The sequence below is a fragment of the Melanostigma gelatinosum genome (assembly GCF_949748355.1).
Source record: "Melanostigma gelatinosum genome assembly, chromosome: 2".
Classification (NCBI taxonomy): Eukaryota; Metazoa; Chordata; class Actinopteri; order Perciformes; family Zoarcidae; genus Melanostigma; species Melanostigma gelatinosum.
Genome location: NC_136635.1, coordinates 17410171 through 17514903, shown reverse-complemented (window position 1 = coordinate 17514903; position 104733 = coordinate 17410171). Strand labels below are relative to the sequence as shown.

General features: G+C 40.3%; 6 protein-coding genes across 9 annotated transcripts; 3 read left to right on the top strand and 3 right to left on the bottom strand.

The window, feature by feature from the left end:
* Nucleotides 1-21803: 21803 nt before the first annotated feature.
* Nucleotides 21804-26160, bottom strand: nsun3 (NOP2/Sun RNA methyltransferase 3). The gene is made up of 6 exons (XM_079294635.1): nt 25961-26160; nt 25036-25139; nt 24453-24946; nt 23964-24118; nt 23459-23577; nt 21804-22534 (listed from the first exon to the last, which is right to left on the bottom strand). Exons 1-6 carry the CDS (start codon nt 26126-26128, stop codon nt 22198-22200), a joined length of 1377 nt encoding a protein of 458 aa, XP_079150761.1. The 5' UTR covers nt 26129-26160; the 3' UTR covers nt 21804-22197.
* A 2575-nt stretch (nt 26161-28735) lies between these two features.
* LOC306791692 (ATP synthase F(0) complex subunit C3, mitochondrial-like) lies at nt 28736-32331 on the bottom strand. 4 transcript variants are annotated; one of them, XM_079288545.1, is made up of 5 exons: nt 32274-32331; nt 31891-31984; nt 30841-30912; nt 29445-29620; nt 28736-29116 (listed from the first exon to the last, which is right to left on the bottom strand). In XM_079288545.1, the coding sequence occupies exons 2-5, from the start codon at nt 31927-31929 to the stop codon at nt 29002-29004; spliced, it is 402 nt and encodes a 133-aa protein (XP_079144671.1). In that variant the 5' UTR covers nt 31930-31984; nt 32274-32331; the 3' UTR covers nt 28736-29001. The 4 variants fall into 4 exon arrangements, with proteins under 4 accessions (XP_079144671.1, XP_079144673.1, XP_079144670.1 ...); XM_079288547.1 differs by having other exon boundaries at nt 31891-31981; nt 32274-32313; XM_079288544.1 differs by having other exon boundaries at nt 32239-32300.
* A 2427-nt stretch (nt 32332-34758) lies between these two features.
* Nucleotides 34759-37817, top strand: rrad (Ras-related associated with diabetes). The gene is made up of 5 exons (XM_079285008.1): nt 34759-34821; nt 35072-35462; nt 36079-36152; nt 36262-36466; nt 36859-37817. Exons 2-5 carry the CDS (start codon nt 35090-35092, stop codon nt 37134-37136), a joined length of 930 nt encoding a protein of 309 aa, XP_079141134.1. The 5' UTR covers nt 34759-34821; nt 35072-35089; the 3' UTR covers nt 37137-37817.
* Nucleotides 37818-38610: 793 nt separating this feature from the next.
* Nucleotides 38611-62156, top strand: cdh16 (cadherin 16, KSP-cadherin; the record flags this gene model as incomplete). The annotated part of the gene is made up of 17 exons (XM_079282155.1): nt 38611-38646; nt 38761-38859; nt 40770-40904; nt 41182-41311; nt 42118-42276; nt 43753-43949; nt 47161-47286; nt 48485-48635; nt 49528-49740; nt 50817-50893; nt 53477-53668; nt 55803-56044; nt 56128-56258; nt 56661-56900; nt 60194-60310; nt 61690-61806; nt 61950-62156. 17 exons carry the CDS (start codon nt 38611-38613, stop codon nt 62048-62050), a joined length of 2463 nt encoding a protein of 820 aa, XP_079138281.1. The 3' UTR covers nt 62051-62156.
* A 16872-nt stretch (nt 62157-79028) lies between these two features.
* ca7 (carbonic anhydrase VII) lies at nt 79029-84369 on the bottom strand (the record flags this gene model as incomplete). The annotated part of the gene is made up of 7 exons (XM_079288862.1): nt 79029-79148; nt 80717-80872; nt 80985-81047; nt 81378-81473; nt 81709-81827; nt 83641-83838; nt 84333-84369. 7 exons carry the CDS (start codon nt 84367-84369, stop codon nt 79029-79031), a joined length of 789 nt encoding a protein of 262 aa, XP_079144988.1.
* A 1104-nt stretch (nt 84370-85473) lies between these two features.
* Nucleotides 85474-92389, top strand: nae1 (nedd8 activating enzyme E1 subunit 1). The gene is made up of 20 exons (XM_079288386.1): nt 85474-85564; nt 85992-86095; nt 86185-86245; nt 86340-86370; nt 86519-86590; nt 86945-87024; nt 87408-87517; nt 88272-88381; nt 88475-88537; nt 88657-88720; nt 88810-88901; nt 89034-89093; nt 89210-89343; nt 89505-89580; nt 89997-90036; nt 90518-90604; nt 90710-90802; nt 91379-91493; nt 91585-91634; nt 91755-92389. The coding sequence occupies exons 1-20, from the start codon at nt 85515-85517 to the stop codon at nt 91862-91864; spliced, it is 1602 nt and encodes a 533-aa protein (XP_079144512.1). The 5' UTR covers nt 85474-85514; the 3' UTR covers nt 91865-92389.
* Nucleotides 92390-104733: the final 12344 nt, after the last annotated feature.

Here is a 104733-nt window from a genome sequence, read left to right as displayed (position 1 = left end):
GTCGGCAGGTGCAGACTATATCCCAAACTGCCCAAAAGCGAACTTCCTGGATGTGCGTTTGTGGTAAAGTCAGTCAGTTTGTGTTTAATGCCTTTAATTGCATGTTTTTATCCCATAACGAGAGCGAGAGAGACTTCCTGCCGCACTTTCAGCCAGTGCATCCCTCCCTGTGTCTCTGTATCACTGCGTGCATCTCTCTCTCTCTCTCTCTCTCTCTCTCTCTCTCTCTCTCTCTCTCTCTCTCTCTCTCTCTCTCTCTCTCTCTCTCTCTCTCTCTCTCTCTCTCTCTCTCTCTCTCTCTCTCTCTCTCTCTCTCTCTCTCTCTCTCTCTCTCTCTCTCTCTCTCTCTTGGAGGACGAATGCTCTTGCGCAAGCCAATGTTTTTATACCTCAAGTCCGTGCGTGCAAATCTAGCTTGGTCTTTGTGGTATTTCTCACTTGACACCATGTAAAACGCACCTCCATCAGACGTTATTGATCCAGGGGGAAACTGAGAAGATGGGAGGAAATATGAAGCCATTATTGAAGTCGGTGTATCCCATCTGTAGGTTACCTGCATTGGACTATGTTGTAGGAATAGTAATGTGTCCAGGCCAGTTTCTATTTATGGTGGCAGGGGAGGTTTAAGTTGATATGGGACCTGGTGGGTTGAAGGCGCACACCTACACACAAACACACACACACACACACACACACACACACACATACATACATTCATTAATTTACATGGTCCTGTAAGTCACTTCATTGTTGTTCGTGAAAATTGAAAGCAATAATCTGCTGCCCATTCATGTAGCGTAACGTAATGTTCCTAATGCTCGCCAACATAAATTGGTGCAGCACAACAGTGGTTCATTAATATTATGCCGTTTCTGAAGACTGTCATATTACTTTTACATTGCTGTTTTGTTTTTGCAGGAATATATTGCACACAAAGTGATGAAAAATACACAGGATTCCCATGTTAATCCTTTAAAGGGCTGACATTACGCATTGCGTTATGGTTGACACTTCTCGACAGAGGGTACCTGCTCATTGTGACGAACCTTGACATTGTAATTGAGCTTTGGGAAAAGCATGTCCTGAAGATTTTCATCTTTGCTTCAACCTATCCTGACTAATGGCCTGTGAGCTTTAATCTGTAACACAATAGTGAAGATGATTGTTAATAGTCCACAGGGAGAAGGTGTAATGACCCTTTTGCTTTCGGAATCACAGCTCTGCTCTTGGAGGAAAAGGGTGCTGCTCGGACCGATGTGTTAAATCAGTCACTCTTTAACTGTTTGAGTGATAGCTCAAGTAATAACTGTGGCCTCATATTGACAATGGAATTGCAGCATTTAGGTGGGGCAAACAATTCAACAATGTAAAGCATGAGGTTGCTGACTAGAAATGCGATCTCCTGTATGTTGTTTATGGGCTTGAACAGAAAAGAAATGTTGCAGATACTGTACACAGTGAATGTGGATGTCTGGGTTGCTTGCCCTGTGCAGACACCAAGTGAGTTACCAAGATAGATGATTGCTAAACCTAACTTTGTTTCCTTTTAGGGCTGCAACATTTTTAACGTTAATGTCATAGTGAACCATAGAGGCCAAACTAACATGTCTACCAAGTTGGTGCTGGCCTTCGGAAATGGGCAAAGTAGTTGACCTCTGAGTTGGCTTAATTTCTCAGCAACGGAGGTTGCCACTTGCCTTTAACCCAGGTTGTGAAAAATGTAGTCATTTTTGAGAATATGGCAAATGTTAATTTTCAAAAATGACTTTTCATTGCCTCCCTGAGTAAAGTTTTCTCAGACAGTCTTTTTTGGAAGCTTGGAAACCTGTCTGTTTGTTGATACAATGTAAAATAAGATAATTTAATAAGGTAGTCACTTTACCTGCCCCCCAAAAGACAACGGCTGGCCTCCTTTAATGAAGGATACAGGACTCACCTCTTTTCTACATGTATCTCAGTGTACACTGAGAATACCACCGCATTTCAGCACCATGGACAGCAGAGGAGTTTGCCTCTGGGATATTGTTTTTTTGACGGGCTTGGTTGAAAAAATAAAGTCTTAGTCTGTTCAGACATTCACCTACATTATAAGTACTTGTTTACAATCTGCTTAGCACAGACGTATTAGTCAACTAGAAATGTGTTTTCCCCTACTTCCAAATATTTAATTTGATCTAAATTAAAGTGTTCTGCTTTTGCTGCTTCAGGTTTCGGGGCAGTTTCCATTCCCCATCAGTATTTCCACTCTGCTAAAATTGGCAGGATATGATGAAGGCAAAAAGTGGGAATAGATTTTGGAATGCACCCTTACAGCATTATTTTGTTTAAAATTCCCAGTACAAGACCATATAATAACTGAAAATGACCATATTTTACCCATTTATTTGGTTGGAAAACTTTTGGAATGATTGACTGTACTCACTATAAGCTGACCACAAGTCCCCCCTTGTTTTATGTATTTACATTTTCATAAATGTTCCTCTCCGCTTTCTCTCTTAGACCTACAGTTTTAGATTTCACCTTGTGTCAGCTACTGAGTCCTTCTGCCTTTTGTATTAGCGGTGTTGGTTAGCTTTCACAAAGTGAACAGACAGCCATTACACTTATAGACAAAATGGGCTGCAGTACATTCAACTTTTACAATATGGCTCTGGACAAAAGCTTCTGTCAAATGAATGAATGCAAGTAAATAACATGTAGCTCTTGGCTGCAGAGTAGGTCATTTCTGAACATCCAGTAATGGTTAGTACTGGAAAATGTGTTTTCAGAAATGCAAATCCTCTTGGAAGGCTGTTGTCTATACTCCAATGTATCCATCTAAGATCTATAATGCAAACGGGTGTCTTTGGATCCCTGCTGAGGGGAGAAGGTTAACAGGGCTAGTTCTCAGCAGCTGCATTATGTGTGGACTACCCACCAATTCGTTTAATGAATAATAGTGAGTCAGCTTTCAATCAAGGTCTATAATTACAGTATATTTGTCATATCAAAGAGCTGTGGCAACAGAAAAACATGAAGGTGAAATATGAATACGGGAATCATTTCATGAATTAAACTTTGTTTGAATCTTCTAATTTTATAATTAAGTTTATTTTACTCTCATTTTCCTGTTTGTGTCAATAAATACAGTTGCCACAATACATTACAGTAAAGGAGCAGAAAACAATGAACAATAATGAATAGCTGCATGATGTGGACTGGAATCGATTATTTGCATGAACAGGAAGAATTTCATTTGAGAATATAAACTTGTAGGCCGAGTCATACTCGTTAGATTTGATTCGATAATTTATCAAAATGTGTTTATGCATTATTTGTGAGATAAACTGTACATATTTAAATCTTTACGCTGCAGTCATTTATACATGTAATTCCAAATCAATGTAATGTACAGACTGCAAAGGCTCGTGCCCTGATCACAACCTGCAATGTCTCAGCACTGCTGGATACATTTTTCCCCTTTCTTCAGTGACGCACAATCACTTTAATTCCACCACGACACCTTCAACCTCGTACATCTATGAACTGAATAACTGACACATCTTGCTACTCCAAATGTTGAAACACAGATTCTGCCTTGTGTAATGATGTGTCATTTACACTTTACAGAGATTACACAAGCCATTACAGATGCCACTGTTGTTCTACCTCTTCACTTCAGATGGAAATAATCGCAACATTTCCCACATACACAAGTGTGTGAAAAGTAATAGGTTTGTATATGCAGCATGGAGCATCAGGAGAACAAAACTGTAGGCAGAGGTATGCAAACTAACAGCAGGACGTCCGACCACGTCTGAGAGTAAAAGTGTTTCGCTGTTCCAAATGGCCTTAATCAAAGGTGGGGCGAAAAGCCTGCTGTCATGGAGAGGGACAAGACACGATAAGTCAAACAAGGAAACCAGTGCACATTTACTCCTTCCTGGAGAATTCATGATGCTGCACATTGTCAGTTTCCGAAAGCTACAGAAATCGTTTGAGGATGATGCAAGCAGAAAGATCAGTATGTTAAGATATCATTAAAACCCTTTTACAATTCAGTCTGTGGGAAACATGATATTTGTACCAAATCGTCAAGATATTTCAAAGTGATGGACCAGGTTTCAGACCGACATTGCCATCCATAGCAATGCTGCTAGCACGGCAGCAGATAGACACGGCTACAAACTGAGCATAGCACAGTGAATACAATTGCAGGTAAAACAGAAAGCTTTTAAGGGTAGTAAAGCTGGGCTTTGGAACTGTTGTTTGAGTAGAATTAGCTCAACGTAAACTTCACTCAAGCGTCAGAAAAGAGAGAAAATATTGAAACCGTGTAATGAACCTTTAACATCGCAAAGTGAGCAGAGTGGAAGTGAATAGATAAGATCTACGAGTGAGAAGTCTTTAAAGATGTTGGGACAGAATGACCTGTGAAAGAATAAACCCTCATTATGTTCTGGATATAGGGATTATCACTCGTCAGCTGCAGACTGAACCGAAAGAGCTTTAGAGCATCATTGCCTGCAATCCATTTACTCTTATACATCTGCTCTGTTGCACCACACATTGTGCTGCCTGATTATTCCTGATTTGGTGTGCCTGTCAGTCGACGTCTTTATTTGTCCTCCACATTTAGAGCAACCATACCTCATCTCCCACTCTGCTCCTTTTGCCTTCTTTTTGTCTTGTCACACTCTTAAACCTCTCCCCTATCTGTGTGTCTATCTCTCGCTCCTCAGCCTTCAACCTTGTTGTTCATTATTTCGTTCCTCCCCCAACACCTCTTCTGTTTTTTCGTCCCTCTCTCCTCTTCCTCTCCACCAACAACCCATTGCTGTCCTTCAGATCCTCTGCTGTAGCATCAAGCCACCTACCCACGCACTATTTTCACTCCGTCCAGCTCACTCTGGAATGTGTGACCTCTCTCTCTCTCTCCTCATTCTCTCTTCCCTCCCCCCATCTCGCTCTTTGTGAATATTTCATGATTTGGTGGCACAGTGCTGAGGTGAGGAGCTTTCGCTGCACAACTATTTACTCTCTGAGCTGGGTTTAGTTCAGTGTTTGGACAGACTAACTGTGTGTGTGTGTGTGTGTGTGTGTGTGTGTGTGTGTGTGTGTGTGTGTGTGTGTGTGTGTGTGTGTGTGTGTGTGTGTGTGTGTGTGTGTGTGTGTGTTTGCCTTATAAGTAACAGTGATTACATGTGGCATGGGCCCCAGAGGGGAAAGGAGGTCTTTGGTCTCTTCCTACATTGATGTTACTGCTCCATTGCACACTCTCTGAAGTCTTCTAGGACAGACAGATAGATAGACAGACAGACAGACAGACAGACAGACAGACAGATAGACAGCTATATAGACAGACAGACAGACAGACAGACAGACAGATAGATAGATAGACAGACAGACAGACAGACAGACAGACAGACAGACAGACAGACAGACAGATAGATAGATAGATAGATAGATAGATAGATAGACAGACAGACAGACAGATAGACAGCTATATAGACAGACAGACAGACAGATAGACAGACAGATAGACAGATAGATAGATAGATAGATAGATAGACAGACAGACAGACAGACAGACAGACAGATAGACAGACAGACAGACAGACAGACAGACAGACAGACAGACAGACAGACAGACAGACAGACAGACAGACAGACAGATAGACAGACAGACAGACAGACAGAGATGAAATGGAGGGCAACCACAGAAAATGTGGGAAAGAGAGCGAGGGATCTCACGGTTCCTGTGCATTGACAAATGTCTGTTCTGTTTTGGCTGGCGAGAATGGAGCTCGATTGCAGGTCTGGAAGAACATCAAAACACAATTAAGGGCTGACATGGAACTGGTCATGCAGGGAACACACAGGGAAGAAGAAGAAGAAGAAGAAGAAGAAGAAGAAGAAGAAGAAGAAGAAGAAGAAGAAGAAGAAGAAGAAGAAGAAGAAGAAGAAGAAGAAGAAGAAGAAGAAGAAGAAGAAGAAGGAGGAGGAGAGCTCGGTAAAGAGAGAAGGATGAGGAAGTGAGATATTCGGGAAGCAGACAGAGACACATAATTGTATTTTGTTGATGAGAGAAAAAGTGGGAAGGGAATTGATAGAAAATTAGAAAGACGGTACAGTCATTTAAAAGGTGTGTATGTGTGTGTGAATGGGAGGGAATAGGTTTAGTTAAGCTTGTTGCTGACTGTCCCTGTTCATCACATGAATAATCATTTCTTGTGTACAGGAATTATAACGCATTTAGAGAGGCTAATATCATTTTCAATAAGTGATTCTGAAATGTACAACGCATGAATTTGTATGAAGTGTGCAGGCATGGACTCTTTTATGTATATCAAAGTGTGTACTATTGTTGGTATTTCTTCCTACCTTTCTTCAATTCCAGCCAAAGTAATAGAATATACACTTGCCCTTCCTTTGTTTTGAATATACATCATTTTAGGGTGTAATCTCCATTTTATTGAGACTCAACAGTATCTGAGAGATTTCCATAGGCATTCATTCTTCCCAGAATGCATCATAAGTGATATGCTTGAAAAATCTGGATTTGAACTTTCAAGTAGCTGTATTGTAAAACTCAGAGCCTTATCTATCTAAAGGCACAACAGCCTTACAAGCTGTGAAGTCAGCAGGAAGAATCCTAACGCTAACATTACAGTCCAGTGGACTAAGCCCAACTCTACTGTGGCTATTAACCACAACTTCATTGCTATTCAATGGAACAGTGAGCATTGAACGAGAAAATGGGCCTGATGAAAATTAAGTTGTGTGTATGTTAAGTTGAATATCCATTCTAGGCTCGTTCTGCCCTTTTGCAAGTGTGTAGTGTTTGATTGATCAACTTTATTTCCCTCAGGGAGAAATTTCCTTTTCGTCAAAATCAAAAAAGGTCACAATTAACATTTTGGTAATGTGATTTTTCTTATCCCCAGGAGTAATTGCTATAGCTGTGAAAATAAATAAAGGGTACCAAATAGATACACACAAATAAATACAGATAGCATTCAAATCTCTTCCAAGACATGCAAAACAGGGCGCTCTTCATGAGTCACCATCATCATCACATTGCACAAAAAGAAATTTCACAAAGTCTGAGCTTAAGTCTGAGTTTGAGTCTGAGTTTGACCCTACTAATATAGTCATTGTAAAGAGTATCACCTGTCCACATAGCAGTAAATCCTCTCTGTCTTCCTTCAAGTCAAAGGACGTTTACCCTACATCTCCAGTGCAAAGAAAAGGTGACATATCAAACATCTAGAGGACATCACATACACTGCGGCCCTCCCCCGCCCGCTGCCCACTGAGCTGAATTCCTTTGTTCTAGAGCTGAGAAAGGCTTTCAGTCGATGCGTGACTACATTTGAACACCTGTGAACACCTGTTGTTATAAGATCGATCTCAATGGCAGGAGGGGAAGCCCATATTTGTGGTTTAGGAATTGGACTGAAGCTGTGTCTAAGAGGCCCAGTGGGATGTTGGATCCTCTGAGTGATGAAGGGATGTAAGAGGCTTCATGCCCTTCAAAAGTGTTTTATAACTACATGCCTGCACACAATGTTATTTGAGAGAACTAATGATGATGCTGTATGAATCCACAATAACATACATGATAATGATTTTAACAAAACTGCATTCAAACCCATGAAAGCAGTGGTCTATGTTGAATTGTTGTATCAAATGCAGTTTTCGTGGATCAGCAGCCTGTACAACGATGTACGTCTGTTTATTCAAGCACAAAGCTCACCAGGAAAAACAATATACAACTTTGACAGTTCCCATACCAGCTCTTTTTTTCTCTTTTTCAGCAACGTGACCTGATGAGGATGAAGCTCAGGCCCAGTTTGATAAGATGAGTCAGTGACACCAGAGGTGGCACCAGGCTGCTGCCCTCTCGCTCACCACAAAGACAGCCAGCACAGCAAACTCCCAGGAAGCTAGATCTTCCCACGAAGTGTTCAAGCTAGGGACTTTACAACTTAATAACATAATATTGTTATCAGACTTTGTGATGCAAGCCTGATTATGCATGATTGGTATTTGTATGTTGCATTTATTAAGCTTCGTTTTTACAGACAATCATTGTCTCCGGAGGATGAACCTTACCCTTATGACTTGCTTTTACTGTTGCTAGTGCCATCATGAGGTTGACATTTGTGATTTTTATTGAAATATCTTGACAACTATTGTATGTTGCCATGAAAATTAGCATAGACATTCACATCCACCTCAAGATCATCGGTAAAACTTTAGTGATCCCTAAATGTTTCCTTTTAAGGAATCATCAGGTCAAAATTCTAATTTGTCCAATACTTTAGTTTATAACTAAATACCTGCAAAATTAATGATATTTATATCAGCTGCACTTTGTGTTTACTGATAATTACCAAATGGTAGCATGCAAAGACATGTATGTAAAGACAGTGAACATTATACCTGCAACATCTGCATGTTAGCATTGCCATTGTGAACATGCAAGTCAAGGCAAGGCAAGGCAAGTTTATTTGTATAGCACATTTCAACAACAAGGTAATTCAAAGTGCTTCACATGAAACCATTAAAAGCATAAAGGCAAAAGTAAAGGAGATTTAAAACATACATTGAAACAATAATCGATGTCTCCCTGAGACATTACGCTGCACGCAATCAACCATACACTGCCGCAATTCTGCAATTACTCGCACACAAACCACGTCTGGAAAAGATCTCTGCCGATCTGCTAATGCAGCTAGCATTAGCATTTAGTTCAAACCACCGCTGTGCCAAAGTATATTCTCACGGAGGCTCTTAGACTTGTTCCTTATAAAACATGTTTTATTCACTTTCATCACATTCTCTTCATTTCTGTCTGTTTGCACTTTACTTAATCTTCTAATTTATGGCTCATTGATCGCATTAAATGTTGGAGGCTCATTTGACCGGCTGTGTCTTCCTACTTCCTGCCAGCTACTTCATCTCCACTAGATCTTCCACCTCATTACCTTTCCGTTAACATGATTAACCTTACTTGTCCTTAAATTGTCTTCAACAAGTGCCGCACGTGTCTGAATGAGAATCTTTATCAAAATTATAACGACATTTAATCATATTCAATCGTTTATTTAGTATGTTAACCACTGGATGCCATTAACTTCAATTGTGAATTAAAATAGAAATGTCCTTCTCTTTTACATTCGCTCTTTATTTTGAAGACTTTGATTTTTTTCTTCTTGGATTAACGTTAAATCTGTCTGGTTTATCTGTTAATTGCCTGAAATATAAACGTAACATAACAAATTAAGTTATCATATTAAATGCTAATACACATTGTATTTGACTAATTACAGTATATATGCTAATGAAAAACTACAGCTAAAATTGGTTCAGCTTTGTTTTTGCCAGAAAGTAAATCTTTGGTCATTTTTTGGTCACAGATTTCTCATTCCCTTTTAGTCTGAGGGGCTTTCCCTGCCTTTTACCAAATGCATGCTGGGAAAGGCTCCATTACACCCCGGACACTGAATGCACTAAGCAGGTACGATAAGAAAAATGGATGTATGGATGATGTGGAATGCTGAAGTGTATCTATTAAAGCTTTATTTGGATCTTGAAGCCCATTCATAATTGAAATGGCTCTACTTTTCTTGGACAGGCAAGAGGCCGAAACATGATGGGGAAAAGGGGTGAAGGAAGCTGAAGTGGTGCGGAGAAGAATTAAGTTGACCTTTTAATTAAGAGAGGAACAGATGGTAAGGGAAATACGATAATTTCTCACAAGTGGATATGTGAGTTTTTTGTATTGTTTATACAAGCTGATGACTCAGTTTCATCACACTTTGTTACATTTAGTTCCTGAGCTCATTTGAGCTACTTCTGACTGTAAACAACTCAAGATGCATCCGCTGCCTTCAGTTGAGTAAATGCCATCAGTTGCCTTGAACAAGTGTGATTTTATTCATCCTTTCACTCTGCCTGGTGTTTTTGTGATTGGTGGGTTTTGTTGAAGAAGAGTTTCTTGACATACAGGTTTGGCAAAGTGACTGTGCACAGCCTCACTGTCTAAATCTCCAAGCACCTTTTAATAAGACATTCATAATTCATGATGATAATTGAACTACTTCTGTAGAACCATTTAGTCACCTGCATTATTCATTTAAACTAGCTGTGCATAATGAATGTGGCACAACAGCAACAACACAAAAGACTGTCTGTTTATGTTTTCACACTTAGACCTACAGTGTGTTTTTGTCCCCAAGGCTTTGACATTCAGGATTCTGTGCTTGTTGGCATTCCAACTACCATTAATCAAAAAAGAATCTCACATGTATTGATATGTATCAGTTTAGGAAGTAATACAAACGGATGGTAACTAAAATGCAAAAGAAAAATAAGCAATGGTTTGTCAATGTCTGAATGAGTGTGTATGTGTGTTTGTGTGTGTGTGTGGGTGTGTGTACCATGAAATTAGACACAACAGTTCAAAGAAAAAGACCCTCTGAGACATGAAAGAATTGAACATTAACTTCTGGTTCACAGTGTGTGGTTCTGTTAATGTTCAGCCATGATTCTCCTTTTTGCTTGTTCACAAGAAAACAAGTGCACATGGAGGACATCAACGATTTTGTTGCATTTCCAATCTCACACGATCTATTCTACAGTTTGATTTACATATGCACATGTGCAGTGTTAATAGCTTTATTGAATTCCCAAGGAATTAATTAAAGTAGCTCTGTTACAAGATTTTATAAATATAACTTCAGTATATTGGATTCCCAAAGCCTTATTCCTCAAATATAGTGCTTATTGATTTCAGGGACAAGAAAAAAAGATCTCATTCAGTCCAGCTTTGATATTCTTGCTCATATCCACCTGTCACATCGCTGTGATTCACCTCCAGGACAGAGAAATATGAAAACACAAACACCACCTCTCTCTCTTTTCTCAGCATCAATTGACTCTGTGCACCATAGTGGACAACTTTGGAAGATACTAGATTGGTTTGACCAGCTCGGTCTGCTGAAGCCTAAAATTAGATTCAGCAAAACTTTAGCAGTCATTTTTACACACAACAAGAAGTGTGGATTTGGCCCACATTTCTTAAATTGAAATTGCTTCATCATCCGTGTGGACAGAAGAGACATCAGAGTGACTTATGTCCCTTATAACATACTGCACATATGGGATATACCTGAAATATGTGAACCTATCCTTTAAATGAGGGTAACCTTTCCACTTATATTTTGACATTTTGACATGTAGGAAAGACTTTCCATTTAGTTTCTTCAGCTTCATGTTCCTGCTCTTGTCCATGCTGGCTCACTGTCAAGCTGTCATGATTTACTAGGACACTTAGAACAGCCATTGTTAATGTTGTAAGTGACACCTGTGTTTTCGGAAGTCTGAATGTCTAAACCAAGAACATTCTTGAAAACTTAGTTTCAGCCTGTACAGCTCTTTTTTTCAACTAAATTTGTATGTACATCTGAATGCAGTGGTGGGCTGTCAGGGCCAGCAAGGCATTCTCTGCTGGTCCTGACAGAATCACAAAGTTATAGCTTTAATATTAATATTTCATATTTTGTTCATAAATTCACGACATGTATTGTAAATATTTTTTCCCATTAGCTTATTATCTCATTGCATATCTACTGTCTTCCTCAGTTGCTCTGTTTCCAGCCTGCAGCGCTGCTTCCAGTGCAGCTTGTTTTAAGTAGAGCTTTTATCCAATCAGATTTTGCCTCCAAGTCGATATACAGGATGTTTCTTTTGCCCTCATATGTAATGCAATGCAGGGTTATGTGTGCATAATATGCCGCCACGAGTGTGTACACTGTACTGACAGCGGTAATAGTAAATACTCTTCCTTTCACCTCCGTCTCTTTTCCTGTGGGTGAACGGTCTCGAAAATGTATGTTATGAGTCTGGAGTGCTGAGTGCACTTGTAAGCTTCACAAGAACATCAAAACACAATCAAGTCGTGTGGATCCCCGAGGTTCGGGGCTGTGAGCTAGCACTTAGGGAAAGAGGTGATTAAGGGGGGGGGGGACTTCAGAAACGGGGAATGGACGCAGAGGAAGGATGTGCAGCTGAAAAATAGATGCATGAAAAATGACTTTGCATCATTTAATTTAGCTGAAACTACCTGATAAGATACAACACGTAGATGACATGACACTGCTTTGTTCATATCAGTTTTTTACTGGAAGCAGAGTTCATGACTAATTGATTCCCTACATTCAGTAGTTTTTACCCTCCTCTGTTGTTAAGTACTGAGTTCACTGAATCGTTCTAAAGCTCAGCTGCAGTCCAGAAACCCTTTATATTACAGGTGTCTCAACTTATACTGAGCACACATGTAGAGGGTGACATTAAAAGATTTTCTTTTTTTTACCACGGTCAAGAAATCCTGCTCCCTTTTTGCTCCCTTTTGAAGCCCGACTGTGAGAAATGGTAATAGAGCCATCACTCTGGGCAAGCGAGAAAGATGAATAGACAGAGAAGAAGGAGGCGAAGAAGAGCGACGTAAGACTGGTTCACAGAGAGAGATGAGAACAAGGCAAGCATATACCGTACCTTCTCTGAATTTTGTTCATTTGCAACTATATTTATACGAGCAAAAAACTATTTTGAGATAACACAATGGTGCTAAGATTATTTATTACTAAGTGTGTCTGAAAAATGTTCACGCCAATGCTTTTTAAAATGAGTTATTTGTTAGCTCATCGTGGAGCGTGGCTGATGTTACTAATTCACTCGGTCAAGCTTCGGGAAGATTGTGGTCATGATTAAATGATACAAATGCTGGTTGGGTATTGTTGATTGAAAATAGTTATATGTAGGTAAATTCTTTCAGATGGTTAAATTTGGGTGTAGAAGTTGGAAATTGTTGTGTTTAGTGTAGATTAGCAACAGCTTCTCGATTGGGCATGGTTGGGGGTTTCAATTATCGTGCGTTTAGGAGTTCAAGAGTTTCATTGTGATTAAATATGAAGAACTGACTTCAGTCTCTGCCCATGACGACTGTGGGGTCTGTAAAAAAATGCCTCCTCTTCTGATTCATTGCTTGTGTTTGAAGAGATAAAACCATATTCAAAGATGGGTTGCTGTTTTTTTTGGTGAAGGGTAAACGCCTCAGTGTGGCTGAGAACCATTGCTGTTTCAGTTCATCTCTAACTGTGAGGATTGTGCTCTCTTGATATCATTATTTTTGTGTGACACAGGAAAAGCAATCTTGGCAGCCAGCACAATGGATATTTATCTTAATTTACCAGTTTACTTTATTGCCAGAGACATTATATTTTGTCCCATTCTCCTGGAATGATTAATGATTCAGTATAGGACCACATAATGCCTTGATGATGCAAAGTCTCGGATGAAACAGACTTCACTCTGAGATTTTTCTCATACCTTCATATATTAATATATGCAGCAATACAATGGCTTAGGTGATGATCTTGTTGTTTGAAGTTATAATAAGTCCCTCAACGTTTTTTCATTTCAGTCTCATTTAATTGTATATCTCATTTATCTATGTCATGCCACACAATGATTATTTGCATCAGATCACAACAGGCCAGTGTGTGCTGTCTGCTGTGTAATACTTATGGAAACAAACAGCAGGCAACATTTGGGTGCGTTTGTCAGAAGGACACTGAGGCGCTATTGCTGTCACCGCATTTATTTCAGCTTATATGGATTTTAAACCTGCTCCTCACTTTCTCACACATCTGAATTTACCTTATTCCTCACACACACACACACACACACACACACACACACACACACACACACACACACACACACACACACACACACACACACACACACACACACACACACACACACACACACACACACACACACACACACACACACACACACACACACACACAAACACACACACAGTATGATTGTGATTAAGGATGTCCAGGCCATGTGGTGTGGGGAAATGATGTCTCGGTAGGCCTCCTGCTAAAGGCAGAGCAAGAGTTAAGACATTAATAGGCAGAGAAAAGCTATACAGCATCACTGTCTACCTGTGTGCTAGAGCTGGAAAGATCAAAGGCAACCTCTGAGTGTGTGTGTGAGTGTGTGTGTGTGAGAGAGAGAGAGAGAGAGAGAGAGAGAGAGAGAGAGAGAGCCAGATCGACACAGAGGAAAGGAGAGGAAAAAGTCATCCAGCGACAAGGAGACCGAGAGAATAGCAAGTTGTGAAGGCACAGAGGAGACGGGGAGGCAGGTAAAGACAGAATCAACAGGGAGGATAATTAGGAGACATTTCCCTTCTGCCACCTGCCTTATTGCTGACTTCAGATTATGCGCTGCATTGGCCTCGGTGTCACCCCCTGTATGCCTTGTGAAACTCTTGGAACAAGGCAGGCACTCAACCTGTCTGGTCAGCACACTGAATACTGAGTCATTTTAATTGGAAATAAGTCTGCAGTATGAAGCAGCATCCTCTTTGCACCAATGACCACAGCATGGCTCTATCAGTGGCAATGGCAGTCGGTTGGTCGGTCTGTCTTTCCAGTACTTTGGCCCGGACTGAAATATCTCATTCGATGAATTGTCATTTATGTCCCTCTGCGGGATAAACTCTAAAAACTTAGGTGATCCTCTGACAATTCATCTGGTGCCACCAAGAGACCAACATTTCAATCTGTCCAATACCTGGAAAACGTAAGACATTTCCCTCAGCCTAATTAGCAAATGTTAGCATGCTAACGCGCTGAACTAAGATCGTGGACATGGTAGATACTCAAGGCAGCAGTGGGACTCAGTGCAGCCACTCCTGTTTCCTAACATGTCAGATACAACTTTTTGGATAGTCTGAAGCAATTTATATGGTTTTGTATTAAAACAAATACCAAACTATATCGCTGTGATAGATCAACCTGGCCAATTAGTTGATTACTGTAGCACGAGTATTCAGTGTCATTCTATCAGTGGTCGATTTCAAAGGCAAGCAGTTCCAAGTTTGTATCAAACTAGGAAATAAATGGTGTGAAAAAAATTGAGAGTAGAGAGATGGCATCCTGCAACACCGAACAGCAACTACGACCTGCTGAATATGAATAATAAATGTATTATTTAAGTGCTTAAGTGCCAACATAAAATGTGATGAATAGCATTTTAAAGGTAGGCTCCGGGGGAGCACCATTATTTCTAAATTACCTTGTTATTTCTGTAACACTGCTCTGAGAACATGTTCTTAATTTGAGGAACTGCTGTTCATTTGATCGCTTGAATAACACCCCCCGCTAATATTTTTTTATGAAGTTTTAAACTGAAAGCATTGTTGTGGAATCTGTTTTAATCAGCCCCTTCATACCTCTCCCCCTCTGACTTCCGTTTCCCTTCTTTTTTTTAATCCCCTTTGGGTGAAGAATCTATTATTCATGCTTCTCCTTCACTCTGGGAGTGTCCACTTCAACAAGGTTTGAAGTTGTGAAGTTTAATAGAAGTGAAGTGAAAATTGAGATGAGGCAACTCAATCTGGGTGCACCTTCACTGGACGAACATTTTATTCTTGGAGAGCACCGCCGGGATCCATGCAGAGGTCAAAATAACGCGGGGCTTCAGTGTGTATGTTCCTTTAAGGCAGGATCAAATGCAACTGAACTGCAACTGTGGAGCGGGTTCACAGAAGAAGTACTGGAATGAGAGAAATATATTCTAAAATGATGTCAAACCGATGACGAAGCAGGAGTCCAGGCTCAGAGAGCGGTTGATGTGATTATCGCATGTTAAGATGCAGAGTCTTGTATTGGGTGGAAAATGATTTCAATAAATTGTATTACTTTCCATTTAAATAGTAATCTGCCTTTTGTTGTGAGGGCAAATACAAGTTTTCAAGTCTCATGACATCATTTTCTTTGATTAAAGTCTGATACTCTAGTGATATTTTATCATGTATTATTATTGTTTAATACATTTAAATGTGTTATAGTAGTGTTGTCATTCTGTAAAGAACACTAGTAGGTAGTATACTGATCTGCTGTTTCAAATTTGGATTTCATTTGTGGAAAAGTGATGACTTTCTTAAAACTGAAAAACAAAATGACCTGGTAGTCTTTCTCTCAAATCCCATTTCGCTGCAAGACTGTCCAAGGCTTTTATATAGTTTTTAAATCTCACGATCAATTCTGTCTTTTCCTCAAAGGACAAATGAATGTCCGGTCCAGTGTAATCTGTCCTGCCTTCAGTCTGTTGAGCCTGTGCTTTGTCTTCTCGTGCAGCTGTTGTGGACGTCTCCCTCCTCGCAGCTGCCAAGGCTCACGTAGGAACAACCACACACATCTGTTCTTGGTGTGGTTCATCAGGGACCCCACTGATGTTAGTCCTGAGGTGCTCAAGTGCTTTTTGTTTTGTCCATCAGTCCCCTTTGAATTGAAAGAAGTTTGCAGTAAAAGACATTTAAACAAAAATATAACAAACAAATATTAACCGCCCTGTGTGGCTTTTAACAATACGAAATATTGTCCAACTAGAATGCAACCACAATGGTTTTATCCAAGTGTTGCTGTTCTGTTGCACTCTACAAACAAACAAAACAAAACAATCATGTTTATTTCTCTTTGCAGTTTCTTTTGCATTTGTAGTCGGTGTGTGCCAGACAGATAAAAGGAGGGAAATATCTGTTTATCTTGAAGCTGTTTCAGTTACCCCCTCACTTTTCCTCAAATTTATTTTCCTCTGCCATGAAATGTTCTTTTAGTCTCTCCTCACATAAAAACATAAAAAAAAATATTCTCTGTTATGTATTGCATTTGTATTACACAGAAACTTACAGTTAAGTTGTACTGTGTTTCTCTGGAGTGTCACAGGTGTTGGTTCACATGGCTGCTGTAGTTCATCTTAATAATATCAAGCCAGAAGTGGCAAGATGACGACCTGAGAAGCTATTTTCTGGGGGGATTGCATCGCAGGTGTAGTTGGTAGACCCGCTCCTAGTCCATAATGCACTGGCGGACGGGGGTTGCGATGGGCCCCGAGTGTGCGCTATTATGACGGTCCCTATAGTTACTTACTGTCTTGAGCCGATGTGCTCAGCTTGTCAGTCTTGACAGATTATGCGCCTAAACTATAGCTACCTTATATATTATTGTCTAATCACATGATCAACTTGACATTGGACAATATCAACATAACTGTTATCCAGCAATCATCATTGCATATCTGTACATATCAAAAATACCAAAGCAAATAAGAAATTATTCATTTCATTGAAATTGCTTTCTTTTTTTAAGTTAATTTATAGTTTTCTTTAGTTAATGTAGAATAAACAGCATATACTTTTGCTACATATTGTAAATTAGTTTTTTCCCCAAAAACTGAAAACCTTGATGGAGATGGGTTTGCCTTTTGAGGGCAAGTGTAGCAAATGAATTGGCACCATTATGAATTAGTTACAGTTCTTCTTTGAGCACAGGCGTGTTCCTGAGATGGCACGGTAAATTGTTCACATCGGCCTTCTCTGTCTATGGGCCCCCTCATCCCACGGGCCCCGGTGCAACCACACTGCCTGCACTGTCCATATTTACACTTTGACTTGACCTCTGTAAGTATTCATTCATTGCAGACTTTATTTCCCCCCCAGAGATTAGTAGTTGTGTGACAATCAATCAAGAGCAGCAATCCAGGTCTCTCACTTCCACTAATGGAATATTGACAAATGATGACATTTGAAATGAGTGATGGATGCCCCAAAATGTACTAAATCTATAGACCCACTTGTTAACTGTCTGGCACATTGAGTGTCAAACGCTTCAAGTCAAACATTCGTCACAAGGAGGGAAATGTCAGATCGACGGGGGGATTGTGAGCCCACAAATAATCCATTTCCTAAAGCTGTGATGTTCTATAGAGTTTCCTGTATAAGAATGGATCATAATGTGTATATTATTGTACCCAAAAAGTCACCACCTTTGTCAGTCTGCTGCTTGGTGCTAAGCCACTAGAGTGCAGTGGGTTTGAGAGCTTTTTGTTGTTGTTGCTGAAAACAAAACGGGGTTAATAAGCGCAGTGAGACTGAGCCGCGCAGTACATTTACAGGCTGAGTGGAGCTTTAAAGCCTACACAAATGACTTTCAGTATTTGGCTGACATATATAGCTGCCTAAATACCTGTTCTCCTGATGTGTTGTCATCACTGTGTACACCACTAAAATAGTAATGAAACATGCAGCATAAACAGACAGAGCTGAGCGTTACCAGGCTGAAAAAAACATTCTGGTTCAGCAGAGCTAACGCCAGATTAGCCAGTTTAGCGATACTGTCCTCTGGCATTCAGGACTCCATCTCTCTTTCTCTACTGTTCTACAAATCCAACCTCCAGTTCCTCCTCATCCCTTTATTGTCAATGAGTCAAAGGGTTTTAATGATTACATCTGGCGGTGCCAAAAATTAATTCCAGCCTCTCTGGCAAAAAGCTGTTCTCCACCTGATTATGCAAAGCAGGCCTACATTCTCCCCCTTTGAAGTGGAGGAGAAGCTGCTTAGAGATTGTCCCCTTAAGGAAACACTGCAATATGGGGAACATCAACAAACCGGAGTTCACACTAAGGTCAGCAACATGGTTAATCTCGATGAAGGCCCACTTCGTCTCCACATCTCGCTACTTTAAAGCTGTGTTGAAGTCCTGGTGGTGTAATGATGCCCTCATGTCAGAGACCGAAGCTACTTCAACACACGGAAGTGGAGATAAAGTAGGACAGCCAAACAAAATACAGCAGCCATAGAAATGCACTAAAAAAATGCTTGCGTCTATGGCCATGCGGCGTAGGCGGTAGAAACCGGTGCAAGGCACCTTTCCTATTTCAGCAATCACATCCGACCCGAGACAGTGTCTCAAAGGCTGGCTCGCTCACCACCACCAGCCTTATGTATGTGGGAGGAAATAATAAGGGCTTATACCTCGCACAACTGCCTTTACAACAGCGTGCCTTTGTCAGTCTGTGATGCTCAAAAGAGTAATAATGTATGAATTCTTGTGTGTTATAGTCGGCCGCTGAAGAACACCCTTCTGCTTCTGGTCTGAGCAATCACAGCCCGATGAAAAGCTACAGCACTGCGATGAAATGGTCTAGTTTTCACTCGAGCCTGACGCAAGAAGAGTCCACCCGGGTAATGAGCCACTGAGATGAAATCACACTGCCGGGAGTTATGACGACAGATGAAAGACTGCTGCTCGTGAGACTTGAAGCATGTGTTAATTCAGAGTAGGACAATGCAGGAGGTAATAACAGGGATGAAGGAAGAGACTGTTAATGATACCATTACTGCTCTTCCTGGTTATTAAACTAATCTTCCTGACAGGAAACATTCAGCCTCCTGTCGAGTATGTATTATGTAATGTCCATGTGTTGACATTTGCAATAGTGTTATGGCACTTGGTTTAAAAACAAACACAAGCCAATAAACATTCGTCATCAGTGTTCAGAGAGACACTTTAAAAAGATTTAATGGTGACTCAATTTAAGATGCAATCAACATTTTATGAATGCAACCTGACTTAGTGACACAAGGCTTGGAAGAAGGAGATTCACAGTCTTTTAATGTCATCTCTTGTTTTCTAACTAGAAACTTAAACTTACACCATAAGCACTCACTGCTAATAGAATACACTTTAAAAGCATTCTGAATAAGTGAATTTATTATTCAGTTATTAATCAGTATTTCAGCTCTATTATTATAAACCTTTATTTAGACAAAATCCAATGAGACCGAAGTCTCATTTTCAAAAGGTTGTCATAAAAACACAGACAGCAAGAGTAGCGAGAACCATCGCCTGTACAAAATAAAGTGATTCGTTTTCATTGAACCCTGTTACTGTAAAGCTGTTGGAATTGTGGCCTATCTTCTGTTTGCAAATAATATGCATTCAATCCAGTTCAATTATTTAAATGAAAATGATAATCTACTCTGGCTAAGATATCTTATCAAGAGTAAAATAATAGCTTGGCAACTCGAATTTTCAGCTCCTTCCACTGATTTTCTATGGGATTAAGGTCTGGAGTCTGGCGAGGCTTCTTTGTTAGTGGCCACTGCCAAAATCAGCAAGGGGTCAAATAATGATATCCTTTACTGCATGTAACAGATAGAGCACAAGTGACTAAAAGCATTTGGAAGCCACTTATAATAATATACTATTATAATTAGGGCTGGGCGATAAATCGATTTAATCGATTAATTCGAATGTGTGCTTTAAGGCGATGTGTTTTATTGAAAATCGAGAAAATCGCCCCCACCCCTCCCCCCCGTTGGGTTCCCGTAGTAGAGTGCGCGCGCATTGTTTACAAACTAAAACAATGGCGGCCAGCAGCTTCACTGCCACCTCACAACAACAACCCAGCATTTTGGAGACATTCACCAACTGTACTCCGCATGAGAAGAAGAGTGCCCGGTGGAAAGCCATCACGGATGCAGTCGCGATGTATATCGCAAAAGATATGGTGCCCATATACACCGTGGAAAAGCCGGGGTTTATTCACCGTCTCAAAGCTTTGGACCCCAGGTACGTGCTACCAAGCCGTAAACATTTTTCTGACGTTGCCTTGCCTCGGCTGTACAATAGTACACGCCAAAGGATCTCTGCGGAGCTGGAGGGGATGTCATTCTACTCCGCAACAACTGACCTGTGGTCCAGCAGGTTGACCCAGACACCGATCCACTTGACTGGTGGAAGCGTCACCAACTTAACTTTCCAAGGCTAAGTACTTTAGCAAAGAAATACCTCTCTGTGCCAGCTACAAGTGCCCCCTCTGAGAGGCTTTTCAGTGTGTGGGGGGGCATTGTTACATGCCACCGTGCATGCCTGAAGCCAGAGGTAGTAGACAGGCTTGTCTTCCTGGCAAAAAATATTTAGAAAAAACATGCACTACTGTTTAATACTGTTGGTTATGTTGTGAATGCACTTGATTTTGTTTACATGCACTTATTTACTGTGCAAAATATGTTATGTTGATGTTAGATCAGATGTTGCACTTTTGAAAATGTGAATGTTAAAGGGTCATATACATTTTATTTCATGCTGTGTTTGTATCAGTGTATTCAGTTAGAAAAGCTTACTGTAAAAAGTTACATTTGCACAGTTGTTTACAATGGAAGGCTACTATTTAATGCCATTTAATGTTATGTTTAATTTAATTTTATATTTAAATGATTCAGGCAAACAAAAGAGTGACCAAATACTTTTTGTATACTACAGGCACCTTTCTACAATGTTCAGGTTTTGTTTGCACTTTATTTTTATCAACCTACTTGGGAAAATCATCACAAAATAAAAGAAAAAATTGTTTTCAACAGCTTCTGTCATCTGCAAAAAAATTTGGGGGGAAAAAATCGATTTAAATCGTGAATCGGATTTTTTGTAAAAAAATCGGAGATTTTTTTTTTAGGCCATATCGCCCAGCCCTAATTATAATACAATCATCCAACGACAGCCTGAGCTGCACTTCTCAGCGGGAGGCTTTCTTTCAAAAACAGTTTACCACAAATGCCCAGGCCAGAAACGGAACACTCTCAATACGTGCTACTGTGCATATGATTGCTTGCAGGTTTTCTGATAATTCACGTTACGTTTCTTTTCCTAAATTGCAATAACGAAAGTTAACAGTCGACAAAGTTTCACATGCAGTGTACGTTATCCTTAACCCAGCAAGTCTGAACTGTAACGGTACAGAACGGAACTTAAACTTTAATGGAGGGAAATGAAGACGCTGTAGACATCTTAACGCTGATTGGCCAAGACTCGACACATCAAAGATGTTCTATTGTGAAGATCACGACATCACCTTTTCTCCTCGTCTCACTCCAATCTGTGAAACGCTGGCCAGTTGACCCCCCCCCCCCCCCCCCCAAAAAACATCTCTACGGATCTACACGATTCACGTGGATGATATATTTAGATTCAAAATGCCGAATTTCACCAAAAAGCGACAAGTTTGCAGGTATGAATCATAAATCATAATAAATAAAAAGAGGGTGGACCGCAAAAGCTAAAAGAAAACCATTAAACCTGCAATTGCTGATTGTTTTGGCCATTTGGGGGCAGCAGAAAAAGCTGTGAACACAAGATCTCCATATCAAATTCGTATGTTTGTGTGATTGAGTTACAAACCAGTTCCAGGAGGTACTTTAAACCTACAGGTAACAAAAGTCACACAACGGAAATGTGTGTGTTTAGCAATTTGATTCCACATATATTTTCTGCACAGGAGGATGCACACTATTTCCTTCTTCTAATCCGAGACAAAAACATGGGTCCCCAGGTCTTGCCCGGCTGAGGAATTACTAAAATGCCGAGTCTGTGGTGATAAGAGGACGAGGGGCCATCCTGTGGCTGCAGGGACGGCTTGTGAGGAGTCTGGCCATGACCAGGGTGAGCGCTCCTAAATGTAAAGTATTTTGATAAAGGAATGCCAATCTCCTCCCACAGGTCTTCGGGTTCGGCCTCAGGACAGTCATTCAGCACTGTCTCAACCACGGCAAAGTTCTCAAAGCTGGACAGAGTGCAGGTTGAATAGACCACAACACCCCCTGGACGCACGGCTGACAGCGCAGACCTGCAAACAGTAGACAAATACTGCACTTGATGACAAGGGAATTCAAAAGAGAACTCCGCCTATTTTACACATCAAAGTCTCCTTTCAGGACTTGAGGACTTTTTGTGGGAGCTGTGCAGAGTCTGATAAACTACCTCGAGGGATGTCACTTGAGTAAACGTCAGTAAGGTGTGAAAACTACAAGTTTGAAAATGAGAAAAAAAAAGAAAATGGTGATATGATCAGACCTCTGTAGTCTGCTCCTGATCTCTGGTTGAGGCTGGCGGCTCGAGACTACATTAATCCCTAATGACTTTACAAATCTCTTACTAAAGTGTAGAGTTGCATTGTGGGTAATGAAGGAGTCATGTTTTGAAAAGGAAGAAGTAAGAAGAATGCGTGGAAGTAAAAAAGAAAAAAAAAGAAAAGATAACTCCAGTTCTGTACGCTTCTGAGAATCTCAATTAACATTTAAAAATATTCTACAAAGCTGGCTAAAATTAAGTTGCAACCCTCAATATACTGTATATGTCAAGTTTCTCCTCCCACAGCAAATCATTTGAATATCTTTTGACTAATATATTTGCAATTTGACCACATACGCATCAGCCTCCAGGGAACTCTTGTTTTCCGTTGCTTGGACATTCATATGTTAAAGTACTGAATTGACACTGCAAACCGTGCAATTCAACCCAATGTAATTTCACTCTACAGCACTGTTTGTAATTACATGTTCTATATAGTGTTTACTTTGTGTGCAACTGTACAGTGCATGGAAATGATTCACAACTGCTCATCTGAACTAAAACAATGTTATGTTTCAGTCCACCCTCCGACATTAACGGTAATGTCCTGTATTCTAAGTAATAATGTGTAGGACGATAGAAGGGCGCCACAACGGTAACACAATAGCAGACACTTTTCTATGTTGGGGATTGGATTTACCTAAGCAGTTGAGCCTGGAGTGCAGGCAGCCTGGCCCTTTCCTTCAGTCTCTGTTCCCCCTGTTGGCTGCCACAATACAACCAGCTCCTGTCATTAGAACATGGAGCATCGACTAAAACCTGCAACACATAGAGGAAGAAATGTGAGCAGTTCAGAGTCGGAGAGCTCGAGAGCGTAATTGCAGGGAGAAACAGAAAGGATTAAAGAAGAAAAGCAAAAGGCAAGTAGTAAGAAAATGTAACCTTTTCATTCTGCGCCTTCCATTTTTTTCAATATATTTAAGTCCATTATCAGTCACTTTGAGTCCTTTGAACTTCCGGCCATTTGTCTGCCTCTTCATGACTCCTATTCTTATTGAATTGTCTTGTCTTCTCTTCCGCTGGGCTTACTAGCTTCTATTCAAAGGCTTGCTGTTCTCATTCATTTCTAACCACCTCTATGTGCTGAACACTGAAGCAAAAAGCAGCCGCATGCTGACATAAACATGACCCTCACTGGGCCCCACCTTGTCATATGTTCCTGCCTCACTGTTCACAAAAGATCGTCCATCCTGTGCGGACACAATCACTCTGCTGGTGAGCGACTGAGACAAGAAAGACTCAAGGGTTTTGGCCAGCCAGTCCCGTCTGTGAGGGTCTGGTTCATTGCAGCAGAGAAGTGCTGGAACACAAGCAAGGCAGCATTACCGTACTTGTAAACTGTAATCAAGACAAATAGGCTATTCACAGCAGGCCAACATTATATTTAGATTCAACTGCGGCAACTTACATGCAAAGTACACAATATAGATCTAAGAGCAAAGCTGAACATACTTCAACAAGATGTTTTAGCGAAAAGCTCTTGTTGCCAAACAATTACAGACTCAGAAGTGTATAATTTAGATTAACTTTATTTTATCTTCAACTGTACTAAATCAACTTTCTTATACCTCTTTCTATGATGAAAATAAAATAAAATAAAAGTTTGCAAAGTCCTGTTAAAGTGCTCGTTTTACCTGGGGTGGCACATTGCATTATGGCAACGGCTTTGCCCCCAGGGGCAGAGCAAAGATCCAAAACCTTCTCCCCGTCTCTGACTTTCAAAGCCAGCACTGGCAGCAGGGAGGCAGCATTCAGGAGGTAGTACTGCTTCAGCTGGCCAGGCCGGTGAGCCTGAGAGGGAAACCGCAGTGGACATGGATGGATGTAACACTGTAGTGTAGGACGGGACGAACTGAGCGAAGGCTCTGATTGAAGATCTTGACCGAGCGCACGAGAGGTGCCGTCAGGTTGGAGGTGGGAGTCATTAGGAGGGCACTTGGAGATGTGGTCAGGTGGCAACAGAGAGTCTTTTCCTGCTTGGTATTTTGAATGTGACACTGTTGAGGGGCTGTTACAAAGCAACATGGAAAAGCCCTGTGATTGTAGGATCTGCGTGATGCCGGTCACAGTGCTGAAGCGGTTGAGCATGACCCCATACTGCCAAGAGCGAGGGTCCAGGAGCACTGCTCTGCAAGAGAAAAGCAATCCGGGTGAAGGATTGGTACAAAGCCTGTCTGTGTGTATGCTCCAATAATTATTTCAGAAAGAAATCTATACCTCGCAGATGCCCACAGGTCTCCAAGCTCCTGACTGTACTGCTGGTCAAAACAGCCCAGTACTGGCAGACATGAAGATCTTGCTTTTTTGTGTCTTTTTGTTACCTGTTACAAAAAGACTGCAGTGAAAATGTCATCTGGAGATAAATCCTAGAGCAGCACGGAAGTAGGCAGCATCCTTAAAGTGAACTCTGACAGCATAACACAGTTTCAATGGGACATTTTCAGAATTAAAACTGTCAAAGTCCTAATCGTGTAAAAACCCCTTGGACCTAAATATCAAGAGTACACATCAAATGACACGATATGCCCTGTTGGAATAAATAATTCAAGTCTTGATATTCTACTTTACATTTTAATGGTCTTACTGTTACAAAACCACTGGAAGAGCTAAAATGTGCATTCTAGTTTAAGGTGGACTTTCCCTTCATGTTCCTGAACACATGGCTGGAAAAAGCTGCTGTATTTTGTCTTATTCACTCGCTACCCCTGGTGGACATGAAGTGTAAAATATGTCCCGTTATTAAGGATTACAGACATGTTTGGTTGTACAGTGTTATTGGCTAAATGTACATGGGGGCTCCATCATCCATACAGGATTAGTTAACATTTGCATCAGGTCCAAAAAGAAAGGCAGTTGAGCATAGCTTTCATGTAATACAGCATCGTAGAAACACATCTAAAATATAAACAATACCAACAACAAAATGAGCAATACTGTGAACAACTTAGCTTATCCAAATGTTTCATCATAAATTCAGCAAATACATTTTGAGTCAAAATTACTAAACAGCATAACTAAGTTCCCAATAAACACTTCACCTGTGCACTCAATGTGACAGGAGCTGGGACAGGAAGTGGCTGCTGTCAGAACCAGACACTGAGACAATAAATACATTTTATCATACGAATAAAAGTATGTTTACCTGGTTATTGAGTGCTCCTTGTCGCTCGTTCGGTTGTAAAACAACCGCAGGACCAGAGTGACAGTTAACCGACCACAAACACCACGGAGGTGACGGCTTCTTAGTTTTTAAACTAGTTATCCTCCACGTACTGGAAGACTGGTGTATTGAGAACATATATTTAGACATTCGGTTATCTTTTTTTTTTACTGGCTAATTGACATGTCCGAACTGTTGTTGCTCTCTTAACACACCCATGCATAAACCTCGGGCACACATGCGTACGCTTCTCAAAACCGTCCTCCCTCAACTCTGTCTGTCGTTCTGTAGTTCCACCTGAAAAACAGCTGACTTTTGTTGTTGTCTCCGAGTCAGTCATTTATTGTTTAGGTAGGTTGTGCTGGTTGGTGTATAAAACACCCACGCTTCTTAAATACTGCGGTCAAGTGGTCCGTCATCCGCGGAACCTCGGTCACGTCAGCCAGCACTTGAAATGTAATGCTCGTCTATTCGTGGTGCTTGGATAGCCCAAAAAGATAGCCGGAAATAGACCTATATTTCATCAATAATTTGTCCAATTTGATATAACAAGTCAAAAACAACGTCATTTTGTACATTAAGTGAAATATAACAATAATAAAATCTGAAATTACACTGCAGTATACTCTTTAATTGAAAAAGGATTCGAAAATTATAATATTCCCTAATAATAATCTTTGATCTCTAAAAAAACATTTCCTTCATTGGTTAGCTACAATTTTCGTTGGAGTTCTATTCATGTTGACCCCATATATCTCCATGTCAAATGTAATTTAATGTAACTGTACAGTTTTTGAAAAAAATAGATGTAAAGTCAGCTCAAATGACATTTTGATATTCATAATTTCCCCATATTTGACATTTAAAAAAAAAAGTATCCTTAAGAGGTTATGTCAATATTTCACTTGATTCTTGTTTATGAGGACCCTCACTATGTACATGAATATTGTCATAAAATATCACTGTACCGTTTTTGAGACAATTTGATGTAAATTCAGCTCAAATGACATTTTGATATTCATAATTTCCCTATATATGACATTTTATAAAAATTAATCCTTACGAGGTTATGTCAATATTTCAAAGGATTCTTGTTAATGACCCTCACTATGTACATGAATATTTCTAGAAAATATTACTGTACAGTTTTTGAGAGAATTTGATGTAAAGTCAGCTCAAATGGCGTTTTGATATTCATAATTTCCCTATATTTGACATCATCTTTGATATCACTTTCTTTGAATATGCTTTCTTACAGAAGGAACAAAAATAGATGCTGATCCGACTGCATATGCAAACAGCGGAGAAGCAACAAATTGTAAAACAAAAGAAAAACTTTACACCTTTTATCGTACCGTAGCACCACGAATAGACGAGCATTACAGTTCAAGCGCCGGCTGACGTGACCAACGTTCTGCGGATGACGGACCACTTGACCGCAGTTCGTAAATGCCTCTTTAAATCAGACTTCAAGAGGTGCTTAATGGGAAAAAGAAATGTCGCTGTTTGTGTAATAAATGTTTTTTTTCTTTTGTCTAATTTGTGTTATTTTGTCACGTTATTCAGTTCTTCAAAACATTGTGGTGGTCCCCCAGATACTCAACAATGTAATTAAGACATGGAGCCAATTTGTATCGGACCACTGGTGACCTTTCATTTTTCCAGTTTGTGTTTTTGCCTCACCATTATAATCATGTATATCTTTGCCTGAATTGCAATTTTGTTCAGATAAACATGAAATTTCACCAACTATGTTTGTCTCCAGGCTTAAAGATAGAAAACTTAACTTTCACATCTGCAGAATTATTTAAACCCAAACGTTTCATTGTAATGTCATGACTGTCATTTGTTTGACCTCATTTGAGAAAACAAGCGCTTCTATTTCAACTGACTGACATTAGGAAAGAGAACGTAGAAGACAGAATTAAGTTATTTGGCACGCTGTCACTTTAGCTAACCGAAAGCTAGCATGCTAGTTTACGTGCATTTTCACCTGAAACCCCCACTTCCTGAGTGTTTGATAATATTTCGCTCACAAAACAAGTTTGAATTTGGTATTGCTGTTCTTCCACTCTTAAGCCAGTTTGTATGCAGCTTTCTAGTGGTGGTGGTAAGCCTATAAACTACAGCCATAGACATTCTCCTTATTACTTTTCTGCATATGGTGCCTGTTCTGAAGAGGAAGCAGACACACGTTTGCTCCTGCATGTGTCAGATGCTATTCAGAAAGGTTGCAAGAAGGTGCAATTACTTCTCGTACTGTAAACACCGACGTTGTTCTGGCTGTGGCCACATTTACATTACATTTGCTGTTGGTACAGGTGGCATCTTAAGATACACAGGGGCTCATAATGTGGTTAACGAGCTGGATCCAAGCACCTGTGCCGCCACCCCCAATTTTCCACTGCACTTACAGGGCGAAACAGTCTCAGCATCCCACACGCAAGGTCAGAACATCCCACACGCAAGGACTGTGCTAGAGAAACCCACTAAGTGGGTCACCTATCAGGCCAATGTCTGCAGCAGAGCTTTAGTACTCGACCCTGAGCTGCCAAGCCCTTCTGATTGCAGCTGGGTGAAGGAATACAACAGTCTTCAGTCAAATTGAACACACCAAATCGACATAACTGACGTATACCGCAATCATGGCTGCAAAAGGTAAATATCGTTCTTAAATTTGACAGCTGCCTCATGTCTGCAACTTTTAAACATAAAAAATAACCCCATACTGTTTACAAATGTACAAAAACAAACATGATGAATTAAACATTTTACTTATGTTATTGGTTGCATGTTTAACAAAACATTTGATGAAATATACAATAGAATGGCAAAATTATCATTTGAACTGATTTGGGTCTGCCAGAGTTTCTTACATAAACAATCTTTAGCTTTAAGAAACACCAACGAACACGCATGAGCGCCACGATAAGCTGACAGTATCGTACCATTCAAGGGCATCTCAAACTGCTAATTTTTATTAACATTGTGATGTATCCCTTTGCAGCAAATGCCCAACTGGTTTACATGGCGAACAGGATAAGGAATGCAACCATCAGACAGAAAAGACCCATAGCTTCAGAGAGAGCGAAGCCCAAGATGGCATAAGAGAACAGCTGCTGCTTCAGAGAGGGGTTCCTGTTGAGAGAGAGAGGCAGCTGAGACACATTGGAGGTACACAATGTTAAAAATACATCTGCCACGACGTTTCAGGCAGCTGACAATCCCAGTGTCTTCCAAGGTTCCCCGTGAAGGCCCCGATACAGGTTACAAAAGAATTCTATCAATGATCCTCGACCATGTTGAATATATTTTTACACTTAAAATTTAAATTAAATACATTTTTTGACCATGCAAATATTTGGAATCAAGTGTACCTCTGATAGTTTCATAAATATCACTATAAACAAACCATCTAATGTCAGTCAGTGAAGATGTCCTAAGATAGCAGAAGTGTTTAATTTACCTGGCATATCCGATAATAAGGCTACCGAACACCGTTCCAATTCCAGCTCCAGATCCAGCCACTCCCACTGTGGCAGCTCCTGCTCCAATGAACTTTGCAGCAGTGTCGATGTCACGGCTCACAGCACTAGTCTGGAAACCCCGCACTGCCACCTGCTGCTGGGAGGCTACAGTGCTCTGTGGTGCCAGGAGTGAAGCAGATTGAAACACACAAACATAAGGGAGGTTAGAACAAAACAGTAGAGGATCAGAGAGCAGCACTCAACTTTTATTTCTCAAATATGTAAAAGCTCACTGATATTTTCCTGGCAAGAAAACAACTATAAAATATCAGCAAGGGTTCACAAGTGTTGCTGCTCAATGTCAGTCACTTCTGTTACCTCATTAGCTGCTGAGGTTTGCAGGTCGGATCAGCTTTGGAATACTAAACATTAGGGGTGGAACGGTACGCGTATTCGTATTGAACCGTTCGGTACGAGGCTCATGGTTCGGTACGAATGACGAACCGAATAAGTTTGAATAAAAAAAATTAAAATAAATATAAATAAATACAATTTTAAAAACCTTTATTTAACCAGGTAGTCCCATTAAGATTAAAAATCTCTTTTGCAAGATGTAAGTAACAATACAAGACGTAAGCAAGATGTAAGTAACAATACTACATAACATTAAGGAGCAGTTTTTGTTTTTTATGCTTATGTGTTGCTAAGAAGACACCCCAGAAGATGGGTCACTCAGGTATAGTTCCATCATTGTTCAAAGTCAAAGAATAACTTTATGATGTTAGTTGTAATGAATACATATATATTAAAATAAAGTACATTTCTCTGGCATGTATAGTTTTCTACCGTACCGAACCGTGGCTCCACTGTATCGTACCCAACCAAACCGTGAATTTTGTGAACCGTTACACCCCTACTAAACATGCTCAGCCAAACTTTGACTGAATCCGTCTCTACTATGTACTTGATTAAAGTAAACACACGTGAACATAGGTGCAGCTTTAAAAAAAAAAAAGGTTAAGGAAATGTTGCATTGTGATGCAGAATTGGCATTGCATTTGTTACAATGGTAGCAACCTATATTTAGCTTGTGTTAGCCACAACGGATAGCTAGCTAAAGTTGACTTTTGATGCAAATGTCAGCATTTCTTTTGCTGACAAGAAAACATCTAATAGTATTCTTCAATAGGAAACATGTTAAATCAACCTGCACTTAAATGCATGCTTTGTTATTATTTGTTTCGTCACTGTATGTGTGTGAGATAAGGTAATGGGACTAGCTAAGGAGAGCGATGGAGTTGTGATAGCTTCGGAGAGTTTCACAGAGTGCCCATCCTCTGTGAACACTCAAAGTAAATTAATCAGTTATAATTCCCAGCACAAATAGCTGCTTACCTCAGCTTTCCTGGCATCTGAGACGACTGCTGCTGAGAGTGGTCTGTACAGTACCCGAGATCCAGCACGGATCTGTATGAAGAAAGAAAAAAAAGAAAAGACATTTAGTTGAGTCGGGCACTGGTAAGATGCTCTACCAGCATGTTATATTGACATCCGTCTGTATAGCTTTAAACTTGCTCAGAATACTCTGCTCAAGACAGAATTAAAAGCATGTGTATTCATCTACAATACATTCGACTAAATATGGTCAGAGGTGGAAGAATTGTGACCCGGCATTCAAATGTTTACTAAAGTAAAAATACTCATAATGTTAAGCTGCTACTGTCAGTGTTATACGTAATATTACTGGATCATTATTTTTGACATATTTATGTGTAAGCAGTTGTTAAATGTTGCTTTTGGTCAAGGTGGAGTTCATTTTAAGTTACTTAGTTTAATCTGCCATAATAGGTCATAGTTTGTAAATGACAATGTATTGTATGTAAAATCTTGATTTGAAAAGTAACAGCTCTTGAATAAATGAAATGAAGTAAAGTACAATATTTCACTCTGAAATATAGTGAAGTACTCAAGTGAAGTTCAGTATCTTAAAATGTGTACGTAAGTACAGTACGGTTACCTGAGGAACAGCATTAACACAACTGGTTATGGTAAACGCCAACAGTGACCCATTGTGGTCCGTTTTTAACGAGAGTATGGCTGCTTCTCAATTAACAAAATGATATCCTTTGATACTCTACTGATTCAGATTAGCTTCAAAAGCTGGAAAGGTGTTTCTCACGAGGATACCGTGAGGCTGAGCTTTGCCTTGATGGTGTTCAAAACAAGGACGTCCTTGCAGGTGTGATCACGGACTGTTAGCCGACTTTAGCAGAGGGTCAAAGACGGCTACGTAGCTTCATGCTAGCGTTAGCAAGACGAATTAAAGCTTTGGTAGTTTGCCCTGAATGCCACCGACTGGCAGCTTTTTGCACACTTTCACGATTATGCACACAGGCAGAATACATGAACGCGTTTACCTCCATCCATTCAGGCAGACTTACTCACCAGAGAGGGCGTGGAGACGAACTTAGCACAGGCATACATGACGACGGGACGTAGTGGTCAGGTCAACCAAAGGAACTGGCGTTGATTCAGTCTGCTGTCGATAGAAAGAGAAACATTAAAACGATTCAGTCGGTTGCCTCTGTAACTAGTGTGCTAAGTAAGAAGGATCAAAGTGTACAAAGTTACGTGGACACACGCATAAGTAAGGTCAAGATTAGCTGCAAATCGAACAATGTCGCTCAAAAGCAGGCTAGTTTAAAAAGCAGACGAGCTGAGCAGTGCTGCGGCTTGTAGAGCTACAAAAACACCGAGTTAAACACAAGCAGCACGTTTAAATGTTTAACTCACACACACAGATCGTGACAGACGAGGTTAGCTCTCACCGGTTTGTAGTAGAGGTCGAAGACACGAGAAACATGCGCATGCGTAATGTCACGTTAGAGGGGTTGGCTTCCGGTTCCCTGATCTTATACCATGGATGTATTATAGGAACATACACGATCAGTCCGGATGGACCATCATCGTAGTGCAGCATGTTTAAATGCCTTTTCAATGAAGTAAAACAGGACTGTCCACAGCACACAGACATATTTTACTGGCACTGCCTGCAAAGAGAATATATTATTCACCAGCAGATTACCACAAAAAGCTACTTGTTATTTACTACCCCCTAGAGACCATTTGAACAACCATACAGTGTGGAATATATACCCTCAAATGATGCAATTAAATCCAATATACCACAACTAGAAATGACTAAGGCTTACCCAATTTACCCAAAGGTTGAGTCAATACGTTTGGCCAAGTCCCAACAAATAATGTGTGTAAGCTTTACGAAGGTCATTTTCTCTATACTGTCCTATTTGTCCCCCAGAAAGGGTCAGTAATTACTTAAGACTATTAAATTAAATATGAATATAAACATTTCGAAAATGACCAAATGTAAATGTTTATCTTGGTGTAGTTTGTTATATATATTAGAGGCTGATGTATTGACCAATATTAGCCTATTGCAAATACATTAGTGTATGGCTGTTAAATAACACGAAATTTCAAACTGTAGGCTGAAGGTAATTTAGAAACAGTGTCAGCTTGACATACTTTTTCCATCAGAGAGCAATGTTGTTTTTTCAACTGTAAAAAAACACAACCACATATTGATATCAATATCGGCCTGAAAAATCGGTCGGACTATAATTTATACTCATTGTGTTGCTCATGGCCATTAGGTGGTGACATCATTTCCCTTTTAAGAATAATTTACACAGCAAAGGCAATCCACATTAGCAGTGATCAGTCAACTGCAACCACACTGAATAATCCCCTTAAAATAATATGATAATTGCCTGGAAGTGTGTGGTCACAATCCTCACACTATTTACAGCAGCATTTCTACAAGCTGTCACCTGGAATATTTGAAGAAAGCAAAACATGTCCAGACAATCATTCAATTAGCTTTTTTACGTGGGTACAAATCTAAATCAATATCTGGACCCCAGGAAAAAACAGTATGTGGAAGCTATCCAAATACAGAATAAAATAACACACAGACAGAGATAATCGAAACATTTCATTTAAATTAAATTCAATGACGTCAAAGACATAAAAAAGCAAAAATGCGTCATCAATTTGCACTCAATGCAGATTTGCATGGGTGGATTTTGGAGGAAAAACAAGTACAAATCTAAGACAGCTTCTGAAAAATATTTACAAGGATACATAATTAAAAAGGAAATTCAGTAGCATTCATATTTATATCAAAACTACTGATTTGTTTGTTTTTGTTCTCTATTTACATTTCTCAAAGGAACAAAGCAGAAAATACATGTTTACTGGACATGAATTTAAAATATTCAACTGTAGTATAAGACCTAGAGCCACAAGAGGGCAGCAACACACCATGCAGAGTCTTTAAAACAGAATATACAATAATAGTCTGCAGGAAAATATATGAAAAAAGATGATGGATACAAAACATATGCAGCAGTAAAAACAAAAAACAAACTGATCTGGAGTGATTTGAGCTCCTTTAGGACAGCATAACGAGATTTGCCTCGATCAATGTGTTACACAGCCTTGATGTTTTAAATTGAAAGCATATTTGCATTATTCCCATAAGGCATGGATCAGCAAAACCAAGGGTTGCTGGTATAGAGCAGGCCGAGCAGCTCTGAATAATTACAACTGCACGTGCACACAATCATGGTTATGTGGCAGCCATTCATTTCATTTCATATTTCAGACAGCAAGGTGGTGAATGGAAAGATAGGTATGAATGATAAATACATGCCGTGTGTAGAATTTGTCTGTGCTCCTTGCATTTTCATGCCAAATTATTTCATTTTTTTGACTTCTATGCACAAAAATGAATTCAGGTGTTAAGGGTGCCACGGAATCAATGCCAAATATTAAAATGAAATTCCCATGATACTGTATGATTATGGCATTGACCTCCACCTTGCAGCGACCATGAGGCTCTGAAACAGATACACACTGAACAAAACAAGACATTCCATATCCGCAAAAACCTCATTACGCTATACACATTATGTGGATATCCTTCCACCGTCTCTCAATGTATCTCCCAAATTAACATTAAATATTCACATCGCTCTAGCTTTAAGTGGGCTTTTCCGCTTCGAGGATTCATCTCTGTCCGCCCCCTCAGAGCTCTCCATTTGGCGATGCGGAAGGGAGATTCCTCAGCTCTTTCAGTCAGACACCCCCTCCTCTGTATGATGGTGCCATTACGCACCACTATAATAAACGGAGACGTGCTTTTCTGGGGCGAATCCCTGCCGACGTCACTCCTAGACCTATATAAATATCCCGAGCAGCGCCTCTGATCAGACTCAAACAAAACCGCTTTTTCGGCTACAACTCTTCAATCCAAGGATTATTGGATTTCCCTCGTTGGATTCAATATTGCCAGTAAGTATCTTTGATACCTAAATTTAAGCTTTAGTTGTAGGCGTTTTATGCTGAGTCGAGAAATTTCAGAAATAGAAAATGTAATATTTTCTTAGGCTACACAGACAAATATATGTTTACATTTTACAACATGACCTAGGCGTGTGGTATTATCCTTCACTATATCTCTATATCGACTTTTACTGTTTTTCCCTGTGTTTTTCCCATGTGATTAAGAGCACAGATTTACGCATGTCACACTTATCCACAGATCCTCAGTACAAGCACGATGACTTTGAACAAGGGTGACCAATTGCGGAACATGGGCAGGAGAAGAGGAAGCGTGCCGTTCCCCATGAATCTACCAAACCTACACAGGAGAAGCATGCCCGTGGACGACCGGGACCTGCGCGCCACGCTGCCACAGACTGGGCAGACGGACGAGCTTTCCAACCTCCTGCGCTGCACGTCCTACTCCCCGAACGAGCAGCACCGAGATAGCTGCGCGTCGGACTCCTCCGACTCCGTCATCTCCACCAGCAGCGAAGCGGAATCCCCGGTGTACAAGGTGGTTCTCCTCGGGGAGCACGGCGTTGGCAAGTCCAGCCTCGCGCGCGTCTTCGGAGGGGTTGAGGAGGCTGGTCACGACTGGGATGAAGCAGGTAAACGGTGATGCTGAGAATGAGTCATCAACCATAGCAACCCCACCACCACCACACCCCCTATTGTCCATGGAGATATGTAATAATTAGTTAACTAAATACTGAACACACGATGCAATTACTCATGCTTGGAGATGGAATGTTTAATGAATGAATGTTCATGATATTAAGCATCAAAACTCTGGAGGCCACTTTCTACTTTTTTAATTATTTTACCCATAAGCTTAAAATAAGCAACACCACTTATGAAGATGTGTATTTTTTGAGAATAATATAAAATCCCTATAAGCTTTCCAAATCAAAAAAGCTGAACTATTTGCATGAGTGTACATGCATTGATTATTGCTATTTCCATCTACAACGAGGCTCCAGCCCTGCCCTCAGTAGTACAGCTGTCTGAATCACATCCAATCGCATAATGTGAAGGGAAAATATCAAAGGCTATAGTGGCTTTCTGACTGGTTGGTCAAGTCTGACTTGACTGGTTTCTGCATCAAAGACAAAAGAAAAAAAGTGCTAAAATCAGTGTGAAGAAAAGTAGCAACAAACATGTCTGTTGAGATGTGTTTTCCCTTCTCTGTCAGTGTGTATAATATTTCATTGTTTTTTTCCTCAGGGAACACTTATGACAGATCTATCGTGGTGGATGAAGAAGAGGCATCCATTGTGTTGTATGACATCTGGGAACAGGTGAGTTATTTATTATTTTTGCTCCATTTATATTGATTCATGAATATTACATTCGGAAAAGATGGGATCAGCCATGTTTGATGCTAAACCTGGTGTTTCTCTCCTGAAGGATAACAGCCTGTGGCTGCAGGATCAGTGCATGACAATGGGAGACGCCTACATCATCGTGTATTCAGTGACAGACAAATCAAGCTTTGAGAAGGCGTCAGAGCTGCGTATTCAGTTGCGCCGGGCCAGGCAGTCAGAGAACATTCCCATAATCCTTGTGGGCAACAAGAGTGACCTGGTGCGGTCCAGAGAGGTGTCTGTAGATGGTAGGTCACAATGATTAACTCACCTTTGAACCTAAAATGTGCCACAGATGATCGATTTGTTCAGAGAATATAACTTTTAAGCTCAGTGGAAGTGGTTTAGGACGTTTGGTTGAAAAGTCTAATATTTATCATTTGAAGCTAAAAAGCTATTCTTGAGTCTTTTCATGATCAAATCTGACAGTGCTGGTCAGGCTTGACTGGCTTTGGGACAGCAGGCCACATATTTCCCTTGACTGCTCAGGTTCAGGCCAGGCCTATATTTCATGAAACTAAGTTTAACAACTATGATCACTATAGGGTTACCATTTTCATCTTTAAGCCTTAATCTACTTGAGCTCCCACTCTCATGTGCATCTACTCAAAGTTGTTTCTCCATATGTTCTTTATCGCAGAGGGAAGCGCCTGTGCAGTGGTATTTGACTGCAAGTTCATCGAGACATCTGCGTCCCTTCACCACAATGTGCACGACCTATTCGAGGGCATCGTCAGACAGATCCGCTTGAGGAAAGACAGCAAGGAGGAGAACGCACGACGCATGGCCAACTGCAGGCGCAGAGAGAGCATCGGCAAGAAGGCCAAGCGGTTTCTGGGCCGCATGGTTGCACGCAAGAACAAGAAGATGGCTTTTAGGCAGAAGTCAAAGTCCTGCCATGACCTAACAGTTCTCTGAGAAGCAGACGGGACAGACGGACATTTTTTCTTTGGCCTCTGAAGACCAGACGCTGTGTGTGTTTTAACACTAACCCTAAAGGACGAATAGAGCTGTACAGAAATATATTTTTACTTTTTAGACACCAACGAAATGCAAAGAGCCGACTTAATTAATAAAAATGACCCTATTCAAGTCATATCATGATAATGGTGATAACCTGCATGAAGCTTTGCAAACGTTTATTTTATTTTGTTTTTATTTTTGTCTGCCTTAGTAAACATGTTGCTGTCATACTGTGTATGTATGAAAAATCCACAAAGGCTTGTTATTTGTCATGAGTTGCACTGATTGCCTAGCTGTTGGGTTTTTGTTGCGCTCATTAATTGGAGGAGATTGATGTACCAAAACATGAATGATGCGAAATGCAACTTTCATCTCATTATCCTCAAAGACATGGTAAAGAATTACAATACTTGGTCATCTGGAGTCATATTTACTTGAAATGTGGTACGCAGGTTCGTGCCTCGGCCAAGTTATTGCCGACTCGTCAAAGATATGAGAAAACTGTTTTTCTATGTTGTTCCATAACATTGAATTCAGGATGTGAATGTATGAGTAAAGCAATAAGTTATGTAAGTCTTGTGAACCTCAACATTGTTTGGAAATTCTTTGTTGACGTTGATTTCCTTTTTCAATAAAATAAAATAAAACCATCATAAGATAAAATCTTCTGCGCCATTATTCCTGAATCAAAGTCTTTCGCAGAATGCAACAGAAAAGAGGGAGATGTTGTTCAGGCGATTTACATCCTCATAAATATTCATTCGATCGTATCAGTGGAGTGGAACCTCACTGGCCATTGGTTTTACAGGAAGGAAACAAGGTAGTTAAGCATGTTTATCTGAAGGTGTTAACCATTAATCCACCGAAGGAATACAAGTGCGCACTTTTTCCACCCAATTTAAACTCCTCTCACACCTCTCAGAGGGAACATACATACCATTTGGACAAGGTAAGACACAGAACCTTCCCTTCGGTTGTTGAGCTACAGCATATCCAAAGTTTGTTGTTATACTTTAGAGGCTTGAATTTGCGATAATGGAGGAAATAGGGCATTACTGTCACTTGTACACTGTGACGTCTATGATTTGGTGTTGCTAAAAACAGCTAATCTTAAAGATATTTGTCATACATTAAGGTTCCAGTGAAATTACATAATCTTTTCAGCCAACTTGACAACAGACAAATGTTTTACTTCCAAATCAAAGGTGGCTCTATTGGTCTTCTGTGCTGTGTAATAGCGGCAGCTCTAAATGGCCAGGTGGTTGTAGGCTACATTTAAATGCAAGCCCTCTGACATGTAAAAACTGTTAAATCTGTGTGTATAGATAACCATGGTGGTGAATCAGTAACAAGACAGAAATTGTATGGATTGTTGGGCCGAGGCCATGTGGTTTGAAACGCTGTGAATGTGTCACATTTACAGGGACCCATGGCTGACAGAGGAGCTACGACAATGCTTATCACAGTAAGATGTTGTTTTATTTGAAATCACTCTTAACTGGAATGCTTTATTCATTTACTAGAAGAAGTTACTGCATGAGCAATATCACTAAGGCCCACTCGATATCTTGTTTTGCAGTTTGTGGTACTTTACACGTTTGCACCATGCTCTGGGGCAAATGTTAAAATTGGTGTCCCTGAAAACTACGATGGTATTTTCCCATGGTATCTGTCCAAGGTAAGGCATTTCAGTTCACTTGATGAAGATGAAGAGAGTGATCTTTCAATATTTAATTAGATTTAATGTGAAAGTCCACTGTCCTCAACATTGCATGACTACATTTTCCCCTGCCAGCCGTTTGAGTTTGATCATCTTTTAGTGCTGAGGAACGTGGTGAAAAGACCACAGAATTAGGCAGAAGATGAAGGTATAGTTAGCCAAAATTGCGTCAGCCTCTTTTGTCCAACTGCACTTATGCTTGAAGATGTATGAACACGCTGCCGTCATACTATAATTAGAGTGTTCACAGTGCTGTTCAGGCATCAGCCTCTGCATTCAGTCCAGCTGCGTGGCAGGCGGAGTGCTTTGTTCATACATGTCACTCAGACATCCTCTGGATGAGTATCTGGCACTTTGATTGGTTGTATTGTGACGCCACCACATCTTGTGTGGAACATGATTAATAATTGCTCTCTTTGCGTCGGACTGAGAGTCATTAACACTCTTCAAATATCATGTCAAATGGCCACGATGGAGGAGTTGGATAAGTGGAAAGGACATAATAATTGCTCCTGATTAGTTCAAAGTAAAAGCTCTTCATTATGGTTTGCTCATCAGAGACGGCTACACTTGTCAGTTCTCCTATTTGAACTGCTTGAACGATTTAGCAAACCTTGTAACGGACAACAATGCAGCATTAATCTTCGAGGTTACTGTGAATGACCAGCCCCAACACACCACCCACTCTAAATGTAGACATTTGTATCCTGAGATATTTTTGCTTTGAAAGGACCTTCATTTAGGAAATTCAAAACATCTGAACATTATGCTTACACGTGTCGAGGCTGAGCCTTCTTCAAAGTATTACACATTCGTACAATTTTTACAACAACAATTTGGTCATCAGGCCAATTTAGTGGCAGGATGCTGGCAAGAGGAAAATGTAAAGGATGATGAGCATTATTCTATATTTGTTGTATTGTCAACAAATCCCTTAAAAAGCGTTTGTCCATCTCTTAATTAATACACTGGCACTCATTCCCGAACCCGCTGAAGACATAAAGCTTTAAAAACTATTTAAACAAACTATATGGTTTAATTCATAGAGAGCTCAGTAATTCCATAAAACAGCTGTACACTGTAATTTTTTTCAAACATTTAAACAGCAGTAATTGATGTCTTTGTTGTAGACTATTTTCAGCAGCGGATAAATACACATTTAGTGCGCTATAGAGTATTTAAAGCAGCGAGATGGTGTATGTGGAACTGACTCAAATTAAACTACAGTGGCCATGTTTTTTGTGCCTGGTAATTAGAGAACATGTCCCCAAACGCAATGGTGTGGCTCATTAATGTGTTTTTAATCATTTTAGATAGCCATATATAGTGGTCTGTAGAACAGATGAATAAGTTAGTTGGATCAATTCATGGTTGGTTTTGGTCTGTTAACGGATTTATTGACCGTAATACATATATAGATTATCCCCAGACGTATCCTTTAAGGCATGTGGGACAAGTGTAGATCAGCTGACGCTAGCATAGGAGCTGTATTATTGTGTCTCAACATTTCACCACAACAGGTTCATTGTCCCTGAACATGTCACATGTCACTTTTCACCAGAAAAACAACAAAATAGGTACCCCTAAAGCAAAATGTGAAACAGTCTCAGTTTTTGAACAAATTGTTATCAATGTGTTTCTCACCCTCCCTTTATTTTATGTTTTAATCCTGCTTCATGTGCTGCAATTAGTCAACGTCTCAACCGAACATCCTGTTAAAATACAATTAATAATGAAATCACTGATGACTGCAGTTGCTTCCTTGCTGCTCCTCCTCCTCCTACACTTTATTGTCCCTGCATATGGCTGACTTTTAAACAGGAACACTAACTGATGTTGATGTTTTCATTTTGTTCTGCTGTGTACAGCTCCACAGCCTGCCAGGTAATTACAGCGACCTGGTGGTAACAGGGAATGATGAGGGGATATTCGGAGTTGACGCTCAGTTTCTCTTCGCTCTGAGACCACTGGACAGAGAGAAACAGCCGTCTTACTCGCTGCAGGTAGCATATCATCATTGTGTCATATCAGATAGACGTGATAGCAGTTTTCTATGAATCGATAATTAATAGTTGTTACAAATTCATTAATTCAAGATGCATCAAATTCACATATCAAATATGACTTTTTTTAATATTCTTGTTCATCGTATGAGCTTATGTTCAACATTAACATATTAATTCATTGAGAATTAATTTCTCTTAGGTCATCAGATTCTCACCAGAGAGCGTTAATCAAAGATACCTACAGACTGTGCGTGTGTGTGTTTGTTTAATGCAGGTGTCCTTCAGAACGTCAGAGCACCGCCAGAGCTTCACTGTTGAAGTGTGTGTCATCGACAAGAACGACAACGTGCCCACTTTCATAGTGGAGAGCATGAGAGGCAGCGTGCAGCTCGGGCTTCTCAAAGGTACGAGAACCTTGAGCTCCTAGGGCACCGCGTGGCACAATCTTTTTCAGTCTGGGTCGCATGCGTCAGTACCGCTACATGAAATACAATAACTCATTCAATAACTCCCAACAATGGATAAATGTGTTGAACGTGTCCCTGAAAAATGCAATTTCCACCTCAACCATCTCTATTTATAGAATCAATGACGTGGCATACTGGATCACTCAAATTTGGATTACACTAAAAAAGAGTTGACTTCAAACTGTCCCATGGCTAGCAACCGCATCGGCTCAGATACAATACCACACATTTATTTTATCCAAATTCCTTTATTTCCTTTGTACCTTGAAAGATGGATAATAACCCCCCCCCCCCCCCCCAAAAAATACTTTATAGCTCATTTTCAAAAGAGAACTATCATCTGACTTGCAGATGAGTTGCTATTGTACTGTTTGCTTGTTGAAGCTGTTTTTACGTGCCACTTATCACTTAGAAATACGAGGGCACATGTACCTACAGGGTCAGTTCCTCCAGTAATGGCTTAAGATATTATTGGATCACGTTGTCATATTTGCAAATCAGGTATTTCGTTGTAACATCTTTCAACTTGGTATCAATATACTTTTTTTCTATATATAAAATCACAACAAACAAAAAACATACCGGTACATAAAATGCTTGGATGTGTTTGGTTTGGTGCCTGCTGATTGGAAACAATCCATGTTCTATCCTGAGAGACTGAATGTGCTTTGAATTTGTGGCGGGAGAGAGATGCGTAAAAAAGAAAGTAATATTTTTGACCCTGCACCACCTGTGTCTCTCAGGAATCCCATTCATGCAGGTGGACGCACTGGATCGTGATGACCGCAACACCGCCCACGCCGAGCTGCGGTTCAGGCTCATGGAACAGACACCCAGGATTCCCTCCAGCCAAATGTTCTTCATCAACTCCATCACCGGAGAAGTTTCCCTCACCGAGGAAGGTCAGTCCCAACTAGTGTCTGTCGGGATGGTATCCCGTGACACGTTGTTTGTCCCCAACGGGAAGTTTTTATACAAATGTTTTTTTTTTGTTCGGGGAGCTCACAATGCAGGGATACAAGAACTCACAATGTGCTCCAGTTTAGGGTTAACTTCCTGCAACTTCAGAGGCCTCTTCTTTTCATACTCCAGAATGCTTTTTATTGCATGTTAGCAATTTGAACAAGACACTTAGTTATGAAACCATTCGTCTTGTTTTGTTATTCTATTAGTTTGCATGAATAATAAACACAATCCATTAACATTTAGCAGATAATAACAAGAAATGGCAGCAGAGAAATGTTCACGATATGTTTGTTGAAGTTCAGTCTCGCCATTCCATAGTTTGACGACAAGTTTACTTTTAAAATGTGAAATACCAATGTTGGTATTAATGTTGGTTACATTAAAAGAAATGAAGGGATTCAAATAAAAATAAAAAAGGTTTGTTGATGTGTTTACTCTAAAACAAAAGCCGTTATGTTTATCAGCCTAAAAAACCCAGTATTGGTCGGGCTCTAGAAAAACATTTAGTGCTGATTTGGAAACAAGCTCTGGATTGAATAAAGTTTTGAAATGATGGTCTCCAAGAGAAGCGACAGAGATGTGACCCCTCTCCTTAAAAGCTCTTATTCTTGTTAATTACACTCATTGACGTTTTTGAAATATGATGAACATGAGAGAAAAGCTTAAATCTATGAAAAGTAAATGAGTTCACAGTTACATCCTGTAAAAGCCAAACATGACACATTTCAAAGAAAAACGATTTTCTTGTTAGGGTTCGAGTCTCTTGACATTCAGTCAATAAAATACAAATTAAGATGTGTATAATAAGGATGCAATTATGTTGGCCAATAATACTTCTTAATAATACTGTAATGACACAGCAGTAAAGTCCTGTATGCTGGTGCTATTTCTGGAGCTCCGGTATTGCCCTTTGTCACAGCTTGGCAGGAGCTGGATGACTTTCACGCTCGCTGGTCCCTTCAGTCCGGCCCACACTGCTGCGGCTGGTTTCCACAGAGCTTCAGCAGTGAACATTTTAAATCACCTTCCTAATTTTCCACTTTATTTTCAGGTTAGCTGTAACTGATGGCTATGATTACCTCCCCAGTGGGTTATTTATTCTCCATTTTAGAAGGAAATAGAAAATTAAGTGATGAGCACTTTGTGTAATGTCTCCGTAACCGAAGGGAAAATATAGTCTGTTATAGATTTTGTGGTTTATAAACCATCACAGAATCAAATGATGTTTTGTCGGTATTTTTTTCCTTTTTTGTGTCTCCTTAAATTAGTTAATTCCCTTTGATTCCTCGTATACGTTGCAAACATCGTGGCGTTAATCACTGCACGATGTATTCTGTAGATCTTTGTAAAATGAAAATGAAAGAATATCATTTAAGGTGCTCTTGTCTCACCTGTCCCACTGTGACCACCAGGAGCCTCTACTCTTGACCCGGAGATGTGCGGCCGTTACAAGCTCTCAGTGATGGTGAAGGACATGGCGGGGAGGGCGAACGCTTTCTTCACCAGCGGCATCGTTACCGTGGAGGTCACGGGAAACACCTGGGCGTCGCCCGACCCTGTACGACTCCAGGAGAACCTCCCAGGCCCCTACCCGATCCCCATCTCACAGGTGGGACAGCCACACTCCGATCAACATGTGTTCACTCTGAAACACACATCCGCAACTTTAGCACATAGAGTGTTTTCACCCAATCTCCATTAACACCACTTTGACTTATTTGATCTATACCATAAATCATGCAAAACAACATGGGAGTAAGTGCTGACTGTATTGTTTATGCAGCTCCAAGTGTTGTATTATGTTACAATAAAACAACTCTGTCAATAGCCTGGGCCGGGTGACGTGGCATGATATAGCAGTTACTGGTTTTAGTGGCTCTTGGGTCCTCCTAAGTGACCAAATACTGAATTATTGATGCTGTTCAAATGCCATGGATCCTTTCAGGCTACCTCCTGACTGAGTCCCTTTGACTCCGATAATCACTCACTCTCCCACCCACCTACCACCACCACCACTCTGAGAGGTATTATACAAAACCTAACAGATTAACGGCAGAATCCACACTAAAATATTATTCACATACTTGTTGTTTCAATCATATTGTATTCATATTTTAGTATTTCACGCAATCTAGAAAAAAAACTGGACCAACTCCATAGACAGTAATTATATATTTTTGTTGGCATACATGTCTAATATCTGAACTATTATGTAACCTTAAAGTCTGCTTTGGCAAAGCCATTGTTTTAACAGAACATTACTCAGCAGCTATTTTGATAATCAATCAATCTTATTTTTAAAGCAAAGATGCCAAACACTCTCTGGTTCCAGCCTCTCAGTCGTGAGGATCTGTTGCATCATTGTGAAGTTGATGTTTTATCATTATTGTAACATGAATATTTTGGAGTTTTGGACTGTTTGTTGGATGAAATAAGATATATAAAGACATCATATGGCTGTGGAAAGCTGTGATGAGCATTTTGCTATTTTCTGGTAATTTATAAACCAACAGAATAATCCACGAATCGAGAAAATAATACACCAGATTCCTTGAGGATGATGGTTGCACCCAATAACGTTTGTTGAAATGAAAATGTGGAACTGAATAACGGAACAGCTACAGAAGTAACCATGGTGATTTTAGAGAATATAGGCACATTTTTAGATCAAAAGATGGAAATCCAAAATACATCAAAATAGATTTTGGATGTAGTCTCTCCCTTAAAACAGTCAAAGCCCAAATAGTCAGTCATTATTGTGGAGCAGCTCCAAAAGTTGTCCCTGAGTTCAGGTTAAAATAGATTGTTTAGATTTAAAGCACTGCTCTACATTAATGCAGTGCCGTAATGTGAATTCTGTTTCACGGTTTCCCTCAGCTTCTCCTAACGTATCACTGTGTCTGTCCCGGGTCTTGTCTAACCTTTTGGTTGTGATAATATTAGCCATATCAGCTACTATAAATAACTCAAATGCCCTCGGAGGTTTTCAAACACATACAAAAATCAGCCAGCAGTGGCAGTGAGGAAATTTTACAAATATGCGCCTGCACTATAAAAAAACAACAACTTTATTCATTCATTACTGATAACTGTGATAACAAATAGGCTGGTAGAGCTGATACTGGTGATGAATTAAATGCATTGTGTAGGTTGTGAGAGTCACTGTGGCTAGTAGGTACATCACAGTACCTCCCCCTCCTCCTGTTTTCTCCCACCTCCCCCACACTCACCCTCAGCCTCTCATCTCTCCTGTTCTAACAGCCCCTTCCACCCACAGAAAACGTGTGGATTCACAAGTAGACACATTTTATTTTTTTATTGTATTCATAAAGACCAGTTCAAATCTACAATAATAATCGATCTTTTAGTTTCTGAGGTGTAAAATATAATTGCCGATGCTATTATACACAGCTTGGTGACTTTGAAATGATAATTAATTTTCATAATTTGTATATCAACGAACAGCATCTGTGCCTCTTTGTGTAAATGAGCCTATGTGAAAATATTTCACTGAGCAGATTCCCTCAGCCTATCTGCTTTAATTTCTTTTTAAAAAAAGAATAGATTATTATATTATTATTATTAGAGTGTTAAGAGAGTGAGAAATGAAGCCTCTATTGTTCCATCACTGAAGCGGCGTCTACTTGAAAACTATTTCGTTACATCCAGAATCTAAAGCACTGGCCCCTTAATCACTGTTCAACATTACAAATGATAGTTGTATCAAGGTGATGCTTTAGCTGACATCATCACAGGCGATCTCATGTTGGTTTAAATTACGCTAACAATGAAGCTGCTGTGACCGAAATATAATTTTCACAATTGATCACAATAAATGCTCATGTTGCAGTACCTGCTGTAAATAGGCAACTGTTTGCTAATTTATTTGCCATCTTAACTAAATGAGGTCATAATATGTCAGTGTTCTGTTTACAACTTGTTTTTGTTGCTACCAAGTAGCCAAAACTTTCTTTTTTTAAATATTATTAATCTGTTATTGCTGGTTTAATGTTTCCAACCACAAAAACAAGACAACTCTGTTCTGCCCTCCAGATTTTTTACTGGATTTCAGCAGCTGATTACTCTTCAGTCCACAGTGTCTTGGATGAAAGCACACATAGACACGAGTCACTCTTGACGTAACGCAAGCAAGCAGGGAGACAAAAACTCAAACACTGACGGAGGCAAAACAGATGACTTCATAGATGTTTTGTACAGACCTTTATATCGAGCAGTTGGTGATCATCAATCAGCTCTTTAAACCTGTCTTTAAAGTTCTGAGGTCTAGAAACACACCATACCGCTGAGAGGCAGCCAGCTGTGTGAAGCCGCTTTGTGTATATAGAAGCATAGTGTTTGAGCAGCCATCTCCAAAACAAGGGAGGAGTGTGTGACAGTGAGTTGAGGAGATACACATGGGTGTCCATCAGCTGTGCTGTGAACGGGCTCCTCTCCTTCTTGGGTGCTGTTTGATGGCTACTAGGGCCCTTTCAGCCCCACTGCACAGCCCTTGACAGAGGGCTGTAAAGCAGAGTGGAAAATCCCCTTCAGCCTGCACAGTTAGTTTTGGCTGTGCTCGCTGTTCCACATCATTGTCAGTGCATTTGGTTTGCTCCTTATCATGTAAATAAACGTAGCTTAGCGTCATACTTACATCATGCAGGCCCGTGCTGAATAGCTCTTTAGGTTTATACTGCATGCTACATTTACATACGCTTTATATATCCTTATTGTAGAATTACTGTCTTGAAAATTTGTGCTCAGATTTTTGTTGTTGTTGTTGTGTGTGTGTGTGTGTGCTTACGTGTGTGTTTCTGTAGGTCAAATGGAGTGGAAGCCAGGTAGAGTACAGTCTGGAGGGGGAGTTTCCAGAGATGCTCTTCACCATCAGCAGAGAAGGAGTCATTTATCTCAACGCCCCTCTGGACAGAGAGACACAAGACCAGGTCTGTATAACTGCAAGCTAAACGTATCCAGCATAATAATACATGTCAGTGTATGATTACTGGTTAAAGGGTCAAAACATTAGGGCTGCAGGTGCTACACTGTTCCTTTAAGAGAGACAGAAGCAGGATCATTTGAACTCTGTCACACTGTGTTGGTCTCACGTGTGACAATACATCTGTGTGTTTATACTATAATCTTAATATAAAGTTAGCTCTGAATTAAAAGCTCTTTATTTTCTGGCTCTCGCAATATCCTCTCTATGAAAACAAACAGAATCACATGGTCATACTTATTTTCAGCAACTGATCACTGGGAGCTCGGTAGTGAATTCAAAATGAAGAACAAAATACGAAGTGACAGATTTGATGGCACTAAACAATTTCTCATGTTGTTCCCTAAAACATAACGCCTATTTTAGTTCCTTCATATTACGAATGATATTTTAATGAAAGGGACTCTGGTACACATTTTTGCAAATATGCTGAGCACTGAGCCCAGTCTATTTTTAGACCAGACAGAGGTAATTAAGCAAACAACCCAAATCCTGAACAGCTCCTTGCACATATTCTTCCTGTGGCAAAACATTATTATTGTATTATGACAAGGACTATAAAGCTAAAATCATTTCTTCAAATAATGAAGTGAATGATCATTATTTGTAGTTGGATTAGAAATTAAAAGCATCATTTGTTTGCATTCTGCTCTTGCGTTTTGCATACAACTTCAGCTCCTGCGGGCTTGGAACGGCTCACTGAACAGTATATTCTGGCGCACATGCTCAAGCTGCCAAAGAACAAAACAAGAGAGGCTGAACACCATCAGTGGATGTGTTAAACACATGCATCATCTGTCTTCTTGAATGACCATTTAATTGAAAGATGCAGAAGACTTCAGCCTTTTGCTATTTCTCTACCCCTAGTGATGGAAAGGTTGCAGATGCATACTTACCATCACGCCAAAATATGATTGATAATCTGTGGAGGCATTAAAGAGCCGCTACATGCCAAACTTCTCTTTTCTAAATACAGCTCCATCACTCAGTATCCTTCATGAGTGATGGTGCCTTTTCACATCGTACACTTTGTATCGTAAGCCGCCCGCTGCCAGAGGTGCAGAATGATGAACGTAGATATGTCTAACCACTCTGTGTCTTTGATGCGCGACAGGCAGACATTGTGTCTCTTTTTGCCTTGTCAGTTCCAGATCAGCATTGTGGTTGAGCGTCCAGATGGCAGAGAGATTGCCAAGCCTGTGGAATTGAGGGTGATGGTGGGCGACGCCAATGATAACAGACCCACCTTTCCACAGGCACAGTACCATACTGTGGTCAAGGAACTGGCTGCTCGAGGTAACAGACATGTATACGTTTTCATATTTATATTTTAACAGTTTCAAAAATATTTGGAATTGTTTTTGTAAAAAGTCGAATTTTCTCTTCGCCAACATGTGCTACAGGTGGATATTTATTTATTGCATAACAGAGGTGATCAAGCTAAAGACCAAACGCAAAACTAACATGTCAATGGTCACAATGTTTCCTTGAAGAAATACTTTGGTCAACTGTATATATACTCAGAACATAATACTACTCAACAAAGTTTCACGAGCTTTTTTGTTATATTTCTAAGTCCTGATGAAGTGAGGGATCATTATAAAACAACCCAGTGAGACCTCTGAATAATACTTTGTCACATTTACTCCATAATGGGAATCTTGTTTCACAACAAGGCAGAGGAAACACTGGCTGGAAGGGACGTTGCAGTGATGAAAGAGCTGAGAGTGCCAGATACCTTTTATGAAAGCAGATTGGGAGTTTTGCCAGGACAGCGAGGGAAGCACCCTCGCTCATAAAAGGCACATGGTGTGTTGTGACATATCAGGCTCCGGCATAAAAGATTTTTTGTTGATGCTTTAATACGCTTGATTCTGGGAAATGAATTAGACAGGAAAATCTATTAATCTAAATGGAATTACTGAGTGAGGATTAAATGAGAACGCTATTGTTATATCCTTCCCCTCCTTATTCCCATTCAGTGTGCTCTGTGACCGTAGCTTATTGCAGAGAGAAAAACGTTTTTATTCTTTGGCTGTATTACAGAAACTACGAGAGGCTAAAGTCTTGTGTAGCAGATAATTAGAGTATAACATTTAAAAGAAAACTGTGTGTTATGATTGCGTCTTAAGCGATCTTAAGACACTCGTCTTTTAGGACTGTTCTTTACTGGTGTATGTTTCCCCAGGGACAGAAATCCTGACAGTGCAGGCAGCCGATAACGACGATCCCAAGACGGACAATGTGCGGATATTCTACCGTTTAGTTGGTCAAATTCCAGAGAGTCCTCGCGCCCTCTTCCGAGTGGACCGTGACTCAGGGGTCATCTCCGTCCAAGCAGACAGTATGGAGGGAACAGCACCTCAATACACCCTCACCATCACTGCTGAGGATGCCAAAGGTGACTTTGCATCAATGTAAAATACAGCCTTCCTCATGTTGTGATTCTTCCATTTTGCAACCCTTACTAAAGCTCACAAAAAGGCATAAATAGCATTTCAACTGTGACTTTCCTGTTATTGAGGTAGGATATTATGTTGGGGGGGATTACAGAGCCAGGTTTCCAATCCCAATCCCTTTTATTAACTGATGGTATAGACTACATGGCCAATCACATTGTCCTTTAAATAAGAAAGATAAGAAGAGGTGTTTCAGAGGACATCACGTTTAAAGTCAAGATGACATTAAAAGTGCCTCTTTGACCATTTTAGATTACATCGCCACTCATTTTGTGCACCTATTTAACTATATATATATATATATATACAGTATATACTGTATATATATATATATATATATATATATATATATATATATACAGTATATACTGTATATATATATATATATATATATATATATATATATATATATATATATATATATATATATATATACAGTATATACTGTATTATCAAATGTGCTTATTTTAGTTAATCCCTCCCAATTATATTATGACATCCATCAATCATTCTTCACCTTTAACAAGGGAGTTGTGTGTGGAGCAATCAGATGCAACGGGTTTAATTTAAATCCCTCTTGTAAATGTACAATGCTCAAACATTCAGTTTTACTGGGGAAAACGCTGCAGTCCAGAAGCTAAAGACGCTGTAACTCTGTGCCGATGGGACTTTGCGGTGACAGTTAAGAGTAGGCAGAGAAAACAAAGCAGTGATAAAAAACTTCTAAATCACTGTGGGGAGTAACATAATGTTCGGATATGTAAAACACTGCAGCTTCCATCACGACTGTTACAAACAAAAGGCTGTTGGCTATAGTCTAATAGCTTCATTGACACTGTGACATCCAGAGATGCATGTATGATAGTCTCTGGGGTGACGATGTGGTTTGCATGACTCACGCGTCAGGTCGTGATGGAGACAAGATGAGGTACTTGCTGTTCCTTCAGCATTTTTAATGAATTTGTGTGATGGGCTGACCCTGAGTCACGAACAGAAGCTGTGATGATGTTCCTGGCAGGTCTGAACAGTTCGTGCACTGTGGTTGTGACGGTGCAGGATGAGAACAACAACCCGCCAGTCTTCTCCCAACACGAGGTACGAGAGCACATGTTCAGACAGAAACTCTTCTGGTGCAACAGTCTGCTCAGGACATGATGAACAATACTTTTTAAACAAAGGCAGGCCAAACATCACAATAAGTGACTATTGGACTGGTGACTGTGAATCCGCTCTGCAGGTCACTGATCTAATTTTCCTGGCGGGGAACTAAATATGCCCTCTAATCTCAGGCTTATAGCGATGGCACCATCATGTTATTGGAGGAGTTTTATTCAGTTCTTTGTCCTCAAAATGGACTGTGTTCTGAGTTTAATCTGATTCAGCTTTCTTTGGAGATTAGTTTCCACTCATTTGTTTATAAGTCAAATCTACATCATGACGACACTATGCTGCTACTAAATTCCATTAACGTGTTAGAAATGATGTCAGAATCACAGCTATTTCAGCAGCTTACTGCTTTGAATCTACACAAGAGAGTACTTAACGTGGCCAAAATATTTTCATACTTTCTGCTTAAAGGTGACTGTAAAAAATATGTTTTTATCAGAAGAACGGCAGCTGTGGTCACGGTGTATTCATGTTACAATACTTTCCAATGCTGACAGGTTTTCACAGCGGACAAAGGCAAAAAAATAAAATCAACAGAAGCTTTGTGTTGAAAATAAGAAATCAAAATTCAAATCCACAGAAATTTCTCCAACCATTCTCGGCATAATCTACTTCTCCCACTTCTTGTTTACGGCCACCTTTGAAGCCTTCCTGAGTTGAGTCTCACATTGACTTTGGGTGTTTAAGATAAGCAATAGTGGGGTCCTTGGGTGGCGTAGAGGTTAAGGCGCCGACTGCAGCTCAACATCCCTTGTTCACTTCTGGACAGGGACTCCATGTTGTTTCCTATCTCTCTCTCTCTCTCTCTCTCTCTCTCTCTCTCTCTCTCTGCCTTCATTTCCTATTTCTCTCTACATTCAGTTGTCTAATAAAGCCATAGCATGCGAAACATAATAACAGAAGAAAGATAAGCAATTATGTCAATCCAACAATTAATTACTTTGATTTTGTATTGCATCCATTTATATTTCATTCATATATTTGCAATAGTTTATCATCTTTGGAAATTCCGCCAATATCTGTGCTGCATGCCCAGCATGAAATGTGACAGTGGTTTCCCTCATTTTGACGTAGCTGCTGGAATAAAAGAGAAATTATCTAAAGATAGGAAGTTACAGGAAATCCCCTCACTTTTCACCCAAATGTGCCCTATAATAGAAGAGAGAAAAGTGACGAGGGTTGGGAGTTACGTGGGAGAGCCATCATGCTGTGATAATGGGGAACCCGCCTTTGGCTGTTCTCTCTGTCAGACCACATTGACATGAAAGGCTGCACAGACATTGTGAGCTGGAGAGAAGGTACCGCCTTTAAATTTAAAAGTGGAAATTGGCCGTAGAGCTTTGCTATGAATATACAGGAGACAGTATTGTTGAATACAGACTTGACACAAAATTGGGCATTATATATATATATATATCTATATATATATATAGATATATATATATAAATATATATTTCTATACAACATCTGTCTGGTGTTCTTTACACTTTAGGATTCAACCAAAAATCATTCAAGCATGGCTGAAAGCTCATTTCAAGCTGTTACAAACAAATGTGTGCACTTGCTCAGATAATGGCCACTACACACACACACACACACACACATATACACAGAGGTGGAAAAAATGCTCTTGAGCAGGTCACGCCTGAGAAGTGCAGCTTTTTCCATGGCAATGTGAAGGCAGCACTATAGGGGGGATGTGGGAGGCGAGTGGTGACAGGGCTGGGTTCAGCGACCCTGTAGATGGGGCGGCCAGATCAGAGGAATGGCTGCTTCACTAGAGGACATCTGTGAGTGGCAGATTAAACGGCGGTCTAAACACACATAGGTGTGTGAATAAAGGTTAGCTAATACCAGGAGGGCAAGAGGGGGCAAACATACACTCACGACAGCACGGCATATTGATAAGCAGATAGTCAGTCAGCTGTGACTTTTATTGGCGACCACAACACCATCAATGGAATTATCAAATATTTAATGCAGCTGTTAATGCAGTCAGTTGAGAATAATATGTATTGTTTATCCCGCCTCCAGTATGAATCTGAGATAACTACATTTCGGAGTTCTTTGAGTGTTCATGGATTATAAAAGAACATTGTCTTATATTCTCTCATCATTTTTTTTTATTCATCATATCTAGATAAATATTGTGCAATTCAGTATAAGTCAGTTGCAATAAACAATTAAATTATGTTTTATAATAAGGAGTAAAGTAGATGATTACAACAAACATCAATCAGTATTGTGAATAGTGATGATAATGCAAGTTTGTGATTTGCTTTATCAACGTGATCATGAAATGGTCCTGTTTCCTTACCTTGTTTTTTTTCATAACATTTTCCTTGAGGGGTTTCCTCTCAGTGAGGTTTATGTGTAAATAAAATTGCTGGTTGATTACATTTTATTGTAGATCATTACTATATATTTGTCATATTAAGTGCATTTTGACAGTGTCACAAATGAATGGTTTCTGCTGGGTAAGCATATATTTCCTGTCTCCTTCCCATCAGTATGGGCCCTTTCACATTCCAGAGGACGCTGCAGTAGGCACCACAGTAACAGCTGTGCTGGCAGGGGATGCAGATGTTCGAGGAGGAGACAGCTGGCAGGTGGACTACCGTTTAGAGTCTGGAAACGAGGAGGAGGTCTTTACATTAGTGACAGACAAGCAGACCAATGAGGTCTCCCTCATCCTTTCAAAGGTAATCAACACAAACCACACGGTGACCTCTAAACACACACATATGACCACCTTATTGATTATTTAACAGATATACAAAGATCAGCTTAAGACTCCTGTCAAGTCCAAATTAAACAGATACGTTAATTGTTTTCTTTATCTTGTTTAGGACGTGAGCAGGTACAAACTAATTTCTCCTTTGTCCACGGTGTCTGTGCAGTCCTAAGAGATCATTTTTACAAGGACATGGTTTTAATATCACAGTGTGCACATGTGAGGCAACGATGAAAGGTTGGAAAAGAATATTCCAATGCGTCAACACTGACGCATTGACATGCCTCAAAAAAAAATTAGTCCAGATGACAATGGAATGTTTTAGCCCAATAATCTCTCCTGTCCTTCGGGGTGAATCACCCTTAGTCTGCCCGGCATAATCCCGCAGGACATTTTAGGGATGCATGAGGGAACGAGTGTGTGTGTGTGTGTGTGTGTGTGTGTGTGTGTGTGTGTCTATGTACTTATGGTCTGCTCTCTGTAAGTGGGCCAGGCAGGAGACAGTCTATTATTTTCAACCCCTCTGTGGGAATTGACGAACGTGATTGAACTGTGAGCTGCACACGCTCTGCTGAGATAAAGCAGGAGGTATCTAAAAGCTAAAAATGGGTCTCGTTTTTTTTTCAGATTAACACAAGAGGACTTCTGTTTTTTAGAAATGATATCAGGCAGATTCAACTGGCATCTCTTTGAGCAGCTGTGTTTAAAGCTCTTGTATTGGCCTTGTGAGCTATCACAACTAACTTTGTATTTAGCGATACTGTTGTTTATTTCGTTTTCTTTAGAAAAAAAAAAGTTGAAATATTTCACCAAAAAACCAGTGGATTAAAATGTACTTGAGCAAATGTTTTAATTCATCGTGTTACAGCGTGAAGTCAGCGCCAAGAGGCAGACACATTTAATTATTACGAATCACACACTGTTTACAGCCCAAGTGAATAATTAGACTGTGAGCAGACACGAGTGGCAGTTTACCACACAGGCTAGAGGCTGCCGATTGAGGTAAATGTATAACGAACCGGTGGAAGAGAATGGAATCTAATCAGGATGAAGACGAGGAGAACAGGACCTTACGTCAAACACAAAACCATTTTGTTAAAGAAAAAAATGAAATAAGAATTAATTTGAAGTTTAAATGAATTGGAGATCGTTGTAGCGGTTCAATTAATCATGTTAATGTATATATACCATTAATTAAGTAATTCAAAGTTATTACAATAAAAATCCTAATACATATTTATCCATTACTAACTACAGGTGTGAGTCATCAGTTTAAAGTGAAATCTTGAACCGTAACGTAAGAAAACTATGAGAATGATGTAACTTGAGATTTTCTGAAAATATTGGATGCAGTGCAGGTGAGGGAAGGTTGATAAAAGCGGTCCACAGTATTTCAGGGTACAATATGAACAAATCAAAAGTAGTATCATCATGTGAAGACGTTGAGTAATACAGTGGTTCAGATATAGCCTCAAGTGAGTCCACGCACATGTTCTGGTACAATGAGTAGTTTGATGCATCACTTCCAGTCAACGGCAGTACTCATGCACCCTCCAAGGTCTGCCTTTATTCTCCCTGGCAACAGAGACGCACTCCTGCCTGAGCAGCATGACGTCAGGCAGCGCGGTTTGATAACGTCTTGTTTCATGGGCAGACAGAACACATTTAAGGCTAAAACCTCACAGCAAATACAAGCTGCAATATTAAAAAGATTGCATTAATGATTAATGATCCCTTAAAGTATTACAATCACTGACTGCAATGTAAATACTATTGTAACGCAGTTCATCTCTCTATGCCTCAAATATTGTTGAGAAGTCTAACTGTTGTATTGTGATTCATTTGTTTGTATGTGCTTTGCATTCTCTTTTACAATCAAGAATGCATGTATCGAATACCGTGCAATGTACATTCAACAGGCAGAGAGCACGAGCAGAGAGCACAGGCTGAGAGGACGAGCAGGAAAAGCATATATTTTGCGCAGATATCATATTTTACACACATTACTGGGTACATTCCATAGTTCAAAAACACAAATATTGACCATTTGTATAATTTATGTGTGTGTGTGTGTGTGTGTGTGTGTACATGTGGTTGGACAGGTCTTGGACTTTGAGCGTGAGAGTGAATATATCCTCGTGATCAGTGCTCAGAACCCAGTGGCTCTGGTCCGGGGCCGTTACGGACCTGCATCCACAGCAACAGTCTCCATCTATGTCGACGATGTGAATGAAGGTCCTATCTTGTCTCAAAGCCATTATGAGGTGACTGTCAGAGAGGGCGAGGAACCAGGACGGGTTATCGCCACCATCCGAGGTTACGACCCTGATTCTCACCCAATCAGGTAAACCTCAACTGATGAATGCTGGAGGAATAATCATCTACTTTCAGAGTTAATTTGACAGAGTTGCACACATTTATTTGCAGATATTCTCTTCAAGGGGACACCAAGAAGTATTTTTCAATAGGGAAGTATTCTGGTGAGCTGAAGACTGTGCAGGCCTTGGACAGAGAGGAGAACAGCACATACACCATGGAGGTCATTGCAGTGGATGGCCGTGAGTTCGCTTTCATGATTATAAATGCCACACAAGTAGTTGATGAATCCATCACTTCTAATTAATTAGTAATTCACCTAAATGTTATTTAAGGTGTGAACATGAGTAATATTATTTGATTTATGGTTTTCTAAACATATTCTCTTAAATGTGAAAAAGCCATATAGTCACAAGTTATTTTGTTCTGTTGAATAATCTTAAAGTGTTTAGAATACAGATGTAGAACAAGAGACAGAGTTGCAGAAGAGTGAGATCAAGAGAAAGCACTATGAGTGCAAGAGAACAGAAAACAACCCAAACAACCAGGAAAGTTAGAATGTACTGAGCTGGTGTACTATGATCCAACCTCATATATATTTGTTCGTGCTCACATCTTTTCCACATCTCTCGTGTTCCTCTTAGGAAACTCTTCCTTATCTGCGTCCACCCTGGTGACGGTCCAAATCCTGGATGTGAACGACAACAGTCCAGTGCTGGTCGGAGACTATTCCTGGAAGTACCTGTGTACGCCTCGCTGGGAGGACCAAGCTCTGGTGCTGGCCTCACGGGACAGTGACGGGCCACAGCATGGAGGACGACTCAACTTCTCCCTGCGCAGCGATGCCACGGTCCGTCGTAACTGGAAGCTTACGCCTATTAATGGTGAGGTGAATGCAGAACCTGGTCCACCCACAGCATGCAGTATCAGTCTTATGATTCACAGTGAAAAGAGAAGACAAGTAAGGTCACGTTGTTAGAAGAGACTATCCTAAGCAAATTTTCAACATTGATTTTGTCGGCTAAACAAGGTGAGATGTATTTGAAGCCATTATTCAGAGTATTTTTATAATAATATGTTTCAAGTATCATTTGGGTGTTTCAAGTGTCAGTTATGCTCAAGTACTGATTTTGGGCGCCAATATGGTCTCAAAGCCGGCCATCTTTAAGCATGCTGTTGATGTAAGTATTAGCCCAAATTCTAAAATCTATCACAATTATTACATCAAATCATTTGATTACTAATCTGAAAAACGTTATGTATTATCCTGTAGTTTAAGATTGTTTAAGATGTATATGTTAAAGTTGTGTCTTCTGGTAGGTCCAAGTAAACGTCCATGTCCGCTTTGCTAATAATAGGCCTGCTTTTAAAATAATTTAGAGAGTGAGGAAGATAATTCATTGGGTTGATGTCATACAGCCTTTGGACCTTGAGTTTGCCACAGTGTGCTAAATGTTTTGAGTTACTCTGACTTGAAAATAGGCGATGTAGAGGACGGATAGTCAAAGAAACAGAGTGATCTGGCCCTGAAGATGTGCAAATTGCTCTGTTCTATTTTCTTCCTGCATAATTTTGTCGGTCCTGTCTGGGAAGGAAGGTGTAATATAATCATCCTTTTTTGCCGTTGTAAAGTGCTTGCTGGGTTAAATTAAATGCCAACTATTTACTGCAATGACGTCTGTCATTAAGTCATTCATACAGCTCAGCCACTTCCCTCTCAGGTTTTTTTTAATCTCCCTCTTTCACTCCCTGTTCCTGTTGGTATTGATTGAGCCGAGCTGTAATTATATCTTCTGTGTAATTTCTTTGCCGTCACCGCTGGGTTCCTGCCAGCTAATGGAGGCTAAAAGAGGAATCTCCCAGAATGCTTTGCACCTGGTCGTATCCAGTAATGGTCATACACTGTGTACTTGTGCAGGTGTAATGTCAATAGAATGCTGAAGATATGACATATTTTCGTAGGCCAACCGAGGTTTAACATCGCACTGGCTCCCTCTACAATAAGGCAAAGACAATTAAATGATAACTACACGTTTTGTTCAGCGAGATAATGTTCACAAATGAACACCAATCTAATGATTTTTGAAGCATGAATGCAATCACCAGAAGTTCAAAGCCAAATTAACTCCACCATGGTCGCATGACTTCACATCAACACTTCTAAGCTAAAGGTGGGCTTGTGCATGGCAAGATGACGTTTAGTAGTCTCATTCAGCCGGGAGTTGGCAACTACACTTAGATTCAAAATGAACGAGAGGGCTACGTAAGAAATCTCTTAAAAGTGTGTTTACCACAGACCTTATTTCAGGCAAAAAACATTGACTTGGATACGAGTGCCAAAATGCAACCTAATTTATGTTTAGAACTCATTTCTGAAGCACTCTATGAGTGACTTTGTTCACATGCACATCGATATTACTCTATCATTTTGAATATGACAGTATTTCAAATTTGATATGGGTCATGTAAATTAACTTTTCCATTTGGATATTGCGAAATAGGTCTTATCCCGAAGCTTTTTCCGATAAAGACATGTGGGATATGCCGATAATATTCAGTTTTCTGGGAACATTCCTTAGACAGCGCATTCGTAATATGAGTCTTAATGGGAGGTTGTTGTTTTTTTTGCTCTGTGTGTTGTACAATAGTTATACACAAACTGTTTTGATATGCACACATGTAAAACAATACCAACCTTTTTTAAGAAGGTGGTTGAAGGAATGAAAGAGAGAGGCTGCTTGCACGGTCGAACATTCTGCCACCATTTACGTTATGGAGTATGCACAGCTGCATCTAAATGGGAAGATTGCTGGAATATTAATTTTCATTCGCCATGTCAGCTAAGTAGGAATATTGTCTTTTTCGGAATATGGGCAAAAAACTGAATATTTGGTGCATGTGCATTGTCAGTGTCCTCACAAAGATAGAAGTATAAGGTTGTGTGTGTGTGTGTGTGTGTGTGTGTGTGTGTGTGTGTGTGTGTGTGTGTGTGTGTGTGTGTGTGTGTCTGTGTGTGAGTATGTGTGTGTGTCATGGCCATTCTTCTCAAGTCTTTCAGAGACTCTCAAATGTACCATGTCGAAATAATTGGCAGTTATTTTCAATGCAGTATTCAGTTGATGAGGCAGCACACTTTTATTCCATTTGCCTCCACTGTTAATAGCTGTTCACAGCAGTAAGGAGAGAAATGTGAGATATACAGTCTTAATGTAATGCATTCGATAGCACTATAATGTAAAATTTACTTTTTGGTATCGCTATCATTCAAAATAGTTCTGGGTAGGTAGCTGGTCACACATCCAACCTGTGAAAATGTCAGATCAGAGGAGAAGCAGTGCAGATAGAGGATCAATTACCAGCCTGCACAGCTCAATTCTCCCTGACTGACAAATGGAACATGAAGGAGAACGATGGTGAGGTGCGAGCGTGTAGTTTAGGACCCTCAGATAAGGGTTCAAACAACTTGATAAAACAGTTCTCTTTAAGGAACAGGGCTTTAACGTCATGCAGCCAGACGTGTATTTTAGACTGATTTACAGAGATAAGATAAAGAGTCACACACTCCAGACCACTCCACAGCTCCATCAGTCTCTCTCATTCAGTGTGTTGTGTAGTTATGCAGTTGTATGCATGCTGTTTTGCTTGGTTTTGGTTCCTTTGCTAGTAGAAAATGGTCAAATATTGTTGTATACATATCGGATATAACTAAGCATTTAGCTTAACTTTTCTGATCTGTGATGTACAGAACTGGTACTAAATTGTATTGCTGCAGAGGAAGGGATGCTTTGTTGTCGTTATGTGCAGAAAATATGAAAACAATATTGTCACTATAGTGCGTGTGTTTCTCAATCCACCAAATACAAATACCAGGGGGCATGCACTTGTTTATTTCTCCAACGTTTTAAAAAGTACAACAGTTTGTAGTTGTGAATTTGGATCTTTGTTTACAGTTCTGCTATTGTGCCAAGTTTATATTGAGTTTGATAAGTACTTTTGATGATAAGTAAATGTAATCAAAATGTAATAAGAAAAACTAAAATAAGCAGTCTTAGCCTTTGATAACCTTTACCTCCTCATTGAAGAAAAATTGGACAATGTTATATGTGTAATTCTTTTTAATACAAAATTGTAATTAACATCCCATTGTTATGTGTCATTTTTGTGCTTTGTCTTTCAGATACTCACACCAACCTGTCGTTAAACATCCCGTACATGGCTCCTGAGGTCTACACTGTGCCCTTCACCATCTCTGACAGCAGCTCTCCTCCCAGGAGCACCTTCATAAACTTGCCAGGTAATGTCGACTCTCCTGCTGATAAGCTAAAGCAAATACAGGGAGGTTATGGGACAAGAGTGAATAGGAACAATCAATACAAATCAACCCCTGTGTGTGCCAGCTTGTGCTAGCACTGTTCTTGTTTAATAATGATGCAATGGAGCTTTACAAATGATTTTTCCAGGCTTGTGATTACACAGCTCTCTTAAGACTGTGCTCTGCCCAGTACAGCCTGCTGCCACCTTATACACATAGCACAAAACAACACATAACGTCTCATTCACAGGTTAGAATAAACTATATGGTTCAGGGAATAATGGTATAAGTGTGCAGAGTAATGTCCTTTAGATTTCCTTTAGTTTTGCTTGCTGTTTTGCCGTTAAATTCAGTTTGTGTTGTCACTCACCTTCAATATGAAATCATATAAGCTGCAAGCAGCAACGAACCTCTGTGCACCTACGTAGAGAGTAATTGCAGGGTGCTCGTTGACGTAAACTTGCATTTTCGTGACCCTCGGACACTAAGCACACAACTTAGATGTTATTTTCTGCGTGCCGTTGGAAATTATGTACTGTAAATTTCTTTTCACTTCCTGTGTCCACTATTTCACATAAGGCTGACTTCCTGTTGTCAGTAGATGGGCATGTAGATGTCTTCAGGCCTCCAGCATGTGAAATTTGCAGTAGACTGGACAATGTAAAGTCAAGTTACATAAGCTTCCTGTGTCATGGCCAAACATACAAATTGTCCGCCTCACACACAAAAGCTTACCTGTAAAGTGTCAAAAATGGCGTATTGTCACAGGATCTATGGCAGGGATCACTAATAGGGAGACTGCGGCCCGAGTCCGGACGCAGACGCCGTTGTATCCAGACCCGGATCTATAACCGATAGATAATTGAGAATTATTTAATTTTGACAGAGTGCTTCTATTATAACAGGCGCAGCTTTTCCAGCCTAGCACTCGTTCAGCGGTCCAGGAAACACACAGACCGTGAAATATGTCCGAAATGATGAGAGCGATATGGGTACCAAATTCTGTGAATATCGGAGCAACTATGTCCCAACTAAGGCCTTCCACCCATTAGGGGGCACTAGGGGCCGTTGGGCCTCTGGCACTGAAAGTACTTTGGCCCTAACAATAAATATACGTATGGGCAGGTAAACGTTTAACACATTTCACCTATCTACTGCACAGTGTATATGAATAATTCTCAGAATTCTCAAATAAATCATGAGTGAAATTGTTTATAACTTCTGAACATCAACACTAAATACAATACAAAAAGTATTTCAATGATTTATTTGAGAATTCAAATTGACAATTTGAGAATGAAAGAGTATCTCCTCTTTTCCTGTTTAGTCACAACTAATCTCCCTTGTTCCTCACCTGTTAGTGACAGTGTGTCCCTGCAACGTTAGAGGGAACTGCAAAATGGCTGCAAAGCAGTTGCAGGGCATGCCAACTATTCAGTCTGCAGTGGGGATTCTGCTTGGCACCTTTGCAGTCATCGGTAAGCAGAGAGAATGACAAACAGTTTTACTGCCACGATAACATAAATCATAAATGTGTGTGCAGTAGTACGTGGTATCTCAATGTACAATAACTCTGCAATGCTGTTGATTGTCTCTGTGTTTTTTTGTTTTTCAATTCCAGGGACTATTCTCATTGTTGTGTTTGTGAGACTCTCCAACCAGAACCCCAAACGGCCGAGCAAAACTAACCAGGAGCGAGTTCCCCTGAAGATTTCAATCTAACTAGAACGATCAGCCAACTGGACCCATGTAACAATGTTGCTTTCAGGGCACTGAATTCATCAAGTGACTGTGAATTTCTGAAAATGAATGTATGTTTCAGCTATTGGATCAAAGTTTAGTTGTACACTTACCTGAAAGCAAAATTACAAGATATTTTAGATTATTAGAATGTATGTTCAGTGCTTAGGCCTGTGCCTGGGACAGGAAGTTGACTTATGTTTTAAGTTTGTCTTTTTTGTTTTTATTGCTGTAGACCTGTTATTTTCTTTCAAAATGCTGCCTTTTCACTACAACAGAGTAGTAGGATGATGGTTTAGAACAACAATTGACTAATTTTAAGAATAAAGGCATAATATTACAGGAAAGAAAGTTGCTATATTTAGAGAATCAAGTTGTATTTTTTGTGAAAAAAGTTGTGACATTTTGAGTTTAAAAACAGAATGAGTAGGATTTCTCAGTGGTTTGTAAACACAACAGTCAAAGTTGGCCCCTCCTCCTCAACGAGGGTAACTCGCCAGCGGGTGAAAGCAAACTCCAGATTCACACTCGTTTTGGCACAAGCTTTGTCTTCTTGGTGCTTCACCTTGCTATATATGCGTTATTTTGGCACTGTGTCCGTCATTTTTATTGCTTCCTCTCGGATGCATGCTTACGATCTGGCACCTGGTTGCTACATTTTTATAAAGGTTGAAGCCCAAACACAACAAAATTAAGAAAAATACAGGCAGAGGGCAGGATCTCTGCAGACATAAACACAGCTACACACCTCTAGTTGGTCATAAGTGATTGACACATTATTTGAGTGAGTTTGAATGAATCAGTGTATTGTTTTTTCAGGAAAATCCTACTCATTCTGCTTTTAAAGTCATAATTTGAATTGTGTGATATTTCTATTTTTAAGTTCAAGTGAAGTTAAATATTTTGACTTTATTCTCAAAATCACAATTTCTTTAACCTTGGTCCAAATACAAATACATCATTTACACTCCATGTTTATGTTATTCCTATTTGCGAAACACATCTGGTCAGTGATGTCCTAGCAAAGGATCCACTCATTGACTTATCTTTTTCTACCCGCTAGCTTCCACAATACAAAACAAAACATTTTTAATCTCATGAGACAGCCTGAAATCGTCCTGTGTTTGTAACTGCATTAGCAGAGCGTTCCAGTCTCTGTGATTAAGGCTTTATAATTGCTGACCCAGACGACCTCACTGGCAGGCAAAGCTATATTCAGACCAAAGTGTTGCTATGAATACGACCCAGCAGTGTCCAATGAACTAATCCCCTCTCATTCACAATGGACAAAGCTTTACAAATTGAATAGATGCTACATACTCATCCATTAGCCTGCAGTGACAAAAGTTTAGTTCATTTTAAAAAATTGCTCATACTCGACAAAATGTTCCTCTCACAGACACCATATTTGAGATGAATGAAAAGAGAACAACTTTGCAGTTGTTCTCTTTTTGCAGTTCCTTAAAACTAATCAAGGTAGCTCTAAGTGCTTTGTTATAGTTTGTTTCCAGGTTCAGTTTGAAAGTCCTCTCCTCTTGTGTCTTCTCTTGTTTTACTTCCTGTCTTTGTCTTTGTTGCCTGTCTGTTTTCCTCCACACCTGTGTTCCATTAGTTAATTGGTTCCTTGTGTGTTTAGTTTGTGTGTTTTATTTGTCTCAGTGTCAGCTTGTCAGAGTCCGACCCAGTAAGCAACGTTCTCGTTTGAAGTTCTCCCAGCGCTTTGTACTTCTATAGTTTATGCCCTGCTGCCAGTCTTTTGGATTTCCCTGTTTTCCTGCCTGCTACCCACTAGCTGTTGTTTGACTGCCATTATCTACCTACCTGTAGACTTCCAGCTTGTTAACCATATTCTTTAATAAATCGCCCAAATCATCCTGCAGCCTCCCCTTCTGTCTGCATTTGGTCCAGTTCCTGTTGCTCTCAGTTAACGACGACGACAAATGCTAACTCTGACTGCAATTTAACCCTAATCCCCCCCTAAAAGAAATCGAGTCATTATTCACATCATAAATTGCGACACAGTAGGAAAAGCACAGGTCATACTAATGACATTAACGATGGCTCTGCTGTATTCAAGTGTCCCAGTAAGGCAAGACAGTGTGACAGTCAACATGAAGAATACCAGGACCCTGAAACTGTCATCACTCATTTTATTATTTACACATGTGCTTGTCCTACTGTAACATATCAAGGTGCAGTATAACATGAAAAAGGCCTATTAACCCAAATTGAATACCTACAGACAACTATATTAATGTTATGATATTTGCCATCACCTACAAATTTCTATGTACACATTGTACTGTAGCGTCAGCAATAGATGAGCCAAAACATGGTCATACTCATCGGTATGAACCAATGTTCAGGTATTTCTTTTTTCTTTTATCGTAAAGAATCACAGAATTGAATAGATGATTACGTACACAGCAGCAGGCCTCATCTGTATGAAGGTTAGCAGCTGCATCTTCTTTTTTTATCTTAGGTTTGTAGAATGTTGTGGAGTAAACTAGCAAACAACCATATTTGTAGCTGCTTATAGTCTGTTTATAATGGAGCTGAAATAAGGAGCTAAATCTAAAAATAACCACATTTACATAGTCACTGATACAAATTCATGCGTGTCAAGGCTAGATGCTCACTCCACTGGACATTTTAATGTGCAGTGAATCGCCAAATATACAGACAATGCTGATGATAGCCTACGCAACCACTGCCCATTGATATTAGGCTATTTATATCTGCGGCTGGCTGTTCCAATCAAAGCAACACAGCTCCAAGTAACAGAAAAGCACACAGAGGAGGACGCAGAGGGAGATGAGAGAGCAGAAGGGATTAGCTTGTGACATGGAGTCAAGCGTTACGTTTGGAAGACAATGAACCTCCAACTTTAACCTTGATATGTTCCAACAGATCCTCCAAGGACAGAGAGAGTTCAGATGACCGACTTGGGGTGCAGGGCCATAGAGAGACACGGGGGAGAGATTCCAATCACTCCAAGTAGCTTTGGAAATGAGAGATGATTCACCAGATATAGTCGGACGCTCAGGGACAGGAACAGTGAAGCAGTGGACGGTTTTCCCCAAGCGACTGGCCGGTTTTCCATTGCTCGGTTACCGGCACAGACAAGTATTTTTCCTCATCCCTCCTCCCTCTTTTCTGAGTTTCCCCACGGCTTCGGCTATTTTTAGCTTGTTTTAAGATCGTGTAGTTTCACTTTGGCTCCAAACTTGACAGTTTTCCCATTTGCCGCTGTCAGAGGCTTGCTCTGTATCAGGACTGCTGCAGGACATTTTATTATAAATATGACATATAGGGACGTTCACACATGCGGGAGTGCAGGGGAGTGACCATCGCCTATGGGGCGACATTAGCGCTGAAACTTCAGCAAACTTTAACTCCTTATGAATGCGAAGATGCAGATTTGCTTCGCCACCGGAAGTAAATGTTTTTTCGCCCCTTCACTCGCAGATAGGCTCACATGGACTCCAACTGACTGCTAAATGTTAATATCTGCTGGATATGTAAATTGCCAATTGTTAGCGAAGAAGTTAGCTTCAAAAGGTGTTGATATTTCATTCTCGTGTTTACAGCTTTTTTCAAGCACGTGGGAAAAATCTATTTGTTGTCACGTCGAGAAGATTTATACCACTCTTCCGTCGGCATGGTAAATATGAAGCTAACGCCAGCAGCGAGTTAGCTTAGCACAGAGATTGGAAAGAAGGGGAAACAGCTAGCCCGTTGTTTCCAAATGGAAGAAACTCCATACCCCATACCAGCACCTCTAATTCTCCCGAATTAACACGTTATATTTTGTTTGGTTAATCATTGTTTAATCCTCATGGTTTTTTTCGCTGTGCAATTTTTTTGGCCGGGAGCAGAAACTTCAGTTTCCACTTTGGATCTTAATGCTAAGCTAACCAGCTGCTGGCTCCAGCTTCATATTTAATGTGCAGGCATGAGAGTGGTATTGATCTTCGCATCAGACTCTCGGCAAGAAGGCAAATAAGCATAATTACGAAAATGTAGAACTGTTCCTTTAACATAAAGACACCACCAGAAATATACTTATTATATTTTCATTAGTTCGATTTTTCATCCCATAAGTGGATCACATTGTTTTGTTTTGAGTCAACAAAAAACACTCTACAGCTCCTGTTGCCAAATCACTGCTAAGATACAGTAGAAATGTTAATACCTTGAAAGAGCTTTACCATCCATAACCACCTGGTACAAGTGACAATTGACAATACTGCAATAAATTAACCCCTCTTTGTTTTTTTCCCTATGTTCATCAGGCAGAGGTCAACTGCAGGTTAAATAACAAAAAACTGCCCCGGTCTGATCCATATTTGATCAGGTTGAGCATCTCCATCTCTTGTGGGTTTGAGAGAGTTTTGCCGCAAAATCCAATTTGTATTTGTCGCAAAACAAATCTACTCTGACTGAGGACAACGTCTCTGTGAGAGACCTGTTCAATGTTTGTCAGAGAGCGATTTGTCGTACATACCAAACATTACAGAGGTACATCGAATAAATATAGATTCATATACAGTGCTCATTGGAATTTTGATTGCAACATCTTTGATCACAATTAATCTGGAGGCAATCATCTTTTTGCCATCTCATTTAGTCCCACTGATTGCGTTATGACCATACAAGTTTTCACTTGAATAATTGTGGAATAAAAACTCCCACCAGCAGCGGCAGAGGAGCACTTAGGACGTCTGCTTCCTGTTAATATTTTACTAAAATCTTAAAAGGTTAATATCATGGGCATTCCCCCTTTGTAATGACCTCAAGAAATGTTGCAATAAATGACCCGCAGTGTGTCTAAACTTGCTCTTCGTTGTCCAGCATCTCCTGCTCTTTCAGTAAATTATGTTTGGCTCATATAAATTGCCTGCAATTACTGGCAGTTGAGAAAGTACTGGGGCTGTTAGGGCTTTCCATTTGTCCGATAAACTGATTCACTAACAGGTATGGCGCTGCAAAACATTGACACAAGTCAGGCATGCGTTATGTTGGATCGTTGTGACTGATGTGCTCCAGCTGTCCACTTTTACGGCAACTGTTATTTTGACAGTCAATCTGGCAGAAACTTTGAGATTCACTCAACATGCTTTGCATTGCAAAGGGTATCATGAATAAAAGTACTGTGCAAACCAGTCTTCCTTCAACTTCAAATAAGGTTGATGCTGTCACAGGCATCATGAGAAGCTATTAATCCTGTTTGCTAGTACTAAGTATTTTTACTCAAGTACTGTACTTAAGTACCGGTGCACATTTTAGGTGATTGTACTTGACACGTGTACTTTTCCTTTATAAATCTACTTGACTACAACTCAGTGGGAAGTATTTATACTTTTTACTCTAAAACATTTATTTGACATAGGAACCAGTTACAAAACACATGATGACTTTTATAAAATATGATGCATCGTTATAGATTAAACCAGGCATGTCCAAAGTCCGGCCCGCGGGCCAATCACGGCCCGAGGTCAGATTTTATACGGCCCGCGCCTTCTGTCTTAAAATGCATTATTTATGGCCCGCCAGCACAGTCAAAACGGAATGAATAAATCATACAAATTCAACATGCAATTCCTATTTTTACCTCATGGTGGCAGCACCACTCTGTAACTGTCTGGCTGTTTGAAATTGGCTCTGACCCGTGAACTGTCATGGCTACGGCAAGTAAAAAAAGGAAAGTCGATAATGAGGGCCGCCGCTTCCAGGAGAGGTGGAGATCGCAATATTTTTTTCACCGAAAACCGAAACAACTGTGTCTCCCTAATTTGTCATGAGACTGTTGCCTTGTTTAAGGAATATAATGTAAAGAGACACTACGAGACCAAACGTGCTAATGCTACAACAAGCTATCAGAGAGCGTCCGTGCTAGAAAAGTGAAGCAACTCCAAGATAACTTGGCCACACAGCAGCGGTCCCTTTCACATGAAAACATCATCAAAGTAAGCTGCGGAGTGGCCGTGGTAATTGCTAAACATGACAAACCTTTTACGTAATGTGAGGTTATCAAAGACTGTGTTATGAAAATAGCAGAAAACATTTGCCCCGAGAAGAAGACAGAGTTTGCTAATGTTTGCCTGACTCGTAACACTGAAGAGCTATCATCAGATACGAAGAGACAACTTGATTTTTTTCGTGAGCCTGTTTCATGTGTGTTGAATTTAAATGTTAGACAACTTTTCATCACCCTCACTAAGTCATATTTAAGATTGTCTTGAGGTGAGAATATTGATCGGTTCCTATGTAATTAGCTTTTAGATGGCTTGTTCTTTGTTATCTGACTTTCAAGATGTGAAAGAAAGGCAGAATAGTTGTTGAGATGTGTTCACACATGAATGCTTACATTTGGTTACATTGCTATTTGCTGTCATTGAAAATAAAATGATAAAATAACAATGTATGTATAGGCTACTTGTATTGTTTAAATTAATGTCAGCAGGGACTGTTGGCCCTTGGGCATTTTCACATTATCAAATTTGGCCCTCTTTGAAAAAAGTTTGGACACCCCTGGATTAAACTATCTAACACTATATGTGATAGTTACCCGCTAGCTACAAAGTAATGCAACCAGTAACAATAATAATAATCCAATAATATGATATATAATGTTCACACTCACAGTGGGTGATTGAGGCATTTTATGAGGATTTTTACTTTTGTTACTGGTTGCATTACTTTGTAGCTAGCGGGTAACTATCACATATACTGTTAGATAGTTTAATCTATAACGATGCATCATAGTTACATTTGCAATAGGGGACATTCACTCTGAGTATTTTTACTTTGTTTGTTTCCATTTTACAGACCAGGAGCCATGTATGAACACACACGGAATGGACAGCTATAGGGGACCGTGAAGAAATATTAGCAGAATTTGACAAAATGTTTATTGTATGGCTGCACCTTTAAGTAAAATATCGGAATACTTTCTTTATACAAACGCAGATCCGTAACTCATTTATATTCTCTTAACATCTTAAACTCTTGCAAGATGATATGCTCTATTATAGCAGTGTCCCATGTCAAAATATTAATTATGTTTAGCATTACAACCACCAAATAAAGAGGGATTTCGTGTGCAGCAGAATTGCTGGTTTGGACTCATGAGAATTGAAATGTCTCGAGATAAAGCCCCTAAAAAACAAAGGGTCGCAGTTCTGTCTCTTATTTTCCATAATTCGTTCAATGCAGTAATTTGATATCCTGAACAGGAAAATAGTTTAAACTGCTTGTCACATGAAATGGACATTTGACAGAGTGTTTGCGTCATTTCTTTTCTATTTATGGCATTTCAGAGACTGTAATCACTTTTACATTTCAGGCCATCAAGACAGGAAGCTGGAAATCAACAATTTTCAGAAGCAGCTGGAATATACGCACATGAAAGCAAACCAGACTCTGTCACACTGCACTGTGAAAATGCTGCTCTCGCCCTCCAATATGTGGGGTTTCAGAAGTGCTCAGTGGTACAGTCAGCATTAGCAGAATTATTATTCATGCTTCATTACATTTCTTAGAATTTTTCATCAACTCATGAGGAGTTAGGTGTTCACACAAACAGTTTATAAATGATTATTTCGTTACGATGTATATTTAGATTAATCAGATTTGTTCCAAACCATTTCTTCTAAAATATGTAATGTAATAATTTCCTCCCCTCCTCTACATATAGACCGATGTATATAATATTAATCGATTACTGAATAAACATATCAACATTTACTGTGGGACATCATCATAATTTCCAATCTGTGACTCTTGACTCTTTTTAAAAGTGCACCTGAATATTTGTCTGCACTTTGAGTTTGACCATAATATGAATATAAAGGTGCTTAAAGGTTAAAGGATATATTGGCAATATTCTATACTTTTGTTATTCTTCTAAAAATATACTTTTATTTTTAGTTCCTAAAATAGCTGGGCACTGTAGTTTTTAGCAAACTTCCCTCAAGCAGGAGTAATAAAGGGCACTATTTGCTCAGGATTTGGTGCTCTAATGAGTATTTACAGCAAAACTGAGATTCTGTGCATTGGCGCAAAATAATATGTAAATGTAAAACTTTATGGAAGCGCCTTTCTAGTCTTCAGACCACTCAAAGCGCACACACATTCATACACCGACTGCACAGCCTCTCATTTTGGAAAACAGTATCTTGCCTCAGGACACATCAACTGGAGGATCAAACTGACGATTTTCCGATTAATGGATGAGCCGCTCTCCCTCCTGAGCCACAGCCGCCCATAAAGAAGCTCCCTCAAGCAGACTTTGGCTACTCGGGTCATACTGGTTAGTTGGATCCATTATTTTTTCATTTTATACATTTCATGTGATTTGGTGACAATAAGAAAAATATAACATATCACCCGACTTGTCCTAATTCATTTATTACAACTCAATTCACAACAGAACAAAGGCATCATGTATGATTATTGCTTTAATATAATCCGCACTGCACTTGTGAAAGCCATGTGAAAGTGATGGCGGCACGGAACAGTTAAAGAGTCTGACATGAAAAGGAAACAAAGGAGACGAACATTTGCTTTCTTATCGTCATGCTCTACCCCCCCCCCCCTCCCCTTGATTTTATTACTCCGCAACCCGTTTCTATGGTAACATAAAAGGCCATTGTGTATCTTTTCACTCGGTTATAATTCCACTTTATAATATTTCAATGTCACTTGTTGCTGAATATTCAACTACAAGCATGAGGAACACTGCATCGTAAATTTAAAAAAACAATCCTGTCAGTATGTTCAGGAGCTTTCTAGCCGACCACATGATCTTCATCAGCAGATGGAGTTTTTTTTCCCAGCTGACATAGAATTGTATTATTGTAGATTTTCAAATTTTCCTTTTCTTCCAAGCTCTTCTCGTCCATGTTGTCTGTTCATCCTTGACATTGGAAACTGAGTCTCACCTCAAGATCCATTTAGTCCATTTCGTAGTTTAACATTTAGGAGGAAATGGTCATCATCACATCAAAAGACTTGTAATAAAGAGGAAAGCCACCACAGATCATCCACAGACCCACATCTCCTGATAGTGACAGCAGCAGAAACTGCTAACTAGCAGCAAAATAACTACATCAAAGCATTTTCCAATCACTCATCCCACACATATCATCTACCAGCTCTGACACATCTCCATCTTGGAACAAGCATTTGCGTGATTGCGTTCCTCAGACTCAACACAGATACAATGCCATGTTCAATAGGAGATTATAAATAGAAACAATGACCAGCGTTTTACCGCATGGGTTAAAATAACCATTTCACGGAGACGCTGAAAGAGCAACAGGCATTAAGACATGCAGCCCCCACAATTGGAAGCTCCGAGGCTTTTGGTGTAACAATGCTGTGGTCTTGTGAAGAGAATAAGAAGCAAACGCACACAGACAAAAGACACACACACACACAGTCCACCTACACCGTCTCTGTTCACTCTGAATGTGGCCTCGGCCATCAGTCCTGAACTAAAGCTTGGGTGGGATGAGACCTTGCTGTCCTTGTGTGGGAAACTCTGCTCTGAAATATTCTCGCCAAAACACATGAGAGAGGGGTTAGGAGGAGAGAGGAAGAAGAGGAAAGGTTGAGGATGAGTAGTGACAAACACAGTCTTCCTCAGAGTTTCCTTTAATGTGAGGTGCACAGAGCTGACGGATCCCAGACTCCCAAAAGAGTTTTAGCAGTTTTAAGCATTGCTGTTTGATATACTGTGTCTCCATATACAGTGTGTTTAAAGATGCACCTTAATGATGCGTTTGTCCAGCATGTTTTGGGGAAGATATTAATCTTTAGTTGTAGTTTAGCTTTTATTCTCCTCTGAATGTAAAACATTTTTAGGAGATTACATTGCATTGCACTCTTTAATATTTTAATGAAATGGCATTTGTCAGTCTCTATTGAACATCAGGATGTTGCCATAAGCTAACATCTCTGTCATGTTGTCTAGGTCACAACTCTAAAAGCAAGCTGCAAAGCTGTCACACCTCTACATTGTTGGCAGTTTGTTTTTCGCTTGGAGCTGCAGGCTTAGTGTGGGGTGTTTATTACAATTACATATGTGTTACTTTGTGGCATTGAGTTGTACATTTTAATAGATTTATAACTTGTCCAGTGTATTTTGCTGCCTTTCATCCACTGCAGTCGTTATATTTGTCATTTTCACAGGTAATTCGAGCCTATCCCAGCATGCATTGGGTGAGGGGGGAGATTCACCAACACCAGGAAACAATAAAGGCACTGAATTGACAAAAAATTAAGAAATTGAATCAGTGAGCCAGACCATAGTCGTATTTCCTGCAACTGAAATACAATAAATGACTCATCTAACTACCTTGTTTGACATTTGGAATATATTTGTTCTATTCACTTAAACTGCAGGGCCAAACATGATTGTCTACCTTAGGTCCTTTGTTCTCGCCCTAGATTCAGCTGTATTTCATTTTTTGTCTGCATTGATCCTGTACTCACCCATTCCTCTTTGCATATCTTATTTTGTGTAAACTAAGCTTTCTGATCATGCTGTCTGCTTTTTTGAACTCCTGAATAAGACGTTATCCCCATGACTGATTGAGGCTCTCAATGGAAGACCCGGGAATGAGTCTGTATGCAATGAATAAAAGAGACAAGCAAGACGGTGACGTTAGTCAAAGAAAGCCACAGTTATGGGTCCTTCTATTTTTGCAGCCATCATCTAACAATAGTTCTTGTCATGTGACATAAAGCTAATCATCATTTCACAATAGTGGACATGCTTATCTGTCATCAGATGAGAGCTCCATAAACACGAAGTGGATGGAAAGAATCTGAGGGCAAGAATCATCAAGCCGTTAACTCAACAGCTGTTAGGCGGTTTCTTTCTGTAAGGGTTGCAGGCTGGCCGGCACTGTAGGCCCACTGATTACCGTTTTTACTCCACGGTGCTTTCCAACATTGGGCCGTGGGCTCGGCATACATGTGACCTATTGAACGGTGACTGGAAAGCTTTGCAAGTGGCGCTGTCAACACCAGGACATAAATAAAGCTAAAGATAGGGTGATGTGGCTTCAGCCCAGGTTTCTGGTCAGCCAAAGGCTTTTTATAGAAACACTCTGATTTATAAAAGGCTAACAGGGACTATTTTTGACCCAGTGGACTTGGGGATAGGGATCTTGGAAACTTGGGACGCTTCTGGGTGCATGACTGACCCCTTTGACTTGAATGTGTCGGCGGTGGTTGGTTGTGGGAGTTGTAGCAGATAGCAGATGCGGGATGGATCAAACCTGCCAAAGGCCTGTGATGTTTTTGGAGACAATCCAGAGAGACAGACAGAGAAATGATCACATGGGTCTATCCCAGTCAGACCCATTCATTTGTCAGATCACTCTTTAATTAGTCTGTCTGGCCAGGAAATCGAAATAAAGCTTTGGACACGTTTACTTAAACCGCTTCACTTGAATTGAAATTAAATCAATTACTTGTTCTGAAGTTCACGGACCAAATACACTCAGACTTCATTAACTTCAGTAACTTTTTTCTCCAGCACCACCATTAGGTTACAATTTCAATTTGCCAAATCCTTTGGTTGATGATATATGCAAAAAATATTGACAATTCCATCAGCCTCAGCTGTTGCTGTGTGTTCAGCGCTAATTAAGAAATGTTAGCATGCTAAAAAGTAAAACTGATATGATGGATCTAGTAAATGTTGCCTGTGAAATATTAGCATGTTAGCATTGTCACTGTGAGCATGTTAAGATGCAAACATTTAGCTCAAAGCATCACTGTGCATAAGTCAGCCTCACAGGCAGTCTTGTAAGTTCTTAAAAAGCTTCTGAGGGGGTCACACTTATGAAAACATGCTGTCTAATGATCAACAGTCATTCCAAATAAATGGTCGACGGTGGCATTATAATGAAGTTTATGTGTCAGCTCGATGGTACACCATTAAAAAAACAAAAAAATGGTGCCAAAAAGGATGCCTTTAAAATGTATCATGTCAATTCTTATGTATATCTGTGACCATTGGTTTATATCAACTCTCATCAACCTGGATGTAAATATCTGATTCTTAAGTCTACTGCAGTAAGTCTTATGTATCTATGCAGCAAGTCAAATGTGTCCGACGCTGATTTTAAACAGAGGTCTATGAAATAAACAGAGGTTGACTGAGCCGTGATGCAGCGATGACTGTGTGTGTTGCCATAGACACCCTGTGCAAACAGTGAGATCTTGGATTGACTCAACGGGCTTTAAGGGTCACCGTGTAAAGTCAGACGAGTTCCCTGAACACCATGTAGGTGTCTGTTGCCTACTCGGAACATGTCATGACTTAATGCTGGGTAAGCCCACACTGTGAAGATCACATGTCAGGGTGTGAGTGTCGTACCTCGCAAACTGAGTGTCAGCGTCTCAGTCAACATTTACAGTATTGGTATGGAACAGATAAGGCCAAAAACCAAATACCAAGGCCAGAGGGAGCTAACAGATATTATCTGAAATATAGTCCATAGATCAAAGCCTTTGTGGTATATGAGTTGACGGCCTAGAATTACAGATCACGACCCCTCTCCCATGGCTGAGAGGCTCTGTTTTCTTTAATTATCATAACAGACCACCAACAGAGTGCCCAAGAGAAGGAACCTCATCTCTTCTCCTCTGCTGTGATTTATAATCCACTCCATGAACCAAGGGCACTGCCCGACACCCTGAATGGTATTTGGTGTGTATACACACGACTCATAAAAGGTGTCTATAGTTTTTACAGTTGAACCTTAAAACCCCGACCATGAACCTGGGTGAAGGCAAAACACCAGCATCCAGGATAGACATGTGGTGTGCGTGTCTGTGAGTGTGTGTGGATAGAATAAGTGAAACATCACAGGCCTGTTCACTGAAAAATAGATAAGCTGCTGCTAAATGAAGCTCCCTAATGAATACAGAAACACACGTGTCACCAGAGAGGTGTTTAGGGGGAAAAGGGTCAGATATTTTTGTAGTATGGTTTCATTCTCTGACAGGGTGGTGGCGATGGATCACCGGCTCGTAGACAAGTAGGGGAGATATGAGCCGGCCAACAATTGTTGTGTTGTGCTACATGTGCTGTTTGTATCCATGGCAACTGCACCGTTGGTCTTGTCCCCTGATTGCCAGATAGAGTCTATGTCCTTGGCAATATTGGAAAGCTTAAAAGGACTTAGGAGTAGAGAGTCCCATTTTTGGCTTTACTGCTAAAACAGAAGAAGTGACTGAGTCTGTGAGGACTGTGGGATCTTAAAACTGTGAGAGCAGGTTAAATACAGTAGTCTGCTCCAGATGAGGCAGTGACTGTGGTATTAGTGGAACACGTGGTTTGAGCCTTTTCAGCTTCATGACCGTCAAAAAAATCAAATCAGAATTTACTGTCACTTAAAGGGACTCTATCCCACCACAAGGTCAGGGTCAACACACAGCAGCAGAGGGCAAGATGTTTTACTTACTTACTTACTGTGGGCTGCGCTCTAAAACACTGGATCCTACACTTCCCATAATGCAAATTAGTAGCATGTAATGTTCATCTCCTTCTGTCCTGTAAATGCCTTCATCTTTCAAACGTCATGCCCTCCGCTCTGGTGGCATGTAACATGAACTGAAGTAGTGCTCCTAAACATTTTTTAGGTATTTGTACTGAAAGCACCAGTGAACAAGGTCACTCTGAATCTCAATGCAGTAATTTATCTATCGCCATTTAAAGAAACACATTGATCATCCAGCCATTCTCTCACAAACTGAACTCTTCTGTCTGACCAGCATCTTTTTCTGCTGCTCATTTGTCCTGCAGGTTTGTATTTCATAGTTGCTCAGATGTTGCTGTGTCTGGGAAAAATCACTACAACAAGCAAGTAGATATCCTGATGCTAAAAATATGTGTGACTGACTCTATTTCTGAGGCCTGACTGTGATATTATATTACATGGCACATCGATTGTGGCTGAGGATGATGTGCCCGCTCAGGTATTCTCAGTCTCCATAAAGCTCCCTGATGCTATTTTGGAAGGATTATTTGAAAATATGTGTTGAATATACTTCACTCACACCCACTTTCATTCTTTATTCATTAACCTGAAAGTTTTTTTTCCACAGCCATAAGCAATAAGATGGAAATGAAACCAGACGGGGTAATGCAACCTCTTGATTCAAACAATACTTACATAGTGGCATGAAGGACGCACAAAGGCAAGGTCGAGTGTTACTGATAGCAAATATTATGCTGTCTTTTGGGTGTAAGATGAGTTACTGCTGTAGTCAGCCATTTTCTATGAAACACATCATTTTCACTTGAAGCCATTTCCGTGCATTCAAGATGCGTGTGGTTTATTTTTACTTTTTCAAATTAAATCCTTGTGTCTGGTAAAAGACAGACCAGAGTTCTCACTGCATGTGGTACAACAGAGAGTAGATGCTGCCCCCTACAGGAAGACCTACACAAGTTGAATTCATTGTGCACAACACAATGTTGCCTCAATAAACTCAACTGTTTTCTAATTAAATGTGTTCGAACTGTAATTGAATCAATGGTGTGTTGTGTTTTCTGTACAAGTCTGTATTCTGTGGTTTCCTTGTGTTACATCCGGCCCCAATTTTTTTTAAACTCAGACTAGTTCAAATTGATACTAATAGAATGTATTCATCACAATCCAGCCTTTGACAGACCTTGCTAAACATTTCAATCCATTTCAGTTACAATATTTTCTTACAATTATCATTAAAATACCAGGATACAGATACACAATCTGGATTTTAGTCTGCAAATTAACTTCCATCTTGCCATCTGCTGGACAAATATTGTAGCCACACGGTGAAGCCACAAACTTGAATCAATTAAGATTTTTTAAAAGGTGTTGAAATGATACTTAACATACTTCCCACTGTCAAAACTGTAGCAGGAGAGCAAAAATCTTTCTTACAATTTCCTTAATGAATCTAAATGGGAAACTGTTTTTCAGAATGAATGCAATGACGTTGGCATATTTATTCACACAAAGTTGTTAATTTATGTTTGTGTATCTCTGGATGGCGAGGGGGAGCTTTCGACCTGCATGTACAGTATCTTATTTAAGAGGGCCAGAGTTACATGATAATCAACGCATCTACTTTATGTCAACAGATAAGACACTTTATTGATTCAAGACATTCTTTCTCTATTTGTCCCATTCAGAAAACCAAGACAGAAACACAGGTAGAGGAGCAAACAGGTGTTATGGCCTCCCTCCACATTACAGCCACACCCATGTGCATTTCTTACAATATTAGTCTTTTGATATTATCAACTATAAAACACTCTAGCATGCTAAATGCAAGGGCTAAATAGAACTGGCTAAATTGAAGCAGTTGGTAAATAATTGACTGTGATCACAGTCCATGTTCCATCTCTTCGTCCCTCTGGGCTACAACCTAGCTATTAATTACCTTGAGCCCTGTATTGCTACTTCTGATCAGTGAGTGTGAGTTTAAACATTTGCTTGAATGACAAATCTATTGTAGATACCAGGTGCAAGGTTCAGTTAGAGCGGCTTAAACAAAGAAGGTGAACAATGCTTGTTCTCCTCTGTCAACAACCTGCCATGTGCCGTAAACATACAAGAGCAGAAATCTGCTGTTTGGTCTCGCAAAGGCTAGAATATCCCAAATGATCAAATACAGAACGATGTGTTTCTATGTAAATATCACCTCTGGGATTCTTGCTTTAAATCGGATGAGAAAACACTGTAAAACTAAGTTATTTTATTTATTTCATTCAGCAAACATCATACGATTTGGAATCATAAAATATATACTTAAACCACCCAAAAATTACAATTTGAATGTTCTTTCACATAAACAACCTACATAATTACAACTGAGGTGCCATTCTTCATGTGTGCGTTTATTGTATGGGAACAAAATAAGTGCATCACTGCCATACCTCTGCATTAGTACAATCTAGGTCTAGCTGCCATAACTCTCCCAAGTGAGACACCATGCAGTTACATACTGGACTACACACACGTGTTTCTCTTAGTGCAGCTTCATAGGTGAGCTGTTGATAACAGTGTGTATCATGTCCTGCATGGTAGAAACACAGCACAGGGACATGAAACACTTCAGGTAGGACGCAGTTTAAAGCCAAAGATTTAGTTTGATTGAAATATTGAAATCACACAGCATCTTGTTGGAGCTGTAGGAGACAAAAAATAAATCCCAAATGAGAAATAGCTGTGAACACATTATTTTTAGAATGCTCTCCAGATTTAAGTAAAATCGATCACCCTGCTGGGGACGAATATCTCAAGTCTCTTGAGCTCTAAAGGACCAGAGACTTTCATGCTCTATGTCATGTCCAAACGGAGCACCTTCAGTTGGGATTGTTGGACTGGAAGGAATCTATGGCCATAGGGACTGGGAATCCACCAGCAATGGGATGGATCAACTGGGGATCACGCGGGATCAGTGAGGAGGCCGAGACTGTGAATCTGCAGACGGCAGAGCGGTATGATACTAGTCTGCAATATAATATAATATAATAGTCACATGATAGCAACTTACACAAGCTTGCTTTTGCAACACATCCAACATTTAAATCTTTATTAACATATCGCTTGTTATAATAATATGAAAATATCTCCAAATAGAACATAGTAGTCAAATAACAAACAGTTAATATTATTATATTGCTTAATGACATCCCTTTTATTTTTCCCTAAAAACATTAAAAAACTGACTCCTCACTCTGCCATTGAAGCTTCTGACCAGAAGAGGTACACATGCACGTCAATGTGCTGGCAGTGATGAGAATTACTCTTCTGTACAAAGTAAAATCAGAAATCCTCGGGACAAGCTACCCATGAGGTAATAAAGTACAATCAAATCAATGCATTTACTGTTGTCAAAAAGAGCCTTTGTTGTCTACGACTTGAGATCTCTGGGGGTCACATTAATTGGAGGAACGCACTTTCCTGCCTTTGAGAAGCTGGGGAGGCCTGAAGTTGTTTTCCATGCGCGTCCTCTGATCCTCTTCCTCTCCGGTGAACAAAAGCATTCTTAACTTGCCCAGCTACATTGGAGAGACAGAAAGAGAATTGTCTCCTTATATTTTTGCAACGAAATAAAATTTCTGTTGCTGAACAGGCTCTGTGTACAACATTAGCTCCATACCAGACACTGGTGAGACTGTGTACGTTATTGTCAACAACTCCCATTAAAAGACCAAAACCAACAATACATCAATATGTCTCTACCCATTACATTGAATATTATCAGATATATTCTTCATGCCCCTTTCAACATTTTAAACCAGCCACACATAACCCTCTTTTTGTCATTTCCTTTCCAGCTCTACGTCTACCATTATGAGGTGAAATTAAAAACAAAATAATACCCTGTTATGTAAGGGCTTTTCCCTGCTGCGTCTCCATGCAAGCATTTCTCAATTAAAGCCCTGCACACATCCAGCCATCCATCCATCAGGGTAATCAGCTGGAGGGGATCAAAGGCTTGAGACCAGAGTCATAGGTTGTTAGGCCAGTTGCCTAGCTTAAGCCTCACCCCCAGCTATGCTACACACATGGGTTTACAGACAGATCGCTCATGGCTACACCCGAGGTGCCAGTCATTAAAACTCACGATTCCTCATGTACAGTCCTTGAGTTAAAAATGTGTGGGAATATAATCCAGAGCAGTCGCACAGGGCCAGCTCACAGAGGGACCTGGAAGGCATGAGCTGCACACATCCGGTTCGTCAGCTTAACTTGTCATCAACCTGGAGTTACTGGACCTAAACTCTCTGATTAAATTCAGTGCAAAGACGGGTGACTAAAAACAAGTCAACCCTACACACGGCAACCCCCATGAATGATGCTCGCTCTTGTTCTGGTCTCTAAATATAGCATCATGCTTGGCAAATATCTGGACATCCTACAGCATAGAGGTAAACCCCTCCCCCACAACTACTGAAACCTAGCATACTGATGCTCAACTTTAGATCGACAACAAAAGAGGCAGCGGATCGTTGCAGCCTAGCGGAGCATAGCCAAACATTATGCAGGCCGGGGAACATGGATGTCACAACTGACTGATCAACTCAGCTCCACTGACTTACAGCTAAAGCATACCAGTACATGTCTCCAGGTATAAACTGTTATTTAAATCAGAATCTGCCTTTTATATTTAAAAACTACACATTTTGAGAGAAGATTAGAGAAACATGGGTGCAGATCATTAGCTACACGTAATATATGAAAGTAATCAGTAATACTCAAAAGCGTTGAACATACATCAATGTGCAGTTGGGAATTACGAAAATATAATATCTGTTTTGTATAAAATCATATCACTGTCTTGATTCAGATTTGAATATCTATTTGATGTTTTTCTAATTTATTTATATATAAGAGATGTTTTAAACTTTTATAGAACTGTAGATCCCCTTTTAAGCAGTGGTGGGAGATCTAGTTGTAAGGAAATAGATCTTGTGCCAGAAGGGTTTCCCACTACTGGATTGGGGTTAATGCAGTGTATGAATGGCTGCGCCACATGACCTGGAATAATAAATAACTACTGCAGTGTTTTACGTGCTGAAAATCTGGCATCTATTAAAGGAATATGTTTGCAACACACACACACCTGTTTTTCCGACACTGCGATTGGCTCCTTCACGACGATCCAAATGACGCTCTCATGCAGAGGGGGTGTGGTCAGTGATCCCAGGTAGGTCCAGTAGTGGAGGCTGCTGGGCAGGAGGCACTTTGGGTTGAAACCTTTGAAATCTGCAACACTGCCCTTTAACAGAAATAATAAGACAACAGCTTTTATAAAAGGCAGCAAATGACGCCGAGAGCAGGTCATAAACCACAAGAATATTACAATTAATAAAATCCAGTATAGTGCTCACCTTAAACTTCACTGTGAACAGAGCGTCTGTTATCATGTGGAGCCATCTATGGTCGTCACCTGTCTTATGTAACAGACGACATTGCTTTTGAATTTGATTTGTGACTTGCGGAAGGAATCAATATAAAATCTTTAAACATATATAGTCTACAAAACATCACAAATCTTCATTTTTGTTGAAGCTGACACTTATCTAAAACATAGGTTGCAGCATCAAAACACTGGTGACGGTGACGGTGAAAAATAAAAAATAAAAAACTGAGTTGCTAGACAACAACTGTTCAAGTTGCCATGACCTAAAAAACAAATGTGAAATTGTTACACGAATACAAAATGTAGAGAAAAGGGGGCACAGGGATGGAAAATGGGACTGCAGTTAAGAGAAACATCTTACTTCCAAAAAGATGCCGAGGACAGCAAGGCCGTCAGGAGCTGTTGCCGCCTCCCCAAACGTCTTGTACTTGACAGCATTCCAGTGTACTAAATGAAGCTAGAGGGGCAAATAGGAAGAGAGAAAGAGAGACATGAATAAAAGTGGCTTTTATAGTTAAATATATTAAATCAAGTCATATATACCTTTGATATACAGATGCAAAAATATGGTAATCTTAAGCATCAAAGCCGGTGATTTTATTTCATACCAAAATATGTTCCCACATATACCTTACTACACTTTAGTCAAAAATGGGTTATTCTGTGATTAAAACACTGACCCAGACACTGACCTCAGAAGCGTAGCTATTTCCTGCGACAGTGTGTTCAGAGCCATGACAGCCCTTTCCGCCCCAGTGGAAGTGAAACTGTTTCAGCCTGTAGGGGTTGTCAAGAGGGCCTCCCCGGATCACTGTAGAAGATGAGATGTAGGGAGAAATAAAATGAAAACAGGTTCAGTATCCCCCCCCCCCCCCCACTGTCTGTGGGTGTTGGACAAAATGCCTTACAGCAAAAAGCTACAGAGCATCCTGTGTGAGCTTGGTACCACTGCAGGATGAGTCAACCTGGCAACCCAGCATACTTTCTTCAAATTCTAACTCCCAATCTGAGACATGAGCACCGACAGAAAGGCCGCCTGCTTTACCAACACATCTATCATAAGAGCTCTGTGGCACAAGCTTTAGTTGGAGACACAAATAGACACTACTATGCTAAATAAAGCAACGGCAAAGCTACTTTTAGCTTGGTTATAGATTTAAATTCAGGATTATTGGCCAACAAGGATGAACAGTTAACTTTCATATATGTCATGATGACGTTCAGCCTATCATCAGAATAGTACAGACCGTGTTCAGAGCCTATGGCTAGCACTGCTGGGTATGAACGCCAGTCTAATCTGACTGTTATTCATTGTGATGCTGCTGACATCCTTCTGACAAACAGGCCACACCAGTCCAGGTCAGATTAGCTAGGCATGAATGGAACGAGGAGCAAAACACTCATCTGGTCCGTATTAACATATAGATGTGGATGACCACAAGAACAGTGTGATCCGTTAGAAGAAAATCTGTAAAGTAAAATGAATTATGCATCTTGAATATGAGGCAATGAGTAGATCGCCATTTATAAATAACTGATGTGTTGAATAGGGTATTAAAAGGTGATAATGTTGTAAATGCAAACATTAATAATACCTAAAAGAAATGCATTAACTATAATTAACCCCGTCATGTTTGTTATTCTAACATTGAGAGACAGATCTTTAAACTCGAAATATAATATATTTTTAAAAATTTGGATTACAATATTTGTCCGTAGGTCTTCACAGAGACGTATCCATTTTATTTCATCCTCCTTTTCTTACCCAAAGAACAGTGACACAGAACACCGTCACGTGTGAATATATGCATGTGTAGACCCAGACCAAGCCACATGGGGCAAACTGACAACAGCAGGTTTAGGGGATTTGTGCGCCTCATTTAAACAGTGCAGAAGTGCTGAGGAAGTGCATTAGTTTTCCTACAGGTCTCCACCTTCATTAATTACTTTCGGTGATAGTTACTTGCTTGCTCTGCGGAAACTGAGCCAAACAGCCCAACATTTCTGAGCTTATCATTCATGTTAATGACGGGGTGGTTAACATGGATCCACCCAGTGATAAAAGCAAATAGGGTCATAATAACCATTGAGATCACCCGAGGTTATTATCTCTTGTCCAGCAGACAGATGCTCATAGAGTTAACTGCTGGCTGCATTTCCCTGCAGCATAATCAGGGGATTATTTGTAACCTTTGATTATGGTCAGTTATGCACATGGTTTGCACTTTTTTTTAAATCAAGGTAATCCCACCTTTCAAACTTACATTTATTGAAAGCAAACTTCTAGCGCAGATTTCCACTGCATGCGGCTGACAACAGATACCGGCTTATCCCTGAACCGTTATCTCTGTCAATAAATCTCTTATAGACATAGTTCATATCATAAAAATGTATAATCTCTGCCAAGATGTTACGAACCATTCACAATTCTGTTTTTATTGTTGTTTTCTTTATTCACCACATCTAGACCTAAGAGTGACCTCTGTAGACTGTGCAGATCTAAAAGCAGAATGCATTTGAACTGATTAGTTAGTTTTGTTTGTAGGTGGGATTTCTGCATTCTCCTCCAAAAGAGTCAACTGTAAATTTTAAGTAAATGCATATAAAGACCAGCTTTTTCTCACCCGAGCGGTCATCCGAGTCCTCAAACCCCACAACAACGGAGTGTCCATTGTTGGCGATTTTGATGGAGGTGCACTGATCGTAGTTCAGGACAATCGGACCCAGACTGGGGTCATGTGAAGCCTGATGAGGGACAACGTCAATGGGAGACTGCCGGTCCCCCTGGGCAACGGGGTAGTTTCTGTGCCACACAGAAGGACCTTATCATAAAAGAAGACCGTAAGAACTCAACAGATAATTTATTACAGTCTACAGATAATGTACACACAGCACTGCATGTGTGCCTTCAGCTTCAGCTCTCTTGGTGAAGTTCAATTCTGAAAAAAAATCAATACCCCATGAATAAAACATAAATCAGTGATCAATTGACTAGAGACTGCCTCTTCCACACCAAACAACGTGCCACAGTAAGTGGAGCAACTTGTCTTGAATTGGCCATGACACTGATGCAATGCAATGTCTCGCACTCAAGAGTCCCGTGCAAATCGGTTGGAAAGTCAGTTTAATTTAAAGTAACAGCAGGCATCCCTTTAAGCATGTGGCTAATCTCGCATTAACAGCGTTGCTCCTCTGCGTGCACCCCAGCAACAAATAAACAGTAATCATGCATGTTATTGTCGGATATACGGTTAATTGCCTCCACTGTGGATCATGGGGAAAGCAGTAAAGAAAGCTGCATGCTGTGAGATCTTACCGTCCTCTTTTCCATATCCCCAGTGATTCCCTGTCATCGTCCCTGTAAGCGGATTCAACTCTGACCAACTTGTCGGTGTCTGACTTCTGCACTCCGGTGCGCCGGTGAAATACGGTCACGGATATCAGACCATGCAGCTATTGATGAAGTTTATGTCGAGGCCGAAGGGGAATGGCAATTATCCCTTTTGTAACACGCCCCTTTACGCCCACACACACACGCGCGCACAGATACACACACATTCCACACTTGTCGGAGGTTTTACAGCTTAGTTGCATTAGGTCAGGTTTACAATATATAATGTTTTTTCGATACTAAAATTAGAATAAAATCATCATCTGCTAATTAGACAAAATCATCAATGTAGACCATGGGTTATAAATACACAATTTAGAAGGGAAAATTACCATCAAAAAGTACAAATACATGTGTAACGGTCATAAACGAACATTAACTGCTTTAATACTACTTACATTCTTTTTTTCGTCGTTGTTTTTTTGCGGCTGTTTCAAATCTTTGATCGTACCCTTTAAATATTTTTCAAACATTTTTTTTCTGAAGATACGCTGGACAATGAACCAATGCATTTATATTTTATTGTCATATACAGCACTGACATGCTGACTGTATATCAAATGCACTGTTATTAAATCAATGCTCGCGCTGATACGATTACAACTGTAGGCGATTAATTGATCAGTCAATTAAGAAATATATTTTCATTAGGCTTATGATTTAGAGCAAAACATGGTTCGAAAAGTCTCTGGTTTTAACTTTTAAGGGTGAGGATTTGCAGCTTTTCTCACATTGAATAAGCCTATCTTTAGGTGTGTCCTGACGATAGAATTAGCAATTTGATGACATCACCGTGGGCTTCAGAAAATGTTTCACTAAATAAAAAACGTCCAGATGAATTGATTATGGAAATAATCGTTAGAGGCAGTACAATATCAGGTACTTGTACATACATTAATTCCCGGTAAGGGGGCTTCTGTTACTTTATTGTTATTAACACAATATTTACATTATTATTTTACTTTAATGCCAGTTAAAGTCTCCAAATATGGGTGAAAATGTGTGTCGAAAGTGCGCAGCCGGCTTTTAACACGGGTATGTTTGTGTCGAATCTGTCTTTGAGGAAGTTAAAATGCGTCCGTAGACTTCACTCATTGAACAGATACCATGGCAGCCACCAAAGCCTCCAAAGAACAGAAATACGACAGGCAACTCAGGTAAATATAAACTTTAGCGTAGGTTTCATATTCCTTCAGCTAACTGTCCTGCGGGTTTCATTTGAGAGGTTCCAGAAGAGGCATGAGTGCTAACGTTAGCCAGCATTAGCTTGCTATTTGCGTTATGGTGAATACAGCACCGGTGAGCTAACACGTTAGCTGTAAGGCTAGTAGGATGTGCTGCTCTGTTGTTGTGCTTGGTGTTCAGAATCAGACATGGCAGTTTGTCTAATGACAGCCGTCACTGACATCATGTAACCCTATATCCACTGTGTTTGATGGTTGTACAAGTGTAACAATACATGGTAGTCGAATGCTAGAGAAGCTCCATACGAGCTGGCTTAAGTCCTTCTCGCTCGGTGGCTTGCTGTGTTTTTACAGCGGTTCGGGACGGATTGTGGCAACACGTGTCCATGTTGTGTTTCAGACTGTGGGGTGACCATGGTCAAGAATCACTGGAGAATGCACACGTCTGTCTCATCAACGCCACAGCGACTGGAACAGAAATACTGAAGAATCTAGTACTTCCAGGTAAAACAGATGTGGCTCCTTGTCGGTGATGATGCTGCAGGTGCTGACGAAAGCATCTTTCTGATTCAATTCATTGATCTCTTTGTCAGGTATTGGAGCGTTCACCATAGTGGATGGACACACAGTTTCTGGGGAAGATGTTGGAAACAAGTGAGAACTTATTTGTTTTTTTAAGTTGATCTAAGCTTGAATGTAGTTGTTATTTTGTGTGTTCATGGTTGACCCTCTTGATCTTGTCTTGCAGTTTTTTCCTTTGCCACAACACCATTGGAAAGGTATGTTTTGCTGAAGCTATTTAATTTATGTTTTAGGAACATATGCAAGTCTACACGTAGATGCACAATTTCCTTTCCTATTTCCCATCTGAATCCCTCCTCGGTTATTCATAAAGCCGTTTTTGACCTTTTAGTTTTGTTGTTGCAGAACAGAGCACAGGCTGCCACTGAGCTGCTACAAGAACTTAACAGTGATGTCTCTGGAAACTTTGTGGAGGAGGTTGGTATCGTTTAAGTGTTGACATGATGCCACATATTTCTTTCCCAATGGTTATGTTTCAGTATATGAATTGAGCCGATCCCAGCTGGCATTGGGCGAAGGCAGAGTACACCCTGGTCGCCAGGCTATCGCAGGGCTGACACAGAGACAGACAACCATTCACGCTCACATTCACACCTACGGGCAATTTAGAGTAATCAATTAACCTAAGCTGCATGTCTTTGGACTGTAGGGCCACACCAACGTGCAGCCTCTGAATAGTTCATGTGCTGTGTAAATCTGTAAATGAATTGGATCAGTGTCACTGCTCTGGTAGTGACGGAGATCCCTCTGTATTTTCTGTTACTTCTGCAGAGTCCAAACAAGCTTCTGGACAACAATCCAGAGTTTTTCCACAGGTTTACCGTCGTCATTGGGGTCCAGTTGCCAGAAAGGTATGAGATATAGTTCATCTTCACTCTCACTTTTTACTGTCGAAACCTATAGTATGCTGAATTCAAATTTTTAGTGTCATTTCAAAGAACGTCCGTCATGGATGGAGCCTTGAGCACTTTGGCTGGGTTTGATGTTAATGGAACAGTGCGTAGGATTTAGGGTGATTTAATATCTATGTCTTTGTTTTCATTGGTGTATAATCACCTGAAACTAAGAATCGTTGTGTATTTATAATTAGCTGTTTATTTCGATGACTATGTCCTCTTTAGGAGTCCAACATTTGTTGCACCGCCACATTTTCTACTGTTAAATTGGCTTGATTTGTTTTTGCTTTATTTTGTCGAATTAACTTGTCATTTTGTTTCCTCTGACATCCGCACAGCACATGTTTGAGGCTCGGCTCCGTTCTGTGGAGTGCCTCTGTACCTTTCCTGGTCTGTAAAAGCTACGGCCTGATCGGCTACATGAGACTGGTGGTGCAGGAGCACACGGGTTAGTTCAACAGCAGTTCACTTGGAATCACTTCTCGTATTATGAAACGATAACACATTTAATAACAACCCAAATATATAATTAATTAATGCTTTCACTTCGCAGTTGAGCATGAACTCGTGAAAATGCAAATGCGTCACTGTGATGAACAACATGTCATAAATTACACTCTATAGTCCTGAGTGTTTACATTATTGTAAACATACATTATTGACATCTTATCTGCCTGCATACACGCTTTTTGCTTCATGGTCATTTCACTGTGGCTCATAGTTTACATGTAAAATTAGAAGATTTAAAAATGTTTATTGACATTTTATTTCGTTTTATTGTATTATGTTTATCAGAACAGACAATCACACTGAACAGTCACAGAATCCCTTAAACGATGAGCAACAAAACCAATGATGCATAAAAACAACCAAAATTAACTTCACAACAATCTTTGTGTCCTAAAAGCAAAACTAATAAGCACCAGAATAGAAGCAATAAAAGCCTTCACAACAACAAAAACATAACATCAAAACACAATCAAACTGCCAGGACCTGCTTGTCATATTTTATTTGGTCACCTTACTCCATAGATGAACTCAGATCTGCCGTTTAAAAACTCCTCTAGGTTTTGACTGCTTGATTCTTAATGGAAGGCTACTCCATAGTATTAAACAACGAGCTCCGGGCTACGCTGTTTACTTGCTGCAACTTGCATGAGCGCACGCTAGCCCTGGTGTTGTGACCATGCTTTTCTCTTCAGTGATTGAATCCCATCCGGACAATGCCTTGGAGGACCTGAGGTTGCTCCAGCCTTTTGCCGAATTCAAGAGCCACATTCAGTCCTACGAGCTTGACAGCATGGACAAGAAGGTGAGTACTTTAGGTTCAGCTCACTTGTTTATAGACATTGGTCAGTTTAAACTACACTTCACACAACCGATAGTGCTTTTATTTCATCTGCAGGATCACAGTCACACACCGTGGATCATCATCGTTGCCAAGCACCTGGAGAAATGGCTCAGTGAGGTACAGCACATTTTCTTTGGCCACGATGTCTGACAAATACTCAATCACTGACATGTATGCCTGTCTGCATTTGTAAGGGTTGCTGCACATGAACATGTCGCTCTATTTTGTCATTGTAGCACAACCGTCAGCCACCGAAGAATTACAAGGAGAAAGAGGCCTTCAGACAGTTTATTCGAGAAGGTATCTGTGAACCTCTGGATTGTATTTGCCTACAAGTTCAGTGACTTGGCTGTGTGACGTGTGTTTATGTGTGATGTGTGTTCCTTCAGGGATCCTGAAGAATGAGAACGGTGTCCCAGAGGATGAAGAGAACTTTGAAGAAGCCATCAAGAATGTCAATACTGCTTTGAATCCAACCAAGGTACCGGATCTCTTGGTTGTGTCCCATTCAACACATCTCACCTTTTACGCCCCCATTCAGTCCGTTTTGTACAGTGTAACATTTGCCCGTCTCTGGTGAGACTCCTCTAGCAACGTCTCTTGTTTTCCGCAGATTCCCAGTGCTGTTGAAGACCTCTTCAATAGTGAGGAGTGTAACAACATCACATCACAGGTTTTGACTTCTATTAATAATACACACATCGATATGTCATCGTTTCAGATAAGTTGTTTTTGAGACAAATGTTTTTTTGACGCGTGGAGTTAATTGTGTTGGTGTTTGTTGACCAGACTCCGTCCTTCTGGGTGATGCTGCGTGCTGTCAAGGAGTTTTCTCTCAATGAAGGCAATGGAAGCCTTCCTGTACGGGGAACCATCCCAGATATGATCGCAGACTCTCGGAAGTTCATCAGCCTTCAGAATGTGTGAGTGTGAAACATGTGGGTGCTAACTGTGGAGATAGATTTGTGGAGCAACAGAAAAGTACTCCTACAAATCCTCTGACGTGGTTCTATGTCTCGCTTTCTAACGGGTCGTGGTTTGATAATGTAGGTTTGTGGTGTTCGTCGTTTGTGTTTTATTTCAGTTACAGGGAAAAGGCCATGCAGGATGCAGCAGCTGTTTCTAAGCATGCAGAATGTCTGTTGCAGTCTGTTGGAAAGGTAGGATGTTCACGTTGTTCAGTAGTCACTGAATAAAGTTAGTTTAAGTTAGTCTGAAACTATCTTTAAGAATTTAGGGCTTAATTAATGCTTACTCAAAATAATAACAGTGACCATACATAACTGTTGTCGCTGCTATACAATTAAAGGCTAAGAATCAGCTGCTTCTTTCTATCCATCAAACAAATGGTGGTCAAGAGAAAATGTGCCCCGACAACAACATTGGCTGTTATTTCAGTTCTTTGTGTCTTCGTTGCTGCTTTTGAATCAGCGTGCAGCCGTGGTAATATTTAATTATGATAGCATTGATACATTTTGCCCTGAAATACTCATTTTATGGGTGAGTCTTGTGCTACTTGCACAATGTATTTGACTAAAATGGATGTTCCGCTGAATTTACTTTTACTTTCCACCAGCCACCAGAGAGCATCTCTGAGAAGGACATCAAACTGTTCTGTAAGTATTATGAAGTATGCATTTTATATTCAGTGGGTATATTTACATGCACACAAATCTGATCTCAGTCAGATTAATGCAATATGCTCTTTATACAATAGAGTGATTTTAGAGGCATATATTTGATATTGAGTGGCAGAGTACATCAGTACATTGGATGCAGCCTTTAATTACACTGCCTGATCTCATTATTCATGGTAATTAGTGTATTCATACAAACATGCATGTACACAGATTGGTATGATGCGTGAATCAAAACTGCCTCATGCGTGCATTAGTGTCACTCATTCAGCAGCTCTTCAAAGCACCACGTCTGTCATGTGTCGCCATCATGCAGTCGCGTTGCCTTCAAACGTTTTAATTGCTCTGAACATGGAGAGATTTAGATTTGTAATGCTGTCACTGTATGCCTCTGGACTCAAGATAACTCTCTCTGCATACAAGTGGAGCGTGATTGCTAACTGTAGGCGTCTGTGTCTAGGTAAGAATTCGTCCTTTCTGAGGGTGGTGCGCTGCAGATCTCTGGCTGAGGAATACAGTGTGGATTCAGTAAATAAAGATGAAATCAGTAAGTTGGAGATTCATTTACTTTCTGATTAAACTGTTCTGTCTTGTTTATTTACTATTTTCTCAAAAAATTATTTGCCTATTAACGATAGCTGCGTGTCCTCAGCCTCAAGCATGGACAATCCAGACAGCGAGATGGTCTTCTACCTCATGCTTCGCTCTGTCGATCGCTTCTATCAGCAGCACTCCCGCTACCCAGGTAAAGACGAGGTTCACACACATCTTTCTTTAAACACTTGAACAAGATGTAAAAAAAACCACCTACTGACTTGAACCCACACAACTCAGTCTAAATGTTGATGTACAACACCTTGAAAATGTACTTGCTCCCTTGGTGATTATATATTCCCCAGAAAATGGTAAGAGCTGCATGCCTATGTATTCACCCCCTTCTCTGATGCCCCTAAATACAATTTTAAAGTCACATAATTAGTTAAAGTTAAGTCCACCTGTGTGCAATCTAAGTGTCACATGATCTCCGAATACATACTGCTGTTCTGAAAGGCCCCAGAGTCTGAAACACCTCTAAGCAAGCGGCACCATGGAAACCAAGGAGCTCTCCAAACAGGTCAGGGACAAAGTTTTGGAGAAGTACACATCAGGGTTTGGTTAGAACAACAAAAAATATCCAAAACTTTGAACATCCCACGGAGCACCATTGAATTTACAAGTTACTGTAGATGATTCTTCCTAATGCCACTCTACAGAAACACAGTTATGTCATTCGTCTCGTTTATTTTTCGCCCATCTTTTACCACATGTCCTCTCTTACCAGGAGTTTATAACTACCAGGTGGAGGACGACATCAGCAAACTGAAGCTCTGTGTGAACAGCCTACTGCAGGAGTACAGCCTCAATGTCAACATCAAAGACGATTACATCCATGAGTTGTAAGTCACGGCCAGTGTTGGATTTACTGCTGAGAGTGATTGAGACTGTGCCAAATAATTCTGAACTTCTTTTGTTATTCCCCTTCTGCAGCTGTCGATATGGTGCAGCAGAGCCACACACAGTTGCCGCATTTGTGGGAGGTAATCTATTACCTCTCTTCAGGAATGAAAGAACCTAAGACACAACATGTCTCACCTAAACAGTGCTGATAAATCCAAGATGTTTATATGTTCTTTTTTTTTTGAATGTTGTTCCTGTAGGATCTGCTGCGCAAGAGGCCATCAAGATCATCAGCCACCAGTTTGTGCCCTTCAACAACACTTACATTTACAACGCCATGTCACAGATCTCTGCTACCTTACAGTTGTGAATACAGTCGGTGATCCTGAGTTTGCTTACAGAAATGATCAGAGAAAACAGAGCAAGATCAGAAGGACGGAGTCCAGGAAGACTTGCAATAGTTTTGCGAGATCCTTGCAAAATATTTTGGGTAAAAAACAAGACAACTATGGAGTGGACACACCCGTCGGTGCTTGCTGCAGACATGCTGCAACAACTTATTACCGGTAAATCTGAAATATAAATAATTTATTTCAATTACACAGTGGTTTAATCAGCAGGTAAATGGGCCTAAATCAGTCTGCACTGATCTATGAATGAATGTGATTCGTACAGTATCAGCTGCTTTATAGTATGAAAAGCTTCTCCTTCACTTCATGAAAACCCTGCTGCATTTGAAGGCAGCAGGACACTTACGGCCGGTTATGCGCGGCCATTAACGGTGATGACTTTTATTAAATTGCCCCCCCCCCCTCCCCCCGCCTCGTCCCTCCCTGGGCTCCGTACAAAAGACTGACTTGCGTTAATAAATCTACGGTGCAAAGTAGGAAAACTGTTTGTTTTTCTTGTCTTTTTTTTTTATCGCGTTCCAATGGGATAACTGCTAAATTGTGTGCACTAAACGTGAAAATGCTTCTCGTGCTGAATATCAGAGGTCACAGGTTTCTATCGACCATCAAGCTTTTTCTGATTCCCAAAAGGTCTTGAAGGGAGAAGTCAGGAAAGCACCGACATAACACTTTAGTGGCGGACTACACAGCTGGAGCTCAAACTTCCAAATTCAAAACTGTCGTGTAGTATTTTCATTTGTGAAACGGATGAAATATTACAATGTAGCAACACTTTGTTTACTTTCGTCACAACTGTCTCTTATTGCCTTTGGAACAAGTTTGTAGTGTTTGACTCTCATTGCTATGGAACATTTAATATTTAACCTGAACTTGATTATTTTGAATACAAAATTGAAGTTGCCACATAATAAACATGCATGTCTTACAGTGTGTGAAAATGATTTGCCCCTTGCTTATCGGCCAACTTTTTGATTTGCACCTGCATGTGTTCAAATAGTCTGGTAAACACTTTGAGTTGGAGTTTGTCAATTGTTGATTTATTTAACAGTTGCAACAAGCATTACAGTCATTCAGCCTGAATAAATGTTAGATGACAAGCATGAGAGCTTCTTGAGAAGCCCGTAATGTGACTTTCCCCCCTTGCAGGATTCAAATGAGACACAGTTTACGATGAGGTTTATCTAACACCAGAGGGCGCCCTTCCATGTTTAACTGTTTTACATATAGTCCAGAGATCTGTCTCACACTCACACCCTCCGTCTGAGAGAGAGGATAGAGCTTGTTGCCAAGAAGTGTTCTGGCCATTTCCTAAATGAAGATTTCATCCACTGATTATGTGTCCGTCCATCCACCCACACTGCCTCAAGATTATCGTGTAGTGCCAGGTTTATTAGGCCAAACCAGACAGTTTACCTTTTTGTTAAGTTAGAGACTGAAAAAAGCTTCAAGCTCAGTAAAATAAACTACATAATGTCATCAGAGGTATAACAGTTGTTCAACCCTATGCCTCTGCAAAAATAACCTGTTGTACGGGTTCAACCATGACAGGTTTTCTTCTTGTTCCCACTTCTGTCTGTGTCCCTCTTAAACAAACACTGAGGGAGTGGGGTTGTCTTAAAACACACCTAATGTTCCATGATCTGAGCGATGTGTGTTCTTGGTCATTTTATCCCTTAGTTATACAAGATGAGTTCCATTTTTATAATGTTGTGTTGGTAATCACATGTCCGATAGCAGTTGTCACTGCTTTTAAGCCCTTTCAAACTGCTAAACATCATTTGATTCACTTTTAAGCAGTTCAACATCTACTCCCTCTGTGGTTCTTTCTTGTGATGTGACTTCAAGACACTGCAGAAGGGGCACAAGGTGAAATATTTGATCAGTGTCGTCCAGCCAATTTGTACACAGCTGTGTCAACATCTAACATTCAGTGCTGAGCATTTTAAAAACACCGGGATGGCTTCAGTTATTGCACTGTATCTGCTTCACTGATAGTGGCTGGTGTGTCTCCTGAAACCTTCACTCTTGTTAGGATGGCTACTGACGAGAGATAACATAGAAACAAACAGGCCAAGAGGGTCCTATGCAAACATTTTTGGGCCTTTTTTTATTTACCTTTTTTTATTGAAGGGGTCATAGGGTAAACAAAGTGAAGAGAAATTAGAGCGAGAGGACAAGCATGATTATGAAGGGTAAAAAACTGATCATATCAAATCAATGTGACACAAAACAAACCACTACAACACAAATAATGCATACTTAGTTGCATAGAATGCTGGTGTATAGCTGAGCAGATGTGCAAATGTAAAGATGCATAAATAATTCATTTCATAATTAAAATAAAATGAATGCAAAAAAATCAACATCAAGACGTTTAATCCATGTCAGTAAAAAGCAGCATTTGTCTTATAGGAAAAATAATTTTCACCATACAATACCTCAATACATAAATGAGAAGTGTTGTGAGTTGAAAGTGATGCACAGTGTCAGAGTAGTCGTGCTTGTAGACATTCCTGTAACTACAAAACAGGGAAATGTGTCTTTATTATGTAATTAGGCAAGTGTACATATGCCACGTTTCAGTCAGCAGCAGGTTTGTTAGCACGAGGTTGATATTCTCCTCTTAGAACTGATGGACAAATGAAACACTTCAATGCACATTCAACTTCAGTTCATGCTGTGCTGTACATGCGTATGTATGTGTTTTATTTCTCTTGTGCTGTCCTGGAACATGTGGCTCTTTTCATAGTTGGCCTCATGGCTATCGCATGCCAGCAGGTGAGCATTTCAGGACACAGAACCTTCAGTACATACATGTTTCTCCTGAACAAGCAACGCAGCCCACAGTAAACGAGCAGGGTTGGTTCAAATTAATAGTGAGAACAAGGACCGCTCAATGCTAAAAATACTTATGAAGTCAGCTAACTGTCCCATGCCACACAGCATCTATCTAAAGTTTGCTGACATTATACCAGACCAAGTAGGACTGGAGCTGTAAATACCCTCAGTGAATTGAATTGAGCGCGTTATTGCTTAGGAGTTCCACTTTTCATACTTTTTCTTCTTTCAAAAGTTACATATAGTCTCACTTATATATATATACTTTTGGATATATATTTAGATTTATACTGTACATAGTCGTTAAATGTTTATGCTTACATCTGTTCTACTGTTTTTTGTTGTCCTTGTTTTTTATTTGATATATTTTTCCTGTTCATTTGTAAATTCTGTGTATGGACGTGGAGAGCACTGAAAACCCGGAGTCAAATTCCTTGTATGCGTACGCATACACGGCCAATAAAGCTGATTCTGATTCTGACTTAACTTAACATATTCTTTGGCCACTTGGGGGCAGCAGAAACAAGATGCGAACTCAACATCTATATCACAATATGAAGATGATATGGAGAAGGTTTCGAAGAGATTATTATCCACTGTTCTGTACTCTTGTATTTCACATAATGCAAATCATACTACAACCAAACCAACTCACGATTCGTCAACCAAATATGTAATTGTAAGAAACAGGTGCCAATTAACTCTACATATGATTTTTAGATTGACTTGAGTAATGTGTAGTTGGATTTAAAATGCCGCTAATAGAAACAGGATGGAAATTCACTGTTGCATCCATTCATTATCAAGTCTTCAGCTTCAGCTTATCTTGAAGCCACAGGAGAAGTCTAACAATAGATAGCGTGTGTGTCCCCACTTGTGTGTGTGTGTGTGTGTTTGGGGTTACTGGGGAGGAGGGCTGTTCGTCAATGCTTAAATCAATCAGTAAATCAGCAAGCACAGCCTGCAGAAGGGCCACACTGCCAATGGTGATTCTCACTAGAAGCTTCAAGCAATACCGAGAGAGAAAAGGGGGGGGGGGGGACTGGATGAGTCATCTTAGGGAAATTAAGGACATTGCTCAGTAAAGGTGGCAGACTGGTGGTCATATCTCCCACAAGGACGGGGGCTGTATGTCCCCTTGTCACACCCTGTCACTGGATTGGTTGTGTTTAAAAAAAAAAAAAAAAAGAGGACTGAAGGAAATAATAGGGGGTTGAGTGTGATGTCTTCTGGTGGCCCATAGCTGTTAGTTTGAGCCATTTACCTGGCTGGGGTCCAACTAGTTCACCTCCTCATGAGGCCCAGGCTGAATTAAAACAGGCCTGCCAGAGCCGTGTGGAGTATTCAGTGTGTTTGCTTGGAGATTGCAGGAGGCCGGCATACTTTAAACCTCTCAGGGGTCTGCTGAGGGCCTCTCCCTTCTTCCTACAAACAGATGGAGCTGTGACTGAGGAATGTATATGCACAATACATACACGTACACACAGACCTTTGTGAAAATGAAGGACAGAAAACCATCTACAATTAAATCTGATAAATACAAATGATTTGTCTGAGTGAATGAGCATTTAAGTAGTATTTATGAAATAATAAATTAGTACCACTGTAAATGTTTCACTGTGATGTACACTTGTCCAGCGGTTTAAGCCAGCCACAGTCTGTGAGGGTGGAGCTGTCCCATGCTGCCAGACCTTAATGGTTGTATGCTCTCCAGATGCATTGTTAATGAGTTCATGTAACACAGACACATAGGACAGTTGGCATCCAATCCACTGGTTGAGGAGGAGATATGAGAATGTCCTCTGCCAAAACTGGAAGGTATTTGAAGATCAATCCATCTCTCTTGGTTATATTCTGAATAAATACGGGATGCAATGCAATATACTGTATGCATACAGTACAGTACAGTACACACATGCAAGGAAGAGAGTCTGTGCTGCTTTCCCAGCTTAGCAAAACAAACTCACAGCTTACAGTGGGGCTCAGATCATTTGAGCTGGAGTTGTTGACAAAAACCTTCTTGTGATGTCAGTAAGTTGTAAATCTGTGCACTTTATGATTAATTCATACAATTATGTATCCTGCATTTATAAGACTCTGACAAACGTTGTTGTTTGTGAGTCAAGTAAAGCTGAGCTCAGACAATAACAGCCAACTAAATATAAAACAGATAATAATTATTAATGTGGGCATTGTCACAAAATATATGTGTCAGTTTGTGTTAAATGTTTTATATCCTGTAAATTAACAACACAAAAGGTAAATATCCTAACAACAATACGTTCACATAACTAACCCAAACGTGTGGTTGTGTGTGTTTGAGCGATTTGCATGTATCTGTGCGTGTAAAATGGGCAAAACACATCTGACATGCTGGCCACGTGAGATAACAATGATATCATGTTACTGCACGATTTTGATAGAGTGCATCAATATAATGTACGAGTCAGAACAGGACAGAGGCAGAAAACAAAGCTTTTGAGGCTCCTGTCAACATTTCTTCAACCATCTGAGATTTAAAAAACACTGTGGGATTACAGTTATTAGTATCACCTGTTTCCTGCAATGACAAGTCAGAATATCAGCTGTGAGGAAGGTCTAATTACATCAAACCTCAACCACACTATGCCCTGAACCTTACACTGATTCTGGAATATCGGTTTCATAGATTGACCATTTTATTGTGCTGATTATGTTATTTGGGGCAACATAGGCTGAGGTAGGGGAGGGGGGTTAATTGGCTTATTGTCTGTACACATTTACCCTCCATTCGTCTGGATTCATGTTCCATTAGCAGCCAGGCCTTCAGAGAGTCTGGAAGTCGGCGTCTCCAGATGGGGTCAGAGATTCAGTCCCCCCTGTGAGACCTGGGTGTCACGTTACACTCCTCCAATGCACACTTACAGGCACACACACACACACACACACACACCTATATACGCAACAAAAAGGGGCAGACATTCACTCTGATATATAGTAGGCAGAATATTTGAATGATTAATCTGCAATCTGCCCAACTTCCTGGTCCGAGTTCAAAAATATACAAGTTTTTACATTGTAGACATTCAGCCGATGATCATATCTTCCTATCTATCTTTGACAAAGCTGTGTAAAAAGGTCTGTGACAGCGTTGTATGTGGAAGTACGTTATGTTCCTTCAGAAGTACATGAACGTGCTTTAGAGTACATTCTCCAGGTGCCATTCTTATCTCTGTCGTCTGACATTCTCACCGCTGAGATCAGTCGGGAACGAGACGCCTGGAATTCCATTCTGGAGTAAAACACAATATTCCTCTGTGTCTCCATGTCTGTGTGTATGATGCTTTTCTCAGATACACATCGATATGAATAATGTCCTCACCTCAACAAACTATTGTCAGTTCCTTTTTTTTTTTTTACCGTGAGAGACATGTGAGGTTCGATCTGACACAAACACCATCAGGAGAGACGCTTGCACGTGCTACTCTTTGTCTCGACTCATTTTTCAAGTTAAGCATTAATGAGGACCACCTGTTTGGTGAAGCCACAACACTGAAAACACGAAGACAGAGAACTATGTCAGCAATGTGAGCAGTTTATGGAAGTTCCAGGTGGCGTTTGTGGTCGTGTAGGATTTGCATGATGGACATTGTTTAAGCCGATATACACCCTCATGTGTAAGTTGTGCTTTCTGCTATCCATAAAGCACGCCATGGAGATCCAGAGGGGTGTGTATATGTGTGTATGAGAGAGGGATGAGCTCCACAGGGGAGTGTTTATGAAGAGGAGATGTTCAGGGTGAATTCCTCAGATAAGTGACATGGCCTCTTTCTGTTCTGGATGAAGGAGAGCGCAGCACACCACAGGCTGTATATGGTAAACCTCAGAAACACAAACTGGAGCCCATTGGTTGTTAGTGTGCAGTGATAAAGTGGGTTGTAAAAGTGTTTTAGAGTTGCAACGTCACTACTGCAAGACCAGCCTCCAGAAGAAAAACCAGCTTAATAACATCAGCCAGTTAGCGATCTACCAGATGTGTCGTGTGATACACGATTCTACGAAAACGGTGGAAAAGGTGTCATTCATGAAACATGGCACCCACTAATACCAAGGTCAAAATCTCCCGCATCCACCCACACACTCTGGGAGTGGGTAAATCAGCTGCATGGGGCCCTATATATGGTGTCAGGCTCAGTTCATATCACAGCATTCTTAAGATTCCTGCCTGTAATTATACCAGCAGGTCTGATTCGACTTTATATCTTGTATCGACAACCTGAGAGGACGGTGCAGATCATCGCAGATCGTCCTCAGATCCTTCTATGTTCATTAACACGCAATAGAGAACAACCACCTCGTGAGGGGGAAAACAGAGGTCCCATCCGTTTACTGCACTTTTAAAACCAAAACATTTTGAGCATAACTACTGTCGCTGCTGTGTGAAGCCGACGTTTGTTTGAGTGTATACATGAGTTTGTGTGGCCACATGTGTGGGTATCTAGGCGTTTCGAGGTTAGATTTGCCCACGTGTGAATGTTTGTGCTTTGCATGTGTCAGCAGGCCAGTTTATACTCTATTGAACCACAGAGAGCCATAAAAGCAGCAGTGTGCCTGAGAGAGTGGAGGAGGAGGAGGAGGAGGAGGAGGAGGAGGAGGAGGAGGAGACAGGGAGAGGAAAGGGGTGACCTCAACAGGGGGCCGGTACAAATATGTGCTGTCTAATCCTCTCATTAGACAGCAGGGGGGGTGGGGGGGGGGGGGCAATTCAAGTGGAGGGTTGCACTGCCATGTTAGAAGACTGAGGCCTGTCAGAGTGCATGGGGAAAATGTTTGCGGCGGTAAGAATAGTATCTAGTCCGCACACACAAACACACACACACACACACACCACACTAGTGTTATTCAGCCAAAACATTCTCTGTAAATACAGAGTTCAAAACACACGCAGACAAGCGAATCTGTGCTGCTGATGCAACAGTTACCTTGCTTCCACAGCCTCTCTATCTCCCCGACATCGCTTTCTCCGTCACTCTCCAGGTTGAAACGTTATGTATTATTTGCAACTGTCATGTTACAACAGTCTATAATCGGTCATATATTTTAAATGAATGTTTGACAAGGTGTTGTATTCAGCTACTTCTGGACAAGCCAGAAATTTCAGTTTCAGTAATTTTGTTTGTTTTTATGTCTTAAAATGCAAAACTATCCTTTGAATGATAATTCAGGTTTGTTATCTATATTTGTAGGGTTGTCCATCCTTTCTACTGTTAATAATAACAAGAAAAACAAACAAGAAAACTATTGCCCAATCTGTCTTGTGTCAAAGTCTCTTCCCCCTCGAATATTGTTTCCCTTCCACACACACACAGTTTCCCACCGGCTGTCCTCCATGTTTGGGCTTGTGGTTAGGCCCTGCAGAGATAACTGGTCGGGGTCAGGTTACAATAAGTGGAAATAATAATCAATGGGGAAACAGACTTTGACACAACACATTAGAAACATTCATTACAGTTTACAGACAGACTTCTTTCTTCAATTTTGCTCTGCCATGCTTGCCTTATTCATTTCCTGTGTAATATTGGGATTATTACCAATATTACGAGTGGTGGTAGGAAGGTTTTGTTACCTTCAGACAGCCAGGTTAGTTGTTTTCCTCTGTTTCCAGTCTGAATGCTGAGGTAAGCCAGGCGGCTGCCTGATTTAGCTTCACGATTACAGTCATGACAGTCGTATCACCTTCTTATCTAACTCGTGGAAAGACAGTGAGTAAGTGTATTTCCCAAAAGGTTGCTGTCTCACAGTAGTCTTCAAAAGAGCCACCTTTGTTCGGTTGTGAGTTGTTTTCAACACAAGAAATCCTCGAGGCACAATACCTCTTGAGTTGTCTACAGTCTCTGCCTGCCCTCAATCTCCCACCACGAGCCTCCCTCTCCTCACCCCTTCCCCTCTTACAGGCACGCTTTGAAGAAAAACACAGGACGTCTCATCTCAAAGGAGTGTTTTACATTCCATGTCCTGCAGAGGCTGCGTCTGTACAATAGAACATTGTTTGCAGAGTTTTCGACAATAAGATCTTGTTAACGGTTAAGAAGGTTAATTCGCTGGAATCTCATATTAGTGTGAATATACAAATGCATGCTGGGTGTAATGCTGCTTGCCCACTTTTTTTCCACATGCACTTGTGTAATCTTATCATTCTCCTTAAGCCTCCTAGTTCAATAAGCAATGCGGTGAGGGTCAGGAGAAAGTCAGCAGCTTGTACTTGTTGCCCTGCAGCAAAAATATGAGGGATAACTCTTTGTTGTTTTTTGGAAAGAAAGTTATTGGGAACCTTTCTAGGGGGTTACCTCTTTAGAGTTACGCACACAGGGCAGCTCTCCTCCCACCTTACTGCCTCTCTGCTTTCCCTTGAGCATCAGCTGATTAGGCTTGCTAAGTCGTGTCAGAGCAGTTTCTTCGTTGCCTCTGTATGTCAGTAAGAGTTTGGAGTGATGGCGGGTCCTGACCTGCTTCGCCTGACACTTCTCCATCAGAAGTGCACAGCAGTGTTGGATCTGGGTCACACCCCAACCCCCAGTGCTGAGTCACTGTGCTGGCTCTACCTGTTCCAGCCTCTCGCCAGGCCGGTTTGTCAGCAGACAGAGCAGCCCAGTGAATGAGGGGAGGGAGACCCATCTTCATTGTTCACTTATTGTGTACATCCTTTCTACCTCAAAAATCTCCTGTAATTTTCCTTCTTTCACTAGATGGGAATTAGCTCTCAATCTGTCTGTTTTTTATTAGATTTCATGTTTTATATGTCTTTATTTGACATGGCCATGTTGACTACGCTGTCAAAATGTTCACATCTCTGTGAAAAAGTTCAACAACAGAGCTGAGAGTCCTTTTTTTCATCTAGTTATTTCTGATATCTAGTATCTTGGCATCCAAATTTTCTCAGATACTGAAATCTGGTTTTATGAATAGTGATAGACCAGGGACCCGTTTTACCAACTTTGCAACACACTGTGCAAGCCATGATTTGCAACACGTTCATTTTGTCCCATTTCTCAAATCAAAACAAACAGCACTCTTGCAACCATGCTTTACAAATGTATCTGCAATTTGAGATGTTACGGTTGTTTGTGAAATATGACGCCCCCCCCCCCCCCCCTTCTCGACTGTTCACAGGGTTTAAAGTAGACTGAAGTTACTATGAAAAAAGGTTTCTTCATTCCACTTTAAAATGAGATTCTGAGTGAATATATGTATACATATACACATTACTGGACTCTTGTCAATGGTTGCCATGACCTCGATGATAGATAATCAACACTGTCAAATGATTACCCTGCTGCAGTAACCCAGCAGAGACGGCGGTGATTCTCACTGAGTGCAACTTACACATGTAACATGTAACATTAGAGGGCAGTAGAAGTGGCTGAGTGAGGGGCAGGGAGGGTTACACATTACAGCAACAGCAAAAGCTATAATCAACATATGGCAGTTTATTGATTTCTTCTCATATGTAAAATAAAGGAGAGACACGTTGTGACAAATGAGCTCGCTTTGGGTAAATCTTGATGCTGCCAGGCAAAAACACTCACTCTTCTAAAACTTGTATCAGCCATGAAGAAACCTCTGGGCTTTTAATGTTTTTAATGGTAGTAAGAGCTTGCAGAAATTCCCCAACTGAAAAGGGAATATGTAAGAGAGAAAACTGCCTAAACTGCCATGGAACGTATTTTCAGTAGATAAACATGTTATATCAGATTATGCTCTATCATGTCAATACCAATAGAAAATTATTCCTGTAAGGCGACAGTGGGATCGACTGAATCACCATCCTTCACAAAGGCCTGGGGTGTTTTGTACTTGCCTGCCAGTCATTCTGCAGGGTCTTTCTCACAAGTTTCAGTAGGTTGGAGTGTGTGTGTGTGTGCGTGTGTGTGCGTGTGTGTGTGTGTGTGTGTGTGTGTGTGTGTGTGTGTGTGTGTGTGTGTGTGTGTGTGTGTGTGTGTGTGTGTGTGTGTGTGTGTGTGTGTGTGTGTGTGCAGAGAGTACAAAGCAGTAAGGCGCTGCCAGTGCCTGCATGCGGACATATGGCAGTGCCGGAGGCCAGGGGCATCATGGGGGGTGGAGGCACAGGGCACTGTGTGTATTATATGTGTGTGTTTACCATATGTGTGTGTGTGTGTGTGTGTGTGTGTGTGTGTGTGTGAGTGTGTGTGTGTGTGTTGGGATGAATCTATGACAAAGTTAAGGGATTTAATGAGGGATGCAGGGGGTCAGCAACAGAAGGAGGTCCCAGCACTTGCCCAGTGATTCTCTGTAAGTGCATCTGAAGGAGGGGCCAGTTTAAAGTCCTTGTTACTCTACAATAAGACCCCCCTCCCACCTTCCTCTAACCCACACTTTCCATCTCAGTCCTTTTGTCCACCGCCTTCACTTCAGTTTCTCTTTCATGGTCACTAGTGCAAAAATGCAGGCACCAAAAATATTTCTATAAGTGTATTATTAAAATATGTGTAAGTGCAGGTAGGAGGCTGAAAAGACTATGAACTCAATTTGGTTGTGTGTGTTGGTGGGGGTGATTGTGTTAATGTGTGTATGTGTTGTGTATCCAAGCTGGAGGGACTCCTGCCTGCCTCATTCTGAAAAAATAGCTGTAATTTTGTCTTGTATACAAAATGAGCCATACACAGACTGCTCATCTTTGAACGAGAAGGTCAATTATATGGTATATGGATGTTTATAATGGCCTGTCTGTGGGAAATCTCATGGCATGTGTACATATCATGTGATATAATTCATATGGAGCTTTGCTGGATAGGAGCGTGAGTGTTATTTCACAAATGATCATTGTGCTTTAAGGCAAGAATGTCTGCAATGTTCTTGTTTATGGCTATGGTGGTAAAACATGTAATCCCCCCCCCCCCCGAAATTGTTAATGCTTATTTGTTACCAATTTGGATAGAAAAAATCCCACTTTCTCCCTCTACATGCATCTCCCTCTATTATCCTTCTCCATCTCTGTTAACTTAACTGGACGTGAAAAGCTGGGATGACAATCTGCCACAGCACTTTAGAGCCCTGCACAGTTAAACTAATGTTGACAGGCCAAGGCAAAAGGAACTCAACGAACACTCTACGGCTGATGTAACCATATTTGGATTCATTAGAATATGCATGAATTCAGTTTTTGCCAATTCAGCTTCACATTTTTAAATATTTCTGAAGCTTGCATTGGCATTGGTGCTTTTACATTAAGGAAACAACTAAATATCTGTAATTTACATATTTTTTCACATTGCTAAATATATTTGTGTATGTGTGCGTGTGTGTGTGTGTGCGTGTGTGTGTGTGTGTGTGTGTGTGTTTGAGTTCATTGGAGAGGAATGTAAACTGTCCTGTCGCCTTGCCTGCAATAATGTTGTCCTACACATCTCCTTTTCATGGCTGACTTTCTGTTGCATTTAGTGCTTGTTATGTTCAACATCATTTGACCTGCCCAACCCTATAGTTTTGTAACTTCCCATGATGACTGAATGGACAATCTCACAATACCAATGTGGTATACCAAACAGGAGTGACACATTCCAGTGTCAGGTTAAGTTAGAGTCTAAGAGTCTACCAGCTAACACCAGCTAGACGGGAAGGTTCATGTATTCAGCCTGCGATTCAACCAGGTCAACCACACAGCATAAAAGCCAGCTGCTCTGCCAAGCTGTCATTTATTCAGAATGTGTGCTAGTGGTGGAAGGATGGCTGGGTAATTAAAGATGGTGAACAATTATTCTCCAACCCTTTACAGCTTTATAGGCCACCTACCTAGGCCAGTCAGTCCTAAAGTAGTTATGAATAGAAATTACAGTAGAGTTCAAACAATTATAACCACACGTTTAGGGTCAAGATGAAATACCACAAATGTCTGATAAGTAGAAAGAAACACAGGAATCTAGAGCCAAAGGGAAACACTTACTCCCCCATCGCCTATGTCACCTTACTGTTTACTGAGCTGAATGAACTTCCT

Coding starts and splice junctions, on each gene's coding strand:
- LOC306791692 (XM_079288545.1), bottom strand. CDS start 31,929: ATGTATGCCTGTGCTAAGTTCGTCTCCACGCCCTCTCTG. Junction 29,621..30,840: donor CAGATGCCAGGAAAGCTGAG/GTAAGCAGCTAT, acceptor CTGGCACCACAG/AGCACTGTAGCCTCCCAGCA. Junction 29,117..29,444: donor CTTATTATCGGATATGCCAG/GTAAATTAAACA, acceptor CTCTCTCAACAG/GAACCCCTCTCTGAAGCAGC.
- rrad (XM_079285008.1), top strand. CDS start 35,090: ATGACTTTGAACAAGGGTGACCAATTGCGGAACATGGGCAGGAGAAGA. Junction 35,463..36,078: donor TCACGACTGGGATGAAGCAG/GTAAACGGTGAT, acceptor TTTTTTCCTCAG/GGAACACTTATGACAGATCT. Junction 36,153..36,261: donor TGTATGACATCTGGGAACAG/GTGAGTTATTTA, acceptor TCTCTCCTGAAG/GATAACAGCCTGTGGCTGCA.
- nsun3 (XM_079294635.1), bottom strand. CDS start 26,128: ATGTCTAAATATATGTTCTCAATACACCAGTCTTCCAGTACGTGGAGG. Junction 24,947..25,035: donor GACCTGTGGGCATCTGCGAG/GTATAGATTTCT, acceptor TTTCTCTTGCAG/AGCAGTGCTCCTGGACCCTC. Junction 22,535..23,458: donor CTCCAGGCTCAACTGCTTAG/GTAAATCCAATC, acceptor TACTGTTTGCAG/GTCTGCGCTGTCAGCCGTGC.
- nae1 (XM_079288386.1), top strand. CDS start 85,515: ATGGCAGCCACCAAAGCCTCCAAAGAACAGAAATACGACAGGCAACTC. Junction 88,382..88,474: donor TTGACAGCATGGACAAGAAG/GTGAGTACTTTA, acceptor TTTCATCTGCAG/GATCACAGTCACACACCGTG. Junction 89,344..89,504: donor TTCATCAGCCTTCAGAATGT/GTGAGTGTGAAA, acceptor GTTTTATTTCAG/TTACAGGGAAAAGGCCATGC.